General features: G+C 38.6%; 5 protein-coding genes across 6 annotated transcripts in view; 2 read left to right on the forward strand and 3 right to left on the reverse strand.

Annotated features, from left to right (window-relative positions):
• The first annotated feature begins 34349 nt into the window (after positions 1-34349).
• Positions 34350-45298, forward strand: lmnl3 (lamin L3). The gene is made up of 11 exons (XM_062419153.1): positions 34350-34744; positions 35601-35757; positions 36701-36826; positions 36954-37124; positions 37217-37342; positions 38749-38969; positions 39054-39288; positions 40211-40318; positions 40443-40559; positions 40861-40971; positions 44953-45298. Exons 1-11 carry the CDS (start codon positions 34350-34352, stop codon positions 44986-44988), a joined length of 1803 nt encoding a protein of 600 aa, XP_062275137.1. The 3' UTR covers positions 44989-45298.
• A 2296-nt stretch (positions 45299-47594) lies between these two features.
• zgc:158785 (uncharacterized protein LOC791214 homolog) lies at positions 47595-55009 on the reverse strand. Its single transcript, XM_062417526.1, has 6 exons — positions 54989-55009; positions 54781-54861; positions 54088-54140; positions 50914-51124; positions 49006-49212; positions 47595-47753 (listed from the first exon to the last, which is right to left on the reverse strand). The coding sequence occupies exons 1-6, from the start codon at positions 55007-55009 to the stop codon at positions 47595-47597; spliced, it is 732 nt and encodes a 243-aa protein (XP_062273510.1).
• Positions 55010-61984: 6975 nt separating this feature from the next.
• gjd6 (gap junction protein delta 6) lies at positions 61985-63187 on the forward strand. The gene has a single exon (XM_062416869.1). It carries the CDS (start codon positions 61985-61987, stop codon positions 63185-63187), a length of 1203 nt encoding a protein of 400 aa, XP_062272853.1.
• Positions 63188-64766: 1579 nt separating this feature from the next.
• Positions 64767-112173, reverse strand: sh3gl3a (SH3-domain GRB2-like 3a). 2 transcript variants are annotated; one of them, XM_062419290.1, is made up of 11 exons: positions 112023-112173; positions 81759-81827; positions 81107-81179; positions 80876-81019; positions 79652-79785; positions 78143-78301; positions 77832-77935; positions 72334-72458; positions 72163-72195; positions 70105-70170; positions 64767-69114 (listed from the first exon to the last, which is right to left on the reverse strand). In XM_062419290.1, exons 1-11 carry the CDS (start codon positions 112065-112067, stop codon positions 68912-68914), a joined length of 1155 nt encoding a protein of 384 aa, XP_062275274.1. In that variant the 5' UTR covers positions 112068-112173; the 3' UTR covers positions 64767-68911. The 2 variants fall into 2 exon arrangements, with proteins under 2 accessions (XP_062275274.1, XP_062275267.1); XM_062419283.1 differs by having other exon boundaries at positions 70105-70203.
• Positions 112174-135177: 23004 nt separating this feature from the next.
• The window catches only part of bnc1 (basonuclin zinc finger protein 1), an 18775-nt gene continuing 9773 nt past the window's right edge, over positions 135178-144179 (reverse strand). Inside the window, exons 2-6 of the mRNA XM_062416098.1 lie at positions 144034-144136; positions 141651-141886; positions 137556-139305; positions 137210-137489; positions 135178-135997 (exon numbers count right to left, since the gene is read on the reverse strand). Coding sequence (XP_062272082.1) covers positions 135178-135997; positions 137210-137489; positions 137556-139305; positions 141651-141886; positions 144034-144136 — 3189 coding nt within the window. The remainder of the gene's footprint in view (positions 135998-137209; positions 137490-137555; positions 139306-141650; positions 141887-144033; positions 144137-144179) is intronic.

The following is a 144179-nucleotide window of genomic DNA, read 5'->3' on the forward strand; positions in this document are numbered from 1 at the left end:
ATAGAGTTCATTGTCCATTCCTGCTCCTCTTGTCTGTGTAGGTTAGACTTTGTCATTTGTTGGGTCAATTATATTGATTTCAGTGTACATTGCTGCTTATTTAGTTGACCTCAATTAAAGTTAAACAGCCCTAGTTTTGAAATAACCTTCCTCTAGTCTTCCTATTTTTGTATTTTTAACAATTAACTCTGTTAAGTAAGTTGCTACCTTTTGCTTTTGACACCTGGTGTTCTTGAGCCTTACTGCCTGGTCCTTGAAATTAGGCATTAGAACGAATCACTACTGCTGTCATGTTACTACAAATGATGTTATCAGTCTTAAGAAGACAGTTAAAACACACAGATCCAGCACTTAGATATCACCTAAACAAAACACATCTCTGACCTCCCCCAGCTCGCTCCAAATCCCCCTGAGCAAACAGCCACGTGCTTTAAAGTATGACTCCCACAGCCCATACGTCTGAACATGACTAACTAAAATAAACATCTCACCACTTTCTCCCTTTCTTTTTCTTTCATCGTCTCACACACACAAACGTCGGAGCATAAGCACATCTCAGACTTCAAACACTTCATCCAGATTGTTGGGATTGAGTTGGGTGGTAAAGGTACAGTACACAAAAAAAGCCTCACAACCTGTGTGTGTGTGTGTGTGTGTGTGTGTGTGTGTGTGTGTGTGTGTGTGTGTGTGTGTGTGTGTGTGTGTGTGTGTGTGTGTGTGTGTTTTCTAAAGGACTTTAGAATCTGCTGTCTTTATTTGCAAAGTATTTGAACCATGGTAGTTAATTCCATAAAAATGCTTTAAAGGGCCTCATATTAATCTTTTCAAAGCCTGTAGATACTTTGACAAAAAAGATTGTTACCATTGTGTTTCAGTGCTTAGCAACATTCATGAAGGTTCATTTTGAGGTTCTGAGCTAATTCATGTGTATGCCTGCATAAAGACACAGCATTGGGATACAATGATTAAAAGGTAGAGTTCACAGACAGCAGAGGTGTGTGTACAAAACAGGTACACTCCAACACCAAAACCCCTGCTCTGCATGAGTGTGTTTCTATCCATCTGTTTTTATGGGCAGTTTATTTTTACACATATAAAAACCTGGACACGTAGAAAATTAAAAAGAACTGTGGTTGTCTCAATAATGTTTTATTAATCCAGTGTTGTGGCTATCAATGTATCAAATCTGTACACTGTAGGTATCCACAGCTGGACCGCTGTCATTGGCTTATAGGTTTCTTTTGTGTACATTTAGTTTACTCAAATTTAAAAGGGTTGCACACATTCTTTTTTTGTGGACTCAGCATCACATTTCTGCTTTTAATCCATTTTGAGAGAATATATTAGAGGATTATGGTAAAAATGTCTAAGTGGTGTAACCATAAAAACTTTGTACCAAATAATTCAACTTGCTTTAAAACACTAAATTCTCAATAAAACACCATATCAACTAGTTTGGCATGATCTTACATTATAACTTTTATATTAAATAAAGGTAATGGAATACAATTGTTCTAAATATTACATTTAATCTGGGGAATCATGGAGATCAGGAAACATTTACAATTTTTTTACATGAAGTAATTATTCATATAAATTCACTTAAATACAATGTAGGTGGATAAAATGTTTAATATTTATCATTCTTTTGTGGTTACACCATTTGACATTTTCAGGAGCATTCAGTCTTACTTTTGGTAAAAAAAAAAAAATGGTGCAAATGTCATTTCAAATGTATTTTAAAACGTACATTTTAACAAACCTGATGCTGCTTTTAAAACTACCTGCTTTTAAAACCCTTATTTATCACTGACCCATATATGAAAACATGACTTTATTATGCAGGCGTTAACAATATACAGTGTTCAAGCTGGAGCTCGCTGCTCTATTTATTGCAGGTAACACACAATAGTACACCTCTGACCTCCAACAAATTATTTCAATAGTTGATGAAAATGAGTGTTGTTACTCTGACAGCTGCTGGTTCTGTCTCACTGCTCTAACAAAGGACATGAACAGTGTGAGCGGGTCGACGCTGAAAATACATCGTCATGTCTGACAGGGGACATGATTTGTCATCCCAATAAAGTGCTGTGTCCATACTGGGCCACACACACACACACACGCACACACTCACATTCATAGAAAGTCAGGTTGTCCTGCTGTGGAGTTACTGAGTCGAAGCAGCGCAGCGCGGCGTAGAGCACTTCTCCTAATTGAGTTTACACACCAGTGGAAGGACAGTGTCAGGACAGCTTTCACCCTGCCAGCACCCTGCAGCGGCTGGTTCGCGCTGGATCACTGGCTTACTTCAGAGAAGCCAATACTGGGATAATAATACAAGGAGGGAGACCCCCCCACCCCCATCCCACGGGACAACATACTGTATGGAGCAAGCAGCTGTTACAGACTGTGGGAGGGATTATTTGTTTAAGCCAGTAGTCACACTCCTGTTGGAAAATCAAGGAGCGTGAGCCGTGTGCAGCAGGTCAGAAATCAAAGCTTGAGTTTGTTAACATCAAAAAGGGAAGGAGGATATGATTTGTTCAGCTCCACTGGCTAACCACAAATACTTAAGCTGGGGCTTTGAAACATTTTCAAGGTCAGGTCCGATAAATATACATCAGAGCATCAATATGAGGGCTGGTGATGATCCAGTCCATCCACCAGTGGAAACTCCCATGCTGTTTTAAGTTACCTTGATGTGTGCTCATATAAAATGTACTGTGGTGTAATGTAATTGTGGAAAACAGGGAGGCTCAGTAGCTGATTGGAGAATGATTGATTTTAAATCAGGTTTATTTAAGATGCATTTAGAGCCTAAACACTGCTGCTTCCCTTCCTCATGCTGTGCTGCCTCCATGTCCAACCTAAATTCTGTAACACTGCTTCCAATAGCAAATCAATGGACTATTCATATATAGTATCTGTCCAACCCTGATAAACAGATTACTACTTACATTACTACTTCTTCTCACTTCTTTCATTCAGCCTGATATGAGTTTATGTTAGTTGATTTCCTATTTTATGGCTGCATTATACAATGTTTCTGCTGCTCATTCATTCATTCACACTAACAATCACACTCACATTCATGCACACACGTATCGAGAGCAATTTGGGGTTTCAGTCTCTTGCCCAAGGACACTTCAACATGTGGACAGACAGGGATGGAACCACCGATCTTCTGACCTCCTGAGGTACAACCACCCAAAGCCACCTAAAAATCAGCATCCAGTACACCCAGTTAGAAATTAGATTTTACATTTTTGGAGCTATACTTTTCATGGATGTGGCTAGCTATGTTTTCTGGCCATTTCATGCCTGTAGAGATTCAATAATAGAGAGGAGAGAGAGTTGACAGGAAATGGGAGGAATGTGAGATGGGGATGGACATGAAACCATGTGATTATAAGGTTATCAAAAGCCTCGCTAATGCTACCTCAGACCTGCAGGGACTTGTATTATAATGAACATGTGTAATGTTTCCATGTGTTATTTGCATTGTCTGCTCTCATATTTCAGATCTGATTCAGCTCCAACATGGACGTACTGTATCTATTTGAGAATAGGAAATTTTGAGTAAACCAGAAAAATAAATACGACTATAGTTTGTTTCATAGATTGTCGATGTAGCCTCCCAAGCAGACGGAAGTTGTCTGTTAAGCAGCTTTTGGAAGCTAACCAATCAGATCAGAGAGGGCCTTAAAGAGACAGGAACTAAAACGGCCTATTTCAGACAGAGGCTGAACTGAGGGCTGAGCCAAATTAGAGTGAAATAAGGAGCTTTTTGAAACTTTTAAATCATGTAAAGTTATTCCAGTAGAGCTCCAGAAGATTAAATATACCTGTAAATCTGCATAATATGGCCCCTTTAAGCTAGTGAACTCATTATCAGAGAACTAACCCCAATGTCACATTGATGTCATGTGGGTTAGCCTTGGAGACTACAGATTTACAACAGAAAGACAGTTACAAGTTGAACGTGTGGAGTTGGACAGATGTGGGCTTTTACCAGGATTAGAGGCTCTGATGACAAGATGCAGTTAGTTGCATGATGGGAAATGTAGGATCAAGGGTTTTTGGAGCTTGACTCACACTAGGGGACTAAAACCATGATTTCTTAAGCACCTACTTACTGTGGGAACCTTTTTATAGGTATTTGCTTCGTGTAAATGAACACGTTGGATTTTCTCTTTTTCCATCTACACATAAAAGAGTCATTTTTTTGCCCTTTATCTATATCAGCATACAATGCAGCTACTGTAAGATCATCTTTTCTTATTATAGAGGCTGAAATAGTGGGATGAGAGCCTTTGATCTCATCATGTCTAAATATACAGGGTCTATTTTGACCATGAACAACCAGTCGACCATTGTAGTATACAAGACCTCCTCTGTCTATACAGTTTTATCTTATTATTTCATTGGTTTATCTTGATTAAGATGTTGTCTACTCAAAGAAAGACTTGAAAGTTATAGTGGGAGTCCTACAATCCCTCTGGCAATGTAAGAATTATGTATGAGTTGTAAGACTTGACTTGATAAGGTAGATGAATGTAGTGTGTAGAGCGGTAACACAGTCATGCTCTCCATTCTTGAAGTAGTGTGTGTCTGCATCTGTGAGCAGTTTGGTGTCTGTTTGTGTGTGTTAAGGAAATGAAGAGTGAAAAAGTCATAATGAGTGCCGTTTATATCCATGAATGGGCTTTTGTTAACGGGCGGTGATCTTAGTGTTGTGACCTGACTCTTGATCTCTAGATACAGCCAGGACTTCAGCCATGAAGTCCACACTGTGCAGACTGAGCTGTTAGCTGAACAAGCAGGAGGAGGAGCTGCTGCTGGTCTCAGAAATGATACTACCGATTGACTTTTACATCAGTGGAGAAAAAACACCATCACTTTTGAGCAAGTTCAGTAAAAGAAAAAAAGCATGAAAGAGAAGGTAGCAAAAAGACACCCAACTATTAATAATACAGCAGTGATGTTTTGCCTTTTAGATAATGTCATATATGCAAAGTGAAGATATTGATGCAGATAGATGGAATGTTGCCAAACATCTACTGTAGACCATGACATGAATGTACCAACTTTCATGACAGCCAGCCCAGCAGTTATTTTGCTCTGGCTCAAAGTGCTGAAGGGACCAACCAACAGATGGACCACATCACATCAGCATCCTCACACCGTGCTGCTAGAAAGGTCCAAATCTATTTGCTGTTCACAGTGCATTTGCTGTTTGTGGCTCATCATGTTTGTTTTTACTGAATTTCATTGAAAAAGATTTCTCAAAAAGAAGCATATCTGTTTGAGGCAATTTTCATCTTGATTTAATGTCCCCTCACATCTAAAAGTTAAGTTTCTTATTGCAAGTAAAAAGTTGCAATGTGCACTGCTCAGAAAATATATCTGGTGACAGACACTAAATATATAATGTAGACTGGTTATATATCAGTCCAAGAAAGTAACAAAAAAAGAGAACTATAAGCTCTCTTATAACACCTAAAAATCTAAACCCAATTTGAAAATACTGTCTCCAATTGATTTGTCTCCTGTTGATACTCATCAGCAGGGCAAACAGCATGTCATCCTAGAGTGGGAAGAGTGTTGCCACACATTAAATGTAATTATCCAACATTGTACAGTATTCTCACTGTTACAGGACCTTGCATAATGAGATTTTTCAGTCCTGCTGGAGCTAAAAAGGCTTCATCATGCATAGGACAGGAACACCACATCCCCCACACTTTAAGATCTGGTCAGGTGTCCCTTCGGGTTCACATCTGTCTATAATTTCATTGAGTATTATAGAGTGTAAAGCATGGGTGGTTTCGCTTCAGTTTTTCATTTTGTCCTCACCCTCTCTCTCCACTTAAGATGTAACATAACACAGTGTGCCCCTTCAGATAATTAGGAGATATTTGAAGATATGAGAACGCTAGAGAGCACCATAAATAGAACACAGGGGAGTGCGGGGGCTGGAGAAATGTTGGATTAATCGAGGCCAAGTTGGCCCTCACTCCCTCATTGTGGTCCACTTTAATCCCTAACCAAACCTTCCAGAACATCTTATCAGCCCGACACTGCAGGTCACAAGAACGCTGAGTGGTTTAACTGAATACAGAGCAGTCTAATGCAGCTTTATGCTCCAGAGGTACTAAAAGTCATAGTGATGAGATGAATGAAAGCAACGACTTGTTCAGCTGCTCTGAAGCCATGGGTGCTAATACTGAGGGTGTCTTTGGTGTCTTCTGCTGCTCCTGATTAGCATATCACACTTTACAGCGTTGCATGACAAGACAAGTTCCATCACTGTGTAACACACCAACAGAAACAAAACCGTGGAGTATAGTGTCTAGTCATGGCATGTACAGAGTTGTGATTGTAAAACCAACTTCTGTGATGAAAATTGTTTCATTAAGATTTATTACATAATGTATTAATTCCAGTGTTGTGAGTAACTAGTTACATGTAATGGTGTTATGTTATTTGATTACAAAATAAATGTAACTGTAATCCATTACAGTTATTGAGAAAAACATTTGTCATTAATTGAAGCTTGTTAAGCGCAGTTTCAGGAGCGGGAACACACCCAAATTACACACATTATGGCTCCTATATAAACAAACCTAACCCTCTCTTTCCCTCTCGTATTCGAGTTTCACGTGCAGGCAGTCTCAGGCGCACTCACACTAGGCAATCGTACCGTGCCCAAGCACGTTTGCCCGCTAAAGTCCGGATTATTGGGCTAGTGTGAGTGCAAGTGTATCGTGCTTGAGTACGGTACACTTCCCTGGTACGGTACACTTGGTCACGCATGCGCACACGGTTACGTACACAACGCGCAAAACGTAGTGAAGACCTATAAAGTATGCGACCATCCCTTTACAACAAATCGCCGCCTCGCGTAGTCAATAAATCTTGACGGTTGAGACTGACTTTCCAAAATGGATCCACAAAGCCAACACAGTCATTAAATTTTGAGCCATGTTTTGTGGTTCATTCTCCATCTTGCTGCTGCAACCGGGTAATAACAACAGTCACTTAGTGATGACGTTGCGCCATGCGTATGTCGTATATCAACGTGATGACGTATGTGTCAGAGGCAACCGTGCTTGAGTATACTTGGGTTTGGGGTAATGTGAGTGTGGGCCAGTGAGAGACAGGGGAGGGGGGACATCCGTGCTTCAGCACGGTACGAAACAACTGGCCCTAGTGTGAGTGCGCCCTTTCAAGTCAAGCTTTCATGGTCATCCCAGAAACAGATCGTACTTCCCGCATAATTGCATTAACAAAACTTGAACAAACGGCACGATTACTACTCCAAGAGCCTACTCACCACGTATCACGAACTGCAGATCAACCCGTCCGACTTGACTGAAGATTCGTGTAAAACCGGTTCTCCTCGCGTCACCCACCAGCAGACCACACCTGAGCGTACTGGCGGAGCCGCTGCGCTCAGCGGTGCACATACCGGCTTTGCGGGCTCTTCAACTCATGCTCCCCTGATGTGACACTCCCGGTAGATCTGCGGCTTCCTCTCCTCCACCAGCGAGGCCAAAATACCAGGGAAGCAACGGGCATAGTCGCTGGAGCAGCAGCTTCAACTCTCCCCTCCTCAGATGCTTCAACAGTCCAGGTATCTCTCCACCACACTGAATTCACGGCCCTCCGTCCGGCCGCCTTTACATCCACAAACGGACCTCGACATCAGCGACCGAACTGCTGCCCGCTTCCTATGATTCCTGCATAGGATGCATTCCGTACCAACCTCAGCCACATTAAACTAAAGCTTCATGTTTACTCAGCGGCAACAACAGCCACCGGGTCTCCCGCGCTTCCGGGTTTTCGCCAAAGCCAATCACCGCCCAGGTCGGCACACATGACGTCACAGAGCCCTGTAGCCCACGACCACAGCCCCCCCTGGCGGGGGCCAGGTAGGTTTGCGCTACTCATTCTACTCAGACTTCTCAGTATTTATACCAACGGCTCGAGACATCAGTTCTGCATCATACGTTACCCATCTCCACTACATTGTAGTAAAGAATTCATAATTAATTTAAAGTCACTTCCATATTGTCTTTTCCCATTTACCAGCTGCAAGATTCTCGTGCAGCTACTCTAACGTCACTTTGCCATTGCACATCATTACACGCACTTGCACATTACAAACACCGGGTTGCAGGTTGCTAGTACATCTAGTCAATCGTCATTTAAGCATCATCTGCCATTAAACGCATCGTGTCGCAAGTTACTAACACAGCTTATCACAATTACTAACCGAAATTGCTCCGTATCGTCCACGTTAAAAGCACCGGATCGCAAGATACTAACACAACTTATTACAAATACAACTAACCTGAAACTGCTTCTATATCATCTATGTCATAAGCACCCCCTGCTGTTTTCCTGCTTCAACCACAGCACTTCGCTTTGACCAGACTTCGGGCCCCAGGATGCCTGCGACCCCTGCCTTTTCCTCACTACAACCGCAGCGCTTCGCTTAGACAGGGACATCAGGCACCGGGATGCCTGCGACCCCTGCCGTTTCATCATTCCAACCACAGCTTTTCGCTTAGACACGGACATCGGACACTGCAATACCAATGACCCCTGCTGTTTCCTCACTCCAACCGCAGCATTTCGCTTAGACAGGGACATCGGACACAGTGATACCTGCAACCATGCCATTTCCTCACTACAACCGTAGCATTTCACTTCGACAAGGACATCAGACACAGTGATACCAGCAATCAAGCGTGTCCTCACTCCGACTGCAGCGCTTCTCCTAGACAGGAACATCAGGCACGGGGATGCCTGCGACCCATGCCGTTTCCTCACTACAACCGCAGAGCTTCGCTAATGTAACAGTTTTTTTTTGTTTTCTTGTTGATTCCACGTATTATGAATTTCCATTGGTTGGCGGGCCTCTCTTCTGTCCATAAATTCTGGCTGTGATATCGGCACAGTGCCAGTATGAGAGGATTGAGCACATGGTACGTTACATGAAGCACAGCGTTACATTAAATCTGTCAAAATAACGTAATTCAGTGACACAGATATCATGATATTATGTCCGACTATATTACAGAAAGTAAATGCAGTTGCATTGTACTCACTTTAATGTGTCAAATTGTTTATATTTTGTCAGTGTTTATACTGTAGTTAGCTTCCTTAGCTCCTAAGCTAAGCTAACATTTGCTAACTTTTCTATAGAGCTGTGCCTACGTGACTGACCAGTGGATTTTCATACTGTATTCAGGTACATATTTTTGTTGTGTATGTATTTATCATCATTTATTAATGAATAGTGCCAGTATGAGAGGATTGAGCCCATGAGCTGTGCCTACTACTCCATACTTCACACAACACAACGCAGACTGAAGGAGACTGAACAACAATTACACTAAGACAGGGACATCAGGCACCGGGATGCCTGCGACCCATGCGGTTTCCTTACTCCAGACCCAGCATTTCGCATTGGGACATTGGGTTCAGGATGCCAGTGACCCATGCCGTTTCCTCACTCCGACCGCAGTGTTTTGCTTAGACAGGGACATCAGACACTGATACCAGCAATCCATGCCATTTCTTCACTCCGACCGCAGTGTTTCGCTTAGTCATGGACATCGGGTCCAGGATGCCAGCCACCCATGCTGTTTCCTCACTCAGAACGCAGCATTTCGCTTAGACAGAGACATCGGGCACCACGATGCCAGCGACCCATGCTGTTTTCTCACTCAGAACGCAGCATTTCGCTTAGACAGAGACATCGGGCACCACGATGCCAGCGACCCATGCTGTTTCCTCACTCCTACCGCAGCGTTTCACTTAGACAGGGTCATCGGGCACCACGATGCCAGTGACCCATGCTGTTTCCTTAAATCCAACAGCAGCGCCTCACTTAGTCATGGACATTAGATGATGTCCAGATGTTCTTTTACCATTACCACATCTGGGCCATGTTGGCATTGTGGCCACACTCAGTACTGCAGCATCATGTGACCCACACTGGCCCAAAATGTTGCTTCTTTTTGTTCTTTATTGCATATATAAAAACCTTTTGAGTTCAAATTGACTTTGATTAACTTTAATCTCTATTTTGATTGATTTCTGCAGTGTCTTCGTGGATATATTTATAATTCTTTGACTTTCTCCCTTGATATTTTCAGTGTATTTGTTGCTTTTATGATAATATTCTTATGTCTGCACTGTCAGTTTGCATAATACTGCTCATATTTTTATTGAGTCTGGTAGAGATGAGGTTATTATGATGAGTTTGATACTTCTGTACACGATGAGCCAGTTTCAGCTCACAATGATGTACTCTTCTTAAATGTAAATGCTGCCTTTACAAATGTTGAAAGTGAGCATTCTCTAATGTTGGGAGTAGATAGACTGATATACACTGATTGCCAAAAAGCATTTTTCCCATGTTCAATCATTACAAAGAGAACATCTGTAAAACACTGAGTCCATTTTTCTGAGCATCACAAACACAAAACGACCCTTTGTATTGTCACAATTTGATCCATTTGATCCAATAAAATGTGGAAAGTCTAGATGAGCTGTGTGATTAAATCATTGCAGTATCCAGTTTTTCTTTATACATCCACGTCTCATGGACTCAAGAAAAGAAAAAGCAGCTATTGCCAAATGTGGTTGCCAAATGTAGTACTTTCCAAGTGGAAAACAACCTTTACAGCATGATATGTCCTCCTTAATGTTGTATGCCATGAAGGTAAAGAAACGCTTGTTACAAAAGGAAAAAATGCCTTGCATCAATGTCAGAGAATGACATTTGCAGCCAGTGGTGCATCACGGACATCAACTGCTCTTCTCTCCTGTTTTATAAATATATCCAAAACCTGTTAATCCTCTTCTAACTAATACAATAAGCTCAATAGTTAAAGTATTTAGAGTTCAAAGTTCAGTGTGATTTTAATCTGTTGTAGGGATGCATGTATCTTGGGACGTCATCAGTATCAACTGATAACGGCTTTAAAATGAAATATCATAATTGGCCCTTTCCTGCTGATTTTGACTATTTGTTTTTCTCCTAGGCCTGCCTGTGCTTCCCTCCACAGACTCTTTCACCATGACAGTCCCGGTACTTCCTCTGGAGGCCCTGCTAAGCCATTTTTACTTTATTTGGGACTATAAATTAAAAAGTTGCATCTGAAATAACGCCTTCCTTCCTTGTCAAATCACATAAAATAAGAAAAACTATACAAACTATCCAACTTCCTCTCCCCTGATACCAATTCCAACATCTCAGCTCAGGAGATGTGATGCTGTTATTAGTCTTTGGAGCCTTTTATAAACAAATTAACGTACCCAAAATCTTTATAATGAAGGAATATGTCACCTAGTGCAGCGGTGGGCCTCACTGACATATTTTTAATAGTTTCTGGGCAACAATGTGCCAGCAAAGAAGAATAAGTTATGTCTGACTTTGTATACAAACACAATGCTCTGCACATGAAAATGTGTTGACTGTAAGAGAAGTATAGAAAATGACAAATCCTTTAAATGTAACTCAAGCTTCCACTGAAGAGTGCCATGAATCGAATTAATACATGATGTCACATTACCATCACATTCTCCACATGGTTCTCAATCATTTGTTGTCTCACTATGCCCTCTTCTTGTTCTGCGATGGTTTAATGGCACCATGCTGGAGATTTAACACCAGCAGCTGTCAGGAAGTAAATTCACATTTTCTTTATAGCAAACTTTCAGGAAATGTGGTTTAAAATGTGTGCCACACGTTACTGTCTAATGTTCAAACTGTGAAACAAAAACATTAGATTAAAATGAATGTATCCACTTAGAAACAGTGAGCAATATGCAGAAGTTATGTTGAATTCAGCCAAAAGCTGCCTGCAGGGAAAACCCAGTGGAAACACTGTATTGTGTGTTGTGTGTGCTTGATTTATGCAACATACTTTATCTAAATGCAAAATGTGTTGAGATGGAGACTAAACCAAAAGAATGCAGACGAAACCAAAGGAATGCCAGTTTCATCCCCCAAGGTAAATAAATTAGGGTCTATACAACTGAAGGTCTTGTATGTTACTTGCGGGGAAAAGTAGATTTTATGTATGAGGCGAGATTTGATCTTTAGTGTTTAACCCTTACATTCTGTTCAGGACAAATTTGACCCATTTTGACATTTGACAGCTGTAAAAACACCCCAATTGTCTTTTATTCTGAAATTTGATTACTTTTCCTAAAGTGGCCTAAAATGCATAAAAATGAAAATAATTTAAAATGTTATACTTTTGTATAAGTGCCACTCATTTTTGTCCATTGAGGCTGTTCTGGGTCAGATTTGACTCGTATCTATTGACATGTGTTTTAGTGAAATGAATAGTTGATAGTTTTAATAAGATAGTAGTTATGAGGATTTCTTTTATGATGTAGCAGTGAAGACTGATGGCTCTAATGGTTCTACAATAAACCCTACACTTCCATAAAGTTCTGCTCATTTTACCTTTACATAAAATACATTTACATCATTATTGCTATGTTATATTTTCATGTCTTAGGTAGAATAGGACATGATATTGTGTGATAGGAGCCGTTATATCTCCATAAATGAGTGGTGTAAAAAATAAAAAATACATGAATCAAGGTTTAATCACACATTTATTGATCAGTCAGATCGAATATTGATGCTTTCTAAACATAACTGTGGGTCAATATTTGGTATAGACACTTTTTATGAGAAGATTCTTAGACCAGGTCAAAATCTGCGAGGGTGTAGAATACGAACAGGGTTAAAAGTTGAAAATAACTGTGGTTTTGTTTTTTAAAGTTGTGTGTGGGAAAAAGTCTGGAAATGTGTGAAAACACTAAAGAATAACAGTTCAAATGCAACCAGGAGTTAAAACAGAGTGTTATGTATAAGTAGTCTCAGGCAGCCTACAGTAACATACAAGCATTTCCTCTTTCCATTACCATAATGACGGCTCTTCCTGTCACCCTCACAGCTGTGATGGATAGATGACTGCGTGCTATAACGACATGTGCAGTCCCATGAGGAGCGTGTTTAATGGCGTGTGACAGTCATCACCCATCACATGTAGTAATAGAGAGGTCTGATGAGGTTCAGCCTTTATGAGAGAGGGCTAGAGAGCTTTTACTGCTCCTCACAGACAACACACAGCCTAGGATAAACACAGAGAGGTCAGCAGCAGGGGGCAGAGAGATGTTTGAAAAAAGCTTAGAGAGACAGAAGAGGAGAGAGAGTGAGGAGGAATAAACAGAAAAATGAGAGGATGAGGAAGAGGAGAGACTCTAGTCAGCTGATTGGCAGAGCCCCAGAGCAGAGGAGAAACAGAGCTGACGGCTTGAAGTGAATGGCCACACTGTCCGTGTGTATGAATGAGCTTTTCAGACTCCTCTCTTTCTATACACACACACACACACACACACACACACACACACACACACACACACACACACACACACACACACACACACACACACACACACACACACACACACATATGAAACATGTATGCAGTGAGTGAGAGAGGTGAAACGTTGGCTGGTGACAGGCTGGCTCATTGCAGTTTGTGTGGTGTGTGGAGACATACAGTGATCTTTTCACTCCTCACCTTTAGCTGAAATACCAGAGCTGACATTGAACCTGAGCTGGAGGTGGATCTGTGTGTATGTGTGTGTGTGTGTGTGTGTGTGTGTGTGTGTGTGTGTGTGTGTGTGTGTGTGTGAGTGTGTGTGTGTGTGAACAAGAAACAGGTCAGTGTGAGAGTAGTCGCCTATCCAAAAGGGAACAAGTTGCAGAGCTGGAGCTCTTCCTCAGTATAAATCACAGCCTGACTGATTCATCATTGGCAATTTTTTGCTTATTACAGATATTCTGGTGCCACCGTAACCAAGTAACAAGAAATTACAGTACAAAATTCCAAAAGATTCCAGTATATGGAGTATCAATTAATGCTCATGATTTACCATACCATACTTCATTTCATAGTTTTTGTTTAGTTTATTATTTATTCATTTATGTTACTTTCTACTTTTATTAAAGATTATATATGAATATACACTCACTGGCCACTTTATTAGGTACACCAGTCCAACTGCTCGTTAACGCAAATTTCTAATCAGCCAATCACATGGCATCAAGTCAATGCATTTAGGCATGTAGACTTGGTCAAGACGATCTGCTGCAGTTCAAACCGAGCATCAGAATGGGGAAGAAAGGTGATTTAAGTGACTTTGAACGTGGCATGGTTGTTGGTGCCAGACGGGCTGGTCTGAGTATTTCAGAAACTGCTGATCTACTGGGATTTTCACGCACAACCATCTCTAGGGTTTACAGAGAATGGTCCGAAAAAGAGAAAATATCCAGTGAGCGGCAGTTCTGTGGGCGCAAATGCCTTGTTGATGCCAGAGGTCAGAGGAGAATGGCCCGACTGGTTCGAGCTGATAGAAAGGCAACAGTAACTCAAATAACCACTCGTTACAACCGAGGTATGCAGAAGAGCATCTCTGAACGCACAACACGTCCAACTTTGAGGCGGATGGGCTACAGCAGCAGAAGACCACACCGGGTGCCACTCCTGTCAGCTAAGAACAGGAAACTGAGGCTACAATTCGCACAGGCTCACCAAAATTGGACAATAGAAGATTGGAAAAAGGTTGCCTGGTCTGATGAGTCTCGATTTCTGCTGCGACATTCGGATGGTAGGGTCAGAATTTGGCGTAAACAACATGAAAGCATGGATCCATCCTGATGGCTACTTCCAGCAGGATAACGTGCCATGTCATAAAGCGCGAATCATCTCAGACTGGTTTCTTGAACATGACAATGAGTTCACTGTACTCAAATGGCCTCCACAGTCACCAGATCTCAATCCAATAGAGCACCTTTGGGATGTGGTGGAATGGGAGATTCGCATCATGGATGTGCAGCCGACAAATCTGCAGCAACTGCGTGATGCTATCATGTCAATATGGACCAAACTCTCTGAGGAATGTTTCCAGTACCTTGTTGAATCTATGCCACGAAGGATTAAGGCAGTTCTGAAGGCAAAAGGGGTCCAACCTGGTACTAGCAAGGTGTACCTAATAAAGTGGCCGGTGAGTGTATATTGGTGTGTGTGTGTGTCTGTGTGTCTCTGTGTGTGTGTGTGTGTGTGTGTGTGTGTGTGTGTGTGTGTGTGTGTGTGTGTGTGTGTGTGTGTGTGTGTGTGTGTGTGCATGCATGCGTGTGTGTGTGTGTGCGCTTATATACATACATATATATAGAGTTATTTAAAGCTCACAAATAGGTCAAATGGCTGTGTGTAATGTGAGAGGGGTCACTTAAATTCATTTTTGGACACAATCTTCCCTCCATTATTAGTTAGCGGTCATGTGTGAATCTGTGTTTTTTTTTTTTTACAGCTGACTGTCTGCTGCTTAACAAGACTCATCTTTTCTTTTTTTGTTGAAGTCTCAAGTGTGCCACAGCAGCTTGTTCAGACCCAGGACAGCTATATACTGTCTTATATCTCCAGCTGCAGACATTACTCCAGGAAAAGATGTGGGTTAAGGGAACTTGAATTATTCATTAGGTAGTATTCTGATTGGCTTGGGGGTGAAGGTGGGGGCTATGCCTCCAGCCAATCAAGGTAGGCGGTCTTTAATAATGCAAATGCTACTGTATGTGAATAGCTTCCAAAACGGCCTGCTGGAGTCTGTGGACTGCCAAGACTCACAGCTACACTGAGACTACACAACTAAACAGGATTAACTGTTATCTTAACTGATACCCACAGCCAAGGCTAATAATGACTTAGTGTTAAATAAAGTGCTAAATTAATTATGAGCAATCTGATGCCAATCTTTGACCAAATGCAGAGCTTCAGCACAGACTGCAGTGAACTACAAAGCTGGGTTGTAAATATAAAAATGCAACTATTAAATACAGGCAATATGAACATTAAACATCCAGTATCCAGGGTCTGTAATATCAATGACAGAGGTGACTGTAATAACGGTTGGATCAATGACCACCACACAGATGTTTATTGTCAGTGTTATATCAAGCCGTGTGCTGAAATGTAATGATTATAGATTTTGATTTTATGATTATAGTCTGAGGAAAAATGACTGTTTCATGGTTTCACGAGTAACTACAGATGGATAAAATCACATGAGTATTTTTAATTAGAGGTTTTATTATTTCTTCCTGAATCGTTCCTTTGTTGGCTTTTGTTTTTAACAGATGTTCATAATTAATATAATAAGATTAAGATGATTTATGGATCCCCTGGGGGAGAAAAAATGACTAATGTAGTTAAAAAACTAAAGTGTTATTATTATTGTCAAAGTGTCATTATCATCCATACCTAATTTTAAATTCATTTTTAATCATCTATTTTAATAATAATGTAATTTTGGAGCACCCCTGTAGCTGAGTGGTTACAGTGCATGCCACCAACTGTCCAATTGTTATTGGAGTATATTATTACGGTGTTTTTTGTTTTTTTTGTTTTGTTTTTACTAGCAAAAATGAAATAAGGAAACTGAAGCAGGTATTATTAATGACTGAAAAACTCATTACAAATTCATTACATCCCACTATAGCATAGTGCTGGAAGTCTACATCCTAATGTTAAGTTAAGTCTTTTAAACCAGGCCAGTGTTTACTCATCACAGATGGGAGGAAGCAACAGGATGTAAACTGTTGCTCTGAAGCTCTTTGAGTGGATTACATACTGTTTAGGTGAGCGTTCATTTCTAAACAGTGCAATGCTCCTTTTCCTGCTTTGTTACTTTTATATCTAATTCCCTACCAACTCATTGTTTCATTAACTTGCCACTAAAGTGAAATATGTTTAACTTAGTTATTACTTAGTGTATTACCTTCACCTGACCATGTATAGCTGGTGATCTTGAAGATGTTGTATTAAATTAGAGGTCAGATGAGACTTTTCTACTGCAAGTTCTACAAATTGGATATCCGTCTTCTTGAACAACCCACTGGCCTTTCTTTATCCAAAATACTCCCACACTTATCGTTTAAGATGTTTTTTTTTTCTTTGGTGGATACACTGCTTCAATGTTTGGTCTACGTTGTCCCCAGCAAACATGAATAAGGTGAGTCGCTCTCTTGACAGCATGTGGACCTTTGCGTACCTGGATGTTGTAGTGTGGCAGATTAATCTGCTGAGCCAGGTTCCATTTGCAGCTTGCTGATTGTGTCTATGGACACACCTAAGTAAAGTATGTCCTCTTTTTAGAGAGTGATTACAGAAACATTCAGTGTAGCTGAGACTTTACAGTTACAAAGCTGTGATGAAGCACTGTTGATAGTGAAATCAGTTGATCGCTGCATCCCACACTGTGTAATGCTCTTAAATTACACAACTATTACAGAAGGACAGAAAGAAGGAAAAAGCAATCATCTCATCTCAATGACTTTGGCCAAACTTTCCCACCTTCCACATGTATTTTATTAAACTTTATTTTGCTGCTCTCCAGAGCCTCCCCATTCTTACTTAAACACATTTACGCATTCCACCGGTTCAAACCTTTATCTGCAACACTGCAATTACAAGCAGCTGCTTACTAGTTACTCCTCCAGGAGGTATAAATCCACGGCGGCGGTGCAGAGAGCGGTCAGGACACATTACAGGTTAACAAGTTAATGGCAAAGGTAAAGAACAAAATGAAACTTAATAAAGCCACACATGAACAGGCTCTTGTTCCTGGCCAGGAAGGAAGGAGAAAAGAAGGGAGGAAGGAGGTGGTGAGAAGGAGTCAAATAATAATAAACCACCAAGTCCAATTCACTATAAAGACGTGAAAAGATGACCACATACCAGCTGTAATGAATCCACTACTGAATAATAAACAAGCTGTGAATAAATAATGACAACGCTGATAACAGCAGGTTGGGCCTACTCAGCAGGCCACATGGTCAAAATTACATTATTCCTGATGGATATCTTAATCGTTCCTCGTCTGGACTCTGGTTTCCTTTGAACAGAGCTGCCTCTGAGAGTGTGGAGGACCAGGCGGCGGGATGATTGACACTGAAAGCCTGTTCCCAGTTTCATTGCTGTTGTTGGTGAGGATCTAATGGACTCAAATTTGTCAAAGTTCGCTGAAAAATCAACCAAAGCAAAGGCCCTGGCATCTGCCGGCTCTTAGAGAGGAGTGAAATATCCCTAACAACAATATTAAGAAACACATTCTGCACCCGCAAGACTCTGAAAGTTGTTCAAGGGGCCCCCCTCTCATGCAGTGCCATGAACCCGTCCCTGATGTACACCCATGATAAGAGCCATCTCGACAGGCTGGGATCACAGACAGTTTTGTTCTCATTAGCCTTTGCTAACCTGGCAGCTGTGGACTCTAACCCTGTTTAACACAGTCCTCGTCTTTCTCTCTCTCGTCTGTTTTAGAAGGGTTGGGGTCAGGTTATTCTTTCTTCCCCCGCTGTATTCACTCTGTGCTGTGAATACATGGCAAGAAGTTATCGTGCATCTGTGACAAGACAAAAAAAATAACATTGACTGGAAGCAGACTAGAACCACTGACAGATCTGTGTTAAAAGTTCAAATCCTTCTTTCCTTGGAATAATCCATTTTTAAGTTAAAAGATAAGTCAATATTATAGCATTAGATAATTTATTATAACTTGGGTCTTATTTTCATAGTTTGGGCCATCAGTTCTTGTGGTTTGGATAACATAGAAGTAACTGCTGAGACTTGGGAACAGAAGAGTACCTGCACACTGCAAAATTGTTCCCAAACCTTCTTTAACTCCACATGGACATGACAACATTTTAACCACTACGGTCTTCTACATATCATGGAACACTATAATATTGCTACAACAAGCCTGCCAGAGCAACCAGACAGTTTAATCATATTAGCTAAACCCTTTTACAGGTAAAACTGAAAGTTAGTGCAGCCAAGACATCTAATAATTATTTGTCATTGCACAGAAAAACTGGGTGTGTCATATTAGGGATATTACCAGATGATCTTGAAGAGAAACATATCTCTTAAGAGTTCTCTTCTTGATAGCAAATAAAGTAATTACAGTCTCCTGGCTGAAGCCACACCCTCCCACAATAACACAATGGAGGGAAAGAATTCAAGATGGAATATATGACTGCAGCATTACAGCTGAAAACAGATGTTTTCATAAACAAACGGACCTCCACTGCCTTATATTTCAACCTGATATTATACATTAGCTGGCCTGCCCTGCATTACTGTTATTCTATAACAGAGGGTGTGATAATTAATATATATGTATGAATATCATGCCCTCTTTTGAAGATACAACAGTAATGCAGGATTTCTGCAAAAAAAAAGTTGTTGGGCAGGGTCACAGCACAAAGTAGCAGAGTGAGACATCAACAACGACAACAACCACAGAGACCCTGGGTAGCTACATTTTTTGTATAAACAATTTAGTCTAGAAAAATTCTTATAATACTTTTTTTTAATTACTGATGCTTAGGCCCGTTGCCAGGTCAATTCATGCCCAGTGAGGTGCCTAGCTTGCAATACACTGGTGGAAACCCTGGTAATATGATAACTGTAGAGTAGTGTATGGGAATACAGTTTGATATTCAGTGATTATATTACAATTGCTGATCACAGGAATGTTCAGCTAGTTTGACATTTTTTGGGGTCGGTTGTCTTTAGACCTTAACAAAAACTTAGACTGTTAGGGCCGATATCAATTTTGATATTTAAGACTTTGATATGTCAAAGATATGTCAGCAAATATCACCTTAACATAAACAAACTTTTTATATAAGAATGTCGCAAATTGCAGGATTAGAGAATTTTGGCTATATTTACTAAGCGGGAGATTTTACAGTGTAAAAATAAGCTTGTCAGTGCTCTCTGGTGGACAAACTGTGTAACAGCATGGCTGATGCTAACAAAACCTCAAACTTTTTTGTACTGGACTTTCTTACTTGTCAACATATCACAATACCAATACTTCTAAGAAAAGCTTGATATGGTTTGTTATCTTCATGTTAAATCTTATTAGCTAGCTAGCACTACCCTAAGTAAGGGTTTTGTCATTGTGGTTTTACAACAGTTGTGCATGCAGTCACCAGACCAAAAAATGTTGCTGTTGATAGCGAATACCTCCAAACTCAGGCTTGTAGCTAAACATGTGAAGGCAATGAATTGTTTGAGGCACCACTGATGAAGCCACAAGCAAGTAATCATGTAACAGCACACATAATTCATTCCATTTTTGTTTTTTTGCCAGAGAAAAACATGACGCTAACATGTCACAGCTTGAAATTTGAAAGGACCAAGCCACCAGACCCAGGATATAACTTTTGTGGCTCTAGTAGCATACTTTCTCTCTGCCCTTTTCCTCCTAGTCCCCTAGCTGCTCTCTGCAGTTCTCCTCTGTCATCATCTCTACACACAATGGCAATTGCAAACTGCATTCCTCGAAGCCATACCTCATAGCTTGTTGGCATCACAGACAATGCTGTTTTCAGAGGAGAGTGAGAGGAAAAGCTTGGTAATTTCATCCGGTTGTTGTTTGTGAGAGGAAGAGGAAGCTGCAGTGCTGGTGAGGGACTCAAGGTGGGATTGTTAGTTGGGCATGCATGAGTGGGTGAAGGGGGGTGGGTGACAGAACTAGTAGTGTAGTTGGGTGGGATTGAACAGCTGTCGCTCCAGTGAGGCTGAAGGATGACAGGAAGAGGCTGGCACCAGGAAGGCCCGGCCAACAGGAAACAAACTCTCACTTTGTCGCTTTTTTGTCTTTTTCCTCTTTCCGCCATCCCTCATTTCTCTCTTCCTTCTGTTCTGCTCAATAATACCAATAAAGCAGCTTAGGCAGAAAATAAAGAGTTGCAAAATATCAAAGAGGGGGTATGTTAGGTCAAATCCAGGATAAGAGAAAGCTAGAGGGAATCACCTGCGGTCAGAGGAAAACCAGCTCTAAATCTTGCAGCACGTCTAGAAAAACAGCCGGACAATAAAAGGCAATCAGGCGTTGATTCTAATCCCACATCTGCTTGTGATAATCCACGCAGCTAGTCAAGCGTGCACCCTAACACCCCTGCCTGCCCCCCCCCTCTTCTCATCTACACCCAGTCACCCCCTCTTTTGTCCACTGTACCCAAAACATTCCTTCACTTCTCAATTTAATGCATGAAGTCAGGCTCCAGCTTTCAACTGTTCATATAGTTAAGTACTGTTTCTGTTTCCCATTGTCCACTAAAGCAGACATAGGTGACAAGAGATGACTCTAAATCATGAAACATTGTTAAGTTAATATTGATGAATTACTTTTGTGTGGTCATTTGTATCATTCTTTTGATTTGTTGTTAGTTTTGTTTTATATTTCATTGCAACAAACCTGATAAGCTCACTTTAATATAATGAGATACCACTGCTATTGATGCTTTACAGGTCCAAGTAATGAATGAATGATTTGAGCACTATAAAAAGCCACAGCTGTGTGTAATAACAGATGCTGCTGTCTCACCCAACACACACACACACACACACACACACACACACACACACACACACACACACACACACACACACACACACACACACACACACATTAACACAAAACAGCACCAGCCACTTTATATGAATCTGCCGCTTCCTTTGCCAGGGACAATCTGTCTCACACCGTTTGCACTACTTTGTAAATATATTTAAATATATAATGTGCCTTGTTTTTAATGTGTAGCAGTTTTTTAACCCTCACACACTGTTCATATTCTGACTCATAATTAGTTTCTCCACCAATTCACATTAAGGAAGACTTTCACAATCACTGTTTTATGGTCCTGTAGAACATTTTATAGAACATGATGAATACAACATTAATGCAGATTTTTTTATAAACACAGGTCAAATGTATACATCAGCTGCACACAAAAAAAAGATGCATTTTATTTCATTTGTGTATACTGTCGGTTTCACAGCTGTCAAATGTAAAAAAAAAATTGGTCAAATTTGACCCTGAAGTATGTAAAGGTTAATGTGTTGCAGTTTTTTTAAATGTGTTTTACTTTTTTAATGACATTGTTGTTGTTTCATTGTTGTGTACCTCCCCTTGGGTCTGACAGAGACACAATATCAATCCTCTATGTCCTGTACATGTGGCACAATTGACAATAAAGTCGACTTTGACTTTTGTCTGATGGAAACTTTGTAACGCCGTGAGTTTGGAAACACTAGGTTTGAAACAGCGATCATAATTATCAACATCCAGAGAATTAATCAAGCCTTCTATCATATTTCTGACAAAGAAGGCAATCATTGAGGGACCCTGTCTGCTCAAGGGCCCTTGGGCACTTGCCCTGATTGCCTGTATGGTTGATCTGTTGACATGTGTATAGACTGGTGGATCAGGCAGAGTTACTAATATGCAGATGGCTGGTTATGTGCATCAATTTATGGGTAACTGTTGGAGTGAAAACGAGGTTCCTGCATGTGCACCCACTTCTACAATGATGGAGATTTATAAAACTTAACATGCAGCTTTATAAATCTGACGAAAAAGGTATACAGATATAGTTCCAGTCATGAGCCTTATGCATCTGGCCCCTGGCGTTCAATGTCACAATCACTGTCCTAATAATTGGCTGTAAAACATCAAGAAGGCGGGGTTTACCTAATAATAGCCTATCACAAGCAAACACAGACTCAAGATACATCAAGAAATATATAAATAATGATAACTGAGGTATTTTGGTGTAGTTTCTGCTCTTTATATAAAATGCTCTAACCTGCGAGCCATCAGTATTTGGGTAGTGACACACGAAGAGAACCTGCTCAAGCTCCACCATGCAGCGTCTGCAGGGGTACAAGGTAAAGCCTCATCCTGTCTCGGGAGTCCCCGACCAAAAGAAACGTGTTGTTGCCTGTCAGTAGCTGCTATAGGTTTAATGCTACTACCTAATCCATGACATTCAACATGTCTCTTTTAACACCTTTTCACGTTCTGATGCATCAAGGAAAATCTTTCCATCAACATGCAAGCGTTACCATGGTTACCAAATGATCCTGAATAATTATGTAGATTATATATAAATCACTGAGGTGATCCTTTCCTTTGACATTTCCCTGCAATCAGCAGATGGATTAAAAAGTAGAAAAGTAGTTTTTATTTGGAATTCATACTAAAGTCGTACAGCCACTATGACAGAGCCCTGCTTTTGTGCCGTTTCACTGGAAGCACATCACAGTCAGCTTATCGTGGAATGAAACACACCTTTTCAGGCGGTGTCTCGGTCCGGTTGTTTGGTCTCGCACGAAATTCAAAGGAAAGTATTAAAACCATCTGTGTTCTCTTCTGAGGAACAGCAAAGTCTGTGTGATGGTGTTAATGTGACAGATTCCTCTATTCTGGACTCTGTGGTTCTCCTCTCTTAAAGGAAAACACTGACAAGGCAGTTTTGGTAAATGTTGCAAATTTGCATGTTTTTAAAGGCAGTGGAAAAAGATGTGTGTGGGTTTACTTCACTATGAAATACACATATTGAAAAACTGACAACAGTGCATTGATTTCCAATTACTTTTGACTAAACGTGCCTTTAATAGTAAAATCAGCATCTGTGAACCTCATCCATCATTCACACCTGGGAACACTGCAGCTGTGAGCTCAGATGAAGTCAGCAGCGGGCTTTTTTTTAACGCCGCCATGTGAACTGTGAAACCTTTTTTTATGGGTCTTTGCAGATTCGAGCGTGTCACTGTTTTCCTCTTCATTCACAATTAAAAACCAGATAAAGAAGCAGATGATGCAAGAGCTCCGAAGTGGTAATAATCAGCGGGAGCGGGTACAAACTGTAGTCAGTGAGGGGACACGTTAATTAGGATATGTGCTGACACAGCCGTCAGGGAGGAATAATCCTGCATGAATATTCTCTCTGTGTTGCCTCTTGCTGTGTGAAGTTTTCAAAGATGGTATTCAATAACATGTCAAATGATGTTGACTTCATTATGCCTTAAACTGGAAAAATCACACACACATACACACACAGGCGCGCGGGCGCACACGCGCACACACACACACACACTAACGCATGAACACCAGCTTCCACACACGCCCTTTTTTCTCCGATGTGCACCCATCCACAGGTGTGTGATATAAGGCTTGGCAGATAGCAGAGAGTGAGAGTATAGCGAGTGTGTGTGTGTGCGTATGTGTGTGTCTCTAATTGGAGTGCAAGGTTGAAAGCCTCGATGGAGACACCTGTCTGTCCTCCTTCACTCCGCTGTCTTTCATGCTGCTACCTTCTATCCTTTCATATCCCTGTGATGAAGGGTCAGACATGTACAGCTCATGTGGACATGGATCATTTGAGGGAAGTGGTATGAAGATGAGCAGCATGATGAAGGTTAGGAATGCAGAGAATGTAGACAAGAGAGGAGCAGCAGTTTCTTCTAATGCTTACACCTGTCATGATAACTACTTTTATTGGACGATATATTGTCTCAGAAATAATCTGGATAAACCATATTATTGTCATTAGAGGATCATTTTATACCACTGATATAATGATAATATAATAGCATAATAATGTAAGGGGAGTCTCCACTCAGGACGTACACAGTGAGGAATGGAGGACACTACTTGTTTAGTCAATGTAACATGAATAGCCTCTTAACTGCTAATGTGAAGTGTGGTGATACTGAGGTCAAAAAAATGATCAAGCTCATGTCCATGTATCATATGATAAGTCCATATATAGACATGATGATGTTGATCATTACGTTATTGTATAATAAGTTGATAACATAATTATTATTATACTGTAATAAAGGGTTAATGACCTTTCTCTGTGTACATGTGGTTTAGTCAAATTTAAAGGGTTAAAATGTGAAAATAAACGTATGAATAACTTGCACACATTATTTTTTTGTGGACTCAGCATCAAATTTCTGCTTTTAATCCATTTAGAGAGAATATATTAGAGGATTATGGCAAAAATGTCTAAGTGGTGTAACCATAAAAACTTTGTACCAAATCATTCAACTTGCTTAAAAACAGTAAATTGTCAATAAAACACCATATCAAATAGTTTGGCATGATCTTACATTATAACTTTTATATTAAATAAAGGTAATATATGTCTTTAACACACACACACACACACACACACACACACACACAAAGGGAAAAAAAGAAATAATAAAGCTGGTTTATGAAAAGCATGCACCAATAATGAAATAATAAAACAGCCATTTTTCAGTATTTTCTTACATTTTATAGATAAAACAATTAAGCAGGAAAGCAATCAGATGATTAAGTGATAATGAAAATAAGTGTTGATTGCAGTCATAAAACATGTATATGGAAAGCTGCTGCCTGATGTAATGGCTCTACTGTTTCATTCACATATTTCTAGTTTGTTTTATTGACACTGAACTCAGCCGTCAGCTTATTAACACCTGACATCAAGACATTATCAAATCTAAATGTAGATGTAATCTAGATAAATATTTTACATTCATACACTATCACAAGCATTACATATGTGCATCCCAATAGATGTTGATCATGTTTGATTCCCTTCACCTTTGACTCACTGATTGTCTACATAAAATGTTAATTAGTGTTGCAGAGCCAGAGTAGAGTGTAGGCCAATGTATTTCACTTCATAGTTAAAATATTACCTTGAAATGTTCCTCACATACTGTTCATATTCTGACCCGTCACAGAATGTCCTCACAATTAGTCTTAATAACAAACTTCTGAACCAACAAATCATTCATAAAGAGCTCATCAGTCACAGATACAGTTGAGATTCATCCTTAATGAAGCTTTCGAAGAGCAGAAAGAGTTGTTTTTTTTTTGTTTTTTTTCATGAGGAAAAAACGATATAAAAAACACTATATAATGGTCCAATGTTTCATAAGACAGGAGAAATATTTCAAGAAATGATATTAAATGTGAAGAATGAATATTTTTGACATTTTGGATGACTGTGTCGAATATATTTCCTTGTTTGTATGTCAAATTACAGGCTAAAAGAAAATGAAAGTATTTGTTACAGCTCTCAGATGTAAACATGGGTCAAATTTGACCCTTAACAGTATGTCAGGGTTAATGATGTTCTAGTACATACTGCCAATATTATTCAATTATTCAACATTTAGCTGCAAACCTTTCAAACTGTCTTTTTCTTCTTCTTCTTTTTTTAACATGACCACACCAACAGCAGGCCTGAACTGTTGTGTTTCAGTCTGGAGGGAGAGAGCAAATCCTTACAACACAATAAGAAAGCAATAAGAAAGCAGTCAGTTATGTAATGTAAATCTCTCTAATCCTGCTCATTCATATTTTTTAATATTCATATTGGATTAGTCACAGATTTGACTTTGGTTTTAACTAAACATGGCACATTTGAACTGTTTACAATGTGTATATTTACTATTAACAGCTCATATATCTAACTGCTGCTACAGAGCACTGTAAAAGTTCAACTGAACTTCTTTACGCTCATTTTTGTTTGCCTTTATCGAGTGATTTAAAACTTTGGATTCGTGCCCTTCGCAGCATCAATTCTTTTAGTTGGCAAATTTATGTGCAAAAATATTCATTCGGTGTTCCAAAATAATAAAAAATAAGTACAAATTCCATGTGGGTGTGTATGCAATTCATGAGCTGTGAACACACTGTCCAAATCCTTCAAACTGTCCAAAACCTTCAAACTGCAATCCCCTGTTCACCAGAATAGCGAGCAATCAATAGTAAACACTGCAAGAGTTCAGGCCCAACAGGGAACAGTAACAGTAACAAAACACAAAACCCAGCCCAAAAAAATCATATCAGCGTGTTTCTCTCTCTTTCTCTCTCTCTCTCACACACACACACACACACACACACACGCACAGACCTGATCCAAATAAAGATCTCTTTGCTGAGTTGATCACGTAGAACACCGGGTCCACAGCAGCCTGTTGTCAGGGATTAAGTAGCTGCTATATTTGCCAGAGAAAATCCTGCGCTCAGTATTGCTTCATATAAGGAGGTGACATTAACCCCCCCCCCCCCCCCCCCCCTCCACTCCACCTCCACCACCCCCCACCTCCCAGCACATACACACGTAACAGAGGCTGCGGCGGGGCCCTATACACACAGCGCAGCAGCCCCCTCGACACAGGCCAATTTGGACGGGTCAGAGCAAATGAAGCAATGAAGCCGATAGCAGCAGCAGTGAGGGGTGTGAGGCGCGGGGGTGTGTGTGTGTGTGTGTGTGGGGGGGGGGGGGGTTTGGTGTGTGAACCCTGACAATGCTTCTCTAATTGGGTCTGTGTTCATTTGATTCATCAGTGAATGTGATGACCTGCTGCTGCTAAAAGCTTAACATCTACACCCAGGCTCCAGTTCAGCATCAAAGAGGGTGTTCCTAATATTTGGTAGTCAGTAAATAAGGTGAATGTGGTGCATGCATCCATCCATCCATCCATCCATTCTTCCATTTGCAGTACCTGTGCAGTGGGAAGTGTGAGGAAGATGAGGACAGCCCTCCACAGGATGATTGACACCATCTTCATCTGGATTATTCCCCAGGTCAGGGTCTCCTTACAGCTGGGTGAGCCCCAACCTGTGGGGTGCAGCTCATATGAAAATACATCTGCAGCAGCACATTATATCATGTACAGTAAGCATTAATGAAACACATAGTTAACAGGGGCTGGATTAACCCACTAATGGGCCCCTACTGGCCCCCACATCCCTCCCTGTTACAGACACACATTATGTTTCTATATGTTAGTAATGACTTTTATATTATAACAGCTACTTATTAAAATGCAGCATATAAGCCTAATATATAAAACTATATAATAAAGTCTTTAAAGGACCATTCCAACAATTTTACATAAGAAGCTCTGTTTACTCTACATGCAGAGTACAACTCAGCCTGTGTTATCAGTTATATAATGTATTGAGTAGCACACACGGCTATAGGAGGCTGAGATATTAACCCTGATGATGTCATAGTGATGTCATGAAGGGTATCCTAACATGGGCTTGGAGGCTACAACTTTATAACACAAATCCAGTAACAAACTGGGGGTTTTGGAGTTTGAAAGATGTTGGTGTTGACCAGATGTGGAGGGTCTAGTGAAAGATGCTAGAGCTATATGAGTTGCATTATGGGAAATGTAGGATCCAGAACTTGTCCTATACTGAGGACTAAAAGTGTTGCTCTCTGCTGCATCAGTCCTTTTTAAATCTGACTCTCTCAAGTCCACCAAGAATACAGAAATGTTATATCACTTCTGAACCCTTATAAGACTAGATTCTACTTTGCGGGCCCCTCGGCAGTGAGGGGCCTCAACATTACATGATGATGCAGGTGTTAGTTTAAGGTCTTTATTATTTCTGTGTAATGAACTTCAGCAGTGCATACAGTATTAACAAACTCATATTTAATTAATGAAATCAGCACAATCTAATGACTGTACCACACAGTGAACCAGGAGCCTTTAGAGGCCCCTGGTGGTCTGGTGGTTTGGGGCTGTGGGACAGTTGCCCACTTTGCCTGCTTGGTAATCCTGCTTTAGTTATTTACAATGTGTTAGTAAAACACTAAATATTTTATTGTTTTCCTAATAATGTCTTTTTATTTTTTTATTGCAAAACATAAAAAAATACATAGATACTCAAAACTTGATAATCAATTAATAATTGACGTCATGTATTAATACCAAACATTAGATGACTGCAGCTTTCCATATAACGATGAGCTTCTCTCTGTTTCATATGATTATATATGATGACTGTTTCATTACTTATAGTAATTATCATTACTAATTACATTATTCAATAACAGAAATAAATTATACATATTTGTGAAGTAAATTGTGGTCGTCAAAGTCACACAGCAGCCCATTGGGAAGCTCTGAGGAGGGGTCTGCTATGGGAGTCTTGTTGGTATTAAAAAGGGAAATGAAGCTGCAGAATCACAGCACAGAGACACAGAGACGGCTCGGCGCTCATTTGGCTTCATGTGTTTTTCTAAGCAGCAGTAGCATGAAGTGTGAACACACATCACTGCAAGTTTCTAAGTTTCCTGGCGTAAAGCTTCCAGCACACTGACTCTGTTCATGGCATCATCATCATCATCATCTGCTGCATGGAGATCTGACTGAGGCTCAGTTTGGACAATAAGTGACGCTGCTGCCTCCAGCCTGATGTGAGTGTGTGTTTGGAGCAGAAATAAACACCTTACCTTCTGCGCTCCCTATGCGCTCATGTGGGGATGCAACATCAGTTATTCTCCCAAAAAAAAACCCAGTCCTATTGTCCTGAAAGCTCCTGTCCCTGATGTCCACACACACACACACACACACAGAAACGTCCACAAAGTGAGAGACAGAGCGCGCCGAGCTGTCAGACACCGGTAGGTACTTTATGTCTCCAGCTCCGAGCGGCGCACAAACCGTCTGCCAGCCTGACACACAACTTAGGACCAGAGTCAAGTTAGACACAGCTATACAACTTCCGCCCGTCACTTTCAGAGTAAAACAAATACGGACAAACGTGCTGAAATAACTTTTGTACAACTTCTATTTTTATTATTAATAATACATTTATTGTATGTTGTATTATTTTTATTTTATCTTATTTATCTATTTCACAGTTTGTATTGTTTTATTATTTATTTAGTGTGTGTGTGTGTGTGTGTGTGTGTGTGTGTGTGTGTGTGTGTGTGTGTGTGTGTGTGTGTGTGTGTGTGTGTGTGTGTGTGCAACCGTGTCTCCCAAAAATGACTTTCATACCGACCTTGGTATTATGGCTCCAATGTCGCAAACTCATGTTTCCATGGAGCTAAAAAGTGAAGTGTCAGCATGTATTAACAACAGTGCCACTAGAATAGAGGGGTGTAAGAAACTGACTACATGATATCAAATCAGATTTGATGTGATGTTTATGTGTTCTACCTTACAAAATAAAGCTGTAAAACTAAATCATTATAATAAGGTTTAAAAAGGTTAAGTAGGATGTGATCTGATCTCATTGGGCCCTTTGGTGAATATGGGCCCTGTACCCCCCAAAAAGCCGCTATAGCACAGATCCTAAATGGTTAATTGAGGATCAAACATTGTCATAAATCCAACAAGCCTCTACTTATATAAATGCGATTAATCAAGGCGTAATTTATTCAGTGTGATGTGATGTTTATGAGACAGTAAACATACAGCAGGAGGTTTACATTTCTTTCTATTTATGGCATATGTAGTGTTAAACTGTAAATATATGTGTGCTTTATATATGCTTTCCAGCTTTGCAGGTAGGAACTGTTTAACAGATTAGCAAGGGACAGTAGATACAATTTAGAATGAGTCTAGAACATACTGTTTAATAAACGTTAATATTTAAAGTATGTGACCATTTATCAGTATTGACTAACTCTGGCACTCTGTTGAAACCTATTTCCCTGATTTTTTAAATATATTTTTATATGTAGCCCATAGATAACAGTGCAGATTTAACTGAGTGAGCAACAGATGTAATGTTTATTTGTAGGCTGCATGTCTCTGTTGTTCTTTTCAAGGTGACAAGCACATGCATTAATTCTGAAGGGTAAATTGATCCATTTCCGGTATTGCCATAGTTGTCTCTGGCAGCTTGATGCAGCGCAGCGTAGGCGAGCCTGATGACCAACCCCTCTGTCCCATGCAGTGCGGAGCATATGGAGGAGCAGTCATTTTCATCATACTGATGTAGTCACACACACACACACACACACACACACACACACACACACACACACACACACACACACACACACACACACACACACACACACGAACTGATGCTCAGTTTTCATATGGCTCCCACATACAACTTCTCTGTAATAGATGATTCATGGTGTTATACTGATGCTGTATTCGCAGTGAAATATAAAGAAACAGTGTGACTCAGGAGTATGTAAACCAGTAAAGTGGGCAACTGTCTCAGGGGCCTATGAGAGCCCCAAGTCAGGGCCCTTAAAAGCTTCAGTTGTACTGAAGTGTGTGATTTGGGGTAATGTGCTTAATGGAACTATGGGAATATGGACAACTAAAGCACAGTATCAACTGTCATTACCTGCTTTAAGGTGAGTCCTGCTTAATTAATACATGGTAAACAAGGCACCATCATATTCCAACAATAATGGACTGTAGCTAATTTTAGCCTCATATACCTGCATATAGGTACAATTTTGGAATACTTGTTGGGTGTATTGATTTGATGCTACTTTATACTTTATACTTTATACGTCTCTACAGTTCAGTTAAAAATATCATACTTTTTACATTCATTAGACTGTTGGCAATATGTTTACAGATGAATATTTTACATTATATCATCTTTAGAACTTCATACTAGTTAAAGATTATGTGTATAATATTATAGATTATAGAATTGTATAAAAAAGTAGTTATGACTCAATGAATCAGTGACAATGTTTAAATTATGTATCAGAGCATCATTATCAAACTTCATATAACACTGACTAGAGCCAGTATACTGACTACTTCTATTCACTACTTTCAACACGTACATTTTCCTGACACCTTCAAAAATTTTGACTTCAGGACTTTTATTTGTATTTTACAGTGTAGTATAAACACTCTGGATACTTCTTACACCACTTCTCCAGAGGAGTGCATCATTCTGCTACAAACACTAAACAACGTGACCATCTTTATCATCATCTCACCAGCAAGCTTCCTATACAAGCCCCTTTTTAATAATATTATAGGAGTGTTCTACGTGGATGTTCTGAGATCAAATGCTGAAGCAGCTGAGGTTTGAAATGATCTGGGTCAGTTTCACATCCAGTAGCCTGGTTTCTGTCAGCATCCATCATTCACCTGAGTGCAATACACACACTGATTATTCCCATAGTTCAGCCAAACTGAGCTCAAAGGGTGGGGAGGGGATCAAAGGGTGTGTGTGTGTGTGTGTGTGTGTGTGTGTGTGTGTGTGTGTGTGTGTGTGTGTGTGTGTGTGTGTGTGTGTGTGTGTGTGTATGTAGGCTTACCTCCCACACACACATATACACCCCTGCACACACACCACCCCTAGGCTTTTATTATGAGGTGAAGAATAGAAGCTGGCAGCGTATGAAGGGACCAGGTTTGACTTTGACTAATGAGAACATCATAAAGCTTCAGTCAGCCGGTGACCTCAGAGACCTCCACTGTGCACCGCTCAGCTCTGCGGAGACATACGGTACATCTGCAGGGCTGGATGAATGACTGAGGGATCCTTTTCTACTCGTATAGGCTGTATTTCAACTGGCTGCATTAATATAGGAGTGTATATTCTGTCAGTAAGAAGCTGACGGTAATGCAGAAGCATTCATATATCATATATCATATATATTACAGCACATGTAGAGATATATGCCTCAGTATTTCAAAATAAAATAAAATAAATAACATTGTAAAAAAAGAACAGTGGGCTGTGAGATGGAGGGATGGCGCCCTCTTTCATCCAGATACGTTCAACAACATTCAGAGAGAAATTCAGTCACATATTCACCAATGGAAATCACCTCCTTCATAATTACAACATCACACATTCACAATATGTACAGTCTTACATGACCTGGTGGGGATCCCCTTTTTTTATTCAAGAGTCTACATTCAGTTTTTAAATATAGCATACTGCTGTTTTATAAAAAGCAAACTTTTACTTTAAATAGTCTTGTGATAAGTGACATCAGCTACCAGCGTTTAGCCAGTCATCTCTACCAGCTGATGCCCTGCAGGAATGTGACTTTAGTCAAGTTACCTTCGAATGAACGGAAGTTGTGCGGTTCTGTTATCAAAGTAAAGTTGTGAGAGTGTACAATTTTAAGGAAAACGCCCATTAAAGGGTATTTATATTAAAGGGTACTTGTGTCATTTATTGAGTTTTATAGAATTTATTACATTTTCCAAATAAATTCAGTAATCAGTACTAATCCCAGATCTTACAGGTGGCTACAACTACAGCGTAATCCGCTATAGATGCTGTTCTAAATTGTGGAATAGCTGCCTATATCTTTTCTACCATTTGTCTACAGTCACTGGCCCCTTCATTAGATACACCTGTGTAATTTAATTCAATCCAATACAACAGCTCTGCTATAAATTCTACATTTATGAAGTTTATTATTAGGTCATAGTGGGTGATGGAGGTGTATTAGGGTGCATTATATTGAATGGTGTTCCTAATATTTTGGCCACCATTAACATACAAAGAGAGGGAAAAAATATTAAGAACACCATTTAATATAATTCACCCCAGTACACCATCACCACTTAATACAACCCTATCAACTTCAATGTTAACAAAAACTGAAAATGTGTGAACTTGAAAAAAGTAGCAGAGCTGTTGTATAGGAATGAATTAGTTTGCACAGGTGAACCTAATGAAGAGGCTGGTGACTGTATGCATGCTTAAGAAATGTATGTAGGCTACTTGCCATCACTTTCTTCTCATCATCTTTGTCATTTTTAATCTCTTCCACTCTTTAAAGTGACTAACTGAATTTCAGCTCATCTATTGTTGATGAATATCTCCTTCATTCACTTTCATTGTTTGACAAGTCAGATGATGATGATGATGTTAATTTGATTTAATAAAGAGTATGTCTTATTGACTCAGGCAGCAGCCTGCAGATAATGACTGTCTAAATGCTGTTATACTGGTTTGTATAGGTATTCATACTGATTTATATTTCACTTTTACTCACCAAAAATGTCACGTAAAAGAATTTGGGTTTAAAAACATCATGGCTTATATGGACAACGCAAAGTTCATATTTATGATGGCATAGTGTAGTATGGATATTTTTGCACAAATGTGTTATATGGTGCAGATTACTTAGTATATATTATATTATATTTACTAGTTTGTATGACATCAGATACATGCTGATGGTTCGGAGGTTTTTTATGAACCGTGTGTTGTTCCACACAAAAACAAACGTCAATACTGTTTTATTTTTGAAAAATCATAACCGGAAATAAAAGGTGTCTTCGGCTGACTTGACGTAGGGTGCATCACCTCTCAGTGCGTCAGCTCGTCAAGTGTGATTGGGTTCAGCTGTGGACAGTTAATGTGAGGAGACGTCCTCTCACTGAGAGCTGCTGGTCAGATGCAGGTTGTCATGATCAGGACTGTTTCTACGACACTTTTATTTCATTTCAAATTTTGCTGCTTGGGTGCGTTCGTTTACGTGAACCTTACTGCGGCCCGTCCTTTTTCTATTATTAAGAATTGACTAAACCATCAGGATTATTGTGGACCCTGTACCAGTACCGGCCCGGCCCACCGCCGCCACCACCACCACCACCACCACCACCACCACCACCATGGCCTCCGCTACCTCCACCCCAGCCGCCTCCGGCAGCCGCGCCAGCCGCTCAGCCAGCCGCCGCAGCGCAGCCGCCGGCGGCCTCCCCTCATCCGGCACCAGCCCGACCTGCCACTCCCGCATCCAGGAGAAAGATGAGCTCCGACACCTCAACGACCGCCTCGCCAACTACATCCAGCGGGTCCAAGACTTAGAAAGCGAAAGGTCCTCCATGCTCATTCTGCTGGAGGAGAAAGAGGAGTCGACCACCCGGGAGATGGGCAACGTGAGGCGGCTGTATGAAGAGGAGCTGGCCGACGTCAGGTCATCTCTGGACGGCCTGGCTGGTGAGAGGGCCCGGCTGCAGATCGACTATGGAAATCTCTGCGAGGAGTACAGGAAACTTCAAGCCAGGTAGCAGCAAGTGTAAGACCTTACACACCAGACTCCACTCAAAAATGTTCCTATTTAACGTTGGCCTGCATGACGCTCACACCTGCACAATATAGAAATAGACATTTATGTAACAAATGACTGGTGAGCCACTGCTGTATAGAGCTGGGTGCATTCACTCCAAGCGGCAGGTATTTCGGTATTGTTCCTACTTGTATCCCTGCTTTACATAACGTTACTCACACTGGCCTTTGTGGCCCATTTCTACCTTTCCAAATGTGGGACAAATCGACTTCCAAAAGTTCACATTCCTTTTAAAAAGTTAAATTGTATGTTTGCCGAACTGAGCATCGATGCTTAATATACTAGTGAATAACATTTTAACATGTTTATTCCTGTTGACAAGTGTGGCAGCGTTGAATGGACAGTTTCCTGAACTGGGTTTGGTGTAAAAAAACTATTTGTAAACATGGATACATATTTAGCTTCTGTTTGTCTTTATCAATTATGTCAGACATCTATTCTGCAAAATTGGATGTTTCATTATAATTTCACGATGACTTGATTATTTTCACTTTAACTTTCATATTTTTTAAATTGAAAATGTTGATTTTTCAATTCAAAAACTAACAAACCAGCAATGGAACAGTTACAGTTGATCACACAAACCTGACCTACTGAGTACATTCCTTCATGTTTTTCTAGCTTTTAAGATGGTAGGCTTATAACAGAACAAGGTTTGGTTAATCTGTGGTCCAAAACTATACTAAGAGGCCCACAGGTTGTGTTCAAGTATGTATGACAGTTCACAAGGTTGTGTTAAACGTGCAGATGGGTCGTCTTCTGTGCTGCTCATCTTTCTGTCGTCTCTCTTCAGGAACCAGAAGAAGGAGAGTGATTTGGCGAATGCGATGGCTCAGTGGAGGAAATTTGAAGTTGCTCTGAACTCCAAGGATGCTGAGTGTACTAAGCTGCTGTCGGAGAACAGGACGCTGAACGACGACTTCAATGACCTGCAGGGCCAGCTGGATCATGTATGAACTACAGTCAGACTTACACAGACTAGAACATACAGAGGGCTATCTGGAGACATGAACATGATCTAGTAGTTATAGTTCCCCAAAGTCCTGATTTGTAGGATTTGAAAGTGTCTGACTTTGGCACGACTCGTATTGTTGTTGTTGTTATTATTATTATTATTGTTATTATTAAGTTGCTCAGTGGCTGACTAGCTAATTGTTGTAGTCCCACCTGGTTACATCATTTTGTTAAGCTCATTTGCAGAGATAACAATAAGATCAAATAAACTTTTATTGATCCCACAGTGGGGAAAATGTACTGCTACAGCAGCTCAAAAAGATAGTGATATGAGAAACAATAAAAAAAAACATGTATACAGCAACAATAAAATTAAAAACTAAAAAAGGACCTAAAAGTGCAGGAGTGCACATCAGAAAGAAAGTGGGTTGAAGGGACTGTGCACAGTGTCCCAGCCAGTACTTCACACATAGTAATAAGATTGATATCAGTCTTCTCATCTCACTCCTGTAAAAGTATAAAGAGTTGCTAGTAAAATGGTTGAATGGTAAAAATAAGAAGTCATTTTAATGTTAAGCTGAAACATTAGCAACTCTTTAGCATTGTTGTTGTGAATGGTGTCTGTTCATAAAGCTACTGTTGGTTGGTTTAAACTGAAGTAAGTTGACTTGATTGTTGTGAATTAAGTGAAAACATAGTTTAAGAGTAACACTGATAATAGCTGTCAGATTACTGTAGAGTGACTGCAGTTATTGGCCAAATAAAGACATGGATGGATGGAGATGGTTCTGTTTTCTTTATTGCTCACAATGTGGGACAACATCACCATCAGCCATGTTTGCTGGTTGAAATACCCTAAAATGCTCCGAGGCTAATGTTTTCTTAGTGTTGGGTATTTCTGCATGTGTTAACTGACTTTGTGTGTGTGTGTGTCACCAGGCAGAGGGAACACTGGCAGAAGCCAAGAACCAGCTGAGCTCAGAGATCCTGAGGAGGGTGGACATGGAGAACCAGGTGCAAACTTTAAAAGAACAGCTTGCGCTCAACAGCAACATCAGTCAGCAGGTAACACACACACACACACACACACACACACACACACACACACCACTAAACCAAAACCAAACGTGTTGTAAGCTGTTGCCTCACACTGACCCTTACACAACTCACAGGTGTTAATTTTTCTGTGTAGGAAATCATGGAGATCCGCAGCCGACATGAGAGCCGGTTAGTGGAGTTGGACTCTGGACGACGTAGAGAGTTTGAGAGTAAACTGACCGATTCAATGCAGCAACTCCGCCAGGACCATGAGACTCAGCTGCAGCAGTATAAAGAAGAGATTGACAAGACCTTCAGCTCAAAGGTACAAACACTAATTACAATGATGCCTTTAAAAAGTCTCCAGGTTAGTTTCTTAAATTATAAAACGTTTCATTCTTTCTTTCCGCACTGTAGCTACAGAACGCCCAGCAGGCCGCATCGGAGAAAAACAACGTAATGTCGGCCACCAAAGATGAACTGGAGACCACCAGGCACAGAGTGGAGACCCTCAGCTCACAGCTCCAGCAGCACCAGAAAGAAGTAAGTTGAGTCGACAACAGCTCACGAAGAGATGTTAACAAAAAACATGATGAGCTGTGTAGACAATAGAACTGGTGCTTCAAGACCTCACCGTCCACATCACAGAGAAGTTCAGCAGTTATTGACCAATGACAAGCAAAGCCATCAATGACACAGTAGTGGTTGGTGTTGCCTGGCAGAATAACTTGTAAATCAATATTCTGTTCATTTGGAGCAAAACTAAATGTCCCCCTCCCTCTGTAGCACCATGACTAAAGAGAATTAAAGCAATGTCAGCTGATGTAGCTAACCATCTTTTTAAACCTCTTGTATAACTTCTATCAATGACTTGGTGATGCTAAAACACAGTTTTCCACCTCAGTGTGTGTATTCAGGTCTTCTATGTGTAAAGAGTAGTACAAAGTCTTATGTGTCTGATAGATTGCCTCATGTGATGTCATCTGAGTCGGCGCCAGTTCGAGCTGAAGTGTAATAGTTTGAAAATGAATTTAAAAAATGTGAGGGAGGAGTTAGAAAGAGTTGAGGTTAGCAGACTTGCTCCAGGCTACGTATTAGCTGCTAGTAGCATCACACACCAGAATTTCAGAGGGAACAGTCATTGGGTCAGTTGCATTGTGGGAAGTGTAGGCAACAGGTTTGGATATTGTATGCCATATAAAATAATACCTAGTTTTTGTACATTGATCTGTATCCTTTTTTCCCATCAAGTCTACAGTGAGTCCAGTGCAATGTTGAATGCTGAGGAGTTAGAAGGGTCATGGAGCATTTCACTAGCAGTATGTTTACATGCACATCATTTTTATTTTTAAAGTCATATTCAAGATTATGACAAAGTTTCACACTTTTTCTGGTCTTCTAACAGGAAACAAATGTTTTTTATATATAAAATTTCAAACTGAATGAAGGGGAAAAAAAGTTTCAGCTGGCTCCTGTTATCAGATGCAGTATATTTTACATTTTTTACACCATTTTCTTCCACTATTTATTCCCCCCATTGTATGATTGTTTATGTTGCCTCTTATTGGTTCATTTTTTGAATACTCAACATGTCTGTTTATTCTCGTACAATGACAATAAATGCTTTAATCATTAATGAATCACTCTGCCTGTAGTATCAGTGCTGTCATTCAGCTGATGTTTCGGAGATTTGTTGCAGATTTTGTCAAAAATTGGTCCCTGAATAGTTTGGCAAGTTTAACAAAGAGTTTGAAGCCACAGTCAAGTCTTTAGATGAGCTCTATCTCTGTTGTCGTCACTGTTTTTCATTTAACATCTTAATAATCTAGATGCACTTCACCACCTGTGCTGTATTATTTCAACCAAAGTGTGGTCACCTGCATCACTGTTATCTTTATGTTCAGCTTTGCAGTAGCACGGTGTCTGTAATATGCTGTTCTCTCTGTCAGAAAGCAGGGTTGGAGAGCCGCTTCCAGGACCTGGAGAGGACCCTGGACCAGGAGCGGGAGATGTGGCATCAGAGACTCAGTCAGAAGGAGCAGGAGCTGCTGAGCATGAGGACCCAGATGTACAGCCAGCTGGAAGACTACGAGAACCTGCTGGACGTCAAGATAGCGTTGGACATGGAGATCAACGCCTACAGGAAGATGCTGGAGGTGGAGGAACACAGGTACTCCATCCGTCTACATCATTCAGTAATTATTGTCTGTCCCCGTCTGTCAGAACCATGTTTACACTTTGATTTCTCTGACAGACTGCAGCTGTCACCCAGCCCTTCCCAGCACGCCACCGTACAGCGAACCACCGTACAGCGGACACACGAACACGGCCGCAGCAAGCTCCGAGGCAAGAAGAGGAAATACGAAGGAGCCTCCGGAAGCTCACCTGTTTATAAGATGTCCAGCCGCTCAGCAGAGCATGGAGCTGTGAGCGTGGCGGAGGTGGACGTGGACGGAAGATACGTTAGACTGAGGAACACCTCTGAGACGGTAATGGCTTTTTATTAAGAACTCATTTTAAATGTCCCAGTTTCTCTCCATCATGACATGATTGTCATTTGCAAAGATACAGATCAGTGACTTTAATGTGCCATGCTTCCCATTTGTCCAGAAAGAAGCAGGGTTTTTTAATGCAACTCTCCAGCTGTGGAAAGTGATCTTTGATTTGGTTGATGTAACACACAATAGCTCCAACAGAAGTAGACAGTGTCAGACCCAGACCGTATTAGACCTTATTTAAACTGCCAGGACAAATCTGTTTTTAACAAAATAAGAATGTGGACAATCTGTCTCAAAGATATGATTTGCCTGCAGTCAGAAGAAATCCTCAGAATAAACAACTTACAGCAACACCAACCCAATTTAGGAGTCAGGTAGTACTACCCTTTATTTATACTCAAGATTATTGAGTTGACATCGAGTCATATTCAAAGACAGGAAAGGAAAATAATAGCAAAAAACCAAATAAAATGCAATCAGTAGATGTTGGGATGTTTTTTAATATCACACTATAACACTATGGAAGTGTGTTTATTTAATGAGAGGCTGCAATTTGGTCCACAAGTCAAGTGTGTTTAAGCTCAAAGCGTTTTTGTCAGTTAAGTTCGGACCAAACCTGTGGAACATGAGAGTGGAGCCCGACCGATCTATTGGTCAGCTGATATTGATCAATCACGAATGAATTGGTATTGGTGAAGATGTTGTCCGATATGTGCTTTTTAAAAAAAAAAGAAGTTATTTTTAAATTGTTTAAAGTTATAAGGGCAGCATTTTATGTATGTTTGACCTTTGTTCTTAATTCAAGTTTAATATAGTTATGACAAACAGAGCTGGTTCCAGACCTGTTCATTAGCTTAGCATCTAACCAGAAGAGCAAACATAGTATTACTTTCTCTCATGTGTGCACTTCCAGGAGCAGCCTCTAGGTGGCTGGGTGGTCCGGAGGACATTTTCAGATACTGGAGACATCTCCTTCCACATCCCGTCCTCCTGTATCCTGGCTGGGGGGCAAACACTCACTGTGAGTACTCCTGTTACTAATGTTGAACTGTATAAGCCTTTTTTATGACTGTTATACTCTACAGGGAAGGATTATGAAAACTATTCAGCTGCCTGTCTGAACTGAAGTGTGTGTGTGTTCACAGATCTGGGCAGCAGGTGCAGAGACGGACGCTGACTCAGAGGACCTGGTTCTAGAGGGCCACAGGAGCTGGGGCCCCATCACTGATGTGAGGGTGATCCTGCTGAATCCCAACCATGAGGTCAGTGAAGCACAATACTTCTCCCTGTACAGAAATCACCTGTACACACTGTAATCCATTACTGCAGCCAATTTAGTTATTTTTAATTTTATTGAATTATTTTCCATACTTGAAGAATCACCTCATGTTTCAGTATTTTATAGTTTTTAAAAAGCAAGTACACTGAAAACTGTTGATACTTAGTTTTAGCCCAGAAAGCCAAAAATGGTGGTCCTTTTTTAAAAGCACAAAACAGTCAAACCTACTGTTGTCATGGTGATATTACGATGTAGCTCAGCGGAGTCATGTGACACCTTCTCAGGAGATGGCCGAGCGCAGGGTGTGTGTGCAGACCAGAGGCGACGAGGAAACCGAACTGGAGTTTGATGAAGAGTTTGTGGCAGGCAGTGACATCCAGCACTTTAGGAGACAGGTAAAAAAAAAAAAAAAAACCCCACTGCAGTAAAAAGTGAGGAGCTGTTACAGATGAACAAACAGTGCAGTGTATGAAACATGACGTCACTGTTGACTCTGTGTTTCCTCTGCCTCTGCTGAAGCCAAAGAGGAAGAAGAAGAAGTGTTGTTCTGTGTCTTGAGCACACAGCACACTGTACAGTAGGTGAGGAGGGTGATGCTGCCTGGCTGAAACCCCCCCCCCCCCCCCCCCCCCAAACATATGCACCCCTGCCACCCTGCTTATCTGCTCTGTGTATTAGTCTCTATGATGCATGGCTTTGTTTTATACAGCTGCTGCTTCTGTGCCTTATTCACCAACATGTCAGTAACCCTACTCCAACCAGGGAGCTCATTTCCACACATTTTTTTTTTTACATCCATCACTTGTGTCATCCATCTCATGGAACTGAAACCCTTCTGTTTTATCAAATGTACCAATCCATGCTGACTCAGACATGCAAGTGACCTCGTTCATTTTTTTTAAATTTTTTTATTTGGTCTTAGTCAGTGTGGACTGAATGCTTCAGTGGTGATGAGGATTCCCAGTAAAATAGAGATATACACCGATCACCCATTATGTTAAAACCACCTGTCTGATATTGCATAGCTCCCCCTGGTGCCACCAAAACACCTCTGATCCATTGACTCCAAAAGACTTCTGAAGGAGTCCTCTGGTATCTGGCACCAAGACATTAGCAGCTCATCGTTTTAAGTCCTGTAAGGTGTGAGGTTGGGTGTCCTATTGTTTGGACTTGTTTTTACAGCACATCCCACAGATGTTCAATTGGATTGAGATATTGGTCAAATGAATTGCCCTTCAAGGGATTAATAAAGTTGTCTTGAATCTTGAAAAGATCTGTGGAATTTGGAGGCCGAGACAACAACTTGAACTCTTTGTCATGTTCGTCAAATCATTCCTGAACACTTTTCACAGTGTAGCAGGGTTCATGATCCTGTTGAAAGAGGCCATCAGGGAATACTGTTGCCATGGAGGGGCGTACTGGTGCCCTACATTGTTTAGGTAGGTGGTTCTTCCATTGCTCCATGGTTCAGTTCTGACGCTCAAGTGCCCATTGTAGGTGCTTTCAGCAGTGGACGGGGCCCCATGCTGACTCAGCATGGACACTGACTGCTTTGCAGCTACACAGCAAACTGCTCTGTGTTCTGACAGCTGTCTGTCATAGCCAGCATCAACTCTTTCAGCACTTTGTGCTACAGTAGCTCTTCTGTGGGATCAGACCAGACTGTCTAGTCTTTGTTTCACATGTGCATCAATAAGCCTTGGGCATCCATGACCCTGTCACAGTTTCACCAGTTGTCCTTCCTTGGACCACTTTTGGTAGGTACTGAGCACTGCATACTGGGGGGGGGGGGTCAGTCACAAGACCGTCACAAGACCGTCACTTGTCCTTTGTCAGAGTCACTCAGATCTTTATGCTTGTCTTTTTTCTTGCTTCCAAGACATCAACTGACTGTTCACTTACTGTCTATTATATTCCATCTGTTGACAGCTTCCATTTGAATGAGATAACGAGTTGTATTCACTCTGCTTGTCTATGGTTTTAATGTTTTGGCTGAATGGTGTAAGTAGGTGACAGATATAAAACCCAATGGTGTTTACTCACAACAAGCCTCCAGAACAGATTCACTGCTTGTTGTAACAGATTCTCAAGTGTGGAACTACTGAAGGAATGAACACTATTCTTCCAAAAGATATTCCCTCATTTGGTGTTTTGATGATGAAGATGGTGATGGTGCTGTTTGTTACTGGGCTCCAAAATCTCCTTTTTTTTTTTTTAAGGTGTCCAGTTGGGTTTGGAGGTTTTTAAAACAGAACGGTCTTGACTGAAGAATGTGTTCACCTCTCACACCACTTTTACTCTTGTTGCCATCAGTCACTTTACTTTTACTTAAGCTTGTTACGGTCATATAGAAGTTGTCTGGTTTGTGTGCATTTGCTTAAGCTTGATGTGCTTTCAAATTAATTTGTGCACAAGTTACTCATTCATGCTATTAACTTTCTTAATCCTTGCACACAGATGTGTAGAACATGCTAGAGCAGGACAAATCACTTATTTTATCGTTCTTGTTGTGTATGGGTCAGGGCCTCCTTTAAAATACAGACCCTTTCTGAAAAATTAGAATATCATGGAAAAGTTGTTTAATTTCCATAATTCCATTCAAAAAGTTAAACTTTCATAGATTATAGATTCAGGGCCCACAATTTAAACGATTTCAAGTATTTATTTGTTTATTTTTACATAATTTGGGCTTCCAGCTCATAAAACCCATGAAAACAGGAATTCAAAATACTAGAATACTGTGAAGAAATCACTATTTACTTAGTTTTTGCAGAAAAAAAGAAATTACGATCACATCAAATCAATCGTAATATGGTACTTTCAAAACGATATGTCAATCTTTAATACTTGGTTGGGAATCCCTTTGCCTTAATCACTGCCTCGATGCGACGTGGCATTGCCTGGGAGTTATGGAAGCCCAGATTTCCTTGATGCTTGCTGTCAGCTCTTCTTTGTTGTTGGGTCTGGTGCCCCTCATTTTCCTCTTGAGAATACCCCATAGATTCTCAGTGGGGTTTAGGTCCGGCGAGTTGGCTGGCCAGTCAAGCACTGTGATGGCATGGGCATCAAACCAGGTTTTGGTGCTTGTGGCGGTATGGGCAGGGGCCAGGTCCTGCTGGAAGATGAAATCTGCATCTCCATACAGATCCTCAATAGAAGGAATCATGAAGTCCTCTAAAACATTCTGGTAGACTGTTGCGGTGACCTTGGATTTAAGGACATGACCGACTGTGGATATTTCACACTGGACCTCAAGCAGCTTGGGTTCTGTTCCTCACCCGTCTTCCTCCAAACCCTTGGACCTTGATTCCCGAATGAAAGGCACACTTTACTTTCATCGGAAAAGAGGACCTTGGACCACTGGCCAACAGTCCAGTCCTTCTTCTCCTTGGCCCAGTTGAGACGCTTCCTACGTTGCCTCAGGTTCAGAAGTGGCTTTACCCGAGGAACCCAACAGTTGTAGCCCATCTCCCGGATGCGTCTGAATGTGGTGGTTTTTGAAGCTCATTCCACTCTTTCTGGATCTCTGCCAGATACTTGAATCTTCTGTTTGATAATCCACTGAAGCCCACAGTCATCTCTTTTACTGGTGCATCTTCTCCTGCCACATTTTGCCCTTCCACTAGACTTTCCATTGATATGCTTGGACACAGCACTCTGTGAACAGCCAGCCTCCTTAGCTATGAACTTTTGTAGTTTTTAGAAAGGGTCTATATATGTAATGCAAACTAATAAGATAAGGTAAACTTTATTGATCCCGTAGAGAGAAATTCAAAATTGACACAACAATTGCCTTGTAATGGTGAAGTGATAAAATAATCTAATTATATAAATCTACAATATACATAAATTCCTTATACTATGTGTGTGTATAGTATAACATTTTATGGATGCAAAAATGACCATCGTAACTGTACAGTTGACAGTGACTCAAAGGATGATTAAGTGTCATAAATCATAGTTTTTATTATAAGGAGTAATGAATGAGTGATTGCAGGTACAGTGGGAGATGTCAGAACGTGGACAGTCTAATCACAATGAGCTGATCATTTGATGCAGTTTTATTTAGATTTTGAATGAAGCGTGGATATGATTTCAGATTAAACATATAAACATGCTAACAAGGAGTGCAAATGTTTTAGTTTGAGTCCATATGAATTGTAACACCGTCATTAGACATGTCTGTAGAAACATACACATCTGGAGTTGTGGAGGTTCCTACATGATTCCAGCTGTTTGTCCACCAGTAACTTCCTGCTCAGCATCATTAGACATGTTTTCCTCTAACTGCATGTTCCATGCTAACCAGGCAGCTGCTGTTAGCCAGGAAACATCCCATGATGTAAAGCTCAACTGCTCTTTTTTTTTTTCATCAGGATCTATCTAAGGAGGCCAGCTGCGCCGTCATGTGACTGCTCGTTCATCTCACTCTGTCCTTCACGTCCACCTGAGAAGGGGACCGTCTACAGCCCCCCCCCCCCCCTTACAAGCTGTCCGGTTCCAGCGTTGTCCTGTACAACCCACCTCAACTCTGACGACCCACAGTAGGACACGGACACGTTATTTTGACGCCTTAAAGCAACACTATCACCCTCAGTACACCTCATGTTTCATCGCTCTAAGTGCACAAGAGAAGATAGGAGCTCTGCCTTGATTTGACTTAATTTAAATATATATGTGTGTGTGTGTGTGTGTGAGAAATAAAACTGTTGGCATAATAAAGTTTTCTAAACTAACATTTGTCAGACACGTGGTTTTTAAGGATGAAGGATTGTTTATTGCAACAGATGGAGTTACAGTTGAATTTGTGGAGACAAGCTGTGGGCTTGGAAGTCGCTAACCAGGTAAAGATCCTCATCACTCATGTTCAGTTCATAGCCAGAGGAAGCTGGACGGGGTTTACAGCAGCATGAGTTAAAGGGTCGGTTCCCCCAAATTCCAAAACACATTCACTCATATCTAGTGATTCAGACAGAGAAAAATGAAAAATATCTGGCTCTGAGGTTTGTCTACACCACAATGAAATTGAAGTTAATGGAATTTCATGTGGCGCTCACAGCACACTAATAAAAAAAAACCCAGCAGCAACAATACTGTACATTTCCACACATCGTCCTGGTTACTCAGCATAGTTAAGACTACAACAGGTGCATTTCCATCCATCTGCTTTTGTTTCAGAATGTTTTAAAAAAATCACAACCTAGATGAAAGCACTTCTTTACCACTCCTCAGGTGTGGAACACAGCCATGTCAGGCAGGTGAAAATGAACAAAAAACACAACACACTCACTGATTGGAGGGCTGCTCATTAGTGAAGTCGAGTGGTGGGGTCATAACATTAGATGGCTTCAGTTTGTGCTTTTGATGATGAACCCAGAGAGTCCTATGATATGTGTATATATAATCTTCAAAGACTCCTTTTAACCTTATGGATGAAAAAATATTCCATCCACTGCACGATAACAGACTTTAGTCCATGTTGCAGCTCTGTTTTCTATCGAGGACACCAGCAGCTACCGTCTGTGTTTGGTTTATAACTTGGAAACAAGGTTAATACTCTTCTATTGTGCAGATGTGTTTTCATCCAGATGGTTAAGAGTCTTTTGGAGGACTCAAACTGGGGGTTACCATAAAACCACCATGTCTCTACTTCAGTTTCATTTTTGTCACTTAACCCCTCTCTTCCCTCATTTTCTGTATGCTTCAACTACCAACTTATCATTTTTCGTCATCAGTTTTCTGTCATTTAGCTTCTGATCATCACCAGCAGCACTCAGGTCAGCGAGACAGGAACACATGATGCTCCCAAATCCAGTCTGCACATTAACTCCAAGTGTGTGTGTGTGGAGAATGAAGTGTAGTCAGTGTGCTGTTGGACATTATCCTCACACAATGCAAATGAGATAACAAGCTCAGAAACATAAAGTAACTATAAAAAACAAATGTATCCGTGGCAAACATCCTTCCACATTAGTATAAAACTTTAACATTAATATCTTGAATACAATATATTTACAGCTATTACAGTTCATGTGTAGAATAGAATCTGTACACAGCTATTATTTGTATCGACTGCAATGGAAGAGACTTTTTTTGTTTTTCTTGGTCTCCATCCAGTGACTTTGTTTGTCAGGGGCCACTCAGTGACTGTCAGTGTCTCTGCTTTGATTGGAGCATGTCATAGCCTCTTTATCATCATAGCAGCTGATACAAAACACACATGGGTCAAGAGACAAATTCATTTACAAGTGCTCCATTCATTATGTGATGATGTAATGTCTTGAATAAAGTCATGTAAAGATAACTGATTGCCAGACCTTTAGAAATTGGTGTGAATGGAAACAGTTTTCATAGAGACTATTTTTTCATCAAGTAGTACAGTAGTATTAATAGTAGAAAACTGCTAACATTATCCATAGCAACAGTCTCTGGGAAGACGACTCCTTTGATTTTTATAAATGTTTTATTAGCAGTTTTTGGGGACCATCAACAAACATGGGTAGAGACAGAGATCTCCAAATCTGGACGAATAAACCCCCAAATTATCCCAAAGTCCAGTTCAATATACAACTGTAACTGTTAGAGCTAACAACAGATTGTCATCAGTTGGTGATCGTGAGCTGATTCCAAGCAGAGGAAAACTACCTGGATCTTCAGTCTCCAGTACAGCACCATTGTCTTCTGCAGGTAATGATGATAGTGATTGTCACTGAGGGCTGAATCCTTGAACATGTCCAATAAAGTCAAAATGATTCTTCTGATTTGGACACGATGTCACAAGATGACATCGCCGTAAGACCGTCTAAGGAGCAGATATGTGACTTCTGACATCTTAGTCTCAGTTCATCCCTACACTCACTTTCCAAGTGAGGTTAGTGGGGGAAAAAAGTCAGAGTTTGGGCTTGAAGCACTTTAAACCTGACATGAAGTCGGCTGCTGTCAGGTTTAGGAAGTGTCTTTACCTTTGTTTCTTCTCTCCTCTTATATTTGAGGTAGGTTCAGTAAAGCAGAGTGGAGTCTACACCATAGTTTCTTTGTTGGTGGCTTTGCAGAGGATGTTTATGGACAGGCTCTGTTGGTTGGGTGTGGTGTGGCCGGCTAAGGGAACCTGCAGTCGCACTTTCTGGTCCGTCTTCTTCCAGGTCTTGAACAGGTGCATGTGGTAGCGCACAGACACCTGGGAAACAAATAACCAATATATATCAGTACAGCTGGGGAATGTCACAGGTAACACTCTGCTTTAAGCATTCATAACAACAACAATATTACATTTTAAGTGTTTATTACAGTATAGTATTGGTCAACAGGTATAACTTCTCATCATATTCTAACAGTATTTTACTGTCAGGAGTATCTGTTTATACTGCAGCCTCCATACATTTATGGACACTTATCTGCTCACAGCTACATCATAATTTGTCATAAACCATTTATTAAATTGTTATACTGCTTGTAAAGACAGAACCCAAGTGTTACATGTCATGAAACCAATGTTGTGATCTTAATCTTTATTTTGCTTTCAGCTACCCAAAATATAAAATACAATTGAATCAAACTGAATATATAAAATAAGATTTTAAATAACAATAAACAGCTACAAAATAATGCATAAATGTGAAGAAGAGATTTGAGCAGAGCCACTGTGTACAGTATAGTTTATGTACAAGCTATAAGGAAGAAAAAGGGTCACACATATAGATACTGATACTCTGCATCATAACATATCAAGAATTGACTTGACAAGTACACAGAGTGTGATAGTACTGTATATCTAACCACACTTCCATTTAAATTTATGTTTGGATTTCAGGATTTACAGTTATGTTATTTTCCGTGTCTGAAAGATTTAAAGTCTCCTTCCACTCAAAATGTGATTTATTCTACAGAAAAATGTATGAACAGAAAATCAAGTTTCTAAATTCACCTTAAATCTCAGTTTAACACGTGTACCTACGAGCATGATTTGTGACTTCACTGCTAGTTTGGAGCCAATTGTGGTCTCCAAGTCTCCAGTGCACAAACACTAATGTTTACAGTGACATAAGAGACATCACAGAGTAGCAGTTCAACTTTTTAATGACAAAAAAATTATATATTCTTTCTGGATTTTTCAGTTAGGGAGAAGGAACTGATGTCATTTTGAGAATGAGGTAAGAATTAGAATTAAGTATGTAATTTAAATTTTGAGTTCATCATATTTTTCCACATCTGGAGGGGATCACTCGACATCATCTCTGCAGTTCCTCTCAACTCAACAGAAGACCCCCTCCAGACATAGTTTGAGATGAAAAATGACCCCTCTTGGAATAATAATGTGTCTAATATGAATTTTACACAAAACAGTTAAATGGGTTTACTGAAGGAAAACACATTTTTGAGTGGAGGACTTTATGTTGTAGCACATTTTAAAATATGTTCCCTGAATGTACCATGGTCCAGAAGACGTATATGGTGAAGAGGGCCAGTGTAAGAATCAGGAGCCCCAGGGCCTCCATGCCGTTGGTGTAGTAGAGGTCCATGGCTCCCTGAACACACAGCCATCCTGACAGACTGGCCAGAGGTGTGATGAAGAGGAAACACACTGCATCACCACATAGTGTCCTCCTCTGCTGCTGCATGGAGGGAGAACACAGCCACTGCAGAGAGGAAGAGGAAGAGGATGAAGGCCGGTTAACAGAAGAGTTCAATGTTCTGCTTGCCAGTATGTCATTTGGCCAGTAGGTGGTGCTACATTGTTGGCTCCTGCAAACTGTTGCATGCAGTTTGCAGTAGCAGCAGTGGTACTAGTAGTAGTGTAGATGTGTAAATGGTATTAATCTGATATTGAATATGACTATATGGACAATGCATAATCACATATAAAGTGGTAGAATTGATGTTTAATTTATTACATTGTGTTTTGCTGTTATGTGACATCAGACAAAACCTAAATAAAAACCTCAATCAAACTTTAGCTTTTATTAACAGTTCATTTGGAATTATTGATTTAGACATCTGGAAAATGAAGATTATCATATGATAAAATGGCACTAAAGGTGATGACGTATAAATCATTCCATCATTCGATTTTCTTAGATTGCTGTGAATTTTAGTACAGATGTTGATGAGGATGAATTATAATATCTTTGATCTCTTGTGTTTATGACCAAAAAACACATCCATCAGCCTCAGCAAGAGTTTAGTGCTAAATAGAAAATGTTAATATGCTAACACACTAAACTAAGATATTTCTTAATTTAAATAAGAAATATTTTATTACTTTAAAGTTTAAAATAAAGTCTGAAGTAGACTATGTTTTAGGTTAACATTTTATTTAACACTGGTGCATTGAGCAGATTTTGCTAATTGAAATAAAAGGCATCACTATTAATATCTAGCCTGAGTTATTTATTAGTTCATTTTTGGCTTTAATTGAAATCAAGTATACCATTTAATCTCACTGGAATCATTCTGTAATGTATGTTTTTAACTATAGAACTTCCCCACAAGGCCTATGATTTTTCAATTATGATCAATCAAGATACAATATTCTTACTCTTAATCAACACCCGAAAGTGTTTCCATAGTATGATGGACTAATAAATTGGCTTATAATTAAAGAGCTGTTTTCTATCATTGTGGCTGATTAGACCTCTGCTTAGGTTGAAGTACTGTACACAGTCTGTACACATGGACACACACACAACTAATCAGAACAAATAATAGAAATCAGGTGTGGAGGTGTACTATGGGTAAAGGACCTGCTGGTAATGTAAAGCAGCGCTGCCTGGAGTCTCAGAGGCTTATAATTAACTGCACTCCAGTAAAAGTAATAGTGTATTACTGTAATGTACTGTGTTTCTGCATGTGTCCAGCATTGCCTAACAACAGGCTTATTCAGTTTAGTACTGTGTAGCTTAACCTGGCGGTGCACATGGTGCTTAATCAGCAGATTACAGGCCATGACCACACATGCAGCAGGAAGACGAGGAGGTCACTAATACATCCTCCTGTACTGTCCTCTGCAGAGCAGTGTGGGAGGGAAACACCATCTAATCTGGCTCTCAGGCTAAGTGGCTTAGTGGTAAAAGCGGTCCAGCAAACAGCAGCAGGCTCTCCAACGTGAAGACAGCGACTCAGGAGGAAGCTCCTCCCACTGACAGTGACATCTGCCGTCTCATTGAGAAAAAGAAGCCGGCCTATTGGATGCACAGGTGACACTGTGTGCTTCATCGTTTGGGTGGATGTGAACTTGTATTTCAGCTGGGCTCAGCATCACATTAATGAACAGTTCAGCATTTTTGGAAACATGCTTGTTCACTCTCTGAGAGTTATAAAGTCACTTTGCTGTGTGTTACCTCACTGAAAGGTTTTGGCAGGCGCTCCAGTGTAAAGTGGTGGTGGCAGAGTTCACAGTGGCTGCTGTTGGAGGCAGTGAGCCAGTGCTCCAGGCAGGCCTGGTGCACCATGGCCAGGGTGCCAGAGCACTCGCAGGGGGACAGCAGCTCCCCGGACCCGCTGCCCTCATGGCAAATCCTACAGAACGGCTCCTCACTGCACAGACTGACACACCACACACAGCAACCATGTCAGAGGATGAATGAACATTTACCTTAGATAATGATTCATTATGTTAATGGGGATAACAGTGCACACTTTTAGACAGTCTCACTCTTTTGCTCTCTTACAAAAAGCGACAGAATTAGTTGTGTGAAGAATGAAAAGAGAACTTGAGCCTATGAGCTCCTCTCTCCTATCCTTCCTCTCTCTCCTCTCTACCCCAACCGGTTGAGGCAGATGTTTCCCACTTTGAGCCTGGTTCTGTCTGAGGTTTCTGTTAAAATTGATTTTTTTCCTTGCCACTGTCACCAAGTGCTTGCTCATGTGGGAATGTTGGGTCTCTTTAAAATTAAAACCTGAAGAGTACGGTTTAGAACCTGCTCTATGTGTAAAGTGCCTTGAGATGACTTTGTTGCGATTTGGCACTATACAAATAAAGATTGATTGATTGATTGACCTACTTTCTCACCTACACACACCTACACAATCACTGTCTGAAGTGGGTGTGGTTGCTAAGTTGTAAGTTTCTAAAAGTTGGCTGGACACAGTCAGACATGCAGTCCACTCCTGGACTGAACCTGATATATTGACCTCCACTCACTATGAGATCACTAAGCTCACAATAAAAACAATGACGTACTGATCTTGATTTAAAAATATTATCTTTGGCCAAAGTTTATAAAACGGTTTTAAAATAAATATTACTCATAAAATTCTGATATCATCATCCAATGATAAATGTGAGGGGTGGTGAGATGATTAATGGGAGAGGAAAGACAGATTCAGTCAGTTCTTCATAAAACTGTGATATAACTTCTCATCAGACAGACAGGGAGGTAGAGCGGTCGTCCTCCAATTGGAAGATTGGTGGTTCGATTCCCGGCTCCTCCAGTCTACATGTCGACGTGTCCTTGGGCAAGACACTTAACGCCTAATTGCTCCCGTTGCTGTGCCAACGGTGTATGAATGCGAGTGAATGTTAGCTTCCTCCTGATGAGCAGGTTGGCACCCTGCGTGGTAGCTGCCTGCCATCAGTGTATGAATGTGTGTGAATGGGTGAATGAGTTGTAGTGTAAAGCGCTTTGAGTGGTTGAAAAGACTAGAAAGGCGCTATATAAGTACAGTCTATTTACAGTTCTACATCACAGATACAGTAGGTGGGTGTGTTTGTTTTGTGTTACCTGTCAGTGACGGTTGCACAGTCCTCAAAGTTTGTGTCTGTGTGACATTGTGTAACTTGTTGGTTGCAGCTGTCGAGCTCCTCCTCCAGTCCGTTTTCAGGCATTAACTTCACCTGTCCTACACAGCTGGACACCCAGGGGCCCAAGGGTTCCTCTGCTGTCATGTCTGCTATATGAGGGGCCATTCACTCATGTCAGGAGCATCCTGTCTATTGTAACACAGACACACACAGAAGCAAACATCTCAGCATTCAGACATCACATCTTTACTTTTGAGTCTGTTATATGGACACAATCTAAATTGTAAACATGACAATTCACAAATAGGTTAAAAGAATGTTGAAAGTATATGCCTAAATAACTGATATTTGTTTTTACTTGCTTTAGAAACAGTTAGAGCTCACCATGTACCATATTACAAATATTTCATTCGATTATATTAATATTATTTGCTAGATTAGATTAACCACATTTTAGCTCTGTTTTGCTCTAGGAATAGCAATTACAGCATACATGAGTATCTATCTGAAAAAGGGTTGAAATAAAAACCATACTGGATAAAAGTATCCAGTATGGTTTTTGTAATAGGTGATACCTATTACTGATCATATAGGTACACATTACCCAACCCAGTCTACAGACTTCCTACTGGGATTTTTGATCAGTGCTTCAGTATTCAGCTGCTTGGTGAGAGATGTTCTCTCTGGTTATTGCTTATTGCTTATCAAGAACAGTCTGAAGGCAATGTTGACTTTTGCACACATCGGTATTACAACAAGCTGTCCTTTCTCGGGTAAAGCTGTACCTCTCTTGGGTAAAGATGTACCTCTCTTGGGTAAAGTCGTACCTCTCTTGGGTAAAGATGTACCTCTCTTGGGTAAAGCTGTACCTCTCTTGGGTAAAGTTGTACCTCTCTTGGGTAAAGTTGTACCTCTCTTGGGTAAAGATGTACCTCTCTTGGGTAAAGTTGTACCTCTCTTGGGTAAAGATGTACCTCTCTTGGGTAAAGATGTACCTCTCTTGGGTAAAGTCGTACCTCTCTTGGGTAAAGATGTACCTCTCTTGGGTAAAGTCGTACCTCTCTTGGGTAAAGATGTACCTCTCTTGGGTAAAGTCGTACCTCTCTTGGGTAAAGATGTACCTCTCTTGGGTAAAGTCGTACCTCTCTTGGGTAAAGCCGTACCTCTCTTGGGTAAAGCTGTACCTCTCTTGGGTAAAGCTGTACCTCTCTTGGGTAAAGCTGTACCTCTCTTGGGTAATGTTGTACCTCTCTTGGGTAAAGTCGTACCTCTCTTGGGTAAAGCTGTACCTCTCTTGGGTAAAGTTGTACCTCTCTTGGGTAAAGTCGTACCTCTCTTGGGTAAAGTCGTACCTCTCTTGGGTAAAGCTGTACCTCTCTTGGGTAAAGTTGTACCTCTCTTGGGTAATGTTGTACCTCTCTTGGGTAAAGTCGTACCTCTCTTGGGTAAAGTCGTACCTCTCTTGGGTAAAGCTGTACCTCTCTTGGGTAAAGTCGTACCTCTCTTGGGTAAAGCTGTACCTCTCTTGGGTAAAGTTGTACCTCTCTTGGGTAAAGCTGTACTTCTGATCTTTTTCTGAAAGGTTAACTAGACGTGCAGAGAGTTTTCCTGCATTCACAGTGACAGGACTGCACTATGATTAATACTTAAGTTGCCTCTTTAATTGATTCAGTTGTCAATAAACATATTGCATAAGACATGATATTGCTGAATTAACAAGCTTAACATTTCCAGAACTGGAAGTGTCAGTTCATGAACTAGACTTCTACTGGCAGACAAGACTGTTGTTATTGGACGATTCTGCAAAACCTGGATTATATTCAACTATGTAATAAAAAGCACAATATGTCAAGTGTCCAAAGCTTAGTTAGGAAAGATTGTGGTCACAGTGATTAAAAAAGTTAATTGCAGGTCTTGACAGGAGGTGAACTCTGGTCTCCTGTGTGCATTTCAGAACTCCAGTTTGAACATGATTCATAATCATTCATAATGATACTATGTTGCTGAATCAGAAAGAAGAGAGTTCACACCATCAGACACAACACTGATTTTGTCTTTAGCTTAAAATCCACAGCAAGTTTTTAGATGTTAAAATGAGATACTGACTTTCTGGTCTTGTATCTATTTCAGTGTTTTTAACCCATCTCAATGGAATATTCATTTAATTAATTCTAATATTACTGCCTGTTTTCGTTATTTCATTTTATTTCATTTTATTGTGGCTTTGTATATGTTTGAAAAAGCCAATTAAAATATGTTCTAAAAAAATAGACATTGACATCAGTGTACACATATGTGAACCCATAAAAAAGATAATAATTGGAATAAAATAAAAAAGAAATAAGTCCTTCAAGCCATGCCCCCTCACTGGTATACTATACACCCCTGGACTCAGCATGATATGTCATTACACCAGTGCAATATAATCCAGCTCTGTGCATCTCCCCCACTAACACATCCACACCTGATGTGACCCCTCCAGTCCCTGTTTACAGCAGGGAGCACAGTGAGGTCCAGGGCCAGCTGGCTGCTGTCCCTCCTCTTTCTGGGAGGTGTAGTAGAAGCACAAGCAGCTTTAGGTTCTAGAGGCAGAAAACTAACATGCTGCTTCAAAGAGTGATAATAAATGCACATCCTCAGAGCTAGGTAGTCAGTGTAGGAGGTAGACTCACAGCAATGATGATCATGTACATATAGAGCATCTGCTATTTGAATTGTTTGAAACTGGAGCCAGTATGACCTGAGTGTCACCACCGTCACCACTATGGTTTTTTCATTCATTTTCATTCGTACTCTCCTGGATTTAAAATAAAACGTTCCCCAAAAACAATGCATAACACTAATGTTGTGATTTAATTTAAAAAGAGAAACATTTTGTGAAATACCCATCTGCTGTTCTGTAGCACTTTAAGTACAGGACACAGTTAGCCTATTAGCGTTAAAGACTGGAAACAGCTAGCCCAGCTCTGTATCAGCACCTCTAAAGCTCACTAATCACTTGTGTTTATATCTTGTTGTTCTATATCTTGTTTTCTTGTTAACTTACATAGCAGTTAAATCTATTTTGTGTTACGTGTAGATTATTAATGACAAAATCAAATCTGAACACAAACAGAGCTTTTAAAAAAATCACATCTGCGTTATTTGGCTAGAGTGTGAGCTGTCAGATACACTCTGTCAGCTTTAGTATGTGTGTGTGTACACACTTTGGTCCAGTCTCTTACTTTACTCACTAAAGAGCCAGATATACCTCTCAGGAGTTGGTAGAGACCAAAACAGAGCAAAAAGGACATTTATTAAAACATCCAACAGACACATATTGAATGCTAACACCTTGTTCTTTCACAGCTTGTTTTGCTGCCTTCAAGTGACCAAAAAATCCATTCATGCAGCTTTAAAGTCTTATATATGTGCCTCATGTCACCACTGAGCTTTAGATTTGGGTATATATACGAAAGAAAGAAAACCGAAAAGTGACAGTAAGTACATTTCAACGTATTTCCAGTAGAAGTCAGGCTAGAAACAAATTAAAAGATTCTCACAGAACGGACAGAATGGTCACTTGTTTAAAGAAAATAACATTAGCACTCTCTATTCAGCTGTGCATTATTATTATAAAAAAGGATAAAAAGTCAGGACTGTAGCTTTGGGCAGCAGCTCACCTCTTTTAAAATAATAAAAAAGTACAATTTCAGACTCTGTTTATGACAAACTGATATTCAGAAACAAGCAAAAACAAGCAGAGACACATAAACACAACACTGAACTGTTGCACAGTCAGTCACACATGGAGCTAATGATGACAGCTGAGCCAACAGGCTCCAAACAACAACTTGTATAGAGTAACAAGTTAATGTCTAACAGCAGTCTTACCCCAAGCTTGATTTCCACAAATGCTCTGTGATGCTGTTTGCTCCTTCTAGTGAAAACCAGCCGTTTCAGAGAGTCTATCAGAGAGAGTGTGTGTGTATATATGTGTGTGTGTGTGTGTGTGTGGAGGAAGCTTCTTCTCTTAAAGCCTGCCAGCAGATTACTGTGGCTGACGGACGGCGGTGAGAATAGTGAGGGATTAGACGGAGAGGAAAGTAAGGGCCAGGCCAGACAAATGGAAATCACATCAGAGTGAGTTACACCAAGCAGGAGCGCCACCTCACCATATCCCCCCTTTAATCCTGTTAGGGGGCTACCAGGCAGGCAGGCAGGCAGTGGAGCGAGCCCTTCACTGGCCTCCCAGCTCCTATGCTAATGTAGGCTGGATCTGCTGGGTTATTGTTGGGTTTGTTTTAAGACAGAAGTACTGTATGTCTGTGCTCTTCATCCTCAATCCTTTCAACTTAACATCTTCTTTTAGACTTAAGCTGCATTTATTGTTTTATGTTCCTTCACATTCGTACAGCTCCTCCACTGCAGGTTTAATATACAACCAGAACTACAGTCATAAGAAAACTAGAGCTTTTTAAATCCTGCTGCTGCCAACCTGTGGAGAAGCTTTTCAAGGAGTATTATAGAGAAGCTGCATACTGTAACAGGGACAGTTTAAGATACAGTTTCACTCTACACAATTACATCTGTTCTTTGTGCTTCTATTTATTATTTGACTACTGTTACTGATGTTATTTTGCTCATATTTTGATGATGTTTCATTTTACAGGTCCTGATCATTTCCTAAAACCTTTATTTTGAAAGAAGTTTAATTGACAGTAATTATTGGGACAACAGAGGCAAGGTTTAAGAAAACAAATCAGCACATACACTGTGAAGAATAATGAATGAAAAATAACAGAACATTTATTTATTTAGCAAAAAATTCCTCTGAAATCAACCACTGCTTATAATACAATAAAGTATATTGTATTGTATCATATCTTATTGAATTGTATTGAATAATCTTGTATCGTATTGTATCATATCGTATCGTATCGTAGTATATCGTATCGTATTGTATCGTATCATATCGTATCGTATCGTATCGTATCGTATCGCATCGTATTGTATTATATCGTATCGTATTGTATTGTATTATATCGTATCGTATTATATCGTATCGTATCATATCGTATCGTATTGTATCGTATCATATCGTATCGTATCGTATCGTATCGTATTGTATTATATCGTATCGTATTGTATTGTATTGTATCATATTATATCATATTGTATCGTATTGTACTGTATCTATTGTATCATCTTGTATCATATTGTATCGTATCGTATTGTAACTATTGTATCATATTGTACAGTATTGTATTGTATCGTATTGTATCATATTATATCATATTGTATCGTATTGTATCGTATTGTAACTATTGTATCATATTATATCATATTATATCATATTGTATCGTATTGTATCATATTATATCATATTATATCATATTATATCATATTGTATCGTATTGTATTGTATTGTATCATATTGTATCATATTATATCATATTATATCATATTATATCATATTGTATCGTATTGTATTGTATTGTATCATATTGTATCATATTGTAACCTATTGTATCGTATTGTATCGTATTGTAACTATTGTATCATATTATATCATATTGTATCGTATTGTATCGTATTGTAACTATTGTATCATATTATATCATATTGTATCGTATTGTATCGTATTGTAACTATTGTAACTATTGTATCATATTATATAATATTGTATCCTATTGTATCCTATTGTATGATATCTATTGTATCATCTTGTATCGTATTGTATTGTATCATATCGTATTGTATCTATTGTATCATATTGTATCATATTGTATCGTACTGTATCGTTTCGTATCGTAACTCAATACAAGTAACTAAAACTAATCAGAGTAAGTGTGTCAGAACATGAAAGAAAGAAAGAACAAGAAATATCAGGAAATTTTGCATCTGAAAATATTAATTTGTCTCTCTGTTTTTCTCATTGTTGTCCATTCTTTGTCTGGGTGCAATTATTATCATTATTATTGTTGTTTTTGTTGATGTATCATATAATACAAACAGCCAACAACTTATGTACATGCAAAAATGCAATTATGTGGTATATAAGATAATATTGTACGTAGCCTTAATACTATCAAAGCATTTATGGCTGTTATTTGTATTAAGTGTGAGGAAGATTAATTGACTCTCTTGGCTCTCGTTCTGTTTGTTTTACCATCTTGTGTTTCTTACATTATCATGTTGGGGACACACAGGCTCTAGCTGTGACCTTTGACCCTGGGATTGGCTGGAATATCTTGTCATCCAGAAATAAAAGCATTCATTGTACTTTAAGTCCTCCTGCTCTAGAACTAGAGTATGAAGTATGAAGCGAAATGTAAACATGAGAGCAAGGTGAAGTTAAAGATGACATGTGAAGTCGTAGGTCATGATTGTTGCAGGTTTTGAGAGGTGTTAACACTTCTACATATAGGTGAGGTTCACAGAGAGAATCATGCTCCCCTGCCTGCTGCTAATGAAGCACTGTCAGGAACTTGGTCCATCTTGTCCTAATGATGGAAACAGTTAAGCTCCCTACGCCCCAACATCTTAAGGACAAAACACAGAATTCCACATAAGTAACGTAACAAAAGTAACATCTGTAACGCAAAATAACTTTTGGATTTTTTTTTACCATTAAAATATAAAAAACATGGAGAATTCATACATTATATGGTGTATCAGCAGGGTTATTGAAAATAGTCATAGCTTCTACATTACTCTAATAATTATCTTAGACTGTAATCTGCCTGTTTTGTACACTGAGAGAACTACTTTTTTATTTATTCTTCTCATAGAAATAGTCAAAGATGTCTGAGTGTGGATGAGATTAGGAGTCCAGACTGTGTTCTAAAGAAAGCCCTCCTATTCATAATCATGGTCCATTCTCTCTTTATACACGTGAACTCAGATAAAAGAACTTGATGAAAAATAACTAAGCATAGGGGAGAAAGAGAAGAACTCTCTCTGACTGGCAGAGCACCAGTCCCTCTCTTTCTCCCTCTTTTCCCCTCTAATCCTGTCTGTTATTCATTCCCAGGCTGCTCCTGACAAAGCCCACAGGGATCGCACATCATTGGGAATTCCTTCATGAACAGACTGAGAGGGTGGATAATTCCTTTGACAGCGGCGGGACAGCAGAGCCTTAGACATGTAGGATTTCAGTCCAAAATAAAAACATATACACAGGGCCCCCGTCACGCCGCTCTGGAGAAAAGCCACTTCCTGTCCTCTCTGTAGCCAGCGTTTGACACAGACCTGTCGGATGCTGCCTCTGGCTGCAGGTCTGGGTCGGCTGATGTTGTGTCTGGGCTTTAGTCAGGGTCTATTTACAATCGGCAGACCCCCTCAACCCCCCTCCTCCTTTCACATTGTGTTAAATGTGACGGGGGCCTTCTCTAATCCTGCTCAGGGCAGGAATGAGGGGCCACTCTCCAGTCTATCGATCCCTCGCTTCGTCAGGTCCCATACCGGCCATTAAAGATGTTAATCCGGCATGCGCCCCAGTCTGGATCGATAGCAGACAAAAGCACTGTAGGAGGCTGTCTGGACATTAACACATATGTGCTTTATGCTTCACCTGCACACCATAATCATGATAAAGATAATACTGCTGCACCTGATGCTCATTCTTAGTGAGAATAAAACAAATGAAGTATAAAGCTTTTAGGATATTTCAAACTAACTACGACACTGTCTCAAGTTTTAAGTTGTTATGTGGGGGCGCAGCAGGTGAACCTGATTGCAGACAGACAGAGGCAGGGTAGGATGGGGTATTTATTAAGTAGGCCAGGGGAAACTAATACTGGTAGCTGGGAAATGGTGGCTCAGGCTAGGGCTGGAAGCCGGGACCCTGGGGATGAGTCAAGTTGGGGCAAGAGGAGCAGGTCTTGAGTGGAATCTGTAGATGCAGGAGTAGAGCAGGGGTCCAGGGCAGGGAAGCCAGGGTAATGAGATGAGGAACAGCAGACAGAGCATATGGGACTGCAGGGAACAAGAGAAACAGCACGAGATCAGGATACAGGCAACACCAAAAACACTCAGGATAAGCTCAGACCTCAGGAAAAAATGTCTTGAAGCAGAAACTGACGGAGCAGAGGTTATGATCTAGCAGTGTGGATCTGGTATTGGAGTATTAATAGAGGTCTTGATTATGGAATGGGTTACAATATGATCCATGCTTTCATCATCCAGAATTGACCACTGCAACAATATTCTTTACGGCACATCGTCCAAAGTCCTGAATATATCCCAATTATCCAAAATTCTGCTGCTCACCTGCTCCTGCTCCTGTGACCACATTACCCCCACCCTACAAAACCTCCACCGGCTCAAAGTCCCTCTCCTTACTCACAAAGCCCTCCATAACCAGGCCCCCTCCTACCTTACCAACCTTCTCCACCACCACACTCCTTCCTGCAGCCCTTGCTCCTCTGATGCCAACCTTCCGTCACTGGACCCCCCCCCCCCCCAACACCCCAACACCCCAAACACAAAGCAGTGATCTGTCCATATTCAAATTACTCACCAAAACTCACCTTTTCAGAACTGCTTTTAATTTGTGATTCATGCTGTCTGTTACATGTTTTCTAGCGTGTTGTTTTTCTATGATCATTTTAACTTAAGTAAAGTGTCTTTGAATTCACTGAAAAGCACTATATACATGAAATGATTATAATATATATATATTTATTATTATAAATAGAAAGTGGGCAGAGGACCGAGACAGAGACTCAGACAGGGCTTGCCAGGACTGTTTGAAGTAAGGAAAGGGGTCTCTGAGTGTTTTATCTGGGGGACACACTGATTTGATGCTAGCAGACCTTTCAAGGGTCTTTTTTTAAAACATAGATAAGAGGATTGGCAAGTGGCTGAAGAGGAGCAGTCAAAACAAGCTCCGGGACGGAAAACCTCACAAGACACCAATGATGTATTAAGGTTGAAATATGGAAAGTCTTATTTTCACCAGTTCAAACCTTATTTCTTAATAATTTTGACTCAGTTATGTAACCAGTCACAACTTTAATGACCCCTCTCTGTGTATATCAGCATCCAAGGGTTTTCCCAGAATCTGACAGTGAGAATGTCTGTCTGCGCTGGTCATCAACACTGCAGCATTCAAAATATGCCTCTCCATTAAAGGAAGAGCCCATTAGCTTTCAGAGTACTAATCTGTGAAGAATGCTCTATCAGTCGGCACTATCAGTGAGTCCTCCAGTAGAGGAAGGGTGATGTCTCCTGGTTTTAAAATGGATCCTAAAGACAAGAGAGAAGTAAGCGCGCCAAGTGACTCATGTCAAGTGGGCATCCTTATCTATGAAAGATGGGGAGGCTCTCTCTCTTGCAATGGTTGCACTGCTCTGAAGGCAGGCAGAGCCAGGGAACATTCAGGCAGAGAGGAAGTCTATACAGGCTAAACCAAAGGAGGGAGAGTGCTCTGGTTGTAGAAGAACGTTTGACTAAGAAATGACAAGCAATATTTTCAAGAATTTAGAGAAACTCAAGAACAGAGGGTAGTGTACGTTAGGTGGGCAAGTTTAGGCAAGATCAGGTATTCTGCGGGGTAGGTCAGGGTGTCAGCAGGTCCAACAGGGTAGGACTTGAGGAGGAGGAGAGGTGGATCTGTCCAGAGCAGACTGCTCTACTCCAGGCAGCTCGTCCCTCCTCGAGGCAGCCGGCAGCCACAGGCCACCATGACGGAGTGGACCCTACTCAAACGTCTCCTGGATGCCGTCCACCAGCACTCCACCATGATCGGTCGCCTGTGGCTCACTGTTATGGTCATCTTCCGGCTGCTCATTGTTGCCGTGGCGACTGAAGACGTGTACACCGATGAGCAGGAGATGTTTGTGTGCAACACGCTGCAGCCGGGATGTTCCACTGTCTGCTATGATGCATTTGCGCCCATCTCGCAGCCTCGCTTCTGGGTCTTTCACATCATCAGCGTCTCCACACCGTCACTGTGCTTCATCATCTACACATGGCACAACCTGTCCAAGCTGCCCCACAATGCCATGCAGAGGCAAGGGCTAGGACAGGGGGATTTCCCAGGCCAGGCAGGCCCAGATATTGGGCGAGACAGCGGACGGGAGGCCTATGATCGGAGCTGCGATTCAGACAGCTGCTCCATCCGCTCCCACAAGCATCTGGGTCACAGCCTGGCGGATGTGCTTGAAGGCATCAACATCCAAAGTCTAAAGAGGATAGACCAAAACAACATGGCGTCCTTTAGCCAGCCCCGTGCTTGCACTTACAAGGAGGGGATTCCAGAGGGTCACGTGGTCTCTGGAGGGGTTCTGTCCAAATGTTACGTCTTCCATGTATGTTTACGTGCTGTTTTGGAGGTGGGCTTTGTTGTGGCCCAGTGGAAACTGTTTGGCTTTGAGGTGCCTGTCCATTTTCTGTGTTCCTCAGCCCCCTGCAGCCATCCAGTGGACTGCTACGTATCCAGGCCCACAGAGAAAACCATCTTCTTGCTCTTCATGTTTTGCGTGGGGGTTTTCTGCATCCTACTCAACCTACTGGAGCTCAACCACCTGGGCTGGAAGAAGATCCGTCAGGTGGTGAGGCTGAGCGAGAGGGCGTCCTGGGGAGGTTGTCCAGGTATTAGAGGAGGATATGAAACCTTCTCACCAGACAGTCCATCTCTCACCTCTTCTATGGGTTTCAGGGATATGACCAGCACCACCTCCCTGCCCACTTTGGACCTGGTGGTGGGTCACCAGCCCAACTGGACCTGTGCTGCCAACTGTAGCAAAATGCAGGCGACTCAGGAGGTCAGAGAGACGAGACCAGAGCAACCAAAGAGACAAGACTGCCACAAAGGAGAGAGGCAGCCTCTGAAGAAGCAGGAGATCAGGGGGTCCAAACAAAGGAGTGCTGAGGTCTGGATATAATCTACAACCAAGCATTACTGCATTTATTCATCTATCCATGGATCAAGGCAATCATTGGCAAAATGATTGGTTCACCTAAATTACTTGCCTCTAGTTTTATGCTGTTTTTGTTTGGGAAGGTAATTAAAATGACAACATATCTTTCAAAAAATTGGAGCCCGGTTTTCAGGATAACCCACTGAACATGCTGTCTTTATAGGGACTATTTCCTCAGTAGAAAGTAGTTCCAATGAGGTCTGTGTAACTTTCCTGGACGGTTTCCAGAAAGACACATTACTGTTTAGATTTTAAATGTATTTTTAAAAACTGTAAACACCACAAACTGAATTCCATTAACTCCTATTGTACTGGTGTGGAGTTGACAATCTCTGATACAGCTATCCACCTAGATATATAAAATGATCTCTATGGCTCGATATTGCTAGAGCTAAGGGAGAAAATGGACTTGGTTTATTGGATTCCTTTTTCATCAACTAATATCTTTCACACTGGATGAGAAAAGACCCTTAACATTCTGAGTGTTGGGACAAAATCATATTATACCTGAATGGACAGACCAGTTATCAGTTAATAAACTAAAGATTCAACACCACCTTGAAAAATAAAATAAAAGCTGTTAACAATAAATACTTGCTAATTCTGGGTGAGTCTTAAAACCTGATAACACTAAAATATGTGCTTTAACACTGTGTTTACTGTACCCTGTGAGGGACATCATGATGGTCTGATTAGTGAAGAGTGTAATACTTCTTTAGAGACTGATCACTGAGGAGAAGGTCGACACTGCTTTCAAACTGTATTTGCTAATGATCTATTTTCTACCCACCAAAACAGGTTGAATTGTGAACAGTTTAGTCATTTAATTTGACTAGTTTTAGAGGTCTAAAGGGTAAATCTATACATTTTTAAATTAGATAGTAAAAGTTTAAAAAAAATACTGACTCATAGGTGGAGAACTACTGATTTGGGGTATATTATAGGGCAAAAGTATGTGGACATCACATCTCTGTATGATTTTTGAATAGGTACTTGCTCATAAAGGAATGTTGGTTCTCTTTAAATTAAATTGAACAGTACAGTCTAGACCTGCTCTATGTTAAAAGTGCCTTGAGTTAACTTTTGTTGGGATTTATTGTATATAAATAGATTAAATTAAAGATTAAAATGTGAGTCAAAACCACAGCGCTGACATGCTGCAACAGCCTCAACTCTCTCATTGAAGACTTTCCACTATTAGTAACCTGGCTATATTAGTGAGATTTTTATTATCATCCAACATCAGTGTTGGGTGATGAAGCTTGGCTTGCCGTCAGCAAACTTGGAAAACCTTTTCTTTATGGAGCAGGCTGTCTGTACAGGGGTCATGTTGAAACAGGAAACGGCAAAACACAAACTGTTGACACAAAGACGGAAGCACATTGTTCTCTCAAATATCATTAAGACTTCCCTTCACTGGAAGTAAGAGGCCCAAACCAGGAAAAACAGCCACATAACAAAAGCATGTCTTCATACTTTTTGTCACAGAGAAATCACAGATAAAAATGCACACACACAAAAATAAAAACAAAACACATTACTAGCAGCTCAATATTTGCTTATCATTTATTTACGCAATATATTTATTAATATATTCATTTACAACATCTATAAAACACCTCTTGCATAAATTATGCTACTGAAAAAATAAAACACAGATGCGTAGCCAGTTTCCTTTGCCTAGAAGTTGGTTGTAAAACGAATACTGAGGAGAGACTTTTGTGGACTGCAAAGGCAAACAGAGGTACAGTGTTGAGAGATCTTAGTTTAGTGTATCAAAGAGTCAGTCATTCATACTGTGGGGCTCACTGTAAAAAAGAAAAAAAAAGAAAAATAGGCTGATCTTGAAATCAGTGCTAACTCATCTGTAAACCCAGTCAAAGGTTTTTGTTTTTTCTACAAAGAGTAGTTTAAGACTGATGCAGGATTAAATCTTGTGATCCCTTCTGTTCTGTGATGTAATGGGTGCTGCAGATAACAACCCTGTGCTAAGAACTCCCCAGTATCCCAAATCCATCATAACAATCTTTAGAAAAATCATCATGCAACATCTTGAACATTTAAGCAACTGCAAGCTAACAGTAAGTATCCCAATACATTTTGTTTCTTCTTCTCTCTATTGTATATAAAGTATAGTTAGTCCACATACAATGAAAGATGAAATTAAATAATGCAGAAAAAGAGTCCATTGAGTACATATTGGACACCCATGCCTGAGTTTAGGTCTGGGATTATTTCCGTTCACAATGACAGCAATTCTGTGTACAATAACTAAATTACCCGATTACACTAATTTCCGGAGAAAAAAGTTTTTTGTGGAAATGCCATGAGAATATTTTATATGCCTTGAATTGTCAAATAAAGGCTAATATTCAGCTGGCTGCTAGTAAAGGCTGGTAAACATAGAGACCTGTTACAGTGGCTCACATACTGACTCATTCTGTATAATGTACATTACCACAGCACAACAACAGTGTGAAATCAGATTGTAATAGTTTTATATTTATTATGCATTAAAACAGTAATTGATCAATTTGTATGTCTGTCAGATTCTTTAGTTTTTATCTGTGGATGAAATATATGATTCATTTTGTCTTTGGTCTCAAAAACTATTTTTCATTGCTGACAGAATGAACGCTGCCCAATAATTCAGTCCTGTTGCTTCTACTCTTGCAGTTTTTCAGCCATGTTAAACTACAGTTCAGTCACATATACAGATGTGTCAAGACTTTCAGATGCAGGAAGTCTTGGAACTGTTTTACAATTAAGGTAGAAGAGAACTAATTCTGTGAAAATGTACATTGTGTTGAATGTATCTAAACAACAAGTGATCATGAAGAACAGACATCAAATAAGAGCAGACCAGAGAACAGGGAGGTTTCTTACTTAAATATAAGAAAATATCCACATAAAACAGGAAATTAAGAATGAAGCTGTGTATCTAAATCTGGTCTGGTTCTCTCTGAAGTTAGGCTTGTTTTTGAGAATTGAAGGTAATCTCACCCCTTTTCTAAACTGAATGTTGTCAGGAAAGAAGAATATCAGGCTGTATAGGTGTTCTACCCACTTATACCATGATGGAACGTCCTAAATAAATGTATCAGCACAGACCGTAACTGCAGGTCTTTACTTATTCTACCGCTCATCACTAGCTAATAAGAGAACTGGAATGAGTTTCACAAGGTAACAGGATACTTCCACAGACATCTTTGTCTGATTTTAGATGTGATAACAGTCATTTTTTCCAACCTAAATTACATAATTGAGAAAGTGGATTCATCACAGCACAGTACAAAGAACATCTGTGGTTATATAAATCTAAGTAGCTACCATTTTGACTTTACATATATATCTGATCTGGTAGTGATTATAACCCCGTTGTGAACAAGACAAAGTGCAACGCTGAAGAAGAGGAAGAATAAAACATTAACAAATAAAAAGAAAAGGTGCATGTTCATAAACGTATGTGGTAGGTAGATTCTAAAGCTTCAGTGCAATACAGACAACGTTTCAAAAAAGCACTTTCATATGGTTTCAATGTCAAGGCATTCATCCCTATCTGACGCAGAGCAGGCGGTACAGTCCTTACATCATGTCACAATAAGTCCGAGCATGTAAACAGAGAAAGAGAGGGACATTCAGAGAGATGAGAGTTCGGTTCCTCACAGTCGTAAAAGTCGTGTGTTCTGGGCGACACTTAAGAGCACAGCAGGCAAGACAGGCAAAGTCAGTGTGAGAGAGAGGGAGGAAGAAAGACGTGAACGGAAAGGTACAGAATTACAACACGAGACAGACCATAGTAGACGCAGAGAGAGAGTCTAACGGACTAGTAACACACATCACGTACAGTCTACCATGATCCCAGTGCAATGTGACGTTTTCAAACACCGGTGAGACTTCAACTCTGTGAGCTAGGCGTGACCGCTGTCCAACGGCTTGTGGCTTTCAAAAAGTTTACAAAACTATGCACATGATAAAAACGTGGAAAATAAATAGCAGTGGAATGTTTGCGTGTGAGGGAAGATCATCATTGAGCTAAAGCCAACATTGATTAAAATGTTTAAGAGCGAGGACTGAATTTCACATTTTTGGTTCATTACAATTTCGACGTTTTTTCGCGCTTTTAGGTCCACTTTAATTGATGAGATCTGGGAACATGATGACGCAGCTACAACAGTGTTCAACAAGGAAAGACTCATCTAACTGTTTCTAACAGATTACGAAACCACTTCATAAGTAGCTAAATCTGAAAGTGAGCTCACTTCAAATGTTGCTAAAAATTCAGTTATCAAAGACCAGTTTGATGAGAACTGTGAGACTCAACCAAACCAGTACAGTTGGAGGACATGAAGCCAAAACACTGCGCTGAAAAACACTAAAGAGGGGGATGTACGAAGTAAGGTGTTGATTTGCCATTACATGCGACCCCTTTTTTACATATGAGCAGTCGCAATTGTTAATATCTAAAATATTGATTAGTGTAGCTTTAAAACCGGCCTGATTGTTTGACCACTAATCTTTCTTAGCCCTTCAGGCTTCTGTATTCCCAGATCCCAGCCACTAACTTGATGAGCACGACGCTATTATTACTTAAAAATAACAATCAAAACTACAAAAATATAAGACCCGAGTCGCAGTAAACTGGAATGATCCTTTCACTTTGGCAAGGTTTCACTTGAAGGCCTCATGAGGCATCATAAGGAAAATGTTACAACATAAGAACATAAAATGCTTTTTAAATATGAAATGCAAAACCCCTAAAATGCAGGACTGTAGCGACCATATTGGAGGTGTGCTTTACTAAACATATCGTCTGGCCATCATCTCATCAACAGCTCTCTTTTTTTCTTTTCAAATGTTCAGTTCACTCAAATTACAAAAAAAAAATCTATATTTTTGTAATTACCTCTTGAATTTGTTAGATGTTATTTTAAATGTCATTTTTCAAACATAAAACTATATGCATGATTGGATACTAGGGGTAAGTGAACAAATGTGTTTTTTTGTAATTGTGTAATGCAAACTGGTCATTTAACTTAAACCTCTCGTTTATGGGGGATAATTTTTATCATAATTCTATGATAATTAAATGTTTGTCATGTTCCTCATGTGGCTGTGATGCAAAAAAAGGACCATATAATCTTCTTGTAATGGTCCAACGATGCAATCACGATGTCCATTGTGCACTTCAACGAAGGTTGAGAAGAGTCTAAGATTGTGGTGAGGGGGCAAAAGGAGGCGGACAGCTCAATGACATAAACTTCTGTAATGCTTAACAGCCTTATAGAAGAAGAAGTGAAAGGTAGTAATCATCCTGTCAGTTCTTTAGGTCAGTCTGATCTAAAGTCCTGACAGAATGATGACAGAGTTTGATGACTTCTTGATATTTTCACCTCGGTACGATATAAAGGACTGAAATGGTCCAACCAGGCAAAGTGTCCCACTTAATGGCTTGGGTTTCAGTTGGCTTCAGGTCCATAAATATAAAAAAAACCAATAATGCAATCGGTGACATTTGATCTTACGTCGACTTCGGACAAACTACTACCTCTCTGGCTCGTTTGGAAATTCAGAAGAGAGAATATGTTTTCGGCTTGGAGCTGAGCTGGCCCCACGCTTTTTCAGGCCTGAGCTGAGACGATGTGATGAGGCAAGGAAGGAGTCTGCGGAGGACTCGAGGAGCCAGTCTCACTGAGGCAGGGGGACGATGACCTCCACGTAGTTGATGGGGAAGAAGCCGGACTCGCCGTGGATCATGCCCTCGTACCAGTTGTCGTCGATCTGGTTGGTGAGGATGATGATGTCGCCCTCCTTGAAACCCAGCTCGCCCTCGTTCTCGGGCTCGAAGTCGTAGAGGGAGCGACAGCATGGCTGGTCCAACATCTCCGTCTCTGCAACAAAAACACAGGAAGACATTAAGAACTTTTCAAGTATTGCTTCACTAATTAATTAAATGTACATAAAGCAGGGCTGCAAATTAATAATCATAGTCATTATCGAACTAGTTCTCAATTATTTTTCAGATTAATTGATTAACGCTTCTGTCAATAAATTATAATGCCACTATAGGGCTCCAAAGCCCAGTGTGAAGACTTTCATATGCTTTCAACCACATCTCACAGTCTTCATCAGTACCGATACCGAGCCATCTCCATGACAACCGACTAAGCTCCATCTGCTGATGAAGACTATAAGAAGGGACTTCAAGTTTCTGATAAGTGGACCTTGAATGGAAGGAGTTCACTCAGTTGTCAGTATTAAGAACAAATACTGAGTCATCTCTTAGACAACAGAGCAAGACCATGAGATGGGGTTGAAAGCACCAGAAGAGGTTGGTAAGTAGACCTTGAGTAGCTGTTCATTCAGTTGTTGGTACTGAGTACGAATCTTATCCATCTCCATGATAACTGGGAAAACACCTCCTGATGATGAAGACGATGTTATGTTCTGAACAGTTCCAGTAAAAGCTGGTAAGTAGACCTTGAGTGGACGAAGTTTGCTCAGTTGTCTGTATAAATATTAAGTAATCTCCATAACAACTGAGAACACCTCATCTGCTGATGAAGACCATGAGATATAGTTGAAAGTTGTTGGGTTTTTTTTTAAAGCTAGAGGACCTTGAGTTCAGATGTTTTTGTCAAAATATTGAGTCAAATACGAACTTTCCTCAACTCAACTCAAATAGCTTGTTTGATAAAAACCCCCCAAATATTCTCACATGTGAGGAGCTGTATCTGGCACATGTTTTGCATTTTTATATGATATAGACATGATTAATCAACGATGTAATTTGTTATCTATTAATTTCCTGTCAATTAATCAATTATTAGTTTCAGCACAAGTAGTGAGACATAAATGCAGAGTCAGTGTGTGTTACTCACGGTGATCAAAGCCATTGGTAGTAGGGCTCTCAGGCCATGACAGTGGAACAGAGGTTATATGATCAGCTGGGTGAGATGTGAAGACACATGGAGATGGAGCTGAGCACAAGACAACACAAAATAATACACACACATCTACTACGAGATGAAGAACACATCCTCTGAATGAGCCACAATATACCACTATATACTGCACATACACTGGCTATGACTGAATTTCACCACCAGAGGGCGACAACTGTTTTTCAGACAACAAAACTGCAGTGGCATTAACGGTCTTATTTTCACCTGCTGTTGACATTTGTGTTTGTAACTGCACTGACTCCACTCCAGAGGAGGTCAAACATGCATTTAACTACATCATATATGTAAACAGAGTAAATGTAGTCATAAGTAAGCTGACTTCTACATATAGGCATAAACAATGGAGCCATAACAGTGAAGCAGGTAGAAGTTATATGGAAGTTAATTACTGCACCCTTTCATCCTAATCCCTCTGTAAATCAAGATTTCACATTGTGCAGGGACATTTTTATTAAACTTTAACTCATCAGTTATTTTCTCAGACTTATTAAAACTCCTTTATACAATAGTGTTTGAGCCAGGATTGTCTGGGAGGAAGTCTAACATTCCCATTAGTACTTTTCTATAGGAACATTGCTCCATACAATGGCGCCAATAAACAGTACTGTAAAAACTGTAAGCCTGTGGCACACTGAGAGCTAGAAATAATATAAGAACTAATATTAGACAATATTAAATTAGACATGTAAGTGATTTCGCTTTCATTACATTTACAGAAATGGACACTTTAGGATTTAATGAAATCATATCTATAAACGGTAGGGTGAGAAAGTGTCCTCTTATATTACATATCCTGTATTTCAAAAGGGTTTAAACGTCTAAGAAACATGTTATTAATGCATGTCATTTCCTGCTCAGCTTCAAAGAACTTTATAATGTCTTTGCATGTAGAAAACAGAGCAGATAGCTCACATTTACATATGTAATAGCTACATAACTGTGATACAGGTAATAATAATCATTACAAATAGAGCCCAACTGATACTGGATTTTTGGGGCTGATGACGATACCGATATTAAGGAGTTAAAAATCCAATATCAATTCATCGCATACATGAACACTTTTTTCCCAAATATGGTTACCAAACACTTGTGACAAAGATATGTAATGGAGGCGTGATATTTTACAGTCTAAGAATAAGCTTAATTTTTTATAAAATTACATCAGTGCACTGAAACATTAAACGAAAAAGGATTTGAATATACATAAAATGCAGCCTATATATCTTTAAAAAAATATCTGCACATATCGGACAGCAAAAAATACCGATATATCTGTGATAGACCACTATCAGCCGATATCAGCTCACACAACATGACATGTGTCCACAAATGTATTACTGCACCCTCTTAGATCTTCATTTGAGTTGATTTTATACCAACTAAACAGTCTTTGCATTGAAAGCCTTCCATACAAATAACTCACTTAGTCCTAAAGAGACAAAAGTTTGGAATGGTTGAGATGAGCTGCTTACTGTTCACTGTTCAGTTAATGCCTTTAATGCTTGGTTTTAATCCAACACCATCATTTTTAGATATGACTGACATCAATGCCATGTGGAGGGAAGCACTTACGGGGCCAAATCCACAAAGAATGGATTGTGCTCACTAATAGCACCATGAATTGTGCAGCATTTGCACCTGCAATCTGTCCTATTGTAAAGTCTATCCACAAAAGATTTTGCACTAACGATATTCTGGCACAGACATGCCCATAAAGTTTGGCAGCTGAGAGCAATTTGTCCTTTATTTACTAATTTACAAACATGCAAATGGAACAGGTGACATGAAGTTATTTACTTGGCAGCACATTGTGATTAATTTGCAGGTGCTTTTTTTGTCTCATTGTACCAGTTTAACGTCCCAAACAGCTGCGCAGTCCTTTTGTGGATTTAGCCCATAGTGTGTCATAAAAGGCCAAACAGTAAATAACAGGGACCCTCACATCATAACACTGTATGAAGGAATACCTACTTTTCCCATTGACTGTGTGATTGATCTCGATATCTGTAAGGGATAACAGAAAAAAAAAAAAAATACTGTAGAACTTAAAGCAAACAATGAAAATGGAGCCGACACAGAAAATTACAGAAAGGAAGGTAAAAAACACAGATGAAGTGAAGACAGATGTGTGAGAAGCTGTACCTGTGGATTTGAATGAGGAGCTGTAGGACAGACCGTTATGCTGGCTGTTGTCCAGGGTCTCCAGGCTGCTCCTAATGGACTTTGGTTTGAACTCTCTCTTGGGGCGACTGCTGGCTTCGGATATCCTGGTGTGAAGAGATAGCAGAGTGAAAAAGTTGTACTATACAGGAAAACTGGGACTGGGACAAGACTGTGGGTAGGAATGTCAATACCTTTGCAGGTATCATTCATAAAGCTAAGTATAGCAATCTATCCAATAATTGTATAGGAATGTCTTGATCAAGTCTTTCTGGTCCGATCAATCAAACCTTCAATATTATGTATCTGCCAATTCAGAGACCGGGGACCTATTATGCTTTCCTTATTTTTCTATATATATAAATATGTAGGTCTGTAGTAGATAAATAATTCTACAGTGCAGTGACAGTAAGTGAAGTGACTAAACCATCAAGTGAATGACAGTTCATAAAGTGACTGTGACAGTAATAAAAGTGACTATCACAGTTGGCACAATCAGGAGCAGAGCAGAGCATCAGGACAGTGAAGGAGGAGAAAACCTGCCAGAGAGTTACCATGGTAACCGACCCCTGGTTTAAGTTCTGTGTCTTTCTGGAACTGAAAACTGAGTTTCCTTCATCTCAGAAACAAACTAAACCTGCTTTGTAGAATACCTTCCCCTCCAACTCCTGCTGAGGCAAACAAAGGTATCAGATTGATGAATTCAATGTTGCCATGGCGGCGCGCAAGGACGCAGCTGCTTGGTGCTCCCTGGAACTAATGTGTTTATTTTTGTTTTTATGGCTTATTTTGGTGTGTGATGTCAATGCACACCTTGTCTACAGCCGCCACAAATTTCTAAGGATCGGCAATTCATGCAACCATCTCACTATTGACTATCCACGAATACCAGCGGATATCACAAGACCACCGGGCTCAGTCTGGGCTACCATCCCAGTAGGGAGACGCTGGCGGCGGAGAAGAGAGCGACGTCAGAAGCGGGGGAAGCGATCCAGGCTTCAGGCTAAGCTACAGGATACACCACGTAAACTACCTCTTCTGTCTCTTCTCCTTGCAAATATGCAATCCCTTTCCAACAAGATGGATGAGCTAAGACTGAGGATTACTTCACAGTGAGGCATTAAAAATTGTTGCATTTTAACTCTAACCGAGACGTGGCTAAACAACAACTTCCCGGACTCAGCTGTTGAACTAATGGGCTACACACTGCACCGCGCGGACAGAACAGCTGATTCCAGCAAGAACAGAGGTGGTGGACTCTATGTATGTAAACAATGCCTGGTGTACGGACTCTACTGTCATAAAAAGACTCTGCACACCCGATGTGGAATATATTCTGGTGAAATGCCCTTTTATACAGAGAGGGAATTTTCTTGTGTTTTTATGATGGCTGTTTACATCCCACCGCATGCTAATGATGGACCTGGACTGGAGCAGCTACACTCAGCTATCAATGAACAACAAAACTCCCACCCTGAAGGAGCCTTCATTGTAGCAGCAGACTTCAATCAAACTAATCTCAAGTCAGTCCTACCCAGTTTCTATCAAAATGTTAAATGCCCAACCAGGAGCGATAACACATTAGATCATGTCTACACAAACGTGATCAATGCATACAAGACTGTGTCATGCCCTCACTTTGGACAGTCTGATCACCTCTCTGTTAATGTTGCAGGCTTACAAACCACTCATCAGCAGAGCTAAGCCAACTAGCAGAGAAGTTAGAGTGTGGCCTGATGATGCAACAACACAACTACAAGACTGTTTTGAGAGCACTGATTGGAGCCTTTTTGTTGATGCAGACCTTGATCAGTACACTTCATCGGTACCATCATACATCAACTTTTGTACCAAAAATGTCACCACTGCTGAACAAAAAAGTTAGGAACCTGCTAAGGCTTAGAGATGCTGCTTACAGAGCCAACGACACTACAGCCTATAGCCTAGCAAGGAGAAATCTTAAACATGGCATTAAGGAAGCAAAAAACAGCTACAGACTCAGGATTGAGGAACATTTCACCAATAACGATTCCAGACGTATGTGGCAGGGCGTACGGGTCATGACAGACTACAAAAAGAAGGACAATCATACTGAAAGCAGCAACCCCTCATTAGCAGAGGATCTTAACAGGTTCTTTACCCGCTTTGATGCAGATAACAACACCAGGGTAATTCACAGGCTGCCACCAGATCATCAGGCAATCATTCTGGACTCAAATGAGGTCAGGAGGGCATTGCGCAACATCAACACGAGGAAGGCAGCTGGACCAGACGGCGTTCCGGGGCAGGTACTTCAGGCATGTGCAGATCAGTTGGCAGAGGTCTTCACTAACATCTTCAACCTTTCCCTGAACCACACTGTTGTCCCAACTTGTCTCAAAGCAACAACCATCGTGTCTATTCCCAAGCAAAAAAGCATTGTTTAAATGACTTATCGCCCAATTGCACTCACCCCGGTCATAGCCAAATGCTTTGAGAGATTCATTCTGGCCAAGATTAAACGTTCCTTCCCTGCCGCACTAGACCAACACCGGTTTGCCTACCGGGCAAACAGATCAACAGAAGACGCAATCTGTGTTGCCCTCCACACTACACTGGAGCACCTGGAACGTCCTGACACATATATCAGGATGCTCTTCTTGGACTTTAGTTCAGCCTTTAACACTGTCATTCCTAACACCCTAGTGTCTAAACTTCATGGATTGGGCCTGAACACAACCATCTGCAACTGGGTCCTGGAGTTCCTGACCAACCGTCCTCAGATTGTCAGGCTGGGAAAACAAACATCCTCCACTCAGTGTCCATCCTGAACACTGGTGTTCCTCAGGGGTGTGTCCTGAGCCCTATCCTGTATGCCCTCTTCACCCATGACTGTCAGCCTGTCCATGCAACAAACACCATCATAAAGTTCGCAGGTGACACAAGTCATGGGCCTGATCTCCAACAACGATGAGTTAGCATACAGGGATGAGGTGCAAAACCTCAGACAGTCTGGTGTTCCACTAATAATCTCATCCTGAATAATAAGAAGACAAAGGAGATTGTAGTGGATTTCAGGAAAGAGAGGAGAACAAATCACAAGACAGTGTTCATTAATGGTGAAGCAGTGGAGAGTGTCTCCAGTTTTACATTTCTGGGGGTAACCATCACTGAGGACCTCTCCTGGGCTGCACATACATCCACCATCATTGGGAAGGCACAGCAGCGTCTTTTCTTCCTGCGGAAGCTTAGGAGAGCCAGTCTGCCACAGAACCTGCTGGTTAACTTCTACCGGTGCACTGTGGAGAGTATCATCACATACTGCATCACAGCTTGGTTTACCAGCTGCACCAAGAAGGACCAGAGGGCTCTGCAAAGACTCATCATATGGCAAAATACAACACTGTGACCCAGCTTCCTGCAATTGGGGACATTTACCAAGCCCAATGTCAGGGCAGGGCCTTAAATATCATTCTTGACCCAACACTTCCTGGCCACCACCACTTCCAACTACTTCCCTCTGGCAGGCGATACAGAACAATTCAGTCACACACTACAAGACTGAAAAACAGCTTCTTACCCCAAGCTGTTAAACTAATGAACACGGTCTGATCCCCTCATCCCACTCACCCACAAACACTACTGTTACAATGAGAATTGCTACTGTTTGCACTTTTTTGCATATTGCACTTTGTTGCTCTTATAGATTGTTAATGTTGTATTTATGTCTTAAGTTGTTTTTAACTGTCTTAAATGTTTGGCTCAGGGAGTGCTATCTATATGTTGTTATATTGTTGTCTGACCCTCAATATAATTACAATAAAGCTACTAATCTTAATCTTCATCCCAGCCCTGTAGCCCCGGGACTTTTAATTGTAGTTAGAAACATATGCTTTTACATAATAAAGATGCCAATACAAGACAAGAGAATCCCTCATATTAAGATAATGATCAACAACCTAGATTTCAATACAAATACACATCAGCAGTGTTTCCATTACACAGCACTGCAAAGCAAAGCAGTGCATAGTTGTTTAATTAGTCCATTTAAAGCAGTGAAGAGGGAAATGTTGGGTTTGCATCAGCAGTAACTTAACATGACTCTGATACATGACAGGCTTCCAGAAAGCTGGCCAATCAGAGCAGAGTGGTCTCTATAGGAGCAGGGCCTTAAAGAGACTGCAGCATAGACTGCCTGTTAGAGACTGAGGCTGAACTGAGGGGCTGCATAAAGAACCAGTAGAAGATAAATGAGCACTTTTTGAATCATGCAAAGCTACTCTAGTAGAATTCCAGAATAAAAATATAGAGCTGGAATGAACTGTTTTCAATTTATTATGAAATGGACCCTTTTGAGGCATAGGCAAACATTAAGGGTACAGTTTTTATCAGTGTGAATGTTGATTTAATTCAGAATTTTAACTGATACTGATCAATAAAAATATGACTTTGTGCTTTTTGCCTCCTGTTTGAAAATGTTCTCATCAGGTACCATCAAAGGTGAGCTGTGGGTCTCAGTCACTGTGATGTTACTGCTCATTAGAGAGAGGCAGAGAGAGGAAGTTAAGGAGGAGAGGCAGATAAGGATTCAGCTTTCAACTCTTAATTCTCACAGGGCCGAGAGAAACTCCTCCAGAGACATGGTAAAGTGATTAAAACCTATTAGGGAGATAAATATGGGATGATTGTACAAATACTGACACTGAACTTCGTCTAGTATCTCTTCAGCCAGCAAACTAGGGGGGGGGGGGGGGTCCGCCTTTGTAAATGTGAACTGGTTATTACAATAAAACTGTGAAAGACAACTTGCTCATTGTGAATTCAACAGTTAGAACAGTGTACTGTAATACAGCCTGTAAAGCCAGTAAAAGACAACATTACAATATTATAATAACCAAAGAGGCCTCTGGACACTGAAGCTCATGCTCATTCTGCAAATGATCATTTTTCCCACACACTTGTTGTTACAATAAAACCATAGTGCATTGTGGCCTGCTAACCAATCATCATCGCAACGGTTGATCATCAGACTTATTTTCCTGGAAACTACTTATTTTATTCAGATTGGATAACGCTGCTGTCAGGTGGAAACCTTGTAACTTCATATTTCGTTTTGGACATACTAGGTTTCCGACAGCAACGATAACAAACAACATCAAAAGAATGGGTCAAGCCTTGTAACATATATCTGTGGAGCCTGACAATAAAGGAGTGCTCAAGGGCCCCTGGTCACTTGCCCAGATGTATGCCCAGTATGTTAGATCCAGCCATGTGTATAACCCAGCCCAACACATGTATCCATTTGAAATGATACCCACATCACTAGTCATGGCTCCTCTTATCCACCCTGCCTGCTGTGGGTCACATGTTCTGAGCCAGTTCCACAAACATGCACCAAATTGTGCCCATAATTCATTCAAATAAAGAGCGTGGTTTCTAAATATACTGTTGAGAGACCAAAATGAAGTACGACCTCCAGTCCAACAGAGCACCTTCCTCACCTCCTCTGCAGCTGCCCACTCAGCTCCTCCAGGATCTCACTCGACTGCCGATGGTAGTCTACAGCTGCTTCGATCAGCGCCGACAGCTGGGTCACCTGCTCCACCTGTTGGTCAATCCACAACTTTTTAATGCTGAATACATGTAAAAAGGTCATACTAATGTTTTTGTGCATAATCTCAAAATTCTCTATTTCATATTTTTCATTCCCATGTTTCTAGTTAACATACTGGCATATTTAAACAGTGAGTTGCCTCATGTTTAATACACCCTATTGGTCCATTCTTTATGTAGAAGTTTTGTTCTTTCTTACATCATTTTCCAGGAAGTTGAACATGCTCCTCTCAGCCAGCTCTTTGCTCTCCTCAAACTTCTCCACAGCCTGGCGGACCTCCTCATCGGGGATTTTCCCCTGACGTTTCTTTTTATAGTCAAAATCTAACCGACGGCCCTCCAGCTTCTTCAGGTGGTGCTGCGAACACAAAGAGATCAGTTTAGCACACTAAATGCAATATTATTCATTCAGTTGCTTCAGAATAATATTTAACCTATACTGTGTTATGAAACATAACCTCATATACTGTCTGTCTACAGTATGAGGTCATGTGATTGGTTAGGAGGTAGCTCTTTCAAGTTACACTCACTTGTACTTTATGTTTAGTGCCAATTAGCTATTGTTAGCATGCTCATCAATCTTAACTTGCATCAAACTTTATTTATATAACAGGTTCATGTAGTTCAAAGTGCTTCACAGCTGATTAACAAGCTGATAAGAAGACAGAACAAGTGACAACATAAAGAAAGGGAATAAAAATTAAGATAAAATTACAAAGACAAAATAGAGACCAATGCACGCAAGAGAAAAATAAATTAAGTAAAATAAATGATAACAATAAATGAATAATTGAATAAATATAAGTGAGAATAAGAATAAAAGTTGATCAAAAGTTAGAGAAAAAATTAATAAATAAAGTTAGTGTAAAAAATAAATATATGAATGAGTAAATAAATAAAAAACACCTGAAGTCTCCATAGGTTTGTGCTGTTCTCACCATGTGCTTTATGACCATGTATTTTTATTATTGATGTTGTTGTTGTTGTAATTATTATCATCATTCTGATTTATGTTGTATTTTCTTATTGTGGATTTTATTTTTTTGTGTGTGTGCTTGTTTCTATCTGGATCAACTACGTTGTGTTTAAAGTGCTACATAAATATAGTTGAAATTGAAAAAACTAGGTAAACAATTTGAGACTAATGCACACAAGAAATTTGAATGATGAAAATGTCATACTACAGCCAATAGCATATACTTTAAAAAAATATAAAATAATGTCAGAATTCAGCTCACAGTACAGCTGTGCATGTTACATGTAGCACAGCTGCAGACTAGTCTTCTTTCATTACATGAAACCAAACTCACCTAAAGTTTTTTTTGTGACTTTGTGATTTCATGGATTGAAATGAAAACTTTGTAAACCTCAAAGCTTAGTGATTCATCATGAAGAACAAATATCTATTTGTAAAACAAATGATATATGTTCTGTAAATGAAATGTTATGTAACAATTGAAGGTGCACGTTCACACGCTGGTCTCAGTGTATTTCAGCCAGTGTTGCAAAGGTGCTGCAGAAATCCTGGCACCTCCTCACACTGTTGGCACATTTCCTCTGTGTTGCAAACACTGTGAGAGTTACTACAACCTGAGGTCAAGATCTTAAACTATGTATTAAAAAGAACAGTTCTTTAAATCTACCCTGCCCATCATAAATGTGTGATGATTTAGGAATGAGGGGTCAGTTACAGGCTGCTCTAACATACTGTGATCTCTTTGAGGTCCTTGTCCTGTAAAGTCTGCAGGGGGTCGATAAAGTTCTGTTTGACGTTTATGTCCAGAGAGTCCTTCACGTCTGCCATCTGTCTCATGGCCTCACCCATCTCCACCAGAGCTCCACCTGTGGTACACAAACACAAGCTTTCAGTGAACATGTGTCCTGTCTTCTCTGCAGGACACTGCAACACACAATCATCTGAAGTTGTGTAACATGTTTTACTTTCAGCTCAGCAGCTCCATGAAAGGTTCACAGGAGGGTTGTGTGTTCTTTTTTCTTTTTTTTAATGTTATTTCTGACGGACGCTCGTGTTCCAATTTACATGGATTCATTTTGTGTCAACCATGATGCTCAGTTGTCTAAAAATCGAACCGACATTACTACAACAAATGATTATTAGGGCCCGAGCACTGAACAGTGTGAGGCCCTATTGTATCTGTAAGGATTTTTCTTATTCTTTTTTTTCTGTCACAATGACAGCGTTTTTGACAGCCTAAACGTGCCCCAAAACTCACCAAATTTTGCACTCAAGCCAGACCTGGCGAAAATCTTGATATTTAATGGTTTGCATTAATGGGCGTGACAAAATGGCTCTATAGCGCCCCCTTGACAAATGAATAAAATTGAGCCCCTCGCCACAGATTGACGTAGACAAACGAAACTCGGTACACATGTACATCATGTCAAGACGCACCAAAAAGTCTCTTGGACCCGTACCCTAACACCAACAGGAAGTCGGCCATTTTGAATTTTTCAAATTGGCGATTTTGCTGCCGATTTTGGCATCATATTTGAGCGAACTAGTCCTAGGGATTTTATCACACCAACTTCAAATTTGCACAGAATCATCTTGAGACATTGGAGATGAAAAGTTATCAAAAACTTTCTGATTAGTGATTCGGTTTGGGCGTGGCGGTGCCGACAATTTCCTTTTAATGTGATTGTTTAGAGTGTAAAATGTCAGAAAATATGTTTTAAAAAAATGCACATCACAATTTCCTAAAGTAAAGATGATGTCATCACATTGCTTGTTGTGTCCAATCAGCACTCCACAACCTACAAATATCCAGTATACCAGTATACTATTATAAAGACAAATATTGATTTTAGCCTTGACTTGAAAAATAGTTTGATTATCAAAATATCTCCATGTGACTCTGAATGAATCCTCTTTATAACCAGTGTTTGTTATGGTGCATGTGAGTGTTAGTACCAAACACAGAGTCCTCTCCCAGTTCATGGCCGTAGCGCAGCATGCAGTCTCCCAGCAGGCCTTCTGTCTGGGGGTAGCCGGTGGTCTTCACCTGCCCTCGGATCTTGGACACTGTGTTCAGCATGTTGAGTTTGGCTCGAGAGGCTAAAGAGGAAAAACATAGAATTCACTGCATTCTTGTTTCTGAAGAAAAAAGTTGGTTATACAACAAATGAACTTCCATGTGTTTACCTGGGTTAGGCTGCAGGTATTCTGTGGTTTTGGACAAGAGGTCAAACACTGACTTGTTGGTCACCTCAATTTTCTGATGAAAAAAAAAGAAAAAAAAGAAGATGAGATGTGGCAGTTGTGACCATGCATAGTTATGAACATTTACTTTACCCATAGGAAACAGATTTCATTAACACATTAAACATTAAAGGAACAGTTCAACACTAATATTCTTATTTTCTGAGAGTAAAATGAGAGGATTGATATTAATGTCATGTCTCATCTGAGTGTTACAGAGCTGGAGTCAGGACATGGTTAGCCTAGCTTAGCATAAAGACTGGAAGCAGGGGGAAGGAGATACATGTTAAATAATGAGATAATGTTCAATCTCAGTAAAGGTTTATGATTTGCACAAATAAAAGTCTCATTTTAACCGAAAACTTCAGTCACTTAGTTGTGTTGATATTGGCAGAGTAGAATCTTTCAAATCTTTTCAAATCAGGGATAAAATCAACATTTCAATCATTTCACTCCTGATAAGTTTTGAATCAATCAAAAGATGAGCTGCCTCTCCTCACATCAATCCAGCTCTACTCAGTGTATCACTATACATCCATCACAGGACTGTGTTTACTGCTGAGCACACACACACACACATCTGCACCAAACTCACCCTCTCCATCTCCATGAAGTCTTCATCCAGCTTCGTCCCCTCTGCCCCGCTGATCTTTTCACTGAGTAGCTGCACATAGAGAGAGAAGAGAGAGAGTTATGGAGGGCTGACAAATACACACAACACAAGAACAAGAAGAGGGCAGAAGAATACCCATTAACCTGAACACCATGCACACTGTTTTACTGTGTACAGTGAAGGAAACATACAGTTGTTTTTAGAATGTGTGTGTTGTTCAAGGTTTTACTGAGTCCACAACTTAAAGGTGCACCGTGGGGAAACACTTCACCACTAGGAATGCTAATTAGCAATGAACCATGATGGACATGCACAACGGTTGCTGCTAAAGCTGAACCATTTTGAAAAGAATATCTAATTGTGACGACTTTTACTGATATTGCAATTACATTAATAAGTCTGCTAGCTAGTAAACATGGATGTGAATAATTATGGTTTCAACATTTTCCAAATGATTGAATTTGCTAATGTGTTCTATGAGGAATGAAATGTACTCAACATGTTTATTAGAGTGATTCTCATGAAATCTGGGTTTTAAAGATTTCAGACATTAAATCTTTAAATTGATTTTTCATCAGAGAACTTCCTTTTTAGGAATTAATATGTCCGAGTTTGTGAGTGTTAATCTAAAATAATTTACTGATCTTTACAAACACATTTTCCAAAACAAGTCCTTAAAAATCCTGTCATAGCAACAGTCTGGAAACTTCCAGACAATTAGGAGAGCTAATACAATTATTATTAAAAGTCATGCATAGTTCATTTCAATGCTGAAATTACAATTTGTGCAAGGTAGATACCACTGTTATCTTTATTATATTTATATTACTAAATGACATGTTATATATTTATATTTAAAATCATTACTGCCATGGTATTTTATTGGTTTTGTGAAAATGTCCCTCTAGGATGCACACAGCACATGAATAAATAAAGTATTAATCATGTGTTGGGAGAATCCACTTTAAACAAAGTCATATGCAGTGCAGCATGTTGTTTCTATAGTAGTGTACAGCTCAGCTTAACTGCAGGAGTCTGATCCTCAAACTGAACAGTAGAGAGACAGATTGGTGATGATGTCATCTAAAGACAAATCCTGGTGATGTTAAGACTATGAATAATAGAACAACTGCCGGGACACGGCTGTGGCTTTACTGTATGTGTACATTTTACTGACTGAAAGCTGAACACACGTTAAAACTGATCTCAACCTGAAGCGTTATGAGCTCACAGATTCACTCACTAACTCTACATCAGTGCACCGATTTGAAAAAGTGGTTCTCTGAAATCACTCAGTTCTGTGAAGATAGGAGCGATGACACATACAAAAAGTAGAGCCGAGTAAAGCTGAAAACTATATGATACGAACAGTGCAAATCTAAATAAAAGTGAGAGGAAAGAAGACATTAACTGACAGATACTGACATGCTCCATTCTGCTTTTGTTGTGCCATTTTAAAGAATACATATAAGCAGGGGCCCCTGCTTGACTTTTTACTGCAGGCCCTGTCCAATTTCCACTAGTTCATCATTTTTCCCGCACATTTGTTGATACAACCTAACCACAGTGGCCGTGCCATCAAATTGACAAATAAGTCAATCATGAGACTTCATTTTCTTGACAATAACTTTTTATCTTAATCCAATTGGATAATTGCATTGTCGTCAGATGGAAACCTCGTAACTCCATATTTCATTTTCAACATATTAGGTGTCCAAAAGATACAAATGTATTATTATCAACATCAACATTATCAACATCAGGAGAATGGGTCAAGCTTTTTTTTTTTTTTTATATCTATGGAGCCTGACCCAAAAAAAAGCACACCCATCATGTATCATCACCGTATGGTAGAACCAGCCATTAATATACTGTGTGGAAAAAAAGTAACATTTTATAATTGTTTAAGTACAACATTAGATGTGGATTTACACAACTGGTATTAAGAGTGGACAATATGGGGGGGAAAATCATCTATCACTGTTTAACACTTAGTATACAAATAATAGACAGACATGTCTGTTTCTGCTAATTCAGCAAATTAAACACATGAAGAATTATTCCATCACTTTCATGTAAAAAGCCAATATCAGCATTAATGAGTCCTGCTCACTGATTTCAGTAAACACCATTGATCTAATACAGACAGATATATTAAACACATACTTGTCTTTGAAAAAATGGTCAACTTGGGAAATGTAATATAATTATTTGACTTGTTTTGATTTTTTTAGCTAGTCAATGAAATCTTTGTATTTTCACCATCAGTGTATGAATGTGTGTTAATGGGTGAATGTGAAAGCACTTTGAGTGGTCAAGAAGACTAGAAAAGTGTTCTATATATATTTTCTGTGTTTGTAGTTACTGACTTCAAACTTCCAAATCATCTGAGCTACAGAAAGAACTGAAAGTGTACAGCTGGGTTAGACTGCATGCTTTTAAAAAGTGTGTCAAACACAGGAATGAGAGACTTTGACACCATTCTGTAGCAGATTTACAGAGGATTAAAATTCTGTGTGCACTAACAGAGGACTCATACTGAAAGATTTAGGGCAGCTGGCAATTTAGGAAGAAAAGTTCTGATTGTAGGTCAGAAAAAAATCTTTCCTGACATCCTGCGAGTGTTCTTACAGTGTTCACCATTGTTATTATTATGTTGTTCATCTATTTCCTGTACCTGCACATCCTTGAAAACTAACCAAACTTTTAACCGAAATTAATAATCATGATCCACTGATCAAAAAGAATATTTTATTATATTGAAAGGGACACCTCATGAACTGAATGTGTTAAATGTACCCAGAAAAATACCATAAATACCACAAAGAGGATTAGAAGCTTTTCAGATGACTGTTATGTTCAGTCACTCTCTGACCAGAACAAACCAATCTGCTGTTAGGAGCAGTCAACCAATAGCAGGTTAAATATAGAGCAGGCAGTGATGACGGAATTCACACTCTGTTAACAGCATCATTTACCAGAGAACTGTGAAGTGAGAGAAACCTGGAGATACAGCCCAGAATAACAAAGGTTCACAATATTCAAACACGTCTTAAACCAGCAGTCAGGTGTCCATATGAACAGTAAAGAGGTTTTCCTCTCTGTAATCATTCCTCCTGTTCATACTGACTATTAAAACATCTCCTTCAAATGTGCTTTCAATAGAAGTGATGGAGGACTAAATTCACAGTGTGTCCACACAGTCATTTAAAAGTAGATGATCAGCTTCTATTGAGCTTCATCAGTGTGAGTTAGTCATATCAAGTGATATCTGACACATTTACAGTCTTTTTACCATCAGATTCCCTCTTAGTGTTTCCCTGTTGAGCTGTGGTGGAAGTATAGTAACAAAAAGACTTTGGAACTAAAAACACTGTAACACTGAAACATAGAAGATGAAGATTTGACTCATTTGGACGCTGAAGCTTCATATTAGCTTCACATCAACTTTTAAATACATGTTTACACAGGAGGAGGACTGTGGATTTAGTCCTCCATCACTTCCATTGTAAGTGCATTATGAAGAGATCTTCTAATGGTCAGTATGAACAGGAGGAATCATTACAGCAAGAAAAGCAGATTTGAAAATCATGAACTTGTCCTTTAACTTTAAAGGCAGGTGGAATGACATGGAGCTATTAGAAACATTACAACAGGCCTCTTATCATAACAGCATGGTGGCTGCAGCTGTTGTTTAATCTCTTATCGAACACTGTTGAAAATAATCCACGTCACTCATATAAAACACCATTTACCCACAGCGTCCGGCCACCAAAATACATCATGGTGGCCGGCAGTGAGTAACTGTGAGCTACTTTTAACATTTAGCTCACATTTCATGGGAATCTAATTAGGGGTGGGTAAAAATATCGATTCATCAATGCATCGCAATATATTTTTTTCCCAATTCAATATCGATTCATTAAATCCTCTGAATCGATTCAAGCCCCTGGCCATTTACAGTCTTTTTAGCATCAGATTCCCTCTTAGTGTTTCCCTGTTGAGCTGTGGTGGAAGTATAGTAACAAAAAGACTTTGGCTCTAAAAACACGATGAAGATTTGACTCATTTGGACGCTGAAGCTTCATATTAGCTTCACATCAACTTTTAAATACATGTTTACACAGAAGGAGGACTGTGGATTTAGTCCTCCATCACTTCCATTGTAAGAGCATTATGAAGAGATCTTCTAATGTTCAGTATGAACAGGAGGAATCATTACAGCAAGAAAAGCTTTAATGTTCATTTAGGCTCCTGACTGTTGTTTTAAGATAAATTGTGAACCTGCCCTTTAATATAATCTTGTGTGCACATTCCCTAGAGAAGAAGACTTTAGAAGCAGAGTCTTCATATCATCAGACACTACAATAACTAGGATTCCAAACTCACAGTGTAGATTAAACTACAAAAACTCAAAGACATCAAACACAACAGACTGGTTTCCAGGTGATTGTAGCATCTCTGTCAGTGTGACAGTGATCCTGCCTCACACTGAAGCAGCTAAATGCAATTCAGCCTTCATTCAATTTATTATGATGCGTTTCCTGCTGTGATGTGAACATGTCTTCAGTGAAAAGGTCACATACGGTACAAGAATGATACAAATCAATGGATATTAGTTGTTTTGTGAGATGTGCTGTACCACTCACATGTAAAATGATATGAATGCTACATACAGTATACCGTGATACAACATGTAGTGACTGTGCTGAAAAGTCTGTAAAAGCCTCTAAGGTTTCAGCTGACAGGTAAAAGTCTTACTCTACATTCAGTTATTTGTGACGGCCCGTCCCAATAAAACTTTACCCACCACTAATTGATTTTCTATTTTTGGAGCTGTGCACTCTGCTCTCATCATGCTCTCTTTCTCTGATAATCTCCCAAACAGGCCCGGACACACCTGCACTGACTCACTCAAAATATTTCAAAATAAGATGAGTAACAAATAGAAAACTGAGGCATACATATTATTGTATATATGAATGTTGTAATGGATTACATTATGTATATGTATATTTTTTCACTGTATTGGAAATGAAGAGAAACATGGACATATGATTATTATGTTTGAGTTTAATGACCAAAATAAACTAAACACTTAGAATTCGATTGTGCATCTACATCAATTAGTCAAACAGCAATCATAGACTGTAAAAAGAAGAGACTTCATGGTGCATTCAAGAGCACCTTGTAAACTCAAATCTATACTTAGATGGCTACAGAGGTTGTTTAAAATGAGGAAGTTTCTTTTATTACAGCTTTATAAATAAATAGATACTAAAGATATAAATATAAAGATAAATAATAGACACTAGATATAACAACAATATCCATTTAAATTCTGCAGAAGCACATTTTAACAAATTCAGTTGGTTTAAGGGATGGATTTTGATTGGCCGACAGTCAAATTGCTGTAAAAGTGATCCAAGCTATATGATTCACCACTGTCGTTATTGTTATGGTTTTGGTGTGACTTCCACCATTCACTGGAGTTACACTGATTTTTAAAACTATACATTTATAGTTACAGTTCTTGGTGTGGGTGGCCCTGAACACCATATTTTATGCTTCTATCTCAGTAACAGTTTACTCTGTTTCATCTTTTGGTTTCGTATGACGTATTTAGGTGTTTTACCTGCTGTAGGAATACATTATACTTTCATCTCTGTGTGGCTGGATATGTTTTTGCTCACTTGCTGTCTTGTTATGGTACATTAGTTTCCACTTTTCTGGAAAACCCTTTGTATTCCTCTCAGGACAGCGCTGTATCATTCAGATACCATCATCAGCTACCTCAGAAACACATGATATGTCTAAGTGCTTTGTCACCACATGATCATATGAAATAGAAGGTGAGAGGTCTAATATTATACAGTATGTGACAGTCTTCTCTGCTGTCGCTGTTAAAGTGATAAGAGATAATTATGGTGTGACCAGTGGGACGCTATAGATGCTACAGCTGACTTTATCTCACGCACGTCGTCTCTTCACGCCGGAGTTTAAGATAGAACAGCTGATCACACAGTCGTACCTGGAAAGTTAAATGGTATTTAAAGCTCCGATGAGTCATCGTCTCAACAGGAAATCCTCATTTCAGAGCTATAAGTAAACACCACATAAATGACGTGCTGCTGGCGTCGGCGGTGGAGTGTCAGTCACTGTGTGGTCACTGTGATCACAGCCTGTTTATCTCTCACATAATAAGATCTGCATATCACACAGCTAATTATAGAAGATCTATGACTTCCTACTGATAATGATCTCATATGATACTGTGAGATCACTTTACATCCAGGTGATCAAAGCTTTTACATGTTGCTTAACTGACTGACTGTCCTTTGTCCAGGCACTGTAATTATTGTAATATATAATTATAGGTGCCAAAATGAAGAAATGAAACACAATATATCCCTAAATGATCTAAATAAATCAAATACACCCTCCTGTTTACACTGATTTGATTTTTTCTCACCCATTTGTTGAATTATTAAAATTAATTAAAATCAATTTTTCACTTAAATGCTCTGTATTAAGTTGATGTAAAGAGTCCTGTGCTGTACTGTCACAGGGTTCTGTCACATTAACACCATAGTATATGCTTTTATATTGAAAAACAATGCCGACTCTCTGTTTATGGTGTATTTAGGTGTTTTACTTGTTGTAGGAATATATATTATCCTTTCATCTCTGTGTGGTTGAATATGATTTTCTTGTTATTTTTTGCTCTTCTGGAAATCACTTTGTTTCTCTGTTTTGGAACATTCTGTATCATTGAGATTGGAACAGATGACACATATAGGCAAACACAACTTAGTCTAGTTTCTACTGGCATAAAACAGTATCAACAGTGTGTCATTATCACGCCAACTGGTAGGTTAGTGTGGTGACCTTTCAGCACAGTCTGTAAATAAACTTAATGATTGATACAGTTCATGCAGGTCAGGTTCATGGTTCTTGTGATAGTGAATGCTGGCTGACTGTCATGGTTCACTGGGACACTTAAAGAGAACAGCAGCATTTTGAATGTTATTAGTAACACCTGAAGCTTTACCTACAATAATATCATATCTTAACAACTGTGGGCTAAATTTCTTCCAAGGAAAACGTCCAAAGTTTAAACTGACTTTCCTCTGCCTGACTGGATTGGATTGGATATGTTATCTGACTCGTACAAAACAAAAAGTTAGTGATTATTCTGCTGTATCTTCACTATAAGTTTGTATTTATGCTCTTAAAACTAACTAAAGTATTAGCCAAATAAATCACATGTAGTGCAGGTTATTGGTACACGACACCTTTAAAATACCGACCGAAATAAATTGATACCAAGTAGTATGGAAACGTTTCCTGTCAATCAATGCTTTTTGCATCCAGAACTAGAAAATATGACTATTAGTATGGACTTGCTCACAGCCCACTGCGTTGAACTTGAGTTAGCGCACTTAGCAGTTCAGCAGCCAAGATGCCACCTAAACACATCTGTGGCTACACTACACTACACTACACTACACTACACGACACCGGTACACCAGATAACCAGGAACACTAGTAATATGATTAAACATATTCTTCTGCAACATTGCTTCTATTCATATGATGAGTATTGAATGAAGTACTCAGTTGGTATCAGTATCACTTTAAGGTACTTAAGATTGCTACTGGTATCTTCATTTTATACTCATAACAAGACATTTTTCTGGATCACTCAGCTCCAGTTTTGTCTCATAAACAAATCTGGATTTTTTTTAAATGAATAACTTTAATCATCACAATTTTAATTGATTTGTATTCCAGCCTAACTCAAGCTCATCTGAAACAGAAACATGTGACTTCTAACAGTACTGCATGACCTCAGCTGCATTTAAAAGTGTGACCCTAAACAGCTGTGTCAGTGACCCATTTTCATTGTATGATAATGTTAGGTAACAATATCACAGTAAATGGTTTTATGATTCATTTAGAAGTCATCAGAGCTGTGTTTTGTGTATGAAAGCTTCAACACAAATAAAATATAGTTTCATGACTTTACACCAGGATCACCTTGGTGTTTTATTCACGAGCTACATGTTGCAGATTTGAACAAATACAGTTTAACCCTCCTGTTGTCTTCAGGTCAATTTGAACCTGGAAGGACAACAGGCGTTAACTTCAAAATGAGGTATAGTTCCAACTGACCTACTACTGACCATAATCTACAAGAATATGTGTAAAACCTGTGGTAATAAGTGTGAATGAAGTCTAGTCTAACACAGGATTGGGTGAGCATTTTTACCTTAAGCTTTATAAACAGACCGGGTCATTTTTGACTTGAAGTTGCACAGCCAATGGGAAGCCAACAGGAAAGTTATACACTAAACAAGAAATGGGTTTTAAAAGGTTGTGAAACATTTAAAACAGTTGACTGGAAATGACTGTACGCAGCTGTGATTCTTACATTCTAGGCCCCCATTCATGTTCTGTAAATATGTTCATTTTTCCCTGATGAAACTAATTGGTTGATTTCTAGAGTGAAAGGACTTTGAAATAAAGTAAATCATTTTAAAAAGGCACTAAAGCTGAATGCCTCTCTACACAGCTATTCCAAATTAAGCAGAGCTGAAGCTAACATGTGAGGAAGGTGCAGAGAGTTTCCTCTTTGACTGAAACGTTATGACTAAAATCCAGAAGCTTACAGTGTTTCAGTGTTCTGACAGAGAGAAAGGAGCCTGCTTCTCTGTGCTGTGATCATTCTGCCTCTGTCTGACCAGTACAAAGCTCCTTCCTACTGGTGAAAACAGCAACAGCCATGATGAATATACTGTCAGACTCTTTCACTGTGTTTTATAGTAAGATGGATACACCTGCACGCCTCTTTGTGTCAAACATCTGAAGTCATGTGATGGGTAAGAGAGAGGGGCAGGGTGGGCAGCAGTGGGCTGTATTGTCCTGTATCAGTTGATGACGCCAGCAGCGGCTCTGGAGTCAGTGCTGCTGCTGCCAGGCCTTATGTAAGCAACCAAAACAATGTACAGTACCACTGGGGCTCTGGGAAAGCATGGGAGGAGGAGGAGGGGGGGTGGAGGGGTGTGTGTGTGTGTGTGTGTGTGTGTGTTGATCCTGTGTATGTGTAGTCGTGGAGGTCAGGCAGTATAATGAGCAGTTGCACAAGCAGAGACAGAAAAAAACCCGAAGAAACAGAGTCACTTGTGATTTGAAATGTCATAAAGAACAAGAGCAGAACAGTGACGGAGAGCTTCCAGAGAAAATAACATGAGGTCTGTTCCTGGTTTCATCCTCACGTGCTTGAAGAAAGCTCAGCGCGCTCATTATTCACTGTAGCTACATTTTCATCAACTGAACTACCCACACTGCTATCAGCCTCAGTTGGACTTTGTGTTAAGTGCTTGGATGCTGACAAAGAGAACAACAATATCAAACTTTATCTGCTCAACATCAGTGTGCACAGTCAGCATTCAGACCATACAGAGTCTGTATCCTGTAGCCTCTCAGCCTGTTAACCCTCCTGTTGTTCTCAGGGGTCAGTTTTGACCGAGGAGGACAACAAGTGTGATTGTGTGCTGCCATTTAAAAAAAAAATCCTGAATCCTGAATAAATGTAGACATACATCAGTGTGTGATAGTCCATCAACATATATTGTCCTACTGGGTCAAAATGGACCCAGTCTGATTTTACATAAAGTATAAAATTGTCACCCATTTCTGTGTTAGACCTTTAATTTAAATGAAAGTATACCTCTATATTTTGAGTTTTCCTCCCGGGTCCAAATTGACCCAAGGACAACCGGAGGGTTGAAAAAATTCCTTTTTTTTTTTTTTTTTAACTCAAAAATGAGGTATATTTTCATTTAAATGAGGCCTATTATCCACAATTTAAAAAAATGTGTAAAACATGTGGTAATACGTTAGAATGAAGTTGGCTAAAAAGGTCTAACATAGAATCTGGTGATAATGTTTACCTTATGATATATAAACAGTCAAATCAAACCAGGTCCATTTTGACCCGAGAGGACAAAAGTTGCAGGGTTGATGGAAAGACAACACGTGGGTTAAATGCAGGAAAGTGTGTTTATATAAAGTATCCCATAATTCATGATATCTCTCTTCAAGTCCAGAAGTGTTTACTTTGCACAGCACATCAGAGAGGTGCTGGGATGTGAGCCTATCTACAAGTTAGGTGTTTTGCCATCCTGGTAACTGTCCCAGTACAGGTGCTGTGTGTGTATGTGTGTGTGTGTGTGTGTGTGCCAAGTGCTGCCAACAATTACAGAGTTGTAGGCAGCAAGTGGGTCAGAGTGGTAAAATTAGCAGACTAAGAGAGGAGAAATGAGCCCAATTCTGGCTGCTGCTGCCTTTCTAGGACAGTGGAGGAGGGTGAGCATGCTGAGAGAAACACAACGCTAAATCTTTACAGGCTGACTGCAAAAAGTACAGCATACTGACATACTGCTGGAGCCGTCAGCCTAATACGTTTTATGTATATTTATGATCTTATGCTCAAGGACCTGTCATGTTTGTGGTGATACGCAATTCTACTTTATAACACGTTTTATATCGCCATTGACTACTGACTCATCACTCCTCTTTACCGGCTGGTAGATGCTGCAAGTGATCAACAACAGGGTTAAAAATAAGTCGGTTTCAGGCCACAATTTGGCTTTTGTTGCGGTTCAAATAACGACATCCACAGAAATGTTTGGTGTCATCTTGAACCGGAGAATCTGCAGATCAATTCCATACCTGATATGTTAGGATCCACTCAAGTTAAGATGAAGAAATCCCTGTTTTTGTTTGCTTTGCTACAATCTACAATGTTTGAATTGAATTGAGAAATTTGGACTAAAATCATGTTTTTTTCCTCTTTTACTTTTTCATTTTCTACATGTTTTTGGTGCTGTGATCACTCCGATGAAAAAAAGTGCCTTGTCACATGTTTTAAATAGACAGATAATGTTTGGGTTTGTGTTACATTAAAAAGGAGGGGGGGGCAGACTGGGACAATGGCACGCTCCAGGGTCCGATGCATTACAAGCTGCAAGCAGCAGGTGACAGCTGGGGCAGTAAATGACTGGTGCTGGCCCAGCAGAGTGCACATCCCTCGCTTTTAATCCACACTGACGCCATCTAATCTACACATTAGAGCTGCAATTATCCCGAGAGGTGAACTGAGAGCCAACATGAGCCCCAAAGTCGCTCTGAAAGTGAAACCGCTCCGATTGATGGAGGGGGGGACCGGACTTGGAGGGACTCAACGGTGAGCTGCAGTCTTCGGTGTCAGGATGTTCCTTTTATTCAAGGATCAAAGCGGCTTCCAGCATTGTGTGTTCGTTTACGGTCATTTCTTTGATTGAGGGATCTGTGTGTTCCTTCTTTTCCTGCACTCTGAACACAGAGCTGTACAGATGGGCCTGAGGGAGCAGAGGGGTCGCACACACTCTGCTGGTTCCTTCCTCTGAAGAGTACACACGTACACGTACACACACACACACACACAGCAGCACAATAACCATGTCTTTTTGCTCACACCGCTTAGTCTAAACAAACTCTATATTGAGCCAGCTGCCAGATAATAACTGTAACTGAGTATATGGCACAGTGCAAGTTTTATGCATACAGTCAGAGTCATAAAGATCTATCTTCAGTAAAACCAATAATAACCTCTGACCCCCACTGAGTCCTGATCTTAGTCCTGTCACAATAACTACTTTTATTGGACGATATATTGTCTCAGAAATAATCGCGATAAACAATATTATTGTCATTAGAAGATCATTTTATACCACTGATATAATGATAATATAATAGTATAATAATGTAAGGGGGTGGGGGGTGGGATTGTAGAGTGGGTGTGACTGTCATTATGGTTGGGGACAGAGTTATTTACCTTTAATTCTTCTACAGTCTCCACTCAGGACGTACACAGTGAGGAATGGAGGACACTACTTGTTTAGTCAATGTGACATGAATAGTCTCTTAACTGCTAATGTGAAGTGTGGTGATACTGAGGTCAAAAATGTCCATGTAAGTATTGTGACTACGTGATCTATACATCATTGAGTCAGTCTGGGATTACATGCGGAGACAGAAGCAGCTGAGATGTCCAAATCCACTGTGAAACTGTGGCGACTTCTCCAAGATGGAGGAACAACCAACATGCAGAGTATCTGAAACACTGTGCAGGTGTACCGACAGAGACAGAGCTGCTCACAACTAATATACATTTCATTTAAGTTTCTGCTGTTTACTCAACTTTGGATTAAATTAACTGATAAATAAAAAACTATTCATGGCATTATTTTTGAAAGCATGGTTATACGTACTATTGAATATTTAAAGGAACAGTTTCCATACTCAACTGTTAAAGGATCATTCCCATTTATTTCAACTTCATGACCCGTGCTCAACCATTCGAGTCACAGGAACACCAAACATCCATTTTCTCAACTGCATTTAGGAATCCAGTCCAGTTGTCATAGATCAGTGGAGCTGCAGGCTGTGCTCCAGCAGCGGTCAGGAACTACCATCACACCACTGTTAATCACTCTCTCAGCTGGAGGCTATTTAATGAGTGGTGCTGCCTACTGCCACGTAAACAACCAATCTTCTCTGCCGGAGAGAACTACAGAACAGAGCTGAGGTATGATGGATGAGGTTGGGAATCACTGAGAAACTTGAGGGGCCAGAATATTCAATCAGAAGTGCTTATTGGATGAGCAGATAGCTTGGGAATCTCCCTCTGGCTCACACCTTTCTGCAGGGCCATGATTGGGCGGCTCTGCAGAGATAAGGTTTGAGCGTTTTCCATTTTAGACACTATTTTTGTCCCTTTTCAAGTGAACAACCAAATGCAACACTATGTTTTCTGGGAAAGACACATCCCCTCCCCTCTGTGACAACCCACTTTTCTCTCCCTCTTTGAGTAGATCCATTCAGAACAACTACTTACTTTTGCCAACACGGAATCAGCTGTTACCAAGCATTAAACAACGGGCACTTCTTTGGAAACCCAGTTTTCATAAATGATGGTTTGACCTGTCATTAGCTCATGTAGTAGGTATGCTATCAAAAATGTGTATACGTCATTTGTAAATTTGTATATTTAATTTTATGTCAATTTCTATTTGAAATTTGTAGGTGCCATTTTTAAATGTGTATATTGTATGTGTACATTTGTATATTTTGTGTAAATGTGTAGGGTTTTTTTAAATGATTTTTTCTGGCATAGACGCCTTTATTTGACAGTAGAGACAGGAAATTATGGGGGGGGGGGGGGGGGGGGGGGGTGACATGCCGGCCGGGACTCGAACCGTGGTCCACTGTGTATATGGCATGCACTCTAACCACTCGACCACCTGCACACCTAAATGTGTGTATTTTACGTGTACATTTGTATATGTAATTTGTACATTTTGCATGAATTTCTATATTTTATTTGTAAATGTGTTTATGTAATTTGTGATTTGTATGTGTAATTGGTCATTTGTATATGTCATTTACATCTTTACATTTAGATTTGAAGTGAGAAACGATTTTAAAAAACAACAACAACAAATTCCTTTCAGAAATGAAGTGATTCATCCCTGATGAATTTATGTATTTCGTCATATTGGTGCAACAGTCACATGAATACAAATACAGTACATTACTCAGATACTGAAGGTATTTTTATATCAGTATTAAAAATCTGCTATTATAAGATCATCTTTCCTTACAGCCCAGATTCTCCTCTGTCCTCCAAGAGGCTGTTTCAAGCTATTTACATCAAATCTGCATTATTAATGACCACCTACTGGATTGTCTGGAGGTGAAGGTGGGGGCCACAATACTGATACTAATTAATAATGCAAGTTTCCTCTCACTGCAGTAAAGTCTGCTGCTGGAGACGTTAGACAGTATGTATGTATTTATGTCTGATCCTGAATGAAGGGAACAGTCAGATCATGTTTAGGTAAGTCATTTCTTCATGTGCCACTCATATACTGAACACACACACACAACCACTTCCTGATAACATTGGGACGATTATCTCCAGAAAGGAATTTCAGCCATTCCTGTAATGACTGCTTAATACATCCATGACTCATGCTGAAGCTTATCACTTATTGGATTTGACACTCTGGTATGATGTAGCAATGTGTCCTCCTTCAACATCACTCACCCATGAGGCATGAATGTCACTACTTCAAATGAAGCTGAGTCATGTTACAGCAGAGGAAGACTCCCACATCAACCTCATCCATAAAAAGTACAAGAGATCTATCATAGACAGAGACAGAGAGATAGGCCTAGATATGTTCCCTATATCATATCGCCCAACCCCAACTCAGTAATATTATTATTATCAGTATTATGATTATGTGTCACTAAATACACATACACATAATCAGTCATTTATTCATAACCCATGACAGTTATCAACATTCTAGATATACAGGAACGTGATGGCTCTCTGTGATGGATCACATCAAAAAACCAACTGCTTATTCAAAGCATTATTCACTTCTTGACTGACAAACCTAATTACATGCCTGACACGTAACAAATCTGATTCATTACACTGACTGAACACAATTTACACTGCGGTCTGAGCTCACTGTGAAAACACGACATTAGCACACATCACAGTTTCATATCATGAATTAAAGGGAACGCTGACCTTTGAGGAAAAAGGTCACATATAGCACAGAGATAAGACTTCATGTCTGTGTAAAAAAACACATTACATAAGCACACATGAGTCTTGGGTAAATAAGATCGCCATGTAATTAGCAGACAAGGATATTCTAAAAATTCCACATCAGTGAAAATAAGGGTTGGCAAGATGAGCAACTAGTTCTAAAAGCAGCTTCAGGTTTGTTCAAATGTACATTTAGTATTTTTGTTGGTTTTATATCATTTGAAATGAAATTTGCACCATTTTTTACTAAAAGTAAGACTGAATGCTCCTGAAAATGTCAAATGGTGTAACCACAAAAGAATGATAAATATTACATATTTTATCACCTACAGTGTATTTAAGTGGACTTATACTAATAATGACTTCTAAACAATTCTAAAACATGTAAATGTTTCCTGATCTCCATGGTAACCCAGAGTAAATGTAATATTTAGAACAATTGTATTCCATTACCTTTATTTAATATAAAAGTTATAATGTAAGATCATGCCAAACTAGTTGATATGGTGTTTTATTGACAATTTACTGTTTTTAAGCAAGTTGAATGATTTGGTACAAAGTTTTTATGGTTACACCACTTAGACATTTTTGCCATAATCCTCTAATATATTCTCTCAAAATGGATTAAAAGCAGAAATTTGATGCTGAGTCCACAAAAAAAGAATGTGTGCGAGTTATTCATACATTTATTTTCAAATTTTAACCCTTTAAATTTGGTAAAACCACATGGACACAAAAAACATCATTGACCCAACTACTGTAAAGCATATTTAGTTATGCAACATGGGAGATATAGTTTAACAGGAAGTTCACACAGCTCCAAAGACCAATAAACCAAACTCTATTCAAATTAAGTAATTTAATACTACATACACAACACACATTCCTATTACAACATGATATATTATTTTATATATTATTAGAGCAACTATTCAAGTTACTATTTTAGCTTTATTAGAGAAGTGTTCCAGTAAAAGCAGCAGAGGCTTACATATGTTCATAGTTTTATAATGTACAGTCATAATGAAGAAGTGAGTGTGCACGTACTTTCACTTACCTAAATGTAGTAGGGTTACACTGCAAAAATGTTCCTATTAACAAGTAATTCAATTGACCATTAGACCTTAAACTTTTATCTAACTAATACTGAAATAAAGTCACTTCATCCTCAAAGACTCATTAAACTATTTGACACTAGCTGGGGAAAAAAAGGTCTTAACCTCTCGGAGGAGATTTAACGTGAAGATTTTGAGGTTAATAAGAAAGCTTGGATTTAACGGCAGCGAGGTTAATTAATTCTTCAGATGTTGCAGGGTGTTCACATTGGTTCACACTAATTACTGTAAAGCGGAGATAAAGCTAAGTTAAGGCAGCGCCTCACAATGCGGTGTGGTGGATCTTGTGGGGAAATGAGTGTGGACATGTTATGATGCATTCCAGGTAGGCTGGTCTGTGTGTCTGCAGGGACGACGACGGAGAAGAAGAGTGCGTGATTCGGTGTCAGTCTGTCACCGATCACACACATTCCCCCTCCGCTGAGACGCGCTGTTGACCATGAGGTAAACAGAAGTGTGACTTTAAAACAATGTGGCATCTCTCTCTGTGGTGAGTCGCAGGCCTGGACACACGTAGGCAGGAACTGTGTTGTTGTGGCTTGTTTTGTGTGTGTGTGTGTGTGTGTGTGTGTGTGTGTGTGTTCGCAGAGCCATATTGTTAGAATGTGTCTCTAAGGAGCTGCATTGCAGAGGCAGAGAGGAGGAGGGCAGACCAGGTCTAAGCTGTGGATATCTAACCTGTACACAGCTTTACATATTTCTATAAGTGGAAGGAGTCAGCTGTGAAATTCTACTAATCAGACACTAACAAATACATATTATTAGATTGAACTATGCTTGTTAATTTGAGGGGAGGCTGTTTGTTCAGTGGGTGGGACCAGTTGGACACTAAAGCCCCCCCACTGATATGAAACTGACATCTTGTTTGTTACCATATTTTCGATTGGTATTCATTTTTAGCAGCTACTTTAAAGCCAACCTGATGTTTGTGTAGTGTAATATGATCTATGATGGTGCTGTATCTGTTATGGGTCATTTTCCATTTTTTAACAGAAGATCTATCCGTTTTTGGACGTATTTGAAACAGTGTCTAAGCTTCAGGCGTCTGGGTGGGCGTGACAGAGGACGATCCCTTCTATCAACAAGCCCACAAAGTGTTACCTATTAACTTTTAGCAATTGAAGTCTATTCTTTGACATGATTCAACAGCTTGGAAGCTCCACCATGCTGTTAGACTTCTATTCCCATTGGAAAGTAGAAGCTAGTTAGTGTAAATATATTTATATAGAGCCAAATCACAACAACATGTGTAGACCGTACTGTTTAATTTAGTCAACAAGTCAAAATAAGAGAAAAACTCATTTCAACTTAGTTTATAAAAATTGAAATTCATTTACATGAAAAAACTACATTTCCTTCCTCATTAAACATCTTGCAAAGCCTTTTTTGCAATCCATGTTTACCTGTTACTGTGTGTTCAGACAGTTACATAGACTCAGTGCATATAAAACAGTGTTTTCTCTATAATTGTACAGGCCTGGCGGGCTGCCATACCAGATAAAATACAATTCTGTGGGTTTAAACTTTGGCCACGAAACAGACAGGAAACACGGTTGATGAGAGACAATAAATGCACCACAAAAAGAGCCGTGCAGTCGACACTCTTCATATCACACACGGACTGCTGGAATTATTCAAAGTAGCAGAGACGTAAGCTTAGATTACACAAGGCAGACATGCATACCAAAGCTGTGATGAATCCATTCTGGTTAAACAGAGAATCTCCTGATAGAGGTTTGGTGTGTGTGTGTGTGTGTGTGTGTGTGTGTGTGTGTGTGTGTGTGTGTGTGTGTGTGTGTGTGTGTGTAGCTAATAAAAACAAACCCTCTGTAAGAATAGCTGCTCTTCATTGATTTGACAGGGTCAACGACAGGGCTTTATGGGAATTTCCAGTATTCCCACTACTATCTATGTCATGCTGGATAGAGAAGTTTAAGGAATCTAACTAATATTATACCTGCATACTATTCTACTATTTAACACTACACAAAGCAAACTTCATATATGTCACTTATATAGAGCGTGTAGTGTCTCTTGTGTGTGTCTGTGAGTTGAAAAGCTTGAGGTGTCCTTGGCTAGATAACACCATGAAAAGAGCCATTCATCCTGCATTTACTGTACACACACACACACACGTATCAACCCAACAACACTGGCTTTATATGAAACCACAGTTTGCACTGAGCATGCGCATGTGTGTGCGTGCGTGCGTGCGTGTGTGTGCTCAGGCAGTTGAGTCGTGGGTGGAACTTTCATCAAGTTTCAGTATGCGCAGGAAGGAAGAGGCAGCGTAGCAGACACGCTGTTGTTTATGTATCCATTTAGGCCAGTCAGGCAAACGTATCTAACCCACAACCAACAAAGAAGAGAAAAATACAGAAGCAAAAAGAACCACCGCTCTGTTCCAGGAGATCAAAACCGCTGCCAGCAAGTCAGGAAAATCATTGTTCTACTGAAAACAGACTCTCAGAGGATTTACAACAACATTCATTAATATTTTCTCAACACGAGACAGGATGGCGCTACATTATTACATGAATCCTCCTCTGTCACGCTCGGGTTAAACCTGCCATTCCAGGTAATTGCTTCATTAAGAGGGACTGTCCAGAGCAGGGACACACTCGTCCGTTAACATCAGTGGTGCTGCTAGCTGTTGAGCTCTGGCCGCAGCTAATGTCATTATAATTCCTTCACTCAGGCCTGAGTGGTGTGAGCGGAAGAAGAAATCAGAGTGACGGCTGCTAAAGAACCATGAAGCATGTTACTGCTCTAATTTCATATTTATGTTTTTCTTAGTGTGTTCTGGTTGATGTCAAGTCAGAGAGTTAAACTGTGAACTGTGACGCTGTGAGAGAAGACCAGCAGCCCTGATGTCTACTGTCTGCTCCTATTGATTTTTTTATATCACATAACATAAATAAATAGTGAGGGAATTCTGAGAAGTACATTTTAAGTTTAACAACATCAAAGGAGCACAAGTTTTGCACTCCTGTAGATGGACTATGAGCTGACTAGAGAGGAAGAAGGACCTCCCACACACTGTCTTCTTCACTTGCAATTAAAGAATAGCTACTGTACATCTACTGTACATCTACTGTACATCTACTGTACAACTACTGTACAATATTGTACAGCTACTATACATCTACTGTACAGCTACTGTACAGGGCAAACAATGTGTAGGTACTGAAACATATCGAAAAAGGGCCAAAACATATCATTAAGGTATCAAAACATACCAAAACGTTTAAAAAAGGTTATATATATATATATATATATATATATATATATATATATATATATATATATATAGTTGCTGAAATGTATTGAAAACATACCAAAACATATCAAAAAAGTACCAAAACGTATAAAATAGGTACTGAAACTTATCGAAAATGTACCTTAATGTAATGAAAAAATTACAAAACATATCAATAAGGTACCAAAATGTATCAAAAAGGTATCAAAACATACCAAAATGTAGCAAAATGTATCGAAAAACGCTACCAAAAGTCAGTTCTCCTCTTTAGAACAAAGCAGCTTGACAGCACTTGACAAACTGTGATAATAAACAGGGTCTTTACTCTGTGGAAAGTAAAGCTGCAGTATCATATTTCACTGTTTGAGGGGAAATCCTCCAGAGAGACGCCCTAGTTCTGTATATCATGTATCAGCTACTATTCAGCTGGAAAGGTCTCATGTACAACCAGTAACACCAACTGGGAGAGCCGCGTCACACGGTGATGATGATGATGATGATGATGATGATGATGATGATGATGAGCTGTTGAAATGTTAATGAGCTGAAAAAGCTGCCTGCCTGCCAGACCAGCAGGCGACCGTGGCTCAGTCCCTCCATCGCTCCATCATTAAAGATGGATGCATTCTCTTCACAGAGGTGTCAGCTGCATCTCTGTTACAGGCTGCAGGTGGACACAGTTTACTGTGATGACTGATCTGCAGGGGTGCATGCAAACACTCTGCTCCACTGTTACAAGAGATTTGAAATGCTAAAATAGTAAAGGCTTTATTATTATTATTATTAACATCTCTTCTGCTGCAATATAAAACACTGCTTTTGAGGAGTCTTCTCAGACGGTCCACCACCAAACTCCATTTGTTTTTAACTTGCTTCTAACTACATATTAGCATGTGTGTGATGGCTGTCTCATGTCTTTGGTTATTAATGCTGCAAAATGCAATTAACAAACCTCAACAACAATGACAACGTTTTCAGGAGACACTGACAGAATGTGTCATGTCTCCATGTTGCAGTGACACATTTAGAATCCTCCTTTATGGCTGTGACATATCATTTGATTAATTAGAATTTCTGCGAGATGTCTACAATGGGAAAACTGAGCTGTAATGTATATTGTGCTCCACAGTAGCCGACCGTTAACCACAGTCTGCCCATCTCCAACCACTAATATTTGCTACATGAACCTTCTATAGACCCATTTCCTGTCTCCCTGCACTTTCCTCTGTCTAGTGAAGGTAACACATGCAATAAAAAAACATTTATAGTAATATAGACAATAGCTGGCTACATAAACTGTTTTGACGACAGTCCAATAAACTGTGACATAAATAGTTTACATGGTGACTCCAGGCTGACTTGAAGTGACTCAGTGCTGACGAGGTTGTATGATTATCAGAGGTGAAGCGCTTAGAGTCGACGGAACAGTGTGAAGATTAGAGCTGCAGATTTATAGGTCAATTATAGATTGAAACAAAATGAATCAGATATTATTCTCATATTCAAATAATCATCTTGCCAAAATGCCAAAAATAATTGTGAGAATGTATCTGTGTGACACATGATAGTAAAGTGAATACATTTGGATTTAGACAAAACAAGGGATTCAAAATGTTATTTTCTCTATGTTTTCTGACATTGAGTAGACTGCAGATTAGTGGATGATGTAATGAATCTTTAGTTGTATTAGTGTTGGGTCACACTAGCTAGCAGTAGTCAGATATCAGACTGCTGTTCATCCAAACAGAGCGTGGATGTTTCTGCTCTTATTACTGACAATCTGTAGCAGTACAAGATCAAATCAAGTGGAAAAGTATAAATGAAAGGTGCTCATAGGAGAGCTACTGTACACACTGGAATAAACAATACCATTATGTCACTCATCAGCCAAAAAGTGACACGTTATCACTGGACTGAAGTGTTAATCAGAGTGGAGGAAAAGACAAACTGGCTAACTGATTTTGAATTTTTTATGACACTGTGGTGTGAGTATTAGTAACGAATCCTCTGACAGTGTGTTCCACCTGTACTAGTGTCTGTGGACTTTGCACAGTGGAGGAGACACAACAGTGCTGTTATCGAGTTGTGGATAGAGACAAGGCTGATAAGGCTCAGCTGGTATTCAGGATCACAACATGCCAGAAACAAACAGCCTCTTACGTTCACAGTCACTGCTCATTTCTAACAATGAACTTATAATGTACACAACATTTTAAATCTGTTTGTTTTTTTATCAATTGCTTTGAGTGGGCTATATTAATCCATGGCTGCTGTCACATACACACTATCAAATCCAGTACAAGAGCCAGAATCTATTACCAACACACACGGCAACAAGCATGGATGACACTTTGACAGCTGTGCAGGTTGTTGTGCATCAACTTACAGACATAACGAGTCTTAAATGAACATATGTGTGTGACATGATGCCACCAAAGTGCTCCTAGCAACCACTACTGTACACTCTTGTTATTCAACGTGATGAACACCATGTCAATGCCAGTCTCATTATCAGAGAGACACGGTGTGATTTGTAAGAACATTCTGTATGTTCTGAGCCTCAGGAGCTGAACCTGTAGCAGACTAACCAGTGGTGCAGGTGGGGTTTGGAAAAAATGTGACACTGCTGCTTTTTTCCTGTTCAGACTGATCAAACATATCACATCTTTATGTCACATCAATGAATCATCAGTGGGATGATATTTTGGAGCAAAGTACTGCTTTACAAAGTAGTTAATACTAGCACACGAAAGACAGTTTTAAGATCAGCTATTAGTTATTTTTGACTTCTTATTAAAATAAAACTGATATATTTTAACACAGCTCCTCGTGTTTTATAATGCGCTAACTTCAAATAAGTTTGATGACTCGGAATTTTTAAGCACTAATGTGGGTTTCAGTAGTTTTAGAGTCACATGATGATCCACATTGTGTCTTTTTTGAAGGACAAAATCAGAAGTAAATACAAAATAAGTGAACACATAACCATCTTCAGATATAAGATATTAAAGATGCCCTGTGGAGTTTTCTTGTAAACAAAACAACAGTTATGTTTGAGGTCTAACTAAAGTGCTAAATGCATTTCTTTCCATAAAGTATTATAAATTCATGATTAATAGCTTGCATTCTTCTTCTCTGTCTTTGTGAGTGCAATGCTGCTTTTTATTGGTGCATTACAGTCATCTGCAGGAATGGTGTGAAAAAGAAGTGGCAGGACTGTCAGTGCATGTGTGTCCTCGTGCACATGCATGAGATTAGGCCTGTCACAATACTTACATTATGGACCTATTGTACAATAACATCATTAGTAACATCATCATGTCTATATATGGACTTATCATATGATACATGGACATGAGCTTGATCATTTGTTGACATCAATATTGTCACACATTTAGGCAGTTAAGAGACTATTCATGTTACATTGACTAAACAAGTAGTGTCCTCCATTCCTCACTGTGTACGTCCTGAGTGGAGACTGTAGAAGAATTAAAGGTAAATAACTCTGTCCCCAACCATAATGACAGTCTGTGTTTTTACACAAGTGTATCACCCACTCTACAATCCCACTGATTAATGATTTACCCCTTTTGTCTCTTTAATATCTTTGTACATGAAATATTTGAACATTTTAGACTTTTGGTCTGATGAAACAAAACATCTGAAGGTGTTTGACTTTTTACACACTCAAAGTTTCTCATTCAAAGTTCCAACACAATGAATGCAGTAGCAGTTCTAACAGTACTGAGTGTTAACTATTATGGTCTGACTGATACTGTGTTTTTGGGGATGATGCTGATACCGATATTAGGGAATAAAATATCAATAAATATTGATAATCTTATATATGCAGAATATATGCGGTTATCAAACACAATATCAGTGATCTAAAAGTAAACTTCAATGGGAATTCAATCATTATAAATTTCTAAAAATGTATGTAACATGTACGTATAGCTTGAGTTAAGAATAGGAATCAAATACACATAAAATCTATATAACTTTAAAAAAAATATCAGTGCATATCGAACAACATAAATGCTGATACCTATCAGTCTGGCTCTATTAACTATGATCAACAGATTTATGTATCTAACTAGGGTGTGGATCATTTCTCTTGTCTCTTATCCAATAATAGTGGAAAAAGATTGTGATACATTTGACATAAACAGGATTTTGAAGGCGTTTCCCTTCCCGGTTATCTTCTGCAGTGTCTCATAGAGATTCATACATCTGCTCACTGTCCTATTTCCACAACAGGAAACAGGTGGAATACCAAACTGTGTTTTCTGACAACCATGACATACAGCTCGTTCTAAAAATGGAACTGCTGTTTGCTTTTTTTACACGGGTGTTGATAAGTCTGATTGATATTGTTATTTTCTGATATTTTTCTAGTCGCAGGAAACCGCTGCGGGCGACTGGAACGGTAGAAAAGCTCCGAATTTGTTTCACGTGTGAGTCAGAGAACAACACGGCCCAGATCAGAGAAAAAACAGGTAGGAGATACTGCAGACGAGGGTGATTACATGTCAAATCACTGGCGACAGAAGTGAGAAGAGATAAGCTGGCATGACCTCCGTTTTATATCATCAAACAGGCTGTGAAAGAGAAACTACTGATGGAAGGACACACACACATACACACACACACACACACACACACACACACACACACACACACACACACACACACACACACACACACACACACACACACACACACACACACACACACACACACACACACACACACACACACACACACACACACACACACACACACACACACACACACACACGGGGGCAACGACGAGCAGCGCAGACACACAAACAGGATGTGGCAGATTGACATTTAGCTTGCACACACACACACACACACACACACACACACACACACACACACACACACACACACACACACACACACACACACACACACACACACACATATACAGGAATAAATTCACGAGTAATCAGATACATAATGACAGTCATATTCTCCTGCATGAGCCCAGACGCCCCCAAAATGAGATTTCCTTCTCTCCTGTGAGGGGACAAAGAGAATGAGTCTCTGAGCAGCGAGACAATAACTCTCCTAATGTGAGTCCTGATCTGTGATTCACCCAGATACTAGTCTAAGGTCATCATCGCCGACGTCAGAGCGCTCCATTTAGATAACTGATGCTATTTGTTGTCGTGGAAATTTCAGGGATGCGAGAGATGCTGCGTGAGATGAGATCTGAGAGGGAAGGGAGGAATGTCTACTGGCAGTGAGGTCGTGATTCTAGGAATTTTTAGGGAAAAAGCAAATATGAATAAAAATGTGCTGTAAATGATCTAAATTCTTTCTTTACCATAATTGCACTAAGAGAGAGGCACCAGGTTTTATTATTTTCATTTTCACTTCCAGTTTTTTCATTGGATGTTAAGTCCAACACTTCCTGCAGATGTTTCACATTAAAAGTCCTTTCTATAAGCTTTCACTCTCCTGTTTTTTCATGTCAAAACATCTGGAGGAAGTTCAGAGTGATTGACACGTTGTTAGCAACAATCGCAAAACTGAAGGGAAAAGTGATGTCACAGCGCAGAGTGAGTATGACAGGAGTCTGGAATTAGAGAGGAAAAAATCTCACTTTGCATTTTTCCTCCAAGAGTCAGTCTCACAATATATCAATCTGATCTGTAAATCCAATAACAAAAAGCTTTAAAAACCCTCAATGTATGTAATGTCATGTAATGTAAAGATTTCTTCAAAAACAATAGTGTGGAATTAGAGCTGTGGAAATGCACATTGTAATGAATTTAGCATGTGAGTCATTATACCTACATCTCCCTCAGGATCAATAAAGTTTCTGTTACATTACAGCTCATTCTACAGTCCAGGCCTGTGTTTGTGGTCTAAATAAGACTATCATCAGGTATGAGTACATACTATTAATAGAGTGGTATAACAAAGCATTTGTCATCACGGTTCTTTTTTTCAAACCAGTTAGTCTAAGAAAAGTCAACTAGTAAGTGAACTACTGCTGTGTCTCAAATCTCATACTTCTGTACTTACACTTCATATTTTGAGTGCTTTCACACTGAGAAGTATGGAAAGATGCAGTGCACTTAAGCATTCAAAATATTAAGAGTAAGTACTGAAGAAGAGATTTAGGACAGCGACATTCTTTTCAAAGTCAGGCTGGACTGCTTACATTAAGTTATACGGTGTCCTGTTAGTGCCAATGACAGACATACGTTCATCTACAGTTTGTCTGTTGTTACTATGTGTCACACTTTAAGTTTCACAAGTCAGGAAACATGAACCCTGAACTATGTCTCTCCTTCAAACTACTCACTGTATACTGTAAAATGATATTAAAATGATTTCAAAAACAGCGATATTTACATTTAGAAGTGAAGGTGAATAATTACAATAGAATTCTAAAAAGGTCACAAGATAAAGTTTGAGATGACAGAGCTGTTTGTTAGGGCTGGGGATTATGGCAAAAATTAAAAACACGATTAATTGAACTTTTAACCTGGATTACGATGAATGAAGGATTATCTCCTCCCTTGATGAACAATGATGTATTTTCACAGTTTCTTTACTTTTGTATTTTACACTGCTGCCCTCACACATGAGCATCTTTAGGGAGTGAACATAATGATGTTTTAAGGTGTGATGATGTGGTTAATGTCTAGTTTACTTGATTAGAACTATGTAAAGATCAGGGTTTGGGTTTAAATGATCACTGGAGACAAGTTTTCACATTCCTTAAAGATATGCAACCTTTGCTGTCATGGCAACAGTGAACACCACGATTCATTGACATGAGCAAGATTAAGTCCATTAGAGTTTCTAAATGTCGGTTTCGATTATTTTCCGATGAATTGCCCAGCCCTACTGTTTGTGTTGGTATGCTGTATTTTAGTCACCGCTGTTGTAAGATACTACATGTCCTGTCATGAAGTGTGTTGTATCAGCAGCTGACAACATGGTCACACACTATGTGAACAAGGAGCTGAAATATTTAGGTGACTTGATTTGAAGCCAATAAGACAAGTCCAGACCTGAACCCTGTTCTGTCTGAGCCAAGCAGAGATGATCAGATGTGAGGGGAGAAAAAAAACCAAGCAAAAGTTCAACATTTGAACTGAAAACACCTCTGAAGGAAACTCAGAAAGGATATGAAACGCAGAGCTGCTGACAAAAAACTCTACAGGGAGGATTTCTATGATAGACACAGTGTGTGAGGACTTACTCTGTTACACAATGAAGCATCTGTTTATTACAACTATAATACTATCTGAAATGATTTCTAATGGATGCAGGAGAGTACAGAGATGCTCAGCGCTGTGGCTTTGAAAAGCAATAATACACTAATGATACATATAATGAAACTCATGTCTCTTCCTGTCCTACAGCAGGTTTAGAGAACCACTGTTAATATAAAAGTACTGACTGATACTGAGCAGTGATGGAAGAAGTATTAACATCCTTTACTGTAGTCGCAGCAATGTCAAAATACTCCAGTACAAGTAAAAGTTCCATACTTTCCTCTGCTGGTACTGTGTCCAATAACCTAATGCACCAGCAGTATGCATGATGAGAATCTCCCAAACAGATGGACATCAAGCCTGTGAGGACAACCTAATGCCAAACTCCAATCTAATCAGTTTCTACCTGGAACTCTGCTGTTGGCTTGCTTACAAGTTTCACTAGTTTCAACAAAGACCCTCTCCTCATTTCCCACCAAGAACCATTAGATTTAGGGCTGGGTATTGTTAAGAACCTCACGATTCGATTTCGATTCTTTAGGTCCCAATTCGATTCGATATCGATTCAATTCGATATTGATTTAAATGCTTCGATATCGATTCAGTCATAAGTAGAAGTACACCAATAATTCATTAGAGTACCTGTTGTTAATTTGAAAATAATGATTTATTTTCATGCCCATATGAACAGCCATGGCATAACTCATAACATTTATGAGCAATAAAACATCTGGAAATAAAGCATTAGCACAATAATACTGAAAACAGAGTACAAAAGTGACAGTACTGGATTAACACTGAATTAAAGTGCATGTAAACTTAAATTATATTTCTTTTCTCTTGGCTATTGTGATATGACTCACATAACATTTTAGCCAGTGGCTAAGGTGCTTCGTTGAAAAAAAAATAGGAGATGCGCCTCACTCTGCCGAGAAGCTGTGTGACCGCAGGGATTTTAAGAGCAGCCTGTGAAGCCTGTATACGGGCAAAGCAGCCAACATGCAATGACTCAATGGCGGCATTGTCGGTGACAATTGACGAGTGCTGCCTCTGTCCGTACAACGGCAATAACACAAAGGTGTTGCTCACTGCGCCCCCTCTGGCCAGGGGCTTGAATCGATTCAGAGGATTTAATGAATCGATATTGAATTGGGAAAAAAATATCTTGCGATGCTACGGAAGCTTATTGCATTCATTCAATAAAAAAAAAATACAGATCCTGTTTTTCTGAGTAATTTTTTCTGTTTTTCTGAGTAATTTTTTTTTAAATCAGTTTTTCTGAGTAATTTTTTCTGTTTTTCTGAGTAATTTTTTTTTCCTGTTTTTCTGAGTAATTTTTTTCCCCCTGTTTTTCTGAGTAATTTTTTCCCCTTGTTTTTCTGAGTAATTTTTTCCCCTTGTTTTTCTGAGTAATTTTTTTCCCTGTTTTTTTGAGTAATTTTTTCTCTACTTCGAAATCTCGCGATAACACCTCACTTGCAAGTGACTCCTGCAGCTCCTGCTCCTGCTATGACCCGTCTTCAGCTCTCTACTCCACCGGGGTCAATTAAGGTGAGGCAAGTTACACACAGGGTATGATACACATGATTTCAGTTTAGTTAGCCGCTTAATATTATGACGGCATGTGGGCTCGTTTTATTTGTGCCAAGCCAATAAAATGGAAGAAAGGCGATTCACTTTTGACAAAAGAAACTGTCCGGCTTGATGGAAACAAAACTGTTAGCGGCTAAGTAAACTGAAATCATGTGTATCATACCCTGTGTGTAACTTGCCTCACTTTAATTGACCCCGGTGGAGTAGAGAGCTGAAGACGGGTCATAGCAGGAGCAGGAGCTGCAGGAGTCACTTGCAAGTGAGGTGTTATCGCGAGATTTCGAAGTAGAGAAAAAATTACTCAAAAAAACAGGGAAAAAAATTACTCAGAAAAACAAGGGGAAAAATTACTCAGAAAAACAAGGGGAAAAAATTACTCAGAAAAACAGGAAAAAAAAAATTACTCAGAAAAACAGAAATAATTACTCAGAAAAACTGATCCAAAAAAAATTACTCAGAAAAACAGGAAAAAAATTACTCAGAAAAACTGATCCAAAAAAATTACTCAGAAAAACAGAAATAATTACTCAGAAAAACTGATTTAAAAAAAAATTACTCAGAAAAACAGAAAAAATTACTCAGAAAAACTGATTTAAAAAAAAATTACTCAGAAAAACAGAAAAAATTACTCAGAAAAACAGGATCTGTAATTTTTTTTATTGAATGAATGCAATAAGCTTCCGTACGATGCATTGATGAATCGATATTTTTACCCACCCCTAATTAGATTCCCATGAAATGTGAGCTAAATGTTAAAAGTAGCTCACAGTTACTCACTGCCGCCCACCATGATGTATTTTGGTGGCCGGACGCTGTGGGTAAATGGTGTTTTATATGAGTGACGTGGATTATTTTCAACAGTGTTCGATAAGAGATTAAACAACAGCTACAGCCACCATGCTGTTATGATAAGAGGCCTGTTGTAATGTTTCTAATAGCTCCATGTCATTCCACCTATCTTTAAAGTTAAAGGACAAGTTCATGATTTTCAAAGCTGCTTTTCTTGCTGTAATGATTCCTCCTGTTCATACTGACCATCAGAAGATCTCTTCATAATGCTCTTACAATGGAAGTGATGGAGGACTAAATCCACAGTCCTCCTTCTGTGTAAACATGTATTTAAAAGTTGATGTGAAGCTAATATGAAGCTTCAGCGTCCAAATGAGTCAAATCTTCATCTTCTATGTTTCAGTGTTACAGTGTTTTTAGTACCAAAGTCTTCTTGTTACTATACTTCCACCACAGCTCAACAGGGAAACACTAAGAGGGAATCTGATGGTAAACAGACTGTAAATGTGTCAGATATCACTTGATATGACTAACTCACACTGATGAAGCTCAATAGAAGCTGATCATCTACTTTTAAATGACTGTGTGGACACACTGTGGATTTAGTCCTCCATCACTTCCATTGAAAGCACATTTGAAGTTAATAGTCAGTATGAACAGGAGGAATGATTACAGAGAGGAAAACCTATTCACCGTTCATATGAACTCCTGACTGCTGCTTTAAGACAGAGTGTCCTTTAAATGTGTTGCACCTGACAAGTTTGAAACACTTGGCTGGTCTCCAGAAGACAGGTGTGCTACTTTTGATTCTTATATTATTAAAATATCTGAATAATCAGGAATTTGCTCAACATCTGGACAGAATACACGTAGCTACGTACACAAGCTCAACAGAGTGTTAACAGCTACAGGTCTTAAATCCAGAGATTCAGAATAACATCACGCCAAACTACAACCAAAAAATGCCTGATTTTAAATCTACTGTAGTCTGGGAATTGTTTCTGATTAAATAATATCTAGAAACTTTCAAACTCTAATAATAAAGATTTGTATTTGTATTTGACTTTTCTTACAACCTCTCTTGATAGTATGACATCACCAGTGTCTACCACCGACACTAGCAGCTCGGTAACAACGTGAACCTGTTCCTCTAACATTTAAGAAGTTATTAAAGTAACGTGTTGCCAGGTTAATAAGTTATACGTCACAACCTACGCCGAAATGTCCGTGAGATTTCAGTGATTGGTAAATGTCCTTCTATAAAGTCAAACAAGTTACAGGAGTTTGATTATGTGAGAGGAAACGCAAAATGTTAAGTTTTTTAAAGGGAGTTTGGTGTGACGGTGACTCCGTACATAAGTAGCCTATTTGAGCGAGAAAGTAACGTTTCAGACAGCGTCCTGTGCTCCAAACAGTGTCGGATTAGATTCAATGACATCATCTGAATTTGGCTACTTTTCATGTGTTCTTATCCTCATACCGTTAGCTGCAAACACGGTTCACTGCCAAACAATTGTTATTATGTAGGAAGAATAACAGGCGTCTCCATACCTGGCTGGCTTTGTGGAACTGTTTCTTCAGCCCGGCCACAGACATCTTCGACCACCGTGTGAAGGCTTCACCTCAGGAGAAAATGTTCCGTAAAAACACTGAATAAAACTGGAAAAGACTAAAGAGGCAGCGGAGTCCACAGCACTGCACTCATCAGTCACCACCACCGTTCAAGATTGCAGCGAGACCTGAGTACAGTCACGTTAACACAGTGTAGGGGAGGAGCGCCGGAAGTTGTTTGATTGTTGTAAAAATAAAAGTATCGACTTGTTTCCTGTCTACCAAACTGACACTTTTTCTCTGCTTTAAAGTAAAGTCTCTGCTGGGCCTTCTTCAGCAGCTCACGAGCGCCAACACCTGTGAGCTGCTGAAGAAGGCCCAGCAGAGACTTTACTTCCTGAGAATACTCAGGAAGAACAACATCATAAAGAAACTGCTGGTGTCCTTCTACCGAGCCTCCATCGAGAGCATCCTAACATACTGCATCTGTGTGTGGTTCACCAGCTGCACAGTGGCTCAGAGGAAAGCGCTCCAGAGGGTCATCAACAGGCTGCCCTCTCCCCACACTGGAAGAACTACACAGTTCCCGCTGCATCAAAAAAGCGCAGAACATTCTAAAGGACTCTTCTCACCCTGGACACTCTCTGTTTGAACTGTTGCCATCAGGTAGACGATTCAGATCAAAAACAAGACAAACAGATTCAAACACAGTTTTTATCCTACAGCTATTTCTACACTCAATGCTGCAAATTAATACTGTTTACAACTGACTGTGCAATAGAGCCGTGCAATGACAAAATGTTATTTAACTTTTATTTTCTTGTTTTTATTTATTTATGTATGAATGATGCACTGACTGGTGAGCACTTTTAAATTTCGTTGTACAAGTGACAATGACAATAAAGATCTATCTATCTATTCTGGTTAATACAACACGAACAACATCTTATCCATACAGCTTTTTTAAACTATTGAATCTGAAATCTGAAGGAACATTTAACTGCGGTTTTGTAAATATTTTTTCTTAATGTATTTTGTCTGTTTTTGTTTGTTCCATTCAGTTTTCATGTATGCACAGATGTCGAGGCCAATGTCCCCTTCACATACACATGCACACACTTGGACACTCACACACATATTTACCTTCATTTTGTTCTGTTTTTATTTGTATTGTTATTATATATATGTTGAAATAAATGTAGTTTGTTCTATGTAGTCATATTATCTTCTGTAATATTGTGTAATTTTTTACATTTTTAGGTGAAGGCTTTAAATAAGCCCATTTGGGGTTTCTGCCTCTCACTGCACTGTATGTATTTTTGGTGTAATTGTTGTGCAAAGATAAAATAAACTAAACTAATAAACTAATTCTACAGATTAAGGGTGAGTTTTTGTCTTTACAGGCTATGGCAGTGGTTAGGTTCAGCCATAAGCCAGTGTGTCTCAGCATTGTCTATCAGAGACGCCTACAAACAGGTACCATAAAACAAAGCCAGATATGTTATTAATATATTCAGTTTACTTATTTGAACTCATTCAACAATAAACTGATTTATATAACAGTTTTATGATTGTATCTGAGGGCAGATTTCATAATTCCCATCAGTATGTGAGGACTGATATTTATTTGGCTAAAAAGACTCATAAACATGAACACACCCTCTGTGTTACACTACAAGCATCAAAATGTAATTCATAACTTATCCACACACAATAAACAGTGGCCTGCTTCAGTTATGGTTGAAGCAAAATACTGATATTGACACATGAGTTTTGCTAAGATCATCCAAATGATGTTATGTGGGCTTTGTTATTCATCTAGTAAGAATATGAGATGTTACAAAGTCAAATCTTTTAGGATGTACATGACCCTTGTGTTTACATTGTTATCTACTGTAGATTTATGAAGAGTCATGTAAAAGATTCAATGGATTGTATATATTGGAAAACTTTTAGATGGACACATATTTTTAGTCTGGTAGTCAGATATGCTATTTGCCCACCACCAGGTTATATACATATAATTCATTATCTAATTTTTTTACAGTTATTAACTATAAGTGGTATATACAATTCATTATGAAGTCATTGCACACTCATTTTCACCAATCTGTCCACCTCTTTGTCATAAAGTTGAAGACGTTGGTTAGTTATAGTTTTATTTTGAAAGGAAATACCGGATGTGGGACTTACGTCGTTTTACTTCATCACCGTGTAGCAGCGGAGGAGAGGGTTTCCTGAATCGCAGAGATGTCGCCACTTCTCAAAGCCCATTGGCTCACAGCTGCAAGTGCGAGGAAACCACGGCGGAGAGAAACGCGGGCTTTAAAAATGTCACCTGTAGTCAACTTCCTCTAATGTTTAATACGCCTCTCTATATAATAACCCTACAGCTGTTATTATTTTACAAACACACACATTAGAAGAAATAAATAAATGAGTGAATGAGCGGAGAATCATGATGAATACAGATACTTACACATAGATGCACTGCATGGTAAGCATCAGCATCATGCTCTGTGGCTTGTATTAAAATGCTGAGCAGATTTTGTATCAACATGGCAACAGGAAGTGACTTTGAAAGAGGGTTGATTGTTGGGGCACGGTTGTGATCAGCAGGCTGGTGATTCAATACGAACAGTTACTAAAGTGACATCTGTATTAAGATCTATGCAGAAAACACCAGGAGATAAGGTCAGAATTGAGGATTGACAGCACACATTTGATTACTATGAATGTGATGTATAATCCCTCTGAACAATAGTAACAAGCTACCTGAGTTAAGAACACACAATAGAGATGACACCAAATGTCCAAAACACTACATTCAATTAAATGTGCAGTTTTGTCTTATCTGATTAGTTTTGTATGTGAAAATAATTGTGAGAGTCATGATGAGTCAGGACTGCTCACAGCGCAGCATTTTGATAGTTGAGAAGAGGAACAGCTCAAGTGGGACTGTGAAATGTCACTTTTCACACATTCAGAGACTATTCTAAAAAAAAACTCTCCTGTTGACACCTCTGCAGTGTTTCTGTCAGGTTCTCTTAACACTCCTGACATGTTCTGTTTAAGAGTGAATGAAGCTGAGTAACTTGAAGCTATAGCTCAATCTGACATGAACTCTAGTTAGAAAAGAGTCATTCAACTGTTTTGGCATCAAGGGTTGGTTGAATTTTTAGTTACAGAGTGTCGTAATCACCAAATGGAAAGTTAAAATGTTAAAGAAGGAAGAAATGACTTGTATGACAGCCAGCAGGTATTCATAGAAGTCTTTTTCACAGCACACATTTGAACTTGTAATAGTAGTAAAAGCACAGGTGTTACAAATAATGACTGTGTTCCATTTAGATGTGTCAGCATGTACAACACAGGGGCTGTAAAACCTGCCATATAAATCTAATGCAGCCATGATTCAAGTTATTAATTACACCTGTGACATGGTTAAATGTCTGACATGAAAAATGTTCAACACCAGGACCCCTAAAATGTTCATTATGTTATTTACAACTGTGCTTTCCCAAAGTGACACGTCAAAATGTTTGCAAGATGCATTTTGTTATTGTGCAACAGTAGATGGTAGCAATTCATTTCATGTCATTTCCTGACGCACGCACGCACGCACACACGCACACACAAACTGACTTCACTGTGAAAATGGATTGTGCTCAGTAAAAGTTTGCACATGGATCAAATGAACAAATGTGTCTGCTGCTGTTAGACTTTCAAAACTTCTCTGGATTCATAAACTCTGTTAGACATTTATCAGCAGCTCACACTGGAAGCATTTTTCATTTATGATGCAGGTGAGGATGACAACAACAGTGATGATGATGATGATGATGACTGTATTTAAAGTACTCTAAAAGATCTATACATTTCCCATCATTTGTAATTAGCCTATATAATATGTCTACAGCTGTTATTATATTGCTTGATTATTATTACTGAAAGATGAATGTGTAGCATTTAATCAAACCAGTTAACTCATTAATTGCACAATTCTGCTGAGATGAATTACTATCAATTTCTTTCTTATAATAATGAAGCTGTACACAAACAGACCTCAGGCTTTTAACCTATGTGAGCTCATAGCCCACCATGCCCACGCAGATGACAAAATGTACATATTTTAGATCACCATCATGTGTTTTGTGTTGTATGCTTTTCAGAACATCTCTAGTAACATTTGTGAAGTAACAGGGGGATACAGATTATGTCACACTATTTTCTTCTTTTGTTCATCATTACCTATATGAACGCATTCATGTACTTAAAGAGTTTCTGTCTATAGAGGCAATGAAAGATCTACACTTTACTAATCACACACACATCCATTTAATGCACACGCGTGCACGTGCGGGTGCGTACGTCAGTTAGTCATGGAAACAGAACGATGACGTGAACCATATAAGAGCTGCAGAAGTTTGTAATGTCTCATTTTGACACGAGCTGACCTGACGTAAACGCTGTCTGCTGGAAGCTGAACATCTGGACAACTGATCACCTGGAAAACATCTGCTGAAGACTAGCTGTTGGTCACCTGAAGAAGAAGAAGCAAAGAGGACTACTATATTATAAAAGTGAGCAGCTGCTGGAGAAATGACCTTTAGAGGACTGCCTGTGGAGGAACACCTGCTGGCCAGAGTCAGACAGTGGGTTAACTACTATGCAGGTAAGACATCTTTTCATTTAATGTGTTCATTATTCTGACTGACACCTTTAAAAGAGTGTTTCAGTACAAAATTATGACTTCATGTAAATTATTTAATTTAAAGATTGAAAATTCATCCACCTGTTGATGGTATTAGATGGTAAGAATGTTTGGATTTTCCCGAGAAAGGGGGGGAATGTGTTAATAAAGGTGTAGTGATTTGAAAACACTGTTATTTTTGGTTTGAGAACATCAAATGATCCAAACTGGTCATCGACCATTTGGGGGAAAAGATGGCAACCGGGCAATTTTTTGAAAAATGCCAAATAAATCTGTTTTTTGCCACCATGGAGATGATGGAACTTTTAGGAGCTGACACCACAACATCAGAACACACAGGCGTTAACAAACCAGGGCCAATTCTTTTATGTTCAGTTTTCTAACATTTATGAACTATCATTTTCAGATATTCAGATATAATAATAATTTGTTGTGAGCTTGAGTGAAGGAGATAAAGTGAACTAAGTGTGTGACTGTTGTTCTGTTCAGTTACCACTGTCACAATTTGTACTTTCATCATTTTTATTTTTTTATCAAAATGTAATTTATTACTTTGGTTTTGAAGACAGTGGATTGGTTGAGCATGCAGTGACTATGTGTGTCCTGCGTCCCCTTCACATCTACTCATTTGTAACTCTTACATTGCGATAGTTACCAGTGTTGACTGTTAAACATGATTTAATCAAGACATACACTCGGTTAGCTTTGTGTAATGACTCAGACGCTTCTGTGCCAGACTATCTATGTGTCCAGGTGTGAGACTTCTCAATTACTGCAGACATCTCTGATTTAATGAACTATTAATGATGTCATGAAACAAATGTTAATTACACAGTGGTGGAATATAACTATACACTCTGCTGCACTATAGTTTTAGAGTCACTTGTAGGCTACGTTACTTCTATTTTCCATTGTATGCCTTCATGCTTCTACTCCTTTACATTATTAAGTTGTTGCTTTGCAGGTTAATAGAGAGTTAATAGAAGATTTTCATAGAATAAACAGCAGAAAACCTCAATTATCTGTATGTACACTCATTTAACAACAATAATAATAATAATAATAACAATAATAATAATAATGATGATGATGATGATGATGATAATAATAACAATAATGATGATGATGATGATGATGATGATGATGATGATGTGGATGATGATAATAATAACAACAATAATAATAATAATAATGATGATGATGTAGATGATGATAATAATAACAATAATAATAATAATAATGATGATGATGATGATGATAATAATAATAATAATAATAATAAAGATGATGATGATAACAATAATAATAATAATAATGATGATGATGATAATAATAATAATAATAATGATGATGATGATAATAACATCAATAATAATAATAATGATAATAATAATGATGATGATGATGATGATGTTGATGATGATGATGATAATAATAATAACAACAATAATAATAATAATAATGATGATGATGATGCTGATGATAATAATAATAATAATAATATTAATATTAATAATAATAATAATAATAATAATAATAATAATAATAATAATAATAATAATAATAATAATAATGCATTTTATTCATAGGCACCTTTCAAAACACTCAAGGACACCTTACAAGACATAAAAACAACAACAGTACATCAAACATCTTAAAATCAGCAAACATAAGCTTCTTGTTGGAGATAAAGTGAGTTATCACTTATGAATTCAAAGACGTACTAACTATTACTTATTGTTCTCTATTTTCCCTTCACCGTGTACGTTTCTGACTAGTAGAGAAAGTGACAAAGAACATATTTTAATATAAACTTCTGATATAATTCAAAGATGACTTAATATATAATAATAATGTTTTGTCTTACTTTACTTCACTTATATGTTTGTTCATTTTTGTTCATATATGTTTAAAGTATAGGCAGTTATACATTGTTAGAATTAGAATTAGAATTAGAATTAGAATTAGAACGTGTCTGTCAAACCATTATTAACTGTTCTCTACTCTCATCTCATTCCACCACCAGAGCTGCTGCTGTTCACTGGACTATAAGGAGAGTCTGTATGAACTTATTATATGAACTTCATATTTGCTGTATGCACTGTATATTTACTGTATGAATTGTATATATTTATTGTATTAACTAACTGTGTGAACTATATAGTACGAACTATATATTTACTGTATGAATTGTATATTTACTGTATGAACTATATATTTACTGTATGAATTGTATATTTACTGTATGAACTATATATGTACTGTATGAACTATATATTTACTATATGAACTATATATTTACTGTATGAACTATATATTTACTATATGAACTATATATTTACTGTATGAACTATATATTTACTGTATGAACTATATATTTACTGTATGAATTGTATATTTACTGTATGAACTATATATTTACTGTATGAACTATATATTTACTGTATGAATTGTATATTTACTGTATGAACTATATATTTACTGTATGAACTATATATTTACTGTATGAACTATATATTTACTGTATGAACTATATATTTACTATATGAATTGTATATTTACTATATGAACTATATATTTACTGTATGAATTGTATATTTACTATATGAACTATATATTTACTGTATGAACTATATATTTACTATATGAATTGTATATTTACTATATGAACTATATATTTACTGTATGAACTATATATTTACTATATGAATTGTATATTTACTATATGAACTATATATTTACTGTATGAACTATATATTTACTGTATGAATTGTATATTTACTGTATGAACTATATATTTACTGTATGAACTGTATATTTACTGTATGAACTATATATTTACTGTATGAACTATATATTTACTGTATGAACTATATATTTACTATATGAACTATATATTTACTATATGAACTATATATTTACTGTATGAATTGTATATTTACTATATGAACTATATATTTACTGTATGAACTATATATTTACTATATGAACTATATATTTACTGTATGAACTATATATTTACTGTATGAATTGTATATTTACTATATGAACTATATATTTACTGTATGAATTGTATATTTACTGTATGAACTATATATTTACTGTATGAATTGTATATTTACTAAATGAACTATATATTTACTGTATGAACTATATATTTACTGTATGAACTATATATTTACTGTATGAATTGTATATTTACTGTATGAACTATATATTTACTGTATGAACTATATATTTACTGTATGAACTATATATTTACTGTATGAACTATATATTTACTGTATGAAATGTATATTTACTGTATGAACTATATATTTACTGTATGAACTATATATTTACTATATGAACTATATATTTACTGTATGAACTATATATTTACTGTATGAACTGTATATTTACTGTATGAACTATATATTTACAGTATGAATTGTATATTTACTATATGAACTATATATTTACTGTATGAACTATGTATTTACTGTATGAACTATATATTTATATATATGAACTATATATTTACTGTATGAATTGTATATTTACTGTATGAACTATATATTTACTGTATGAACTATATATTTATATATATGAACTATATATTTACTATATGAATTGTATATTTACTATATGAACTATATATTTACTGTATGAACTATATATTTACTGTATGAATTGTATATTTACTATATGAACTATATATTTACTGTATGAACTATATATTTACTATATGAATTGTATATTTACTATATGAACTATATATATACTGTATGAACTATATATTTACTATATGAATTGTATATTTACTATATGAACTATATATTTACTGTATGAACTATATATTTACTGTATGAACTATATATTTACTGTATGAATTGTATATTTACTATATGAACTATATATTTACTGTATGAATTGTATATTTACTATATGAACTATATATTTACTGTATGAACTATATATTTACTGTATGAACTATATATTTACTATATGAACTATATATTTACTGTATGAATTGTATATTTACTGTATGAACTATATATTTACTGTATGAATTGTATATTTACTGTATGAACTATATATTTACTGTATGAACTATATATTTACTGTATGAACTATATATTTACTATATGAACTATATATTTACTGTATGAATTGTATATTTACTATATGAACTATATATTTACTGTATGAACTATATATTTACTATATGAACTATATATTTACTGTATGAATTGTATATTTACTATATGAACTATATATTTACTGTATGAATTGTATATTTACTAAATGAACTATATATTTACTGTATGAACTATATATTTACTGTATGAACTATATATTTACTATATGAACTATATATTTACTGTATGAATTGTATATTTACTGTATGAACTATATATTTACTGTATGAACTATATATTTACTGTATGAAATGTATATTTACTGTATGAACTATATATTTACTGTATGAACTATATATTTACTGTATGAACTGTATATTTACTGTATGAACTATATATTTACTGTATGAATTGTATATTTACTATATGAACTATATATTTACTGTATGAATTATATATTTACTGTATGAACTATATATTTATATATATGAACTATATATTTACTATATGAACTATATATTTACTGTATGAATTGTATATTTACTGTATGAACTATATATTTACTGTATGAACTATATATTTACTGTATGAATTGTATATTTACTATATGAACTATATATTTACTATATGAACTATATATTTACTATATGAACTATATATTTACTATATGAACTATATATTTACTGTATGAATTGTATATTTACTATATGAACTATATATTTACTGTATGAACTATATATTTACTGTATGAACTATATATTTACTGTATGAACTATATATTTACTGTATGAATTGTATATTTACTGTATGAACTATATATTTACTGTATGAACTATATATTTACTGTATGAATTGTATATTTACTGTATGAACTATATATTTACTGTATGAACTATATATTTACAGTATGAATTGTATATTTACAGTATTAACTATATATTTACTGTATGAACTATATATTTACTGTATGAACTATATATTTACTGTATGAATTGTATATTTACTGTATTAACTATATATTTACTATATGAACTATATATTTACTGTATGAACTATATATTTACTGTATGAACTATATATTTACAGTATGAATTGTATATTTACAGTATTAACTATATATTTACTGTATGAACTATATATTTACTGTATTAACTATATCTTTACTGTATGAATTGTATATTTACTGTATTAACTATATATTTACTATATGAACTATATATTTACTGTATGACCTATATATTTACTATATGAACTATATATTTACTGTATGAATTGTATATTTACTATATGAACTATATATTTACTGTATGAACTATATATTTACTGTATGAATTGTATATTTACTATATTAACTATATATTTACTGTATGAACTATATATTTACTGTATGAATTGTATATTTACTGTATTAACTATATATTTACTATATGAACTATATATTTACTGTATGAACTATATATTTACTGTATGAATTGTATATTTACTATATTAACTATATATTTACTGTATGAACTATATATTTACTGTATGAACTATATATTTACTATGTGAACTATATATTTACTGTATGAATTGTATATTTACTGTATGAACTATATATTTACTGTATGAACTATATATTTACTGTATGAATTGTATATTTACTATATTAACTATATATTTACTGTATGAACTATATATTTACTGTATGAACTATATATTTACTATGTGAACTATATATTTACTGTATGAATTGTATATTTACTGTATGAACTATATATTTACTGTATGAATTGTATATTTACTATATGAACTATATATTCACTTTAGGAACTATATATTTACTCTATGAATTGTATATTTACTATATGAACTATATATTTACTATATGAACTATATATTCACTTTAGGAACTATATATTTACTGTATGAACTATATATTTATTATATGAACTATATATTTACTATATGAACTATATATTTACTGTATGAATTGTATATTTACTGTATGAACTATATATTTACTGTATGAACTATATATTTACTATATGAACTGTATATTCACTGTGTAAACTTATTGTATGAATTGTATATTTACTGTATGAACTATATATTTACTGTATGAATTGTATATTTACTGTATGAACTATATATTTACTATATGAATTGTATATTTACTGTATGAACTATATATTTACTATATGAACTATATATTTACTGTATGAACTATATATTTACTATATGAACTATATATTTACTGTATGAACTATATATTTACTATATGAACTATATATTTACTGTATGAACTATATATTTACTATTTGAACTATATATTTACTATATGAACTATATATTTACTGTATGAACTATATATTTACTATATGAACTATATATATACTGTATGAACTATATATTTTTTGTATGAACTATATATTTACTGTATGAACTATATATTCACTTTAGGAACTATATATTTACTGTATGACCTATATATTTACTATATGAACTATATATTTACTATATGAACTATATATTTACTGTATGAATTGTATATTTACTGTATGAACTATATATTTACTGTATGAACTATATATTTACTGTATGAATTGTATATTTACTGTATGAACTATATATTTACTGTATGAACTATATATTTACTATATGAACTATATATTTACTATATGAACTATATATTTACTGTATGAATTGTATATTTACTGTATGAACTATATATTTACTGTATGAACTATATATTTACTATATGAATTATATATTTACTATATGAACTATATATTTACTGTATGAACTATATATTTACTGTATGAACTATATATTTACTGTATGAACTATATATTTACTGTATGAACTATATATTTACTGTATGAACTATATATTTACTGTATGAACTATATATTTACTGTATGAATTGTATATTTACTGTATGAACTATATATTTACTGTATGAACTATATATTTACTGTATGAACTATATATTTACTGTATGAATTGTATATTTACTGTATGAACTATATATTTACTGTATGACCTATATATTTACTGTATGAACTATATATTTACTGTATGAATTGTATATTTACTGTATGAACTATATATTTACTGTATGAACTATATATTTACTGTATGAACTATATATTTACTGTATGAATTGTATATTTACTGTATGAACTATATATTTACTGTATGAACTATATATTTACTGTATGAACTATATATTTACTGTATGAACTATATATTTACTGTATGAATTGTATATTTACTGTATGAACTATATATTTACTGTATGAATTGTATATTTACTGTATGAACTATATATTTACTGTATGACCTATATATTTACTGTATGAACTATATATTTACTGTATGAATTGTATATTTACTGTATGAATTGTATATTTACTGTATGAACTATATATTTATTGTATGAACTATATATTTACTGTATGAATTGTATATTTACTGTATGAACTATATATTTACTGTATGAACTATATATTTACTATATGAACTATATATTTACTATATGAACTATATATTTACTGTATGAATTGTATATTTACTGTATGAACTATATATTTACTGTATGAACTATATATTTACTATATGAATTATATATTTACTATATGAACTATATATTTACTGTATGAACTATATATTTACTGTATGAACTATATATTTACTGTATGAATTGTATATTTACTGTATGAACTATATATTTACTGTATGAACTATATATTTACTATATGAACTATATATTTACTGTATGAATTGTATATTTACTGTATGAACTATATATTTACTGTATGAACTATATATTTACTGTATGAATTGTATATTTCCTGTATGAACTATATATTTACTGTATGAATTATATATTTATTATATGAACTATATATTTACTGTATGAACTATATATTTACTCTATGAATTGTATATTTACTGTATGAATTGTATATTTACTGTATGAACTATATATTTACTATATGAACTATATATTTACTGTATGAACTATATATTTTTTGTATGAACTATATATTTACTATATGAACTATATATTTACTATATGAACTATATATTTACTGTATGAACTATATATTTTTTGTATGAACTATATATTTACTGTATGAACTATATATTCACTTTAGGAACTATATATTTACTGTATGAACTATATATTTACTATATGAACTATATATTTACTATATGAACTATATATTTACTGTATGAATTGTATATTTACTTTATGAACTATATATTTACTGTATGAACTATATATTTACTGTATGAACTATATATTCACTTTAGGAACTATATATTTACTGTATGAACTATATATTTACTATATGAACTGTATATTCACTGTGTAAACTTATTGTATGAATTGTATATTTACTGTATGAACTATATATTTACTATATGAACTATATATTTACTATATGAACTATATATTTACTGTATGAATTGTATATTTACTTTATGAACTATATATTTACTGTATGAACTATATATTTACTGTATGAACTATATATTCACTTTAGGAACTATATATTTACTGTATGAACTATATATTTACTATATGAACTGTATATTTACTGTATGAACTATATATTCACTTTAGGAACTATATATTTACTGTATGAACTATATATTTACTATATGAACTGTATATTCACTGTGTAAACTTATTGTATGAATTGTATATTTACTGTATGAACTGTATATTTACTATATGAATTATATATTTACTATATGAACTATTTACTTCAGAAACTATGGTTTATATGTTTTTCTGCTACACAAATGAACACAAAGATGACTCAATAATCATGTTTTCTCTCCCTTTACTTGACTCGAGCACCGGAGATGCTGCTGTTCACTGTGGATGAAAAGCTGAGTAGAAATGTCTGACTTTTAAAAAGTGACTTAGAATAAGCTTTAAAGTTACTAAAGTTACTAATACTATATTACATCCATTTGTACATAAACCAAAAGGATTATTTGTCAGTTTCACTAACTATTATGTATTGTTCTCTGCTCTTATTTCACTTGACCAACCTGAGCTGCTGCTGTTCACTGTGGATGAAAAGGTGAGTCTGAGCTTCTGATTATAGAGAAAGTGATCCAGAATAGACTAATCAGACAATGTAATGTTTTTGTTTGTTAATATACTGTAATTTACATATGTTGCCTGTTATTAAACAAATCTATAATTATTTATCTGTCAAACCCTTATTTACTGTTCTCTACTCTCATCTTATTCTACCACCTGAGCTGCTGCTGTTCACTGGACTATAAGGAGAGTCTGAGCTTCTTACTCAGAAACACATCTGTTCATTCATTTAATAGAACTGATTTAAACATTAAAGTTTGTCTCAATAACATTTGTATCTTCCTCTACTCTTCTCCTGCTCTTAACAGCTGAGCTGCTGTCACCCAGGTGAGGACAGGTGAGCACAATTGTGTAAACTAACTACATGTGTGCTTCACCTGTTTATCATTACAATATCACTTATTTAATAGTTGAAATAATTTTCTAAGCATTATTTTTTATTCGCTGCTCTTATCTTATTATAATACCTGAGCTGCTGCTGTTCACTGGATGAAAATGTGAATCTTAGCTTCTGATTTGGAGAGAAAGTGATCATGTAAGAAGGTGTTGAACACATACATGATACTGCAAATCTTACTTTAGCAATGATTATAAACTACCTGCCTGTGCCTTCATTAGTTATCCAGGTAAAACACTCAATTCATTGTCAGTAATATCATTCATCTGGTTCTGTGACCAAACCTCCACCAGTAGTCCAGTTAACTGGGGATACTGAGGTGTCATCTACTGGATGGAATACAGTCTATATATCTGTTACAGAGAGCACAGACATAAACGATGAACAACATCTGTGGAGTCACATAAGCAGCTGACCTGCATTACTGACAATGAATTGAATGCTTCTGGTTCTTCACCTTCTATATGTTGATCTGTCCATCTCTACCTGTAGCTCCTATCTTGTTATGCCCTGTGTTATAGGATTTCAGTGATAACAGAACTCCTCTGTTATGTTTTCACTGCAGCAAGACTCTCTGAAATGTGCCAGGAGCTGTCAGCCATAATCCACAGTGACTCTTCTTTCACAGCCTCAGCAGTGGCTGCAGTAAAGGATTAAATAAATGTTTTTTTGGTCTATGATCATTAGAGCCTTACATATGTTTGGCTGCTACACAAACACTGGCTTGGCATCTGTTGATCTAGAGCCATCTGTAGGGCTGCCAGGCATGCTGGCCCTGCTATCCATGCACAGTGAACAGCAGTGGTGAGATGTAGGGTATGTTGGGTGGAAGATGTCGCCTTGCTTGCAACGCGTGTCCAGGAGTAAAAGCTATCCAAAATGAAGTGTTAATAAACTGTATTCTATGTCTCCATCATGGAACAGATCCTCTGCATTCTAACTATTAAAGAGTAGTGGTCAACCATTTAAGTGAGGGGAGAGATTTATTAGCCCATTCCAGCTAAGAGCAGGTCACCAACATGTTGAACCAACTGAGAAATGGTAGGTTATAATACAGTATGTGGTTTGTTTGAACTATCCATTTATGGGTGAACTATTGTGTAAAGCTACTCTTATTCTATGCAGCTAATGCAGCACTAGTTGGGTACTTTACAATATTGGATATAAATAAGGGACTTTCCTCTCATTTGGGTTGGTAGCATATATGCATCATTAATTGTTAATGACTTTTCAAGATATGAACTTGAGACTATAGAAGTTTGATATGAGACAGGATAAATCAGGATAAATCAAAGGGAAAACCAACATAAAGTGTCTTAGTACGGTGTTAGGGCCAATAAGACTAGCTTCAGTTCTTCTTGGATTCTACAGTGTGTGAACTCTACTGGAGGGATGAACCATTCTTCTAAAATATATTCACTCATTCGGTAGTCTGACGATGGAGGTAGTGAAAGCTGTCTAACATGTCTGTCCAAATCTCCTATAGGTGTTCAGTTTGGTTGAGAAGTAGTGACTGTGAAGGTCACAGCATATGATCCACATCATTTTCATACTCATCAAACTGAATGGTTTGATGGGTCACTGAATGGTGATCCCTCACGCCCTATCCTGTAAGAGACCACTCCTATCAGGATAGAAATGTTTCATCATAGGAAAAGGTTGATCACTCACAACAATAGATTTGCAGTGACTTTTCCCTTTAAGGGGACAAGTGGACCAAAACCCTGCAAGCATTCAGGCCTGTACTGATATTTCCTTTCATTTTAACCTGTCTGGCAACATGAGGAAATCTTGTTGGGGCACAGTTGTAGCTCAGGAGGTGGAGCAGGTTTTCCACTTATCAGAAAATCGGCGGTTTGATTCCCAGCCTTTCCAGTCTGCATGTTGAAGTTTCTATGGGCATAATAATTGCACCCCAAAATGCTGCTAAAGACTGTGCCAATGATCTGTTTGTGTGCATGTATTGGATCCCCCTGGTGAGCAGGTCGGCCCCTTGCATGGCAGCCTGCCATCACCATGTGAATGGATGAATGTGGCTTGTAGTTTAAAAGTGCTTAGAGTGGTCAAATGACTAGAAAGGTGCTATACCAATGCAGTCATTTATCATTTAGTCCATTTGCTATTTTGACTTTGTTGCCACCTACTGATACAGCAGCAGTCCTCCACAACTCATGAAAACCAAGCTTTAAAAAAAGTGCCGTTCTCTTACAGGGTTCTTACTTTGTCTGTCTGTTCTGTAATAGTAAATCACTAAAGTACTCCTAAAACATTTTCATTCCTGTTTGTAATAAATGAGAGCCACTCTTGTAACCAACACTGACAGTTGTGAGATATGTTGAATTTGGTTTTCTCCATCAGTTTGTTTGTATTTATAGACAAAGATTATTACTATTTAGACATTATCTCCAAAAGCATAAGACAATACTTTTCTTCCTTGAAGCACCCAGATAACCTTAAATTGCAACTGTAAAAAATGTTAATTGTAAATAATTTTTTTGTCTTGATTTTTGCACATTTTAAAAACTCTGACTCTAAATGTTAAAATTCCGATTCATAATGTGTAAAGGACAGGGTTTGGAAGATTACTTTGGAAATGTTATAGGTTACAGATTACTAGTTACACTGTTTAAATTGTAATAAGTAATGTAATTCAGCTGTTTTTCATGGATACTGACATGATTACTGAGATCATTTCTTATAAAGCAACATTTATCTCTCATTGTAAAATGTATTCATTAGTTAATGTTGATTTTGGAATATAAAATAAAGATATTTGATGAAAAAAGTCAAAAGTTGTGTGCTCCAATAAGCCCACGTTATTGATTAATTTACTAAATATAAAAAATATTGATTTCAAAGAATTAAAAACAGCAATATATGTATTCAGTAACATGATACATATTAAAAATGAGTAAAATCTTAAAGGTGTGACTCGAGATGTAACCTCCTTTGTAATCAATATTTTCATCAGTAACTGTCATTTAATGACACATTTTTTCTCAGTAAATGTAACAGATTACACTTACATTTATTTCGTAATTAAATTAAATAATGCTGTTATATGTAATTATTTACTCCCCATAACTGACTGAGGATCAGGGTTAGATGAAATCCTGTGAGATAAAAATGTGAGGAGAAAGTCTGTGACTTGTTTTCTACACCACAAGGGGGCACTACAGACCTGCAGAGGAGCAGATAGGAACCAGTAAAGATGTCATCTCCTGCCTCCAGGGGGCAGACTGTGCTGGTCTACCTGCTGAAGAGAAGTTTGACAGTAATTAGACTTTATTTTACAGATGAGTTAAGGCTGTGTGATAATACACTGCTTCTATGATCATTTTATTTATGAAACTGCTGGTGTCTTTCTTCGTTGCTTAAAACTTCACAGCTGAGATAAAGCTAGATGTAATTACTATGTAGAGGATATAGTGACTTTATTCATAGCAGAACAAGTTGGGACACACAGATAGTTTTGGCAAACATGTTACGGTCCAGAAAAACCCCTCCTTGTAAAACATAAACTTTCACTTAAGCCTGTGTCCTCCCCCCTCCTCCCCCTTCTTGTCCTCCTTTCCACCTCCTCCTCCTCCTCTTCATCCTCTTCCTCCCTCAGCCTGCAAAGTATTTGGAAGAACAAAAGTCATCTGCTGTCCATCTGGCCGCTGTGCAGGGCGGTAATACCCCCTCATGTTCCTCAGCTTCCCAAGCACCCGTGGACAATCCATTCTCTTCCCCCCCTTCTCTGCCTCACCCTCCCACTCTACTCCCCTCTCCAACACCCCTCTGCCCCCCTGCCGGCCCTGATCCCCATCCCAGGGCCGAGAGGTGGGATCCGGTGTCAGTGCCCCAGAAAGACCCCTCTCTCTGGAACATGTGGGGGGATCAGCAGCAGTGTTGTTCAGAGGGCTCAGTTTCACTGTTTGGGATTCTCACAGTAGCGTGCACGTATCCATCGCTTCCCCCAGTGCTTGGCTCAGACCAACTCTAACTTCCCAGACAGCCATCATCTGATGGATTCTCACGAAATGCATGAGAATGGTTTGGTTTATTTCAGTTCAGTTCAGTTTTGACCATTATTTCTATAGGTCAAAATAATACTGTAGCTACACTGTCTGATTGTTAAAGCTGCACTAATCAATTGTTTTACATAAACAAATGATCATATGACTGTAATGTGAGCTTCACTAGTGACGGAGCCACAGAGAATTATCACCAACTTTGCAGTTCATTCTGGGTTTTATGGGCCACAACTGTTTACTTCCTTCATTTGTTTCCTTTCAGTTCAGTCTCTGCTCTCATCAGTAGGTAACATCAGGTAACAACTACCCGGTGAACAGATAGTATAATAGGTAGATAGATAGATAGATAGATAGATAGATAGATAGATAGATAGATAGATAGATAGATAGATAGATAGATAGATAGATAGATAGATAGATAGATAGATAGATAGATAGATAGATAGATAGATAGATAGATAGATAGATAGATAGATAGATAGATAGATAGATAGATAGATAGATACTTTATTGGTTTACAGCCAATGACAGCCACACTTAACATCACATAGAAACACTTCTCTAAAGGAAAAAAAACGAAACACGTATTACTAAAATACTTAAACGTTGTACTAATAAAACACATATATGGATATATATGTAATAAGTGCCAGTAAAAGTGTATTGCGGTATCTTAAAAAATATCTGAAAGCTATAACTGTGAAGTGGGGCCTGTAAACAGTGATGTTAACAATTGATAGTGTGGGTGATCATTTTACAGGTTTATTGTTTTTTTCTATCTCCAAAATAAATCTGACCAATCGGGGGGAGGTTGTATGCAAACTGTCTGACTGCTGTCTGTCCATATTTATTGCATCACTGGAACAATGTAGCTAATTTTTTCTGTTATTTTCTTCCACGCCTGCTCCTTTCTTTCTTGTCTTTATATAATATTGAGGATATTGGAGCTTTTGATAAGCACTTTTTCAGGTCATGTATTGGCTTCACTTTGCCCAGGGCCAATCAGTATCCTCCAGTGTCTTTGTATTGACTTTATATGCAATTTAACATTCAGTGAGAACACACCTCTTAGAGTATGGTAGGTATCAAAGAGGATCATGATATGACCGTTTCTGATGGTGAGTACATTCTGGCTTTGTGTTTTTTGTATGACTTATCTCAAAAGGCTGGTTCTCCTCTGTCAAAATCAATCCTTCCTAAACACTGCAGGTGCATTTCAGCAAACTGTTGCAGCAAAAGCTCCACACTTCCCTCAATCTGTTCCATATTTACAACCAAACGGATCCTGAAAGTGGTCCGCTGCTTCTTAAAAATAGCCTAAAAGATGCAAGTCGTTCCAGATACAGATACAGCTCTGTGGAGGAAGCTGAGCAAGTGCTCCACCTCTACAGATCAACCAGGTTTTCTGCTGAATATTGTCGCCTACATACAGCACACAGGAGGGACTGAAATAACCCATTGTGCCCTCTCTGAGTGGTACTAGATTTCTGCAACGTGCCAGAGAAAAATGATGGGGGCCACTTGTCAGAACTGGGTTTTTCAGCTCGTAAGTGATGAGGAACAGCTCTGCAGGTTCGCTAATGTACAGTAAATGTGATGGGTGGGTTGAATTGTTGAGTTATGCAAGGCTTTCAGCCCTCTGTAATAGTGCAATACTTTGGCATGTTGCGTAACAGATTTGTCCTCCTCGCTTTTTCAATGTGGGCCCAACGATACTTCCAATGTCCCTGGTCCATTTCCATCTGTGCCCTTTAACTTTGCATAGCAGTATCGCAGTGATTAATTCACCTCTTCAATGACTGTGAGAGCTTTTTTTAGGCCTGTGTAGTGTATGCCATTTTGTAGCAATGTAAATTTTAATCACTGCTGAATGTGACTTCATCTCAGTGTTTTCTCCGTTTTATCATGCCAAAAGAAAAGATCACACAAATCAAAATGCAATCAAAACTCTATTTCAAAATATCTCCCTGCCTGCTAGATAGTTTTTCACCACAGCTTCTGCATTCTTTCTCTGTGCTCTGTTAGATCGAGATTGCACCTGTGTGTGTCTGCATGTCTGTGTCTGTGTCTCTAGCTGTATTTGTATCTAGTTTGTTTGTTTGCTGAGTCTGGGCAGTGTAGTAGTGAGTAGGTCAAGCAGAGGTTGACCTGAAGCCTGTCATTCTGTGGACCACACCCCTCCTCAGTCTATCAGCAAGGTCTGATGATAAGATAACCTCTGAAGACAAGTCATGCTTAATGAGTCATTTAGTTGCTTATTAACTTCTTCTATTGTCTTCTTCTAAAGTAAATGAAAGATTTTCTTAAACTTAGCCTAAAATGAGGGGAAATAAAGCAGTTTTCTCATTTAATACATCAATGATTAATGAGTTTTCTCCAAACAAGCTGATTTAAACTAGAACCAAACAAAAAGCATACTTATTCACTTACCCCTCTCAACAATTATGCTGTCACTAGTCTTTATAGGACCTATTTCTTTAAGTACTTCCAATAAACACTATTCACAAGTGACTCTGTCCATTTTTGAATTTTTTAATGCAATTTTTTTTTAGTGCTAGAAGAAACATAAATAACTATCTGTTCACTGTCATTGCAGACAAACATTTAGACCAATAAAGCCAAAACTAAATGATGGCTGTACAGCAAGAGGTGAGGGTATAAGAGGTGAGTGAGGTGTTTTACGTTTTGGGTGATATCACATTTTTTTTTTTCTATTTCAATTGATTTGTAAAGAAGGATATATTTTTCTGTGAAGCCCGTATGTTATCCATCCAGCATCCCACTGCTTCATGTGTCTGGTAGTGACTCGTCAGTGTTGCCTATCACTGAGTATTACAAGGCCCAGCGGGAGTCACCCTGGATCAGATGATGCAGATCCCTTAGGCTTTAAGGGACGTGCTATATATAAATATATATATATACTGTGTACTATAGAATATATTCTTTAAATTTAAGAGGACAGTCTAGAAAAGTGCCTTGAAATAACTTTTGTTTGTGATTTGACGCAATATAAATACAATTGAATTGAATTGAAGTGTATTTGTTTTAATGATGTGTCATTTTTCTTGGCTCTGCTGCACTTCTTAAAGGTGCCAGATGAAAATATGTTGAAACTTTGCTGAAATTTTACAGAACAATAAATGTCATTCCTTACATGATAACAGTGATTGTGCTTATTTTTATTGGATAGAAAATTGATTGGGATGACACTTGCAAACATATGGCTTTTTATTTAATTGGAATGAATATTGTAACATTAAATCAAAGGAAACATGAACACCTATCAACATGTGTTAGCTTTTGTTCCTTTTTTTTTTAACAAATCCAAACAACAAACAAATGGGATTTTAAATCTGACCCATTGCATTTTAAATACAGAGTGAAAAAAATATGCAGAATACAGAGCAGAACCAGAACAGTAAACCATGATGAAATAATCAGACATGTACAACACAATGTTCTTGTTCATTCATTTTTAGAAAAAGGAAAAAGAAAATATGTAATGTTAGTGGTAAAGTTAACCTATTTTAAACAGTATATTTTTTGGTTTCTTTCAGATAACAAATTACTCTATTCACAGAATATACAGTTCAATAAACATTTTGTTTACCAGTTCTTTTTTTTAGGGTGTGCTCATGTTAGGGGCCATTATTATAAATTGCATTTTTTTTTTTTCATTATTAATCCTCAGTGTTTGACTCATTCACAGTACGTGCTTCTAGCCTCCAGACACAGGGTATCTTCCGGTCCAGTCAGTCAGGATACTGCAAGCAACCACACAAACAATACAAGAGCAATGCCTTGACCTTAACCAATCAAGTCCCATGAGCAGATGTCTTTACATTAGCACCACCAATATCAAGACTTTTTTTTCACCCCTATCAGTCAAAAGTAGATTTTTTTTTGTAAAGTTTTATTTTATTTTACAACAGAGCCCAAACCTGAATACTGCTGTTAATCACAAAGTAGATCTGAAAAGACTGGGCGGGCCCTTTTAATACTGCATACCCCCTCATACAATATGAAAGGGTTTCTCTACACACCTGTGGACTGAAAAAATCTTTGGCCAACATTAGCAGTATGCAACAACCAGAACAGTAAAGACAGGGAACAATGCAGATCATATAACATCATACAATAACTTATTGGTCAAGCTCACAACACTATTAGCTTTTCAACAAAGAAGACCATTTTGAAGACCATTGTCCAAATGAACAAAATGACACATGTAGAGGTTACTTCACTACTGCTTTTTGATCAATACATTATGCACAGCTTCACAAGGAAGATGTGGACATTTTTGACAACAAAAACACTAGAAAAAATGACTCGCGTGGTACAGTTTCGTGGATCAACTCGCACTTAGACAGCATATGAAAAAAAAATCAGTTCATACAAATGAAAATGTGGAAGGTTTAAACTGGGCTTGAAGGCAAACCAATACAAAGAAATCCGAACTGCATTTCAACTAAAGATTGAGACCCGTCAAGGTTGCGTTACACAAAGCTGAAAATGAATTTAATGACGTGTGTGAATCTGATGTTTTATCTGTTTTTGCTTTGGAAAATGTATTTGTAGAAAAAGAAAGTTGTCAGCAAATGACCTGATTTGACTTTCTTTTATTCCCCAGAAAAATAAAGACAACAGTATAGACAATAGTATGGAATTTTAAAAAGTGCTAATTGGTGAGCCTTTTTTAGGTGCCCAAATAAAGGAAAAACAACTTTAACAACAACAACAACAACAAGACAATTGGAATGAAGGAAATCAGTCATGTTGGCATATCAGCTCAAATCCCTACTCCTGGTCCATAGTGGCCCCTGAGCTAACAGCTAGGTTCCTGTGGAGATTTGGGTTCTGGCTGTGCCTGTTCCTGCTCCGTACAGAGGAGAAAGATGTATCACAACCAGGGACTTTACACTTGTGCAGCAGTCGCAGATGGACAGTCTTGTAATGGGCCCTGAATGTGCCCTTGTTGCTGTAGACCTTTTGGCAGACGTGGCAGGTTATCGGAGATCCACCCCCACCTCCTTGGAGTACGCTCTGTCCTCCCCCAACGCAGCCCAGGCTCCTTTCTCCCCCGAGTGCCAACTCCTCGCCCCCAGGCCTCCCCACACCAATCCCATCGCAGCTTTCATCACTGTCCTCCATGGGGAGCGCTTCCTCATCCTCTTCAATCCCCTCTCCTTCCTCACTACCGGCTCCATCTGAGTCCCAGGAAGATCGAGCACCGCTGCGAGGTGGGGCAGAGGAGGTAGTGCTCAGGTCCAGGACTGCTCCATCCTCCCCATTACCACCACCTTCTCCTCCTCCTCTTCCTCCTCCTCCTCCTAATCCCTCCATCTCTCCTAGGGGAGATGCCTCAGAGCTGTCTGGTGCAGTAGACATTTTGCTCATGGGGAAGACCAGACCCATTCGATTGTGTCCTCTGAAGATGACAGAGGTCTGGCTGGTTGGGTCTCGATGGGACAGATCTCTGTCCCGCTGGTCCTGGCAGTAGTCCAGGCCAACAGAGTCTCTGTCTCTGCAGTGGGATGAGGGTAAGTAGAGGACATTGGCTGGGCTGAAAGAGTCTTTGGTCAGCAGCTTGTGGTGCAGGTTCAAATTTGCACTGTGTCTGTAAATAAAGAAAATCTGCATAAAAAACACATCTTACTGTATTATACACTACATGGTGGATGTCTCCTTTCCAAAAAGCCTGAGGTACATCAACAACATACATTTTCCTGCTATGCTCATCTGACTGAAGCCATCCACCCTAAAATGCCATAGAAGAAACAGAAAAATGCAAGACTGTGTTCTTTTAGATATGCTAATGAGGTTTGAGCCAGCAGCTTTTTTGCCATTTCTGCCAAGCAGTGCTCCTTTCCCCCCACATTACTTATGGTTTACAGAGCAAGTGTAAAGAACAGAAAACAAGTCAGTAGTGTCAAATCCAGTTGCTCAATATATGTTCCCATTTACCTCCTGCGACCCTGTATCCTCATATTGGAACATTACATTTTGGGTATGCTGGACCTAATACTTCATTCTGCTGAACTTTTAATCATTGTCCTTGTTTGTACCCACGTTTTAGTGCCACCTAATGGCAGCATAAACATACATTAATCAGTGTAAAACTAGATGGCAGGCATCTTGGCCAAGTCAATCAACAGTCAATCCCTAGACAAAAGTGGAGCAGGTACAAAGCCTGATCAGCTTTTGTGTTTGAAACATGTTTTTTATGCTTAATAATGTTTGTAGTTTGATATGCTGTACACATTTTACTTATTTTAGCAATACCAACAAAGCTACAACACTGCTAATTAGGAAGTACTCCTTTGAGGACATTGGGACTTTATTATCATTTGTGCAAAGGTAAAGTGTAAATGTAAGGAAACAAATAGTTTATACATTGGTGAATTAATTGTTATACAGTAAAATAAATCCGTTGTCTCCACATGAGGATTTTTTTTTTCAAAAACTACTTCCTGTTCAAAGACAATCCTTAGTTTTTGTAATTGCCTACCAAACAAAAGCTTGGGTCTCAGGAGGTAAATCTTATTGTCTATGTACAATGTACAATGTGTTATAATGGGACAGATATACTCCCATACTGATTTAGACCATCCATGATTGCACTTGTGTTTATAATACACTGTCCACATGTGCAGACTACATGTATTGTCTTAATACATTTTTGGCTGCATGTGCACATATACTGCAGAAACCTTTAAAGGCATAGCAAGAGATTGAATTGGATTTGAGCTCAAAGGCCTAAAAGACAGCATTTGTGGTATTATATTACACTTGTATATTACATTTGTAGAAAAATGTGGTTGACCCTCACCTGTCTCGGCTCCTTCGGGAGGGGAAGGCAGCATTGCAGCCGTCCACTGTGCACATGTGCATCTCCTTCAGGTGGACATTTTGGTAATGCATCTTGACGCTATAGGGGTTCTTAAAGGTTTTACTGCAGATTTCACAGTGGTGTGACAGGTCAGCGTCAGGGTTGAGTTGAGACAAATCGGAGTCACCGTAGTCATTCACACAGCCGTCGGACCCCTCTTTCTCGTGGTCTGAGAGTTGGAGAGCACCCCCATTGGTAAGCCTGTGCTCACCCTCATCCCATCTGAGATCGGAAATCTTCTCAGCTGCATGCAGCGAGTTGGTACACTCTCTTTCCTCCCTTTCTTCATTGCCATTGGGTTCCTGACAGAGTAAGTGGTTCTCTCGAAGGTTCTCCATCAGCCTGTTTTCAAAGGGGGAAGATGTGCAAGTGATGACACCTGCTTCCATTTGCTGTGGCCCATCATCTTTGTCCTCCCTCTCTGTCATCTCTCTATCTAAAGTATGGTCCAACAGATGCTTATCACCTTCTGATTCCCTCTCTTCACTATTGTACGCCCCTCTCTCCTCCTTCTCGTGCCCAGCTTCTCTTGCGCACATACGTCCTTCTGCTCGGATGCCGTCATACTCTTCCTTGTCCCTGCCTTGTAAGGGAGCTTCATCCTCAGAGCTGCTGCCCTTATCCATATGCTCATCATGCTCCACTGTTTCCTTCTCTATTTTTATTGGCATGCTTGATTTTCGAGACTTTTTCTTTGGTATGGGATCTGTTGAGCAGAGCTCAGGAGCTGTGTTATGTTTGATGGGCACAGAAGAGGAGAGGAGGGGGAGAGAAGGTAGTGTTCCTGGGGTGTTGGCAAGCTCTGCTGGGGTAACCAGACTTCTGTAGAAAGGCAGGACCGGCTGTACTGTTTTTAAGTTGGGAAAGAGGATGCCACTGTGGCCCATACTGGGGAAGGAGCTGCTGTGGATTTTAGAGCCATTGTCCACATGGCTCACCATGTAGCTGGGAACTGACTTATGACTTTCTACAGAGCAGGTTGGGATGTGGGTACCATATTCAGACCTCTTCTCTCCTTGAGAGCCTTCGTCGCTAGACAAGTTTCCCCGCAGGTCTTTGTCACGGTTGTTGCGGTTCATGGGCATGTGCAGCCTCGGGTTTGGGTTGGCACTGTGGCGATTGCGACTGCGCAGCGAGCTGAACACCATGTTACAGCCCTCGATGGTACACTTGTGCTTAATCTTCAGGTGCACTGCATTGTAGTGGATTTTCAGCGTGCCTTTGTCGTAGAACGTCTTCTCACAGGCATTGCAAAACACACGACCCTTCTTCAGAGATCCTCCTCCCCCACAACCTCCTGACATCCCTCCACCGCTGCTCCCGTTCCTGTCCATGCAACGCATCTTGCCCTCGGGCGACATCTGTGTTACATCAGAACTCATGGAGGGTGTACATGGCGTGGAGGGTCCATCAGAGTAGTTGTCGCTAAGGGAGAAGTCCTCAGCCTCAATCTTTGTGGTGGTGGACAGGCTGTCCATTGGCTTGTCTCCACTTCGGTCTAAATCAGCATTGAATGAGACAGAGCTGGAACCTAACAGGCTGCTTTCTGGAGGATGTGAAATAGAGAGGGGGTTGTCCCTCCCTAGACCATCCCGCCCTTGATCATCCCGTCTCTGGCTCTGCTGCTCCACTGACCCCCGGCATGGCTGCTGGTGCTGCTGGTGCTGCTGCTGCATTGCTCCTGTCGACGAGCCCAGAAACGGAGCTGGAACAGAGCCCAACAGCTGGAAGGGCAGCATGAAGGCCATGCTGTTGATGAAGTTTTCAAAGTGGTGCATGCTGTTGCCACTAAGCTTCTCCACTTTGGATGCAGAGAGGTTGGCAGCGGTGCGTGGGGTGTTGCGCTCGATAAAAGTGCGGATGTCAGAGTTGGTGCGGGTGCTTGGAACCAACACCGCCTGGCCCTCCTTGTCCTGCAGAGCCATCAGCTCAACTATGGACTTGGTCTCGCCAAAACGCAGGAATTGTTGCAGTGTGGCAATCTCCTCCTCAAATGTCATGATGGCCCACCGATCCAGCACTTTGCCGGCCACATCCTACAGAGAGGACAGGAAGAAAGGGGGCAGCAGCATGGCACAGGGAAGGGGAGAGGGCATGGATATGAAACAGATTGAGAAGGAGAGGAGAGGGGAAATAGTAAAAAAGAATAAGGGAGAGGGGAGAGAGCAATTTCATCATTAGCATTGGGAGTGTCTGTTGGGTTGCTCATACATATTCATTGAGTGGGTTAGGTGACACACCCTATAAAGCAGAGTGGCAGGGCAGCTAAATAAAGGAATCACATGGAGTTTTAATACAAGTGGGCAGCCCAGAAGCCTGAGAACCCTCATTACACATCTTATCCATCCCCCACTCCAGCTGCAAAACAAAAGGTGACCACGCCTGTACAGTTTTAGTCCCAAACTAATAGATTTGCTGAATTTTGGACTGTTTTAAGCAGCTTCTAAAAACCTTTTTTATAGGAAAGTCTTTTTTATAGATCTCCATCCCTGTCTTATTTTCTGATTAGTTTAAGTTTGGTCTATTTCTCATTGTTCTGTTTTTTATAGCGTAATTTATTTTTTACCTATTTATTCATTTACATTTTTCGTGTGTGTGTGTGTGTGTGTGTGTGTGTGTGTATGTGTGTGATGCACTTTGTAGCGGTGGGTTTTGAAGCATTCTATAAACATAGAGCTCTTCACACTGTCTTTCTTACAGACACACTGCTTTTCATCTCGCAGGTCATTTCTCTTCATTTAAATCATGTGGATTTAGCTGCTCTGCATCACGAGTAGCAGACAGAAAACACACACATACACGTACTCCCAGCATGGTGGGAACATGCATATGAGCGTACTTGCAGGCACGTAGACTCATATACATACTCCCAAAGCAAATGCAAAAATAAATATGTGCACAGGCATACCACACACACACACACACACACACACACACACACACACACACACACACACACACACACACACACACATAGACACAAGAGTAAGGGAGGGGTGATCGGGGGGGCCTCACATTGATCAAGCCGGTCTTCTCTCCCTTAGCCCAGCAGTAATCACATGTGAGTTTGGGCGTCTTTGAAAGTGAGGAGCGGCTTCGTGCCGTAACCGTGATTAATATTTCATCACAGAGCATTCATTGGGCGCCTGTCGAGGATTCTGACTCTACTTTCGCCATTAGATGAGCTAACATGAATTAAACGCGGCCCAACTTGAATACTTGATGATGTACTAATCGAAGTGAGAGCTGGCGCTGACACAGTGACTGCGGTTTCCTCTGCTACTTGAGAGGAAATCTTGAGCAAAAGACATAATATTTACAAATCTACCCGGCACAGTTTGAAGACCTCCCCGAGCTGGTGATACCACAGCAAACCTCATGGCATTGGTTGCTACATCACATACCTCCTCTGTCCTATCTTCAACTATGATCTCTTCATTTTTTTCTCCCTCTTCTGCCTCAAAAATCATATCTGTCCCTCCTTTCCCCTTCTTGCTCAGCCCATCACTGCCATGTCCTTGATTAGAATCAGTCTATATTTTGGTGTTTTAGGGTCCTATGTTGGCTTCCAGGCTGTTTTTAGAGGCTTCTTTCAGTCGGGCAACAATGATACTTAAGTTTGGATTGTTTAATTTTCAAAGGAATAGTTTAATATTTTGTAGTATGATTTCTATTTGAGAGTGAGTTGAGATCATTTTTAAGAAAAATATGTCCTAAGTCGAAAAACACAACTATGAACACCTGCAAAGCTGTTATTTGCATGTCTTTTGTTAAACCTGTGTATTAGCAATAATGTAGAAGTAGCAATTTGTGGTTTTTAGGGGGAGTGACATGACGATGTTACATCAGCCTATCAGTATAGAATCTCCGGCTTTAGTGTAGGTTGCCAAATATGGTTGGTAAGCACAGGGTTTGGTTACGATTACTAAAGACATGATGGTGTCAAAAGTGGCCGCCTCACTGTGTCAACAAGATTTAAGAAAAGCTGCACACATAGCCAAGAAACAGTTCCAGCCCGTAACTTCTTCTACAACCACAAATGATCATTTTTACTGTTTGTTCATGGATCAAAAAAACAGGAGACACATCATGTTAAATACTGTACTTTAGAGGTGTTGCTAGATGTGTTTCTTTTCTTTTTGTTTGTTTATTTGGGGTTTTTTAAAATCCATTTTCCCCTGCCTTCAGTTTTCATGCTAAGCTAGACTAACCATGTCCTGATTTTAGGTCCATGCTTTAAATCTCAGACATTACATCATCTCACTCTCAGAAAGAAAACCAATATCTCTATCTCCCAAAGTGTTGAAGAATTTTTAAGATCATGAAGTAGTTTTGTACTGAATCCTAACAACACGTCCACACACACTGATAAGAGTCTTACCTGGAGTACGTATCCTCGTATGTAGTCCTGCAGCGTCCAGTCCAGTGCGTTGAGGATCTGGATGACCTCCTCCTGCTTGAGGACAGAGAAAAGGCGGTCCAGGAGGATCTTGAGACGGATGGGGATGGCTTGTGTACCGTACAGCATCAGGCTGCAGATATCGAACACCACATTGGAGTGCACGATCTCCACCTGGCTGCTCTGGTACATGTGGTGCAGCTTCAGTTTACTCAGCGCTGGAATACAGAGACATCAGATGTAGATTAGATGACATGATGCTGCACTGACATAGGACAAAGACACAGCAATGAGAAAGAGGTTTTGAAATAATACACGGGTGCAGTGTTTCGTCTATATTCATTTTGCAGCAGTGTACAGCCGTTGCAGAATTATCTGCACCAATGATCATTAATATCAGTAGGCTACTAATGATTTTCACTCACACACTGTGCATGCACCATAACACTAGATACTGTGGAATTGTTTTAAGTCATCCTCCTTCTCCTCATTCTTATATCTACATGAAAAATGTTGTTATAAATGTAGTAATATTTTTAGTTTTTCTTTTGATTTTAAGCCTAATTGTTATTTATTCCACTGTTCATTCTTTTTGGAAAATGAATGTTAAAAATGTTAATGAGGGCCGAAATAAGTCAGTACTACTACTATTAATGTTTGCAGTAGTCATACAATGCAGTAACATTTAAAAAAAAACTGTCCCTGGCTCTGGGTGCTCTGGTTAGCCCCGGGTCAACTCCTAGATCCGCCCCTGCTCTCAAATATAAAATATTTAACATGCAATTATAGGGTAAAACTAAACTAAACAGAGTTACTGATGTGATTTATACAACACATTAAAATGTTGAAATACTGAAGAAATAAGTAATACATTTGAAAATATCAATAAAACCCAAACACCCTATTACTGTGGATATACTCCTTGATTCATATTACATTGCTGGTATTGTTCTTTAGTTGCTGAATGCATATGATTATCTGGACATGCACATTTTACACACTGAGTATAATATTTTTGCATTTTGGAGAGCTGTAATTCCCAAAAAGGTATGTGCTCATAATCAGCAGACATCCTGATCTGGTTTGGAGTTAAAATTGCTGGAGATGTTAGTACAATTACTGTAAGGTTAGACTGTATTTGACTTCCAGTCTCTCAGAGTGAAAACAGCGTCCTTCAATAAAAAATCCTTTTGTTTTTGAGGGAAATGTTCCCTTAATTCAGCAGTAACAGCACCACTGTGTAAAATGCTGCAATTACCCACAGTGTAATCACAAACGATGGTGTTCCCTGTTCACACTCGCTAAGTATGTGTGTATAATATGATAGAGTAAGGCTAGGTCTAACATTTAATATTACACTGAGAGAATAATGACTGTTAGACTCTCATTTCTAGTGGTCTTTATCTACGCAGGTAGCTTTATTTGTCCAAGTTTTGACATGTCTGACTCTGAAATATCTGTCTCCACCTGAATGGATGGTATTTAGTGATGCTCACAGTGATGGGAAAATGACATTCCACCAGTAACATCCAGAAGTGTGTCTCAGGACTTTAATTTGGATTTCAGCCATTTGACTTGAACACATTTTTTTTTTTTAACAAAAAGAAAACTTGTTCTAACATGAATCTGTTTCTAATTTTCCTGACAATGGACAATCACTCTGGCAGAAGTCAACTAGCACCAGCACAGACAAAAGATCACACCTTGCATTATCATATTTAGATATAAATACTCAGATTACAGACGGCAACATGCAAAACATTCAGTTTAAAAATGAAAAGCGAGTGTAACTGTGTCACAATCTGTACCAGGGTATGTCAGCTCATTTTGAATTTAATGTTAGGAACCTTGAAAGTAATAAGATACCATTTAAAAAGCATGTATTATTTCTGTAAATTCAATCCATAGAACACACTGTATTCTGTTTTAACTTATAATAAAGATACAGTATAGTCCCTATGAGAATTGATCTACAGAGACAGATGTTGCTTTAAGATTTATATATGGGAACTTCATTGACCTTGATTTGCAACATAAAAATGAAAAAGTCATGAAATATCCCCCAATAACTCTCTAGGGTTGAAATTTTGAATTTCCAAGTATTTCAATGAGTGCTCTATAAAGGGTTAAGGCACCATAAATTAAAGTCCATTCACCCTCCTTTACATTGAGGTGGAGGCAAGAATCTCATATAGGCTATGTCAAAAACCTGTGCATTACTAGATACACTAGTGGCAAGAGATAACATATATTTCAGGGGGAAATAAAAGGATAAATCCCATCTCTAAACATACTACATACCACAGTTTATATCTTGACATTAGGATCCTGTCCAGCAGTAGAAAAGTTTGCAGTGAGCTCTTACCGTGTGCTACCCAGCCATGCTTGCAGTTTTCACACTGCCTCCTCTTCAGCTTCCCAGGCTTGAAGCTGTCACAGTTACAGTTCACCAAAGTGCAGCAGATAGCCTGTCGAACACACAGAAACACAAGCGGGTGTTAAATGTAAAAA

This window comes from Scomber scombrus, chromosome 1 (genome assembly GCF_963691925.1).
Source record: "Scomber scombrus chromosome 1, fScoSco1.1, whole genome shotgun sequence".
NCBI lineage: Eukaryota > Metazoa > Chordata > Actinopteri > Scombriformes > Scombridae > Scomber > Scomber scombrus.

What these genes read in the sequence shown, in the direction of transcription:
- gjd6 (XM_062416869.1), top strand. Translation starts at nt 61,985, where the DNA reads ATGACGGAGTGGACCCTACTCAAACGTCTCCTGGATGCCGTCCACCAG.
- sh3gl3a (XM_062419283.1), bottom strand. Translation starts at nt 112,067, where the DNA reads ATGTCTGTGGCCGGGCTGAAGAAACAGTTCCACAAAGCCAGCCAG. An exon ending in AGTTCCACAAAGCCAGCCAG is followed by an intron (nt 81,828 to 112,022) that starts GTATGGAGACGC and finishes CTCTATGTGCAG; the next exon opens with CTACTCAGTGAAAAGATCAG. An exon ending in TACCAATGGCTTTGATCACC is followed by an intron (nt 69,115 to 70,104) that starts GTGAGTAACACA and finishes TTTTTGTTGCAG; the next exon opens with AGACGGAGATGTTGGACCAG.
- zgc:158785 (XM_062417526.1), bottom strand. Translation starts at nt 55,009, where the DNA reads ATGTACATGATCATCATTGCT. An exon ending in TGTACATGATCATCATTGCT is followed by an intron (nt 54,862 to 54,988) that starts GTGAGTCTACCT and finishes TACACCTCCCAG; the next exon opens with AAAGAGGAGGGACAGCAGCC. An exon ending in ATAACAACAGTCTTGTCTGC is followed by an intron (nt 51,125 to 54,087) that starts CAGTAGAAGTCT and finishes CTGTGTGTGGTG; the next exon opens with TGTCAGTCTGTGCAGTGAGG.
- lmnl3 (XM_062419153.1), top strand. Translation starts at nt 34,350, where the DNA reads ATGGCCTCCGCTACCTCCACCCCAGCCGCCTCCGGCAGCCGCGCCAGC. An exon ending in TACAGGAAACTTCAAGCCAG is followed by an intron (nt 34,745 to 35,600) that starts GTAGCAGCAAGT and finishes GTCTCTCTTCAG; the next exon opens with GAACCAGAAGAAGGAGAGTG. An exon ending in ACAAGACCTTCAGCTCAAAG is followed by an intron (nt 37,125 to 37,216) that starts GTACAAACACTA and finishes TCCGCACTGTAG; the next exon opens with CTACAGAACGCCCAGCAGGC.